General features: G+C 41.9%; 5 protein-coding genes across 5 annotated transcripts; all 5 read right to left on the bottom strand.

Moving 5' to 3' along the window:
• Positions 1-15,722: 15,722 nt before the first annotated feature.
• On the bottom strand, positions 15,723-18,277 carry LOC127203408 (carcinoembryonic antigen-related cell adhesion molecule 3-like). The gene is made up of 3 exons (XM_051162169.1): positions 18,214-18,277; positions 17,414-17,773; positions 15,723-16,090 (listed from the first exon to the last, which is right to left on the bottom strand). The coding sequence occupies exons 1-3, from the start codon at positions 18,275-18,277 to the stop codon at positions 15,723-15,725; spliced, it is 792 nt and encodes a 263-aa protein (XP_051018126.1).
• A 27,553-nt stretch (positions 18,278-45,830) lies between these two features.
• On the bottom strand, positions 45,831-88,918 carry LOC127203210 (carcinoembryonic antigen-related cell adhesion molecule 3-like). The gene is made up of 12 exons (XM_051162005.1): positions 88,852-88,918; positions 85,042-85,401; positions 82,305-82,664; positions 80,884-81,240; positions 79,656-79,921; positions 59,849-59,912; positions 58,582-58,971; positions 56,698-57,057; positions 53,639-53,992; positions 49,913-50,272; positions 47,132-47,491; positions 45,831-46,114 (listed from the first exon to the last, which is right to left on the bottom strand). The coding sequence occupies exons 1-12, from the start codon at positions 88,916-88,918 to the stop codon at positions 45,831-45,833; spliced, it is 3,582 nt and encodes a 1,193-aa protein (XP_051017962.1).
• Positions 88,919-103,125: 14,207 nt separating this feature from the next.
• Positions 103,126-109,277, bottom strand: LOC127203209 (pregnancy-specific glycoprotein 22-like). The gene is made up of 5 exons (XM_051162004.1): positions 109,205-109,277; positions 108,691-109,050; positions 105,997-106,356; positions 104,424-104,780; positions 103,126-103,409 (listed from the first exon to the last, which is right to left on the bottom strand). Exons 1-5 carry the CDS (start codon positions 109,275-109,277, stop codon positions 103,126-103,128), a joined length of 1,434 nt encoding a protein of 477 aa, XP_051017961.1.
• A 4,664-nt stretch (positions 109,278-113,941) lies between these two features.
• Positions 113,942-120,503, bottom strand: LOC127203208 (pregnancy-specific glycoprotein 22-like). The gene is made up of 6 exons (XM_051162003.1): positions 120,458-120,503; positions 119,372-119,731; positions 118,531-118,569; positions 116,722-117,081; positions 115,249-115,605; positions 113,942-114,225 (listed from the first exon to the last, which is right to left on the bottom strand). Exons 1-6 carry the CDS (start codon positions 120,501-120,503, stop codon positions 113,942-113,944), a joined length of 1,446 nt encoding a protein of 481 aa, XP_051017960.1.
• Positions 120,504-130,903: 10,400 nt separating this feature from the next.
• Positions 130,904-138,615, bottom strand: LOC127203206 (pregnancy-specific glycoprotein 22-like). The gene is made up of 5 exons (XM_051162002.1): positions 138,561-138,615; positions 136,266-136,625; positions 133,750-134,109; positions 132,197-132,553; positions 130,904-131,187 (listed from the first exon to the last, which is right to left on the bottom strand). Exons 1-5 carry the CDS (start codon positions 138,613-138,615, stop codon positions 130,904-130,906), a joined length of 1,416 nt encoding a protein of 471 aa, XP_051017959.1.
• Positions 138,616-144,179: the final 5,564 nt, after the last annotated feature.

The following is a 144,179-nucleotide window of genomic DNA, read 5'->3' as shown; positions in this document are numbered from 1 at the left end:
ATGGAAACTATACACAAGGTCATTTATATTAACCAACACAGATAGTGCACCAGCCAGTCTGGCTAACCCTCTTTCACATGCTTGAAACCACATGTCTGAAAATTGGAAAGTAACTATCTGTTTGTGAAGGGGTATGTCTCTATAATCTAGACACCCACATCCTCTCTATCCTCCTGCCATTAGGTAAGCACTTTACTACTAGCCACACCCCTAGCCCTCACTGGTGGATTCTAGACAGGGCCTATAGTACTGAGCCATGCTCCCAGCCCCTCACGGGGGGATTCTAGGAAGGGGTTCTTCCACAGAGTCACACCCCCAGCCCCTCACTGAAACATTCTAGGCAGGGGTTCTACCACAGAGCCATACCCCTAGCCTCTCCCTGAGGGATTCTAGGCAGGAGCTCTACTGTTAAGCTCACCAGTCTCTACTGAGTGGATAAGCACTTACATTGTTGAGTAGGGATGAGATTGTTCAAAGTTTTATTTATTTTAAGTCAGCCGTTGTCATTCTTAGGGAAAAATGTCAATTTAGACCACATCATCAAACTTAATATTAGTATAATTTCACAATGGTAATGTCTCAACTTTTTATGTATTCTCTGTATTTACATCTTATTACTATATTTTATACTTTCTCATTTTCACTCATTGTTTATACTGATTAATTTTAACAATTTGATGGAAGTTTAGCACTGCTTCTTGGTCCATTAGTTGTGTGTGTGTGTTTACATTTCACTGAATTTTTGCCCTTTTCATTTTTCTGCTCTTCTTAGTACTCAGGTAATCATAATAATTCCTGATGGACATGCACTGGTACCCATGTTCCATGAGACCATATCCTGTTGATGAGATGATGTAGAACTAGAGACATGTTCTTAACTGGTGCAATATGACAATCATGAGTAGACGTCACCTCAGAGATGAGCTTGTAAAACCCCTAGAGCTTCACCTTGGTACTGTGTTTCTCTGTATCCTCTTTCACCTTAATGTGATTGTTAGGACTCTGATGAGGCGCAGACACTGGCTCTCTGCACAGCGGGTGAAAAACTCAGGACCCAGGACCAATGGCCTTTGGATAACTGAAATCCTAGCAACACTTTCAAGTCACCACTTGAATGTGTTTCCCCCAACCCCCACATGAATCTTTAGATAAGATCATAGACCTAGACAGCACGCACTGTGACTTCCTGTCAGGGATCTCTGATGAAACTGAAATGGTGGTGTTTGATTCCTTTCGTGGGGAAGCTCAGAATGATCAACTTTGTACATTTTATTTGTTGATTCTTTGGTGATTTTACACCACACACTTCTATCACACTAGCTTCTCAGTCTTTTCTGGTCATTCTACCACCCTTATTACCTCTCCCCTCAGCAAAAAAAGGCCAATGTGTATAATCTCTATATTCACTGGGGCATGCTCAAACTCTCAGTGGCCTGCCCATTAAGTTGAATCTTTCCCCTCCTTCATCCCTGCTGGAAGTCATCTACTGTGAAGGATGGCATACAAGCATCCTATCTCAGTTTTAAAGAGTTACCTCTGATGCCTTTCTATCTAGGCGATTACTATTTTTTTTTGGAGGGGATGTGAAGTGGAGGTAAGGGTTGTCACAGAGTCTTCCATGCCCCTCTTTCTCAACTACACAGCTGCAGTCATCAATATCCCTGAGAAAGTAGCTTATTTGATCTTTTATGGAACATAGGAGATTGGATTATGGACTTCTACATGGTTTCTGTAGGCTAGCACAGACAGCAAAAAGGGCTTGTTGCAGTAGGGCCACAGACCCAGATAAGGTTGTCAGATACAGCTAGGATCAGAGACATGAACATAGCTTCTGCATACAGTATAAATCAGAGATATCTGTCCAGTGTTCAGTGCCAACATGGGCCATGGATATCCACTGAGACCTGGCTTCAGTAAGGCCAAGGGCCCAGACATAGCCCTCTAAGGCAGCACAAACCCAAACATCACCATGGCCTTGGGTGGCAGCACAGGTCACTCAGAACAGGCCCCTGGTGGCAGCATGGCCCACGAACATCAACATGGCTCAGGCCACAGTACAGACTACGGACATTTGAATGACCTTTGGTAGTAGCATGGTCCGTGGACATTAACATAGCCCCATGTGCAAAGGACCATGGAACCAGACATGTCCCTCAGCAGAAGCACATCACCATGTACTGAGGTGGCAGTGCAGGCTACCCACATCAATGTGGCACCTGATGACAGCATTGCGCACAGACATCAACATGGCTTCAAGGCTGTAGCAAAGACCATAGACTTCCATGTGGCTTTTAATAATAGCAAGAACCATGAACATCAACACAAACCCAGCCACAATAACTCATGGACATAGACAATGACCCTCTGTGGCAACACAGGAACAGACACCACCATGGTCCCAGGTGGCAGCACAAGCCAGCCACACCTATGTAGCCCCTCCATGACAATATTGCCCATGAACATCGACATGGTTTCAGGTTATGGCACAGGACCAAGAACATCCAAATGCTCTTCAGTCATGTCTCAGGTTATGGCCATCAACACAGACCCAGTTGCATTATGACCATGGACCCTGGCATGGCTCTTGGCAGCAGCCCAGACCTAGTCACCACTAGACTCAGGTGGCAGCATAGGCCACTCACGTTAGTATGGTGTCTGGGAGCAGCACAGTTCTTATACATCAACCCAGACATTGGCTACAACAGGGCCACTGACCCACACATGGCCCTCGGCAGCATCATGGACGCAGTGGTCCTTCAAGGAAGTCTAATCCAGAAAGTAGACCATTCCTTTTCTCAGGCCTCATTCATTGTCCAAATCTAGGGGCATCCTGGATACTAGCAGCTTGTTCGGGGGCCGAGTCTGCATCTGCTTAAGCTCTGGGCTGCTGCACATCATTCTGTTACCTCCACTGGGCAAATACAAAGTCCATCATTGACCTTAGCCTCTCTCACACCTCACTGATGTCTCTTTACCAGTCTGCCTCTCTCCACAGTAATGTCCTGCTCCACTCCTCCATCACTCCCATCTCTCTGTCAGCCGTTCTCTCCTCACCGTGAAGCCCACAAGGGTGCAACAACCACATACCACCTGTGCTCATGTGGCAAATGGCATTTGTGCCTAGCCGGGCCAACTTCTGTCCTACTTTGTACATTTTTTATGTTAAACCAAACATATCCTTCTCCCTCATACCTCTGAAGTTTGGTTTTATCATTTTAAATCTATCAGTCTAATTTGTGATGTGTGTGTGTGTGTGTGTGTGTGTGTGTGTTTGCGTGTTTGTGTGTGTATGTGTGTGTTTGCTCTTCTAAAAGACCCCAAATAATACAAAGCCCCTTTATTTGTTTTCTTACTGTCCTTCCAGGATGTTTCTGAACATATAGAAACCTTCCAGAAAAATGAGGGAATTACAAATTAGCATGATTTTACGACCATACCCAAGCAACCACCATCATTGGCCTCCAGTACTGCAACTCTGGAGAGCCAGATGTTAGGCACCCCCTACTGAAAGGATAGATGATTCTGGCCTGTTCTTTTGGTTTTGCTTTTTACTTTCATGCAGTACCCTCAGAGTCCAGAAGAAGGAATTAGATACCCAGGAACTGTAGTTACAGACAGTTGTGAATCACCATGTGTGTACTGGCAATTGAGCTTCAGTTCTCTGTAACAGCTTCCAGTACTCTGAACCACTGAGCCATCTCTCCAGAACCATTTATTTCATGATTTAGTAGTTACTCAACCTAGGAATGAAAGTAAGTGTTTGCAACTGTGGTCGTTTGAACAAGAACTTCTCCCCACCAAATGGTTGGTATAGTTGGTGAACTATTTGGGAAGGATTAGGAGGTCTGGCATTTGAGGATGTGTGTTACTTGGCATAGGCTTCAAGACCTCAGAAGGCTTGTGCCTTTCCCAGTGTGCTCTCTGCCTCCTCCTTACAGAATGTAATATGAGCTGCTCCCGCTGTCACAACTTCCTCCTCCCAAGGCCAACTACCAAGGTCCAGGTATCAAAGTATTGAAGTCCGGCAATTAAGAGCCCCCTTTTGCCTCACCCAATTAACATGACCAATTAAAATTTAAGCACCTCATTCTAACACAGGTTATCTTCTTATACCTCTATAAACCACCATCTATTTTCTTTCTATACAGAGGCATTCTTTCACCCCTCGGGGACAACTACTGCTTCTCCCTTTCCTTTGTTCCCTTCTCCATCTCCCTTGTCCTCTATGTCCTGTCACTGTTTCTTATTCTCTGCCCCTTGTCCCTCTGGGGCAAATACACACACACGCACACACACACACACACACACACACACACACACACACACACACGCAAATATATATTATTTACTTATTTTTTGTGCTGAGAACTTGGTCTTGGGGGTTCTGAACCAATATCATTCCTTACACTTCTGAATCAAGCCATGTTCATAACAAGAATTAGTTATCACAATTTCTGGAAGCTAAGAGAGATGAAAGGTGAGCACCGGAAGTCAAAAATTGTGTAGCTGCATTTTAAAAATTATTTTCTTTGTGTGCATATATCTGTGTTTCTATCCTGGTGTGTGTGTGTGTGTGTGTGTGTGTGTGTGTGTGTGTGTGTGTGTGTGCCCATGTGTGTGCACCTTGCAGTGTGGATATCAGTGTTTTAGCACAACAGTGGTAAACAAGGAGCACCATAAATCATTTTCAATAGACAAGTAAACAATAAATTGCATTTTCACAAAATTAAAATATAAACATCTATAAGAAAAAAACGTGTTCAGGGTTTCAAAGTGATTTGTGTAAAATTATCCTATCCATACCAGGAAAACTGTGTGTGAACTCGTAGAAGTATAGAAAATTCCAACATTATGCTATAATCACGGTTACCGTTGGCATACAGAAATAATTTCTATTTCAGAACAGAGGAAATATTCTTTGAAATGTTCATGCATTGTTCATTATATCCGACCTCCACTGCACATCCAAGATCAACCCCTTCTTTATACCCACTCAGCTTTGTCCTTATTATTTTAGATCCATCAGGTCCAGTATGTGCTGCCCACATACTCTTGGATATAGGACCATCCACTGAAACATGGTCGACCTATCACACCTTTAAAGAAAACTAACTCTTCTCTCTGAATCTATCAGTTACCAATAACCCCTCAAGCAGTGATAGAACTTCATACCTCACTCATACTCTCTCTTCATGGTGGATTTTGTCTGGCTTGAATTTGTACTTGTCTTGTGTGAGTTGAATTCACAACCACTGTGAGTTCATATATGCAATACGTTGTTGTGTCTGGAAAGTATTTTGTTATGGTCATCCATTGCCTCTGTCTCTTACAATCTCTCTACCCCATCTTCTGCAACAGTCTCTTAACCTTGGAAAGAGAAGTGTGACTTTGAGGTCCTATTTATGGATGAACACCCCACAGTTTTTTATTCTCTCCACACTGGGCAGGTTTGGGTCTCTGTGTTAATCACCATCTACTGCAGAAAAATAAAGGTTGAGAGACGTGTTAATCTCCCTATGGCCACAGTACACTGAAATTGTCAGATCTTGTTTGATACGAGAAGCTAACCAGAGTCAGCTATTGTTAATACTAAATGGGAGATGTACATAAATCTGTGGGTATAATGACAAATCATTGAGAGTTGGCTTAATGCTGTGTTTATTTAGCACAATAATAGAAGGGTTTCCCATAAGACTTATGACCTGTCTAGCTATAAGCTTATGCCCAGAAACATCCGTACACACAAAATAAAATGTATAAAGTACATCCAGGCAGTGGTTGTAGATGCCTCTAATCCCAGCATTTATGAGGCAGACTCAGCAGCTCTTTGAGTTCAAGGTCAGCATTGTCTACAGAGTGAGTTCCAGGACAGCCAGAGCTACACAGAGAAACCCTGTCTTGAAAACCCCCAAAAAAAAGTTTAAAAGGAAAAAGAAAGAATATGAGAGATAAGCTAGACTGAATGGTTTTGAAGCTGAGGCATGAAGTTAAAAAATATACAAATCCTGTCAGTGTGGAAAAAGCCTCCCTAAACCTTGTCCAGCTCCTATCACTGAGAAACAGACATTGAAAAATTAATTCCATTGGCTTCTGGGATACAAGACACCCATGTAAAAATCTCCATCTTGAGTGAAACAATATTCAAAACATGACTTCTGATCGACCACCAAGATGTGCAGCTAGCAATTTTGACCTAATATCCCAAAGGATCACACAAAGCTGATGAAGTCTCCTTTTGGACTTAATGTTGTTTTTCTATGCCTGCTCCAGCTTCCAAATATGACATAGAAACCTGTTACATTTATAAGCTTCAAGCACCATAATTAAGCAGATATGGACCTTTTCTAACTCAACTATGCAATCATGACTACTTCCCAGACTCCTGATCTGTTACCTGTCCTTTAGTTTCACCCTGTCCACCTCTGATCCATCTTTGTCCTCATGGTGACTCCATGGTGACCTTCTCCTCATGCCATGGTGACATTCTCCTGGCGTGGCCTCATGGTTACATAATCATATAATCATGGCTTGGAGACCTTCTTTTCCTTCTCTCTCTCTCTCTCTCTCTCTCTCTCTCTCTCTCTCTCTCTCTCTCTCTCTCTCCCCCCTCTGTAACCCCAGATTGGAAATAGAAGTCCAGACTACTGTTTCTTCTATCCAGACATAGGCAGCTTCTTTACTAACAAATCAGAGATAACTGGACATATATTTTTACACAACATTAAGACAGGAGATTCCTCACTAACAATGATGCTATCAAAATCTGTTAGAATTTATCTTAATGACCATCCGGCAATTAAAAATCTATTATGCAGAGATATACCTTAATAGAAGGTGAATGAAGGTTACCTTTACATATCCCCTGTTTAGTCCAAGAAATAGCTTTTTCTCTAATAATAAACTACATACAATAAGAATAATTATAAAAACTATCAGGTAAGTGTTAGATTCCTAATGTCCAGTCCATTTTTACTTGGCAACCTTGGAGAAAGTATTCCATTGTTTGTTTTGGTGAGTCCAATGTTCTGTGCCTAAATCCCCTCCTTATTACCATCCAAGATTTTATATCTTCTAACTTTTAGAACTTGTAATTACTAACATTAAAACACCTGTTTCCAATTTCCTCCAACCTTCATAGACAATCATCTTATACCATCTAATCTTTATTTATCAATCTTAAAACACTTTCTTACAACTTCAACTTTCATGTCCTCCAACCTTCACAACTTGCATTCGCCATCCTTAAAACATCTCCTTAGGTCCTAAAACACCTTCTTAAATTCTTCACAATCTAAGCTCACATGTGAGACTATGATTCTCTAGTCTTCAACACCACTGGAAGGAACAGATGTTACCTGAGTAGACAGGAAATGCAGAGCAAGCAGCTTACAAAACCATAGAAATGATACAGACAGCTGTCTTCTTGGACAGTCGCCCAATATTCCTCAACTACACTGGGGCATCATCATCTTCGGCCTTCTGCCTCAGGATAGGACAGACTTTTCTGTGAAGCAGGAATTATGAAGGATTGACTACCTTGTCTTGGCGAAGTTTGGCTACTGACTTCTGTGTCCTGCTTTTCTGCAACTTGGACAGCATGCTGTATGCAGTTGAAGTAAGGACAATTTCCCCCCAGTGGATAGCTTGCTCCATAAGAAGCAAACCCCATATGGAGGTTCTTCAACACCCATCATCTCTGAAGTAGAGTGAGGGTACTTCCAGTAACTGACATGACTCATTGCCAAAAAAAGCACCTTTTTATTAATAATACATTTTAAAATGCCACATTTTGTAGATCCCTAAGGTTTTCGAAGAACATCTATTTATAGTATATATGAATAGGCACATGTTGCTTGCTTCTAGTTATTTACTATCCGATTAACTTTAAAAACATTTATAGGAGGCTAAATAAAGGTTATTTCTGTGATTAAGCTAATATGTAATATGATCATAAGTTTGATTGGCTATTAACTTGCATTGCTTGAAATCCTAAACAGTTTATGATAGCAGCTTTTAAGAATTAGAACTACACATTACATTTTAAGTGAGTTATATAAGGTATAATAAACAAGAGTTGAAACATATAAACAATATGTTGTGACAAAAATAACCTTAATCAATATACAAAGTCCATACTGAATGTAGAATGTTTGGTTTGTTAAGGCTTTTTAGTCAAAACATAGATTCGATAATCTACTCTTTTATCTTATTTTCCTATATCCCCCATTTTCTTTTCATCTCTTTTTCTACTCCTCCCTTAACGTTAGATAAAAAGGAGAGGAAAGAAATGAAAGAGAAAAATCCCTGAATCTATGCTCTTATACTTATTTTTCTCCCTGACCATAACCATTAACAACTTAGAACAAATTCCCCCTTTTAATGAGGACAAATATCCATCACCCACAGAATGAACAAAACCCATCAACCTCACATTTTGATAATGTGGCATCATTGAAGGGGTGTAGGTAAGAAAATTGAGATAAAGGCCAAGTCCTGGGAGAGCTATCTGTTTCTCTCACTGTCCAGGCTATGTGTGACAGAAAAGTACAGGAATTGTCTGAAGTCCTGGCAGAAGCAGTTTGTAAGGCTGGACCAACAGTGATCAGCCACTTTGAAGTTGTCCTTGAAGCAAATTTTGATGAAACAGCAATTAAGGCATCCTGTGAGGATGAATCCAGCAGGAGGTAGAATAAATATTTCATTATGTCCGCATCTCAGTATATTTCTCAGCATCCGTGAGGGTGAATCTTGTCAGGGACACTTTAACTTCATTGACGTCTGGTCGTTTTGTTCTGTAAACATATAAACTTTCTCAGGTAATATACATTTTTTCATAAACACAAGTATGGGTGTGGAGTGTACACAATTCAGCTAAGTGCGATTCTCTGTTCTTTGCTTGAGCGGGTGAAAGGTATCTGTATTTCTTCATCAGCTAGTCTGTACTGTGTAACCAAGCTGCAGTATAAAGAGCTATCAGTGCCATATGAAAGGAGAGCATGATAAGTCCTGAGGAATCTCCGCCAACATGACTTATTGACTATGCAGAGGCATTTTCTCATCTCTCTGCCAATCTCAAAGCTGCTCCCAATGTAGCAAGGTTTCTTCTTTCCTGTCTGCAGCCAAGATTTTCAGGGTTTCCCCTCCACTCAAATCAAAATTTTTATTAATCTGTATGGAATCCAAAACTTCTCTTCTCCTTTTGATACATATACAAAACCTCTTCCCCAATGTAACACCTTTCCTACCATTTTGAAGTTAAGAAATACGTAGGTTGATTTAATTTAGCAGTACCTTTCTTATCTATGTCTGCTCCATTGTGATCCCCATCAAAAAAGATGCACAAAACTACAATCATCACTGAGCGTACAACCATTTCCATAGTTACAGTCAAAACAAAGCTACATGGGGTCCAAATGCTCTGCTCTACAGTGTTTTCCATTTTTTTTAAAACATGAAAAATCATTTCATTTTCTTCTGTATACTTATCTCTTTCTTTAGGAGACTTCAATTTTTAAAAAAAATATATTTTATTAATTTATTCATATTACATCTCAATGGTTATCCCATCCCTTGTATCCTCCCATTCCTCCCTCCCTTCCATTTTCCCCTTACTCCACTCCCCTATGACTGTGACTGAGGGGACCTCCTCCCCCTGTATATGCTCATAGGTTATCAAGTCTCTTCTTGGTAGCCTGCTATCCTTCCTCTGAGTGCCACTAGGCCTCCCCATCCAGAGAACATGGTCAAAAATGGAGCACCAGAGTTTGTGTGAAAGTCAGACCCCACTCTCCACTCAACAGTGGAGAATGTTCTGTCCATTGGCTAGTTCTGGGTAGGGGTTCGAAGTTTACTGCATGTATTGTCCTTGGCTGGTGCCATAGTTTGAACAGGATCCCTGGGCCCAGATCTGCCCCTCATAATGTTATTCTTGTAGGTTTCTAGGACCCTCTGGATCCTTCTGTTTCCCCATTCTCCCATGCTTCTCTCACCTAGAGACCCAATAGGATGTCCTCCCTCTGTACCACTTTCCTGGTAAGTGGAGACTTTCATGGGACATGCCCCTTGGGCTAGTGTCTTGATATAAGTGAGTATATACCATTTGAGTGTTTCTGATTTTGGGTTAATTCACTCATTATGATCATTTCTAGTTCAATCCATTTGTCCACAAATTTTGGGAATTCCTTGTTTTTAATGGCTGAGTAGTAGTCCATTGTGTAAATGTACCACAGTTTCTTCATCCATTCTTCTAACTGAGGGACACTTAGGCTGTTTCCATGTTCTGGCTACTATGAATAAGGCAGCTATGAACATGGTTGAGCATATGTCCCTGTTGTGTGGTGGAGCATTCTCTGGGTACATTCCAAGGAGTGGAATAGCTGGGTCCTCAGGAAGCCCTATTCCCACTTTCAATTATTATTATTTTCAAATTAGTTTTTCTTTTTATGACTCTCTATGCAGTTTCATTTTTTTCCTTTAGCATCTAAATACATTTTGAGCATATTGTACCAGCTCAGACGTTTGGGTCTGGCTTCTGCATCCCTGCACTGTGGCTAGCCTTGCCCTTACATTTTCATTTACACAGAATGGGTGTTTGATCACAGAAACTACAGCTTCTGTGCCTTGGGATCTATTCTTCAGCTGGCGTGCATTCTGCCACCTGTCCTGGTTGTTGAATAGAATGCTTTTTCTTTCTGTAGTGCCTATGCACATTAACAAAACAACTCTGTCCACTACTTCTTTTTTTCTGCTTTCAAGCTTTTAATATTTATTTCTATATATAAGTTTCTCTAAACTCTGTCACCTGGGAACTGCCTGCCATGGCATACATAATGAGCCCTGGAGCCTTCTCAGTCATTTTGCGTATCTGGGAAACTGCTGGCCCTCAGGCAGTGGCAAGGAATCCTCAGGATGTACATGGTGAGCCTGTGCTGTCAAAACCATAGCTCTTGCATTTCTCTCCATCTGCTCTACCACCTCCTCTGCTTCTTTGAGGTCTGGCATCAGCTCGCATTGGCAGTGGTGACTACAAGCTCTGGGTCTCTGTTTCTACTGTGTGCAGTCTGGGCCAAGCAGCCCCTGGCTCTGGCTGCAGCAGTTAGCCTAGGGCCTCACTTATACCATGAGCACAGAGTATTTCTGTCTAAGTTTGGATTCTATGTAAGTTCTTGCCCCAGGTTCGGTATGCCAGATGTTGGTTTTAATGCTTTTTTTCCCCCTACACTCCCTCTAGCTCTCAAATATAACACAGAGATCTATTACATTTCTTAATAAGTTTCAAAGCACTAAGCCAGGAATATTCTCTTCTGTTTTAACCTAATTTAGCCTGGCCTACTTCCCAGCCATGGGAACAGAAGTCTCTCCTACTGTCTCCTCTACCCATTTATAGGCTCTTCAGTTCTTTATTAACCAACCAACTGGGGAGTGATTTTTACACAACACTGAGACAGGAGGTCCATCAATATCAATGGCAATACGAGAATCTGTTAGGATTTAGCTAACTGACAGTTCACACATTAACAGTTGAATATACAGAGACATACTTGGATACAATGTGAGTGAAGCTCACCTCTACAGTCCACTGAGAACTAGTGGAAAGGTGCTGGCACTCAAAACAGAAAACAGCAAACAGCAATCTACTGTCAGGGAATGGCTAGAGATTAAGTTTGAGGTCCGCTCTATAACAACAAATACTTCTGCCAAAATCATCATAACAGGATTATATCTTTAATAACAGCAATTTCATATTCATCCTTTTGATGGCAGTGTTTGTTGTAGAAAGGATCAAGTCTCATTTTCTTTTGTTCCATTTGTCTTCTGAGCAGTAAATTTGATTCCATATCCATACACACATGGGCAGTAGTAGCTAGACTTAGTGCATTATAAAAAAGACATATAGTTGGAAAGGTACATAATAAGGAGAAATGGAAGGGTTTTCTCAAGGAAATTAAGATATACAGATAAGATCACATTCCATTGTACACAGATATGAAATTCTCAATAATAAAGAAAATCAGAAAAATGTTACCCAAGGAACATGTAAACCAAAGTGAAGACTTCTCCCAGAACCAATTATTTCACAGTAATGTTTTCAAACAACTGGAAAGTAGACAAAAATCCCACATGGAAACATCAAAGGGAGCTGGCCATGGTGGCACACACCTTTACTCCCAGCACTGGGAAGTCAGAGGCCTCTGTAATTTCAAGCCTATTTAGTGAATTTTAGAGCAGCCAGAAGTATGCAAGGAGACATTCTCACAAAGCAAAACAAATTAAAACAAAAGAATGACTGTAAGAACGCTCAAACAAATCAAAGCAGACACAAATGAACTGAAAAATTAATTGCAAGAAAGCACAGAACATAAATGAATTAAAGACTCCAATACAGGATAAAATTTCAGAGTTCAATAAAGAAACAAAAATGCTGATGAAAATCCATTTGCTACTGAAAATGAGCATTCGGATAAGTGTAAAACTCTGTGGAAGTCTGATGGACAAAATAGGTCATGTATAGGACAGCATTATCAGGGCTTGAAGGCCAGACAGAGAAGCTGGCACATTCAGTCAAGAACAAACATTAGCAGAAAATGGTGCATGGAACACTCTTGGCTTAGCCACATATCATCACTGTAGAATTCAGGACACTGACACAGTGGGGCCTTCTTCACAGTGGGGGACACTGGAACATTATGGAGTCTCAGAGAAACTCTTTCTGCTAGTAGGAGTTTGTGACAGGAACTTTCCCCATGCTGTCACTGAACTTGGTGGGTGAGGGTCACATCAAGTTGGGATCAGCTACCCATCTTCAATAAGTCAATGAAAAGACCCAAATGAATACCAGGAATCAGAAAGATGTCTATTTGGGATGGCTAATTTGGGGGGAAGGGAGAGGAAGAAATGCATATCCCCCAATTTCGTTGTCGATACTTCAAAGTCCAGTTTTCACTCGCCTTAGTTGGTCTTTGACTCTGTGCAGCCTGACTTCCAGCTCCTGAAGTGAGATAAACATTTAAATAGAAAACCAAAGATATGCACATACAAGCAGTCTCAGCCAACCTATAGAACCACTTACCACTATCCCATCATTGTCTGGACATCAGTCCCATCATATAACGTGATGCTGTAAGGTGCAATCTCTTTCCAGAGCAAAGGTCCACTCTGGCTTGGATCTCTCCCTTCTCCCAATATGATACCCCTTGGGTGATTTGATTTTGGATGGGAGTCCATTGTTTCAATAATCCGATGGTCTGAGAGACATAGATGTCTCCTAAAAAGGTTGTCATTCCTCCAAACTGGGCTACGATATCCAAAAATTGTTAGGTATACTCAGGATATGAGACCAGTTTATTCTTGAGAGCACAGAAAGAACTTAGAGCAAGTTCTGAGTGCCGCAGCATCCCAGTTTTGATTAAATGTAGAAGCAAAAAAATTGTGGATAGAGACCTGTGAGACCTGTTCAGGATGGCACTCGTCAAAGGATGAGTGTGAAGTTTCTCTACACCATAAAATGAGAAACAATGCCAATTGTGCAGCAGTGTCAAATGTCATGGTTAGAGCCAATTTGGAAGAAATCTATGTTCCAGCTTCTGTGAACAGTGAGGCACAGAGAGCCATCCTGATGTGAAATACGAAGCAAGTTGCATCAAATGCCCCCAGATTGGACAGTCTAACGAAGTAAATCATGACTGGAGTTTTGGATTATGTCACTGGATTGCAGCAATGTGATAATATGAAAAGTAGAGCCACGAGGCCATTAGACAGCACTGGTTATAGCACCTCTTTTTGTGAAGGTCCATAAACCACAGGAGGATCATGAGTCACACTAGGATGAGGATGACATCAAAAGTGAAATGGAGGAAAGAGGCAAGACTTTGGGGTTGGCAGCCCTGTCTTTCTACCTCTAGGTCCTGGGAGTCAATATAGAGTTGTAGCATGTGGTTCTTTCTGTCCCTTGGCTTATTCCACACATCAACACTACAGAAGTCAGGATTCCTGGACACAGACATAGGGGGATTCCATTTCACGTTATTATTTTTTTTTTGTGTGTGTGGTGTTGAAATATTATAGAGCCTCAGAGAAATGGGTGTTTCTACTGATTTTTGTGACATTTACTACATCTTGCAACAGAGGGTCTACATTAAGGTGTTAGTGAGAAGAGACCATAAGAAAACATAAGTTATCAGTGGACTGGGCAGTGTAGGTGCAGACCTGCCTGAATGAAGGGTCAGGGGACAGGAGATGAGTGACAGGAAAGAGATACAACAACAGCAGAAATGTGCATGACAGTAACAACGTGAGTTAAAATGACTTCTAAGACTTCAAGGAACAAGACCTAAATGACTGCACGAGGAATGTCCCTTTAAGAACCGCTGCACACATCAGCATCCCTAGGATCCTCATGCACTTCTCTTTTCCAGGTGCCTTAGGAGAAGGGGATCATAGAGATCAAGCAAAAGTCTTAGCTTTAAGATGAATAGAGTGAGCAAAGTCAGACACATTAGGACTGTACACATAGTCTGTAAGTCTAGAAGGGGGTTCTAAGACATCCATTCATAAACCCGTCCACTCATGAATCCATTTATCCAACCATTCACTACTCCCATTTTCCCTTCATTATAAAAGTATTGAGTGAGATACACACTAGACACTGTGGCTTGCAGGATCTTGACGGACGGATAAGACAAAGTCTTCTCTTTATCCCTCGAGAAGAGTGAATTCACACTAGAAAACCTGTGATCAGAAACCCAGAGCATCAGGGTAGGGGAAGTGGCCTTCCAAGGCCTATAATTCAGCTGAGAGCCAAAACTGATTGTCCATTTGCTTCCATTCCCTGGACCAGAGTCTCCCTGTGAGCTACTGATGCCTAAGATTATAGTTTCTGAACCCACAGCTCCTCTATGCCCCACAAACACTTGGTGAGATTTTCTAGGGTAGAGGCTGTGGCTCTACACAGACAGTTTGTACTTCTGATCGACCACCCATGAGTTATGTGGTCCTTATTCAGCCAATGCCATTGCTGTCTCTCAGTCTCTTTACAAAAGGGAACATGGTAAATTACCATTGCCATGTCTGTAGGTAAAACTTAAGTATACCCAATGACCTCAGCTTGAGACTGATGAGCTGTTAAAAATCAGCAGTGCTTGATACTATTTGCCTACAGAAGAGAATTCCATGGCCTGGATCCCTAAAGACAACAGTTGACAAGAGGATCTGTGTACATTTGGGGAACTTGACCTTCTTGTGAAGTCTCATAAGCCTATCAGGACAGTTGTCTTGTGGCCTATGTGTGCACTTGCCAAGCTATGGTTTCCACGCTGAGTCAGGAGAAGATGCCCAGGTGACCTATCCTAACTATGGTTGTCATAAGAGCTACTGGCTGGCTCCACACACTCCAAGGCTTGGATGCAGAATAAAGCATTGCTTCCAATCATCTCTATCAGGTAGCTAAATTCAAACAATGTCACTAAGCTTTCTCAGGTCATGTTCATGGTTAGAAGCCAGAGAGTCTGAGCTGAGGATGGCATCCTTGGATTGAGTCACCATCCTTCTTCCCCCAGGTTAGAGTCAGGTTAAGGCTTCTTATGTGTTGAAGTTTATCTCCCCCATGTGTGTCCTGCACTAAATACCCAAATTCAAGTGAGAGGATACAGTGCAGATGGGAGGCTTCTCTGTCCTCTGTATACAAAGTAGAATAAACCCCACTGTCACCCAGGAGACACAAAGAATCATTTACCGTTTACTTGGAGGTGCATAATGGCCCATTCTGATTTCAAATCTGCAGATATGGTTCGTATAGTGTAGAGTCCTGTGTCTTTCTGGGTGACATTCCAGAGCATCAGGGATCCATCAGTGCATATTGTCACTCTGCCGTAATACTTACTCCCCAGCATGCTTGATTTAGTGAGGACAGCATGGCTTCCTATCTTTGAATGGTCGAGTGGAAGTACTCCTTTGTGCCAGGTAAAGCCTTGAAGCTTCTGTGGCAGATTATCAACCAGTAGAAAAACATGGTCCCCTTCATCAACCACGGATGGCACCAACTCAATTGTGAGTTGAGCATGGGTAATACGCTTCTTGTAGCCTAAAAATGGTCCTAAAGGGAAATAGAAAGAAACCATGAATAATGGGTCTTCCGCATTTTGTGGGAAGAAGGATCCCTGAGTCATGAGTTGGTGTGTCCATCACTTAGCCTTGGTGTGTGGATGAAGGTGTGCCTATCCTACCCAGTGGAGCTTAGCAATATGACCTCCATGTCATTTCCTCTGTATAATACTCTCTCCTCATCTGTCTGCATGGTTCATCCCTTGCAGCCATCAGATCCCTGCTCACACCCAGAGCACATGGAGCAGGGTGCTGGCATCTTCCTTAACAAACCTGGTTTTCCACACTGACTTCTTTTACTTTAGTACCTTGATGACCTTGCTCATGTGTCTTGCAGGCCAATTCTAGGACTTTGTGGTAAAGGATCAGTCTGATATTAATGGAAGGCCCAATGCCTAGAAACATCTCATTGGATATATGAATGGGTGGATGGATGGATGAATACATGTGCCAGTCCATTGTATCTCCATGCATTAATTTACCACATTCACATGTTCCAAGCTAATTACAGCTTTTCATGCACATTTTATTTTATTTTTTACTTTTATTTACTCTTTGTGTTGGGGGAAATATGAATGTGGGCACACATCAGTGTGTGTATGAATGGGTGCCTGCCATAGAACCTATGAGTAGATCAGAGCACAGCTTGTGTCACTCAGTTCTCTCCTTCCACCACATGGAATATGAGACTTGAATTCAGACTATCATGGCTGACAGCAAGGGCCCATAGTCATTGAACTATCTCACAGTTTACTTTTTTAGAGTCATCCAGGCAATCTCTGATCTAACCTCCTTCGACATAGGGGTGGGGAATGGCATGGGCAGCTGGATCAGTAGTTCCTGGCACTGTATGCTCATCTGCAGAGAGATGTAGGGGTAGCTTCATGGCTTCTGTTGTCTGCTCTGTTCTCCCTCAGGGGAGAAGACTTCCAGCTCAAGCAATGTCCCCAAACCCTATTGTTCTGGTGTCAACTCTGTCCTTCTCTTTCCCTTCAAGTTGAGTCTGGGACAGAGGTCTGGAGTCAGGGCCACTGAAGAGCCCATGGTTTCCTCTTCTCTTTCCTAACTCAGTGAGCACTGAGGCTGCCATCCTGTGTAACTCAGCACAGGTCCTCCTTTCTGCAAGGGAAGTCAGTTGAAGGATTCTGGTCTATGGTAGTTTGTCTCTATAATGCATGCCCTGCACTAAATCCTCAAACCACAACATGGGGACGCAATGCAGAAGGGAGCTAAATATAGCTCAGACCTGATAGTACTGTGTACATACAATAGAATGAACCCTACCCAGCACCAGAGGTGACAAAGAATGACTTACTGTGTACAAAGAATTCAGCACGTGTTATTTCCAAACTTGAATTTTCTTTAAATGTTTGGAGGGTGTAGTATCCTGAATCCTTCCTAGTGACATTCTTGATCAGCAGAGATCCATTGTTGAGTACTGTCTCTCTACCACTATGTGCAATCCCTAGCACATAAGAATTGTTAGCAATCACGTATCTTGCAATTTCACAGCCCTTGAACACCATAACTCCTGTGAACCAGGAAAGGGCTTGCACACTCTCTGGTAGACCATACACAGAAAGAAGAACATTTTGCCCTTCCAAAGCAATGGGAGGTTCTGTTTCAATGGTGATCTTGGCAGTAGTAGGAGGCAGCCAGTAGGTTAAAAGTGAAGCTAGAATGGAGGAGAGAAATCCATGAGCTCTGTATTTGATGTATTTGTCCTGAAAGGGTATACTTTTCACCCAACATTACTGGGAGGGTGAGGGTGGTACCACTGTACTTGGAGGGGAGAGCAACATGACCTCCATCCACCCTCTTGATGGCTCTGGATTTCTCTGTGTGGAACTCTATCCTTGGGTATCTACAGGGCTCCCTCACATAGCTCTTAGATTCCTACTCAGATTTAAAGTCCTTGGGCTGAGATGATGCCTCATGTCATCTCTTGTTCTAGAGACCCTAGATATTCACTCCCTGTCCATGTCTGTGTCCTCACCCCTCAGACTGAAACCAGAAACCCCGAGTCTCCTCGAATCTCCTGTCTTCTCCAGGGGGCTCCAACCAGGCTCTAAGCTCCTCCCCTTCTCATATAGTGTATGAAAATGGCCTCCTCACCTGTGAGCAGGAGCCCATGCCAGGAGGTGCAGCCTTTGCAGAGAAGTGCAGCAGACTCCACCATGACTCCTGCCACCTGCTTTGTCTTCACTCTGTGGGGAAATGCTTCTGCTCCAGCACTGTTTCTAAGCTTGGCTGTTTTGGTATCAGCTCTACTGTCCTTCCTCCTTTTTATCTGAATCTCCTCCCAGTTAAGAGCCCTTCCTAGAATCACATGGGCTGTGGACATGGCCTGTGTACAAAACACATCCGTTTGTTTCCCTTTCTCTTTTGTTCCCTATCCTTCTCACCTTTCCTCTTTTTATGTCTCAGTCCTCCAGACTGCACAGCAAGTGGTACATCTGCAAAGTTTTCTCATGACATAAAAGAACAATACCCTACAGATGACCTCTTTTGTGTCTTTGGCCTTGGGTCTGTCAGCACCAAAAAAGGAGACCCCTCTGTCCTTCCTATGTTCCTTTGGGACACAGAAACTGAGCTGAATGCCCAGTTATCCCTGTGTGCTCTGTGAAGGTAGGTTTACTTCCAACAGGAAGGTGACAGAGATCCCTATGAGTAATGGAGAGGGACCAATGAAGTCATGCCTACTAAGGAGGAATCAACCATCACCACTCATTTCACCAGGCAGAGGGCAGACCTGAAGCAACTCTATCAGGAGTTTCATGTTATGGCTGTATAGGAGGTCACCTGTGTGTCACTTGAGTAAGATGACTGCAGGCTCCCATCATCATATGGAAGGTCTCAGGTAGCACCTCTGACCCATCTGGGTTTCAGATCTGCCCAACAATTCCATGATTCTGTGAGACGCTTCTGTCTTCTGCCTGGGTAATTCTACTCTGGGACATCTGTCTTTCCTAGTGGGAGGTTCTAGACTGAAGGGATTTCACAGGCTCCCCTAGAAGAACAGTATGCTCATAGACATGAGAAGTATCCAGTAGGCCAAAGAAGACTTGTAGGGGAAATCCCTGGAGCTTTGGTGGGGGATGGGAGTGAAAACCTCATCACAAGACAACATCTTCTGAAAATAATTTTTTGAGTGTTGATTATATATCTTGAAATCACGCTTTGATGAGCACTAGGAGACCTGTAGTGCTTGCCTGAGGCTATAGTAGGAATGGGGACCAGGCTAAGATGCCTGAGCCTGAGCACAGGTGCATTATGAGGCCAATCATGTTGTTCACTGTGCCTTTCCAGACCTCTTGACTCCATCCAGGTCCTGGTGCATCTAAGCAGATTTGGAATTTTTTTTCAATGAAGTCTTAGTCCATAGGTAGAAGTAGAGTGCATCTGAAGTATCCATAGAAGGATTCATACACTTGAAAATTTTCAAAAGAAATGCCTGGAACTGTCTCTTGAAATCTAAGGGAGAACATGCCATAATAAATAAAGGCCACTCCTGCTCTTGACAGATCTTGTGTGGGATTTGCACATGAAGATAGAGAATTATGTAGAACCCCAATAAATATGCTTTATAGTCTTTTCACAAAACTGACTTTCTTACACCCTGACCAAAAGCAGCTTGCAGGAACAAAGAATTTACAGGCCTGACTCTGAGGTCAAATCTAACATTGAGGAAGTCAAAGTAGACAGTCAAGACAGAAATCTAGAGTCAGGAACTGGGGAGGAGATCTGCTTGCTAAGTCACTCACTGGTGCTCTCTCTCTCTTCTCTGTTTATGTCTCTCTGTCTCTGCCCCTTTTCTTTCTATCTCTTTTTCTCCTGGTTCACTATCTTTTTCAGACAACCCAGGACCATCTGCTTAAGGATAACACTGCCCACAGTGGCCTCTGTCCTTCTACATCAATTAGTACAATCCAGACAGTCCTTCACAGATATCTACAGAGTGATTGGGAAGACACTGATTCCACTGAGTTTCTTCTATCCCTACTTCTGTGGCTTTAGGCTGTGTCAGTTTGACAGTAAATGATAACCATGACTGGATGCTCCCTGCTCTCCACGGGTGTGGTCCATCATGGCTGTTGATGTTCATCACATGTCCTTTTGTCCACAGCCTCACACAGCTGGACCTTCAGAGCCAGGACTAAGCATAGATTCAGCCTACTCTACGGTTCACTTTCCCAACTCCCTGATTCCTCAAGCTGTGAATCAGTGACATTTTCATCCCAGAGAGTTGTAATAAAATTAGTATCATGAGCTATTCAGACTCAGGACAGGCCTGGCAGGCACTTTCACTTCCCATTCCAATTACAATGGCAGCAGAGGTGAGTCAGACATCAGGTGATGCAGAAACAGACCTGGCAGTTGAGATCTGAAGCATGTTTTGTTCCACATCTATGGTACACTTTTACCAGTCATTTCACGATGACAATGAGCATGTTTCAAAGCTTGGATGATCCTCTTAGGTCATGAATGTCATAAAGGATATGGAGGAGACATGAAGACAAGGCTTAGTGACAGAAAAAAAAATCTACCCACTTCTTCAAGTTTCCTACCTCCACCTATAATGTCTCACATACTACATGAGAGTTTTCTATAACTTCTCACATCACAGGCCAGGTATGTGAAAAATCAGAGAGGCAAAGAAAGAAAATAACTGAGGGCCAGACCTGGAATCTCAGAAGAGTAGCAAGAGAGAGCACCCACACAGGCTCTGCCTTTCCAGAATACCAAAAGCCTCCTCCTCAAAGGTTAGTGTAGATCCACTCAGCAAAACATATAATTATCTCATCTGTGGCCCAGTGGATGCCAGTGGAAGAGCTATGGTGGAGGCAGGATTGAGGTCCCTGTTGTTAATGATGCCCAGGAAAACATTTTTGTAAGGATACTGGAGGTCCTCATGATAAGCCCATCAGGACTATAGTGGCAGGTGACAGACTCCTTCATGGCAGGAGAGGCAAAGATTTGCTACTTGGTCTAAATGATAATAATCTAAGGTGTTCTTAATGGGACATTGGGGCCATGTGTTGAAAACAGAATAAAGCCACTTCTGAGATCAACAGAGAGAATGGTAAGTCCCTGGTCTACAGAAGGCCACAGTGTCTCTCTGGACTATGTCACATCACAATGAAATAGATCCCAATTGCAGGGTGTATCTTAGTGGGAATGTGCTTGTTTACTATACACAAGGCCCTGGCTTCCTTTATCATCAGCACACATTCAGGTATAGTTCAAAGACTGAGTCTGAGATGCCTTTGTCCCTCCATCACCAGGGGGTAACCTAGATCTTCACCAAACAGAAATGGCCCATCAACCACATTCTTGTCCCAAGGCTGGGACTGATAAATTTTGTGTAGGGATAGCATAGGATGTCTTGCCTAATGTAGGTGCTCATGTGGGTGCTTTGGGTCATAAGCCCATGAGGAACTGAGTGGCTATGCTATACTGTGAATGTTTAGGTGGTTACAATCAAGAAGGAATCAAACTTACTCTCAGGTAACATTCAGGTAGGGTGTGTAATTCAAATACTGACTTCTGCACCCTCATATCTGGTTATAATCCTTGTTCTGCAAATCTCCTGTCTCAATGTATGTAAACACTGTTTTCTCCAATTACCCCCTGATATGCCAATAAAGCAGCTTACAGCCAATTGCTGAGCAGGGGACAGAATAGGGCTAGACTTCCTGCCAGCCAGGGGAGGAGGAAGTAGAGGAGATTCAGGCACAGGAGAGAGGTCAAAGAGAAATCAGGAGAGAAGCTGGAACAAGAAAGCTAAAAAGTGCGAGTTATCTCTGAGATGAGGAAGCCAAATTATCTTAGAGGGTTCATTGCTGGTGGGAATGCAAACAAGTACAGTCACTTTGGAAATCTATCTGGCGCTATCTCAGAAAAATGGGAATAGGGCTTCCTCAAGACCCAGCTATTCCACTCCTTGGAATATACCCAGAAGATGCTCCAGCACACAACAAGAAAATTTGCTCAACCATGTTCATAGCAGCCTTATTCATAATAGCCAGAACATGGAAACAGCCTAAGTGTCCCTCAGTAGAAGAATGGATAAAGAAACTGTGGTACATATACACTATGGAATACTACTCAGCTATTAAAAACAAGGAATTCTGGAAATTTGTGGATAAATGAATTGAGCTAGAAATGATCATAATGAGTGAGTTAACCCAGAAGCAGAAAGACTCAAATGGTATATACTCACTTATATCTGCATACTAGCCCAAGGGGCATGTCCCACGAAAGCCTTCACTTACCAGGAAACTGGGACAGAGGGGAGGACATCCTATTGGGACTCTAAATGAGAGAAGCATGGGAGAATAGTAAAGTAGAAGGATCCAGAGGGTCCTAGAATCCTACAAGTAGAACATTAGGATAGGCAGATTTGGGCCCAGGGGTCCCGCTCAAACTAAGGCACCAGCCAAGGACAACACAGGCGGTGAACTTTAAACCCCTACCCAGATCTAGCCAATGGTCAGAACATTCTCCACAGTTGAGTGGAGAGTGTGATATGACTTTCTCACGTACTCTGGTGCCTCACATTTGACCATGTCCCCTGGAGGGGGAGACCTGGTGGCACTCAGAGTAAGGACAGCAGGTTGCCAACAAGAGACTTGATACCCTATGAGCATACACAGGGGGAGGTAATCCCCCTCAGGAACAGTCATAGAGGAGGGGAATAAGGGGAAAATGGGAGGGAGGGAAGAATGGGAGGACACAAGGGATGGGATAACCATTGAGATGTAACAAGAATAAATTAATAAAAAATTAAAGAAAGAGTAGATTAATAACTGCTCCATTCTTGTGCTGTGAAGCTTGTTAAAATAATATAACTGAGTCTCAATTATTTGTGTGATAACTGTGATAAGAGGGAAAATAAGAGAAACAAACACAGTTTTATAAAAAAATAACCATAACAGATTACGTCACTTATGTTGGTGCTCACTGGGTTCCAGGTTAAACACTCATAAAACCCTCCTAAGTCATTCATATGACATTGTATAAAAGTGAGAACCGTTTGTATTCAGACATGTAGAGCCTCTGACAATGTGAGAGGCTCTGACCACTTGACCAACATAGGCAGGTTGTCTACTGAATCTCAGGTTCACATGTTAATGTTCCCCTCTGTGGCTTTGCAGTTGCTGCTTATGATGGTGGCCTTGGGTAGCAGTACTGTGCAGACAACAGAGAGAAGAGAGAGGCCCCTGTGGGACCTCTCATCCTTGCAAAGGCCTCTTCCAATCAGTTTCGGCCTCTCTAAGAACCACCTACCAATCCCTGTCCTTAGAAAACTAGATAGAAGATGACTCACAGGCAGAATCAGGAGGACCTGAATGCTCAGGATGGAGAGTCTCTTGTGCTGTGTGGGAGAAATAGTTTTTGACATGTGTGAACTGAGCTCAGAGCTTGGTGGTGCAATTCTAGGACCTGGAGTCAAAGTCTCATTGTCTCTCCTGGTCCTCACTGACCTTGCTACCAGAGGGTTCTGCGATCCTCCAGCTGTGCTGACCTCCATGGCTGAGCCTGGGCCAGTGCTCACCAAGGCTTTGCTGTTAAGGACTCTTCTACAGATAGGACTGAATAGAACTGTCCATTGAGCTTCCCTTAGAAGCACCCACAGCCTGTACTCAGGACTTGTCTGTACAGAAATCTCACACACGAGACAAGGAGCATGCCTGGCACCCAGCTAACTAGCAAGGCTGTAACATAAAAAGGGCCAGTCTTTCCAGTTTGACTGACATGAGGCACAGGCTCTGAAAATACAAAGCATAAGTCTCGGGATAAGTGAAGGATATAAGATACAGGTGACCTTGAAACAGCACCATTATTTTGTCCTTGCCCTGTTGATGTCTTTTTTCCCACAGGTCATTATTATGCAGATGTTTCCTGAAATGTGGGTGGGCGTTTTCTTACTTTTAATGTTTTTATGTGTATGGTTATTTTATCTGCACATATATTTGTGCACCACAAACATGCCTGCTCGCCACACAAGCCAAAAGAGGACATTGGAAGTGAATTTGCAAACAGTTATGAACTGCCATGTGTGTGCTGGGAACTGAACTTGGGTCTTCTACAAGAGTTTTCAGTTCTCTTAACCACTGAACCGTCTCTCTAGCCCTCCTGTGTGAATGTTTTAAGAAGCAGATCTGATTAGTGGAAGGTACAGAGCAAGAACTTGCTGTAATTCTGATCAGAAGTGACACGTGTGCTTGGCATATCTGCACTAGGAATATGGCATGCTACCTTTCTCCATGTGAGACCACTGTCACTGACACCCAGGATCTAAGGCCAATCCCTGTGAGAATTAATTATCTAAAAAGCTCAGTGGTTATGCTGAGAGGCAGATGCTAAGACTTTGAAATCAGTGACTCCTGGAGCAGAGAGAGAGCCCTGTGTTCAATGCAGGATCTACTGAAGGGAGGATGGGGGGGGAGGGGAGGAGCAGGCAAAGCCTTTCCAGGAGCAGTGACTACAGCACACCAGATAACATATGAGTTTCTGTTTAGTACGTGGCCTGGAGAGTCCTGGAATTCTGAAGAAATGCTCCAGAGGCAGATGGCTTAGTTGTAGAGTCAAATCTAACTGTCTGTTTCTTCTCACCTCCTGGACCAGATGTCTCCCTCAGGCTGCAGATGACCAAGATTAACATCAGCTCCTCCCTTGCTCCATGAGCACCTGAGAAGGCCTCCAGGCTGGAGACACCAGATACCTGACTGGAGGCAGACAGCGTGTGCTTCACAGTTGCTACCCGTGGCCCATGTGAGCATGACGTGGCTACTGTGTTGTCAGGAAGACCTATGTCCTCTGTCCCTCCCCCCTTGGAGTCTCTGACTGTTCTGTGAAGTCTAATAAGCCATTAGAACAGTTGGCTAATGTCCTGGGCACCTGTGAATCTGTACTTTCCATGCTGAGACTCAGGAAAAGGAGATGACCAGGTGACCTAGCCTAATTGTGGCTCTCATTGCAGTGCACTGGCTAGTTTCATGAGCTCTGAGAGTCTGACAGCTTATAAATCATTCTGCTCTGCTAGCTCTAACAGGCCGTGTTCCAACTCTGCCCACATTCTCCCAGGTCACTTGGAGTCAGGGGTCTGTGACAATGATCTGGAGCCAGGACTCCCTGGTGGTCCCTCCTCTAATGAGATTCCACTGTTCCTTCAGGCAGACTCCTTCTGAGGACTAAGGATCTTTCCAGGGCTACAGTTACACCGAGAGACCCACAATATGGGCTTACTCTGATCCTTTGGCTGAGTTCCCCAATCACACATCCTGCTATCACCTGAGTTAATTCAGATAAACACTCTGATATCTCAGCTTGTCTACTCTGAGTGTATCCTCTGCTAGAGTCTAAAACCCCAATGTGGTCACAACATATTAACAGGAAGCACAAGGAGGGCCCAGGGGGTGGGGGACACATAGATCTCCCTAAGAAAGGGAAACAGAATATGCTTTTGAGTTGATTGGAAACAGGTGGGGATGGGAATAGGTGAGATCAAGCAGGGGCAGGAGGAAAAAGTACTGAGAGAGATGATGGAATTCTGGTCATTTGGGGGTCATCTGGAAACTTAGCGCAGTGGAAACTTCCTGGAACCTTTGAAAGTTATCCTAATGAAGACCCCTAGTAATAAAGGAAACAGAGCCTGAACCGGCCCCATCTTCTATAACCAGGCAAGGCTTCCAACAGTGGGACTGGGACATGGACCCAGCCAAAAAAAGGCCTTTGACCTACAATCTGTCCCACCTCCAGGATGTGTTGGGGTGATGGTGGGACAGAATTTGTGGGAGCAGCCCACAGATGACTCATCTACCTTGAGGCCAATGCTATGATAGGGAGCCCATCGATGCCTGACACTGCCTGAATGGCCGGGAACCAGAAGCTGGGCAGAAGGGATGCTAGTCAGCCCGAGCATGGCAAACATGCCTCTGGCAGGCCCCGCCCTTCTCCTTCATCCCTTCTGCCTTGCTAAACTGTTAGAATACATTCCTAAAGTTAGCCACCAAAGTCCATCCCCTTATTTGGCCAACTCCTCCTTCTCAGGCCAATCACCAAGGTCCAGCTATCAAAATACTGAAGTTCAGCCATCAGAGGCCTCCTTTGGCTCACATAATTAACATGCCCAATTAAAATTAAACACCTCCAAGGAGTGGAATAGCTGGGTCTTGAGGAAGCCCTATTCCCATTTTTCTGAGATAGCACCAGATAGATTTCCAAAGTGGCTGTAGTAGTTTGCATTCCCACCAGCAATGAAGGAGTGTTCCTCTCTCCCCACATCCTCGCCAGCATGTGGTGTCGCTTGAATGGAGGGGGAGACCTGGTGGCATCCAGAGGAAAAACAGCAGGTTACCAAGAAGAGACTTGATACCCTATGAGCATATACAGGGGGAGGTAATCCCCCTCAGGAACAGTCATAGGGGAGGGGAATAAGGGGAAAATGGAAGGAGGGAAGAATGGGAGGATACAAGGGATGGGATAACCATTGAGATGTAACAAGAATAAATTAATAAAAAAAATTAAAAAAAAATAAAATTAAACACCTCATCTTAACACGGAGCTTCCACTTGTACCTTTAGAAACTGCCATTTGCCTATGGGGCATGCTTGTTTCCTCTCTACCCAGAGACATTCTTTTGTTGCCCTTTCCCCTCTCCCTCATCCTCCATCTCTTGTCTTTGTCTCTTATTCCCTGTCCTTTGTCCATTTGGGGCAAATAGGTTCCTTTTTGCTGAGAACTTGGTCTTGGGGCATCCTGGGCAATGTCACCATTCTGTACACTGGTCCAATGACTTGGATCAGCCTACAGAGTTCACGCCTTAGGCCACTTCTCACATATAAGGACCTTCAGGTAGTGGCCTTCTTCACCCAACAGTGGCTAATTGGTGAGTTTTTCCCTAAATCCCCTGAATCCCTACTCTTCTAATAAATAAATGCATGCTGTTCAGTTAGCAGTGGTTGACAAATTTTCTTTCATTTTTTGTGGCTGCACTGCTATGGACAGGTCTTGAGTTCTTTCTCAGACCCAATGGAGTCCTTCTCCATGCCTGCTCTCTTGACCTACACTCACCTGCCTTTGGTAATGGAAATGTTTCCTGCACCTGAAAAACTCATACTCACTGTGCACTTAAGCACTCCACAATGATTTTGTGCCTGAATATGTCTCTGATTTCTATTCTGTCTGCTCCAAGCTCTCTCTGTGTGACTCTGGACTTTTCTACACCCCTCTTTGCTGTATCCTGTCCTATTTAACCCTATACTTGCTGCAGGATTGCTGACTTCACACACTCTGTATCCACCAGCTACTGACCTGCCTGTGCAGCCAGCCCTGGTACCATCCATGCTCCTGTGAGCCTTCCCCAGCCAGCAGCTTTAGCCTAGTTGAGGACATTGCTGGCCACACATCTTTGGCTTGAGCAACTGGATCTTCTGCCACAGTCCCTGCTGCCCACTGTTGCTCAAGCCCCGCTCCATTCTTTCAGCCTGCCTGAGCTCCCTAAATGCTCCAACAACCCACTCCTTCTTCCCACCCATCCGATGCCTGGCCACATTCACTCCTGTGTCAGCACCACACCCTCTAAATTCAGCCTGCCTTGATGGGGAGGAGTTCATGACTCCATGTTCATCTGTAGAGGACAAACTGTCCAAAATCAGCCTATCCTACTCTTCTTAACAATGGGTAACCCCGACAAACCCATTTTTCTACCACTCCCTAGAAGCTGCAACTTGCATAGGCCCATGTCTGGGCCACAGAGAGACCCTTTGATCACTGCTTCCCTCAAGAGTTGCCTTTGAGGTCCAGCAGCTCCCTTAGGTCCTTCTAGGCCTCTGTGATATCCCCCCTGGATTCTTGGACTCCTTCTGCAGCTTCCTGATGTCTCCGCTTGGGCTCCTGAGACCTTTACCTCCCTCCTCTCATTGAAATTACTCACCAAAATCCCACTCATTTCAGCTCAACACTGTCTCCCCTCCTATCCTAAAACCAAATTTACCACCAATCACTCTCTGTCTTTCCAGGCCACATTTTCTCTCATATCAGGCCCCTCCTTAGCTGTTACACTGCTACAGCTGAGGCCAGCAGCTGTTTATACCTATTGGTCTTCTTATCTCTCATCTCTGTGCACCAAGGCTATTGACACCTTCCCATCTTAACCCTTTCTATGCTCCACATCATCACCCCACAATACTCCCATATTAACAGTTAAAAAACCTAACAGAACCTTCAACCTAGTCCAGGACCTTTACTCCATTAAGGCAGCTGTTGTCCATTTACACCCTTAAGTCTCCAACCCTTCGGCTGTCCTCACCATTACCCCTGACAATGCCACTCAATTTTCAGTCCTCATTCTTAAAGACTCTCTCGTCTCAGTACTCCTGGATGTCCACTCCCAAGACCTTTCTGCCCTCACATAGGTGGATCCTGTTACTCAACAATCCCACAATCGACTTGGACTGTCCTTCCCCAGGGATTAGAGACAGTCCCCACATTTTGGACCAGGCACTTGCTAAGAAGTTGACCTGCTTTTTCTCTTTTTTTTTTCTTCCCACTTGCTTCATTATGTGGATGATCTCCTCTCTTGCAGTCTTTCTCTCTCCCACACCCAATCTGACTGCCTTGTCCATCTCTGCTCCTTATCTCTGCAACACAACAGACTTTGAACTGCTTTCCCTTTGAGGATGTCCAATGTCCTCCACTCATGAGTCCCTGCATACTCACTCCCAGTGCATCCTCTATACCAAGCTGCTTCTATGTCTCCCCATGAGCCTCTTCCTCCCATTAGCAAACGATTCCTTAAACGTAAGACGTTCTCTTTTTCACTCCCAACCTTCACCTCCCAGATCTATTCACACTTCCAAAATACATAAACACTTCCCAGGGCTGACCTGTGCCCTGCTGCCAACCTCTCCAAAGTTCTACACAACACTGTCCTCAGCTGACCTCTTTGTCTACACATTCTTATAACAGCCTCTCTGTTCTACTCCAAATCTAACAAACAAACAAACAAACAAACGAACAAATCTTGGGATACCCTCTCACAATCTATTTCCACCAATATCTTTCTCAATGTCTCCTGTTTCCAGCTCCTCCCCTTATCAGTAAAGACATTAATTGTGCTGACCTGCTAGTCTTTCAAGTTGCCTTTTCACCTCGCTTTTATTTTGAAAGCCACTTCCCTCATGGCTACCCCATTACATAACCCAGGTAACAACATACCTAACCCTCCTTCAATACAAGATACTCTCCTAAGCCCTGTTTTCTCTATCCATCTTACTCCTCAGTTCCTGTTCCCTCAAGATCAGCCATTTCCCACAAATCTCATATCTCTTCTCACACTCATACTTTTCTTCTGTCCAAACAATTGCCAAACGTCCACTGCTAACTGTGCCCCCTAAATTCATTAACTGTCTAGTCATCCTCAGACATTAAATACTCTGAGCAAATCTCACATTCCCAACTACAAGACACAATTAAATGCAAGCCATATCCTTTCCAACACCATACACACACACACACACACACACACACACACACACACACACACATGGCCAGACTGTCACTTGGCTCAAGGTCATCCAACAAGCTCTCTCTAATAAGTTTCACTGTACCTCCTTTAATGCCTCTCACTAACTCTTTTGTGCCTCTCTTCAAAGCCCTCCATCAACTGCACTCCCTCTTGATACTATACCCCAAATGTCAATGCTGAAAGCCCCCACTACTGACTGCTTATCCCCTGACCATCTAAGTTCTCAGTGGAAACCAGTGCCAAGTTCCCTCAATCTTTCCACACCAATCCCAAAAACTTGTTGCAGACTGTCCCCTCTTGCCATTTGCCAAGAACCCGTGTTTACAAAATATCTCAATTTCAGAACCCATCTGAATACCCCAGGGAAGATTATTATAATGTAACAAAAGCCTTTGAAATTGTGTTCTCTCCTTCTTATGCCAGGCATGGTGGTGCATGCCTTTAATCCCAGCACTCAAGAGGCAGAGACAGTTGGATTTCTGCAGTTTCAAGGCCCCCCTGGTCTACAAAGTGAGTCCATGGCTCTGTTACACAGAGAAATATTGTATTGAAAAAAAGAAAGGAAAAGACATATAAATAAAAATAAATGAAAAAGAAAACACAAATTAAACTAAAACTGGAACTAAAAAAAGTTGCATGGTTTTGGCGTCTTTGTCAAAAATCAAGTATCTGTGGGTTTGGGAATTTATTTCTGGGTCTTTGCGCCAATTCCATTGGTCAACCTGTTTGTTTTTATGCCAATGCCATATAGTTTTTAATTACTATTGCTTTATAGTACAACTTGAAATCAGGGTAGTGGTGCCTCCTGAAGTTTTTTTTATTGTACATGATTGTTTCATTATCCTGGGTTTTTTGTTTTTCTTCCTGAAGTTGAGAATTGCTCTTTTAAGGTCTTTAAAGAATTCTGTTGGGACCTTTAAGGGTTAGCTAATACCGATACTCTTCAAGCTACTCCAAAAGATAGAAATGGATGAAAAATTACCAAATTCATTCTATGAGGCCATAGTCTCATTGATACCTAAACCTCACAAAGACTCAACAAAGAAAGAGAATTTCAGACCAATTTCTCTTATGAACATAGATGCAAAAATACTAAATAAAATACTTGCAAAACAAATACAGGAGCACATCAAAGATATCATTCATCATGACCAAGTAGGCTTCATTCCAGGCATGCAGGGATGGTTTAATATACGGAAATCCATCAATGTAATCCACCATATAAACAAACTGAAAATAAAAAACCACATGATCACCTCCTTGGATGCAGAGAAAGCATTTGATAAAATTCAACACCCATTCATGTTTAAAGTTTTAGAGAGATCGGGGATACAAGGCACTTTCCTTAACATAATAAAGGCTATATACAGCAAGCCAATAGCCAAAATCAAAGTAAATGGTGAGATACTCAAGGAAATTCCTCTAAAATCGGGAACAAGGCAAGGCTGCCCACTCTCTCCATATCTCTTCAATATAGTACTCGAAGTTCTAGCCAGAGCAATAAGACAACAAAAGGAGATCAAGGGTATCCAAATGGGAAAGGAGGAAGTCAAATTATCCCTCTTTGCAGATGATATGATAGTGTACATAAGTGACCCTCAAAACTCCACCAGAGAACTCCTAAAGCTGATAAACACCTTCAGCAAATTGGCTGGATACAAAATTAACTCAAAAAGTCTGTAGCCTTCCTATACACAAATGACAAGCTTTCAGAGGAAGAAATTAGGAAAACCACACCCTTCACATTAGCCACAAGCAATAAAAAATATCTAGGAGTTACCCTAACTAAGCAAGTGAAGGACTTGTATGAAAAAATTTCAAAACTCTGAAGAAAGAGATTGAAGATGACCTGAGAAGATGGCATGATCTTCCTTGCTCATGGATCGGGAGAATTAACATAGTAAAATGGCCATCCTACCAAAAGCAATCTACAGATTCAATGCAATCCCTATCAAAATACCTACACAATTTTTTAAAGACATTGAAAGTTCAATTCTGAACTTCATATGGAAAAACAAAAAACCCAGAATAGCTAAAACAATCTTGTACAATAAAAGTTGCTCTGGAGGAATCTCCATACCTGATCTCAAACTGTACTATAAAGCAATAGTAATTAAAACAGCATGGTACTGGCACAGCAACAGGCTGGTTGATCAGTGGAATCGAATCGAAGACCCAGATATGAATCCACACACATATGGTCACTTGATTTTGACAAAGAAGCCAAATCCATTCAATGGAAAAAGGATAGCATCTTCAACAAATGGTGCTGGTCTAACTGAAGGTCTATGTGTAAAAAAATGAAACTGGACCCATATTTGTCACCTTGCACAAAACTCAAATCCAAGTGGATTAAAGACCTCAACATAAAACCAGAGACACTAAGCCACTTAGAAGAAAAAGTGGGAAAGAGCCTGGAACATATTAGCACAGGAGACAACTTCCTGAACAGAACACCAACGGCCCAGGCCTTAATGTCAACCATTAATAAATGGGACCTCATGAGGCTGAGAAGCTTCTGTAAGGCAGGAGACACTGTCAAGAGAACAAAGCAACAGCCTACAGACTGGGAAAAAAAATCTTCACCAACCCTACATCTGACAAAGGTCTAATATCCAAAATATATAAAGAACTCAAGAAATTAAACACCACCAAACCGAATAACCCAATTGAGAAATGGGGCTTGGAACTAAACAGAGAATTCTCAACAGAGGAGTATCAAATGGCTGAGAAACACTTAAAGAAATGCTCAACCTCCTTAGTCATCAGGGAAATGCAAATCAAAACAACTCTGAGATTCCATCTTACACCCATCAGAATGGCTAAGATCAAAAACTCAAGTGACACCACATGCTGGCGAGGATGTGGGGAGAGAGGAACACTCCTTCATTGCTGGTGGGAATGCAAACTAGTACAGCCACTTTGGAAATTTATCTGGTGCTATCTCAGAAAAATGGGAATAGGGCTTCCTCAAGACCCAGCTATTCCACTCCTTGGAATATACCCAGAAGATGCTCCAGCACACAACAAGAAAATTTGCTCAACCATGTTCATAGCAGCCTTATTCATAATAGCCAGAACATGGAAACAGCCTAAGTGTCCCTCAGTAGAAGAGTGGATAAAGAAACTGTGGTACATATACACTATGGAATACTACTCAGCTATTAAAAACAAGGAATTCCCAAAATTTGTGCATAAATGGATTGAGCTAGAAATGATCATAATGAGTGAGTTAACCCAGAAGCAGAAAGAATCAAATGGTATATACTCACTTATATCTGCATACTAGCCCAAGGGGCATGTCCCACGAAAGCCTTCACTTACCAGGAAACTGGGACAGAGGGGAAGGCATCCTATTGGGACTCTAAATGAGAGACGCATGGGAGAATAGCAAAATAAAAGGATACAGAGGGTCCTAGAAACCTACAAGTAGAACAATATGATAGGCAGATTTGGGCCCAGGGGTCCCGCTCAAACTAAGGCACCAGCCAAGGACAATACAGGAGGTAAACTTTAAACCCCTTCCCAGATCTAGCCAATGGTCAGAATATTCTCCACAGTTGAGTGGAGAGTGTGATATGACTTTCTCACGTACTCTGGTGCCTCACATTTGACCATGACCCCTGGAGGGGGAGACCTGGTGGCACTCAGAGGAAGGACAGCAAGTAGCCAAGAAGAGACTTGATACCCTATGAGAATATATAGGGGGACATAATCCCCCTCAGGAACAGTCATAGGGGAGGGGAATAATGGGAAAATGGGGGGGGGGAGGAATGGGAGGATTCAAGAGATGGGATAAACATTGAGATGTAACAAGAATAAATTAATAAAAAAAAAACCATCCTCAAGGCAGGGCAATCCAAAAAAAAAAGATCCAAACAACTCGATTGGAACACATTCATCCTCCTGCAGCTGGCTTGTTAACAGTCAAGTGACGCTTTCCCTACAATAATATATCAGGGCAAAATTGAAACCAGAAAAATTCTTACTCAATTTGTCCTATCTTCAGTAAAGATTATGAAAAAAATGCCTCCTGGGGGAGGCAGGCATAGTGACTGTTACCCCTGTGTGTGTGGTCTGCCAGTATCAAGTTAGACTTCTGTGCTGGCTCTCCATAGAGTCATGGCTAGGTCCAGGGGTAGCATTGCACCTCATTTGCTCAGGCTTCAGCTGGCTTCCATGGGATGCCTGGGGACCTAGTCACCACACACAGCCTGGTGTTTGCGGGAAGATGCATTTTGAATACTAGAAGACTGACATACACTCAAGTGTTTGGAAGGGAGCCTGCTCCAAGTTGGAGAATGCTTGGATACCACATTCACAGCCGAATTATATACAGGAATTTATTTTTAAGATGTGTGTCTATTTCTAAGACATTTAGCTTATATCACAATGAGAACTGGAAGGAGGAATTGATAGAAGTAGAGTCATGGGCTCAGTTGGGAAGGAGACAAGACACGAACATTCCGCATATAGAACATGTTCAGTTCAATGGGAGGAAGGTGGAATACACTGAGGGGATGCCTAAAATATTCCCCAGGATTATGAAGGCCATCCGATGTGGGTTTTCTTTTAAGTAGCACCAAGTGGATATAGTTCTTGAGACAAAAAGTTGAATTCTACACTGAAAGGGAAGATGGCATTTAATGATAGGATTTTCCAAATCCTTAAAGTCTTCTATTTCCCCTCAGTCTGTGGAGTTCAGGATTTTTGAAGGCCAGTGTTCATGTCAGACTGATGCAAGGCAACGACCTCTGGGGGGGGGGAATGAAGGCATAGGATTGTCTTGTAGGAAAGTCTGTAAGACTCTTCTCTTTTTTTGGACTGATGATTGATGTGGGGGGGGGCCCAGTTCATTGTTGGCTGTGCCATGCCGGGGAAGGTGGTCCAGGAGTGTAAAAGAAGACAAATTGAGAAGACTAGGAGGAGCAAGGCAGTAAGCAGCACTCCTCTACAGACTCTACATCAGCCCTTGCCTCAGTGTTCCTGCCCTGTTTCTGTTCCTGCTCTGACTTCTCTCAGTGGTGGACTGCCCTATCGAAGTGTAAGCTGAAACAAACCCTTTCCTACTCAAGTTGATTTTGGTCATGATGTTTTGTCACAGCATTAGAAACCCTGATGAAGATAAAGATATACTAAAATGAACAACAACAAGACTCAGACAAACAAAATCCACAAAAATAACAACAACAACAAAAAAATCCCACCACTGCCAAGAATATCTCCAAACAAATGAAAACAACAACAACAACAAAAGCAGGTTACCAAGAAGAGACTTGATACCCTATGAGCATATAAAGGGGGAGGAGGTCCCCCTCAGGAACAGTCATAGGGGTGGGGAATAAGGGGAAAATGGGAGGGTGGGAAGAATGGAAGGATACAAGGGATGGGATAACCACTGAGATGTAACAAGAATAAATTAATAAAAAATTAAAAAAAAAAGAAAGAGAGAAAGGAAAAACAAAACAAAACAAAACAATAATAATAATAAAAAACCAAACAAGAATGTACAAGTCTCCACTAGAACCCAAACCCCAAAATACCCCACACCAACAGAAGCAACAACAAAAATTGCTTGGAACTTAAAATCTGTACTTAGGAGGAACTGGGAAGTCTCCGTGCTTCAGAGCCCTGCAGACTGCCAGCTGTCTTTATGGCGTGAACCCATAGTTGATTAGTTCCGTTTCCTGTTGCTGTGAGAAAATATTTGATCAAAGGAACTTAGCTGGAGGAAAGTCTATTTTGGCTCAGGGTTAAGGTGGGATACAGACTATCAAGCCCGGAAGACACAGAGACAGGAGCCAAGGTCATGTTGTATCTTCAGTCAGAAAGCAGAGAGAGGAGAGGTATGAGCTTGGAATAAGAGATCTCATGGCCACGCAAGAGTGATCCATTTCTTCCATATGGGACTCATTTCTGGATCTTCCCTCAGCGGGAGATCTAGTGTTATAACTTGTACACCTACTGGAACTTTCCCTGTTCAAAGTGCAATGGCATCCCAGTCGCTATGGCATGTGGGGTCCCTGGATTCTGACACCATATGGGACTCCTGTGCTCCAAACGGGTTAGAAATGCCTTTGCATGGGGCCATGCCCAGGTGCCACTTCCTCTGAGGCCCATGTCTACATCTACTGACCACCAGCCAAGAGTTAAACCCACCGCTAGCAAATCTAAAAATGAACCAATCTAGATTCACTGCATGTCATGTTACTTCAAACAACTCATTGTAGGGGTTAAGTTAATTAATTTCATTTTAATGACTTTTGCCCAACACGGCAAGCCCGTTCAGGTGGGACCTGAGTACAGCACCCCAAGCATGGCTGAGCAGCTTATTTTGGCTGGTACTATGTGCTTAGCTGTGGAAAGTTGTGAAGATTGTTCGACCGGCCTTTGCACTGGCAGAGAGAGAGCTGTGAGATAAATTTTCTCCCCCTCTCCCAACTGTGTGTATTTTATTCATAGACAACCCTTGTATTCTAGACAAAAATAACAAATGTAAATGCTGTTGTTTTTCAGTTGTGAATTTAAAAGAGCTTTAGTTCAGATCCAGTCTTGTATTTGGACTAATCTTGTTGGTATCCCATGACAACAAGAAAGATGCGAAGGCAAAGAGCGCAGGACTTGAAGTCTTGAAAAAAGTCAGCCCCTTCTGTGTGCTCCTACAGCATTCATACCAGCTTCCTGGGCCTTAGGAAGGAGGTCCTTCCACAGTCAGGTGGGGCAAGATTTCTCATGTACTCTGGTGCCTCACATTTGACCATGTCCCCTGGAGGGGGAGACCTGGTGTCACTCAGAGGAAGAACAGCAGGCTACCGAGAAGAGACTTGATACCCTATGAGCATATACAGGGGGAGGTAATCCCCCTCAGGAACAGTCATAGGGGAGGGGAATAAGGGGAAAAGGGGAGGGAGGGAAGAATGGGAGGGCACAAGGGATGGGATAACCATTGAGATGTAACAAGAATAAATTAATAATAAAAAATTTAAAAAACACAAACAAACAAACAAACAAACAAACAAAGAATTCTGTTGGAATTTTGATGAGAATTGCACTGAATTTATAGGTTGCTTTTGATAAAAGCATGTTAACCCTACTGATGCATGAGCATGGGAGATCTCTCCGTCTTTTGATATCTTCTTCAATTTCTTTCTTCAGAGACTTGAAGTTTTTTGCCCTACAGGCCACTCACTTGTTTGGTGAGAGTTACACCAAGATAGTTTGTATTGTTTGTGGCTATCACGAAGGGTGTTGTTCCCCAACTTTCTTTCTCAGCCTGTTTGTCGTTTGTATAAATGAGGGCTACTGATGTTTTAAAGATAATTTTGGATCCAGCCACTTTATTGAAGTGTTTATCAGCTGTAGGAGTACCCTGGTAGGATTTTTGAACACACACACACACACACACACACACACACACACACACACAAACACACACACAAACACACACACATTAGATTATCATCTGATAATAGGGATACTTTGATTTCTTCCTTTACAATTTGTATTTCCTTGATCTCCTTTAGTTGCCTTATTGCTCTCACTAGAACTATATTATAGCACTATATTAGTGAGATATGGAAAGTTGGAAGCCTTGCTTCCTCCATGATTTTAGTGGAATTTCTAATGGAGTTTTTCTCCGTTTAATTTGGTGTTGGCTATTAGCTAGCTGTATATTGCCTTTATTATGTTTAGGTATGGGCCTTCTATCCTTGATCTCTTCAAGACTTTTACCATTAAGGAGTGTAGGGTTTTGTAAAAGGCCTTTTCTGCATTTAATGAGATGATTGTGTGATGCTTTTTATTTATATAGTGGATTACATTGATGGATTTTTGTATGTTGAACCATACCTGCATCCCTGGGATGAAGCCAACTTGATCATGCTGCAAGATGTATTTTATGTGTTCTTGGATTCTGTTTGTGAGTGTTTTTGTGTCAATGTTCATGTTGGAAAGTGGTCTGAAATTCTCTTCCTTTGTTGAGTCTTTCTGTGTTTTAGGTATTAGGGTGATTGTGGCCTCATAGAATGAGTTGGGTAATGTTCCTTATGTTTCTGTTCTGTAGAATAGTTTGAGGAGTATGAGTGTTAGCTTTTCTTTGAATGTCTGGTAGAATTCTTAGCTGAAACCATCTGGCTCTGGGCTTTTGTAGGTAGGGAAATTTTGATGACTGCTTCTATTTCTTCAGTGGTTATTGGACTCTTTACACTGTTTACCTGATTTTCATTTTACTATGGTAATTGAAATCTATCAAGAAAACCATCCATTTCTTTTGGATATTCCAATTTTGTGGATTATAGGCTTTTGAAGTAAGACCTAATGATTTTTTTATTTACTCAGTATCTGTTGCTATGTTCCCCCTTTTATTATTATTTTTTTTTTATTTTGTCAATTTGGATACTCTTTCTTTGCTTTTTAGTTAGTTTGCCTAAGGGTTTGTCTATCTTGCTGATTTTCTCAAAGAATTAGCTCTTGGTTTCATTAATTCTTAGTATTGTTTTCTTTGTCTCTAATTTACTGATTTTATCACTGAGTTTGATGATTTCTTGTCATCTGCTCATCTTTGTGTGTACTTCTTTTTGTTCTAGAGATCTCAGGTGTGCTGTGAAGTTGGAGTATGGATCTTTCCAATTTCTTTATGAAGGTGCTTAGTACTATGAACTTTCCTCTTATCACTGCTTTCATTGTATCCCATAAGCTTGGGTACGTTGTGCCTTTAGTTCATTGAGTTCTAGAAAGTCTTTGATATCTTTCTTTACTTTGTCCCTGACACAGTCATCATTGAGCAAGGAGCTGTTCAGTTTCCACAAGTTCGTAGGCCTTCTATTGTTTCTGTTGTTGTTAAGTTACAGCTTTAATCTATGGTGATCTGATAAGATGCAAGGTGTTATTTCAATCTTCTTGTATCTATTGAGGTTTGTTTTGTGACCTAACATATGGTCAATATTGGAGAAGGTTCTTTGAGGTTCTAAGAAGGTATACTCTTTTGTGTTTGGGTGAAATGTTCTGAAGATATCTGTTAGGTCCATTTAATTCATGGCATCTCTTACTTTCATTATTTCTCTTTTTTGTTTCTGTCTTGATGACCTGTCCATTGGTGAGATCGAGGCGTTGAAATCTCCCACTATTAATGGGTTGTGTCAAATGTGTGATTAAAATTTAGTAATTTTTATGGATGTGGGTGCCCTCATATTTGGAGGATAGATGTTCAGAATTGACACATCATCTTGACATATTTTTCCTTTGATGAATATGAAGTGCCCTTCCCCATCTCTTTTGATTAGTCTTGGTTGAAAGCCTATTTTCTCAGAAACTAGAAAGTCTACTCCAGCTCACTTATTGTGTCCATTTACTTGGAATGTCTTACTCTGAGGAAGTATCTATCTTTACTGCTGAGATGTGTCTCTTGTATGTAGAAGAATGATGAGTTTTATTTTTGCATCCATTCTGCTAGCTGTATCTTTTTTTTTATAGGGAACTTGAGTCCATAGATATTGAGAGATATTAATGACCAGTTGTTGTTAGTCCCTGTTATTTTGATGTTGATGGTGGTAGTGTGTGTGTGTGTGTGTTTCCTTTATTTTTGTTTTGCAGATGTGGGTAACTTATTTCCTGGTTTTTCCTTGGTAAATTTAGCCTCCTTGGGTTGGAATTTTCCTTCTAGTATCTTCTGTAAGCCTGGATTTGTGGCCAGCTACTATATAAGTCTGGTTTTGTCATGTAATATTTTGTTTCTCCATCTAGCGTAATTGAAAATGTTTCTGGGTATAGACATCTGTGGTCACTTATGGCTTTCCTAGTCACTGTTGAGGAGTCAGGTATAATTCTGGTAGGTTTGCTTTTATATGTAACTTGAAATTTTTTCCTTGGAGCCTTTAATATTATTCTATACATTTACTGTTTTGATTATTATGTTGTTGTAGGACTTTATATTCTGGTCCAATCTATTTGGTGCTCTGTAAGATTCTTGTATATTTATAGGCATCTCTTTCCTTAGATTGGGAAAATTTTCTTCTATGATTTTGTTGAAAATAATTTCTGGGCCTTGGATCTGGGCGTCTTCTCTTTCCTCCATTCCTATTATTCTTAGGTTTGGTCTTTTCATAGTGTCCCATATTTTTGAGATGTTTTGTGCCAGAGACTTTTTAGTTTTAACATTTTCTTTGACTGACGTATAGATGACTTCAACCAGGAGGGCTCAAGGAAGGACGATTGAATCCCACTAAGAAGGGGAAATAAAATAGATATTGAAAGTATAAGGAGAAAGGGAACTGGGTGAAAGAGGGAGTGGAGAGAGGAATGGCGGAGGGGGATCAGGTGTGGGGAGAGTGGGGATTGCTGTGAGGGCATTGGGAGTAGGAAGGGAAATTTGGGTTGGGGTATCTCTGGGAAAAGTTGGAAGGCTGGATGGGGAAGCTCTTGGGAAGAGAAGAGTGTGATCCTAGGTGAGACTCCCAGTGTCAGGGGGATATTCAGCCTGAAATGGCCACATCCTGTAACCAGGCAGGACTTCCAATCAGTTATCAGGGCACACCAGCCCATCCACAAAACCTTCAACCCAAAATTTATCCTGCAAGGATAGAAGATGGGACAGGGAGTGAGGAAATGTCCAACTAATGACTGGCCCAACTTGAGACCCATTCCATGAGAAAGAGCCAAATGCTGACACTATTAATAGTACTTTGATATCCTTCCAGACAGGAACCTAGCATAACTGTCATCTAGGAAACTTCATCCAGCAGATAACAGAAACAGATACAGAGAGCCACAGCAAACAATAGGCAGAACGCAGGCTGTTACAATCACAATTAAGTAGATCCCAATCACAAATTAGGGTGTATTTTATCTTATCTTAGTTTGTGTGTGTGTGTGTGTGTGTGTGTGTGTGTGTGTGTGTGTGTGTGTGTGTTTGGTTACCATACACAAGGCTATAACATTATATACATAAAAAAGACTGAACTATACTCTCTTGTGTTCACTACAATTGAGTCTGAGATGCCCCTATTCCTCCACTACTGGAAGTAAACTGGTTTTACTTCAAACAGGAATGGCACCTCAACCCCATTCCTGATATAAGGCTAGGCCAGAAAGGTTTGGCCTTGGATATCAAAAGCTGCCAATTTCAACCTTGGTGTCCATGTGGGTGCTTTGGGTCATTAACCTGAGAGGAAATAACTGGCCATGTTTTACCTGTGTGTTTAAGGAGTTGTGGTTTAAATTCACTCTCAGGTAAAACTTAGGTTGGTTCTGTCATTTCTGTTGTAACTCAATGGGTCCCACTTAAATAAAAACCTAAGTCATTCACTGTGACACTGGGTGAGGTGAGGGTCATGTTTCCTTCAGACACAAATGCCCTTTGACCATGGGAGTGTATCTGATGCCTTGGCCACCATAGACAGGTTGTATATTGAATCTCATACTCACAAGTTAATGTTCCTCCTCTGTGGGGTTGGAGTTATCACTTGTGATGTTGGCTTTGCTGTGTTGTGCAAGCAACAGAGAGAAGATGATGGCCACCTTTGGCCCCTCTGATCCTTGCAAAGGCCTCTTTCAACTAGTGCTGGACTCTCTAATCTCCAGTCCCAACCCATGTCCTTAGAAAACTAGAGAGAAGGTGACTTATAGGCAAATGCAAGAGGACTTGAGTGCTCTGAGATGGTAGAATCATTGTGCTGTGTGTGAGAAAGTCTTTGTCATATGTGACCTGAGCTCAGAGCTTGAGAGTACCATCTTATAAGCTGGGGTCAGAGTCACATTGTTCCTCTTGGTCCTCACTCACCCACTGCCTGCCTGCTACCACAGAATGCTGTGTCCCTTCAGCTATACTGTCCCCATTGCTCACCCTGGGACAGTGGCCTCAAAAGCTTTACTTCCCAAAGCTGTATTACAGAGAGGAGAGAAAAGACAGCCCATCAAGCTTCCCTGAGAAGCACCCCACTGCCTGTACTCAGGACTTGTGTGTACAGGAATCTGACACATGAGATCAGGAGTGGGAACTGGAATTCAGTTACCTACCCAGTCTGGACCATAACATGAGCCTGTCTTCCCAGATGTTTGTTGGTGAATGACCTAAGATAAAGGCCTTCAAAAGGCAAAGGGTGAGTCTCAGGGCATTCTTAGAATAATCTAGAAGAGTGAAGGGTAAATGATACAAAGAAGCTTTAAAAACTCACATTTTTTTTGTCACTGGCCTATAATGCCTTTTCTTGCACAGTAAGGACCATGAAAGATATTTCCTAAAATGCAGATGTTTGGTTTTATTCTTTAAAATATATGTGTTTAGCTATTGTGGCTACCCCTATATCTGTGCACCACATTCATGCTTAGTGCCTGCAGAAGCAGGAGAGGATTTTGAATCCCCCATAATTGGAGTTACATACTGTTATGAGCTCCCATGGGTGTGCTAGGAACTGAACTTGGGTCAACTATAAGAGCATCCAGTGCTCTTAACTACTGATACATCTCTCCAGCACTCCTAGGCAGATGTTTCCAGAAGCAGATCTGAGTGATAGAATGTAGAGAGAAAGGAATTGCTGGAACTACGACTGGAAGAGATAGGTGTTTTCCATAGATCTGGGCTAGGGCTGTGGAAAGCTAACTTTTTCCATATGAGACCATTGTTCCTAATACCCAGGATCAAGGCTAAACTCTGCAAGGATAATTTTTCTAAAGAGCAAACTGATGAAAGGCTGATGCCAAAGCTTTTGAAATCAGTGACTCCCTGAGGGGAGAGAGAGAGAGAGACAGAGAGAGAGACAGACAGAGAGACAGAGAGAGAGAGAGACAGAGAGAGACAGAGACAGAGAGAGACAGAGAGAGAGACAGAGAGAGAGACAGAGAGAGACAGAGAGAGAGACAGAGAGAGAGACAGAGAGAGACAGAGACAGAGAGACAGAGAGAGACAGAGAGAGCTCTGTGTTAGATGCAGGATTGACAGGGAGGGACAAAGAAAATACCTGTACTTTGTGTTCCAGGAGGAGTGACAGCAGCACAGCAGAAAACACCAGCTTTCCTGTCAAGTAGGGGGGAATAGGAGACCTATAACACAGAAGAATGTCTCCAGAGCTGGGTGGCTTATTTCTAGTGTCAAATACAAGAGTCCATTTTCACTTCTGCATCCTGATGTTTCCTTGGCCCAGTAATGACCAAGATTACCATTAATTCATTCCTGGTCCACAGACACCTGAGAAGGCGAAGACACTACATATATGGCTGCAATAGATAGCTCATCCTTTACATCTGCCACCTGTAGCAGAGCAGAGTGAGCCCGTGTAAGAGTCAGGACCTACTGGAAGGGACACAGCAAAGTTTGGTCCTTTACATTTCAGGAGAAGTAATAGCATCACACCAGAAACACATGACTTCATCTTTAGCAAGTTGTGGGGAGCCATGCTAAATTCAGCCATGTTAGAAATCCTGTGTTCAGGTTGCAGGCTGTGACCTTCAAGTTGTTGACCTTTGCTGAAGGAGGTATTGTGTTCAGGCTATCTTTGGATTGTTTACCTTTGAAGAGGAATAAGGAAGTTCTTACAGGGAACTACCCAGAGGATTGTATTCTTACCTTGAGGCTAGGGGAAGTGAGACTATAATAGAGCTTGTGGAGTCCTTGCTATGTAAACCATACTCACTTTTTAATAAAGTGGATCTTGATTGGGATCCATCTTACCCTCATACCTCAGGCATCTCTGTCTCTTCCAATTCGTACCCCCTCTTCAGATAAACCCTGGTTTGATATGTCCTGTGGACCAGGAGAGCAAGTGAGCTCTGGAGTTCTGGAATTCTAAAAAAATTCTCCTGACACTGGATTTTTTCCCCCCTGTATCTAAGTCTCCTGGATATAGGACACATGATTAGTGAATGTTGCAAAGTGTATAATGTAGCCTTAAATATAAACAAAGAGCTGACACTGGGACAGGACATCTGCCCAGATGGACAGCATCTATTACTATTTGCCTTCAGGTGAGCATTTGCTAGACTTAATCCTTGAGGACATGGAGTCATCAGGAGGATCTATGTCCTCTGTTCCTTCCTTAGAGACCCTGACTATCATGTGATGTCTCATAAGCCATCAGCACAGTTGGCTAATGTCCTGGGAACCTGTGCAGCTGTGTTCTCCATGCTGAGACTCAGGAGGAGATGGCCAGGTGACCTAGCCTAACTGTGGGCCTCATGGCAGTGCATTGCCTGGTTCCATGACACTCAATTGAGGCTAGATGTATAGTGAATTAGGAGAGTATCCACATACCAAGCAAAATAGCATGTAGATCCCAATACATGCACATCATAAGCTGTGAAAACTTCCAATTACACTCACTTGCATTAACTGAGCTTTAGTCTGAGACGCTGTTTTTCTTTATCACAGGTGGTAACCCTGAGCTTCCCCAGACAGGCAAAGTCTCTCCATGACATTCTTGGCTCCAGGCTGTATCTATCTGGATATATAGGAGCTAGCATGACCTAGCTGTTCATCTGTGTGGTTCTGTGTCAGGAAACAAACAACAACAACAACAACAACAACAACAACAACAACAACAACAAAAAACTGAATAGTTTGTCTCTGACCATAATGAAATACAAGATACTTCCAGGCAACATTTTGGTTGGCTGGGTCACTTAGCTTTTCCCTCATTATGTTTCAGATTCTATAGTCATAGGATCCTAGGTGAGTCCTCATGACATTGATTAAGGCAAGAGTCCTGTTGCTCTCATAAAGCTTTAGTCTGACACCTCCTGATAGAGTCTGACCACTTACCCACCACAGAGTAAGTTATATCCTGAGTCTCAGGTTCATGTCAACGCTACAAAGTCCTCACTCTCCACTGGGCTGGGATTGTTGCTTATGGTTGTATACAACAGCACCATGAAGACAACAGAGAGGAGATTGTTCTGAGTGAGACCTTTGACTTTTTAAAGGTATGTCACACTAGCGCTGGACTCTTACCTCCCAGTTGACAAGAGTCCAAAGAGAATGAGTGTGAACATGAATCACGGGCAGATTGCATGGGACTTGGTTGCTCAGAGATGGTCATGACTCCTGTGTGTTGTAGGAAAGCCACAAGACTTTCTTACATGTGAGCTGGGATACAGAGCTTGATGGTAGCTAGGATGGCCATGCAGCCCAAGGTGCTGTGTCCCTCTAGATGGACTATCCTACACTGCTCAGAATGAGCCAATTCCCTCTAAAACATTGCTGTTTTAAGGCTGCCATACCTTTAGGCGGTGATGAGAGTTCCATTGTGCTTCCCAGAGAAGACTCACAGACTGTCCTCAGGACTCAATGTGTGAACAGAAACTTCACCCACAAGACCAAGAACAGGCCTGGATTTCTTCTCACATGTATAGCTGGACCAAAACTTGAGCCACTGTACCTAGGTGATTTATGACAACTGACATGAGCTACTGGGCACATAAGTATGAATCACAAACCTAAGAATGATCTAGGAATATGAATGGTACAGGCAGGATTTGCAATATTTATACATAATATATAATATATGACATATAATGTATAATATATAATGTATTACACATGATACATGATACATTGTATAATATGTAACATGATCATATAAGTTATAAAAAACATGTATACAAGAAAAAATAGTGTATGAGGCCCCATTGTAAATGTCAGTCTCAGGATAAAAGCAGTGAGTGGAGCATTGCACCAAACATTTGTACATCTGTATATCAAACAAATTGTGGGTCAAAACCATTAAATGCTAGTCATGAGCACAGTGAAACATAGTCTCTTAACATGTCATTCTTCCTCATTTCAAAAGGATGACTGGTATCTAGACAGCTTTAGTGTAGGGTAAAACTATTGGAGCATATGAGAAGATGATTTTCTGTATGGAAACACTGTGCCATTTAATAGGAGACTCAGAATGTCCAGAAGGTTGGCGTTCCTGAGATAATTTCCCATGGATTCTAAATATTGGCCATATATTTGATCCACAACGTACACTCTTAACCTCAATTGTGTTGACTACATTATGTCTTTATTTTCTTTGAAAAAAACAATTTTCACATTAAACCCTGGCCTGTCTTTCTAAATATGGTCATGGCAGGACTACAGGCATGAGTCATCATGCTAGCAGTTTATAAGTGGAAAGTTACAGTGTGCACCATATAAATTTTGTCCATGTTGTGCCTCATCAATAAAGGAATTCCCCCACTCTGTTGTAGGATGAAAGGAGTATGGCTACACATCCATTACAACCAAGCTGACTGGCATACTGGTTTGTGAACTAACTGGATTGGAGACCTCACACTGATAATCTCCAGCATCCTCCATCCTTGTGGGATCTATGCTGAGCTGGCACTTTGTTGGAGACAGTGTCATCCTCTCTGTGAGCTGCAGACTCTGATTATTGAAGAACCACTGGATGGAGATTCCATGGTCGGGGGAGAAGCAAGTGAAGACTACTGAGCTCTGTACTGTGACTGCAGTGTCGGTGACTCTCACGAAGGGCTCTGTCACAGGCTCTGTGAAAAAGCAGATGAGGGGATAAGATGACATTAGTTCTTGAGGGAGCTCAACTATTCCCACTACAGTTTGCATTTCATAAAGCCTCCAGGGTGGAGATGTTAGAGCTGTGACTTTAGTCATATCTTGCTTTTTGGATCTGCAACTCATGGTCTGTGGGACCCTGACTCACACATTGAGTTTGCTGTGTCACAGTTTCTCTATATTAGGACATATGGTGCATGATCATTGCCGTGTCTGTGGGCTAAGCTTAATTATGAGCAATTGACTGACCTTGGAATGGGGAGCTACTCAAACCAGCAGTAGAAAGATTCTCTAGATTGGACCCCAGAGGACAATGGGGAATATGGAATAATTGTCTCCATTGTTTCTCTCCTTGCAGACATTGACCTTCCTGTGAAGTCTCATAAACCCATCAGAATAATTAGGTAATGGTCCAGGAACTTGTACAAAATGATTCAGATAGGAGATGCCCAGATGACCTACAGCACTTCAGCTCTCACTGCAGTGTATAACTGGTTCCACACTCTATGGAACTTGGATGGTGATTAAAACCTCGTTCTCTGTCAGTTCTAACAGAATAGCAAAACAAAGCACTGACAACAAACACCCAAGTGGCACCTGAAGATGAGAGATGGACAGAGTCCTGGAGCCAGGACTTCCTGGTCCTCTCTGTGATGATCCCATTGCTTCCTCAGTCATTACCTGCCAGATTCCTACAGGGTATTTCTTGTGCACATGTGCATGTTGAGGACCCCAAGAGGTTGTTCTGAGTCTGTCACCCCTGTGCCAAGTTATCCAGCACATGTTTGTCTATTTTCAGTTGGAGACTGGTGAGGGATTATGATCTACTGCATTTTGTCTGTCCAATGTATGCCCTTCAGTAAGTACCCAAACCAAAGAACAGTGACACAACGCAGTAGGGGATTGAATAGGTTCATCTCATTCCAGACAGTCCAGTGTATGAAGTAAGATAAGTGATAACCAGCAGCTGGAGACCATTCAGAATCACTTACTATTTACATGGAGTTGCACATATGCTTTTTCAATTTTGAAGTTTCTGTTTAAAATTTCTAACATGTACAATCCTGCATCTTCCTCAGTGACCTCTTTGATCAGCAGGGATCCACTTGTGTATACCATCTCTCTTCCACTGTGTGCAAGTCCCCAAATGGTGGAATCCGTAGCTCTGATGTATTCTGCAATTTTAAACAAATCTGTCCTATATACCGATTTGTACCAGAAAAATTCTTGAAAGTCTTTTGGAAGATTACGAACTAGGAGAAGAACATCTTTTCCTACAGCAACATTCCGTGGTACTGGTTTGATCTTGACTTGGACAGAGATGAGACGGTTACAGTGAGGAGAAAATGGGGCTAGAAATAAATAAAGAAAATTTATCAATTAGGACATATTAGGATGGTGGTAAAGTGGTGACCTTTATCCTGAGCAGATGGATTTATCACTCAGCCTAAAATTCAGCTGTTGGTATGTCTATCCTACTTTTTGGAATTCAGAAACATGACCTCAATTCCCCCATTGTCCTCGAATGTGTCATTTCCACCATGAGAAATTCTCTCTTTTTTGGTTTCTCCATGGCTGCCTCCTCACTGCCTTTAGTCAGACACTGAGCACACTCATACACACTGCAGTTTGTAGTTATTATTATATCTTGAGACAGGATTGTCTGTGTAGACCAGGCAGGCATCCTGTCTTGTCTCTAAAATAACAGACATTGATCACCATACTTGGAAAGGTACAGTTCTTCTGGTGGACTGGACTCTGTAAGTTACTCAACCTTACAGTGTTTTAACTTTTTCCATTGTGAAGTAAAAATAAAGACAGTATTTCTTCACTGCATAGTGGTGAGTACTAAATGCCTTCTTACTGTTCTTCCTTGCAGCCCACTGGATGGGAGCAGGCTTAGAGCCAGAAGACACCTGGTTCCTTGGCAGGCTCAAGTCTTTGAAAAGGCTCAAATACTAGAATAGCTGACTTTACTTTTTTTTGCTTTAATGATTTTTTCATTTTATTCATATTACATCTCGATTGTTAGCCCTTCCCCTGTTTCCTCCCATTGTTCCCTCCCTCCCACTTCCCCCTTCTCCCCTCCACTATGTCTGTGATTGAGGGAGACCTCCTCCCCCTATATATGCTCTTAGAATATCAAGTCTCTTTTTGGTAACTTGGAATAGCTGACTTTAGGTGAGCTTGAGACACGCTAGAGCCCTTTGTTAAGTGAGAGGCTTAACTTAATATGCCACCACAAAAATTGACATGTGGGAAATCCATTTTTAAATTAGAGACCCAAAGTCCAGACCACTGCAAGACATTCCACCCCTGAGATATCAGCCCTGGGTGATAAAAGAGACCATGCTAAACAAGCCATTAAATCAAGCCAGTAAGAAACACTCCTCCTCGGTATCTTCATAAGATCTTACACTTTATGGACCTCTCATCTTTGGAGTGAAAAATACCCCAAGTCAGATGATTGGCTTAAAACCTTGGTTATCTTCATTGATTTTCAGAAACTCCTTGATTTCTTTCTTTATTTCTTCTCTGACCCAGGTGTCATTTAGCAGAGAGTTGTTTAGTTTCTACTTACATGTAGGCTTTTTGTTATTTCTGTTGTTGTTGAATTGCAGCCTAAGAGCATGGTGATCTGATAGGATACAAGGTATTATTTCAATCCTCTTGTATCCATTGAGGCTTGCTTTGTGACCTACGATGTGATCAATTTTGGAGAAGGTTCCATGGGGTGCAGAGAAGAAGGTATATTCTTTCTTGTTTGGGTAAAAGGTTCTATAGATATCTGTTAGATTCATTTGGCCCATGGCATTTGTTAATGATGTTATTTCTCGGCTTAGTTTCTGTTTCAATGACTTATCCTTCAGTGAGAGTGGGGTGTTGAAGTCTCCCACTATTCTTGTGTGGGGATCGATGTGTGTTTTAAGCTTTTTTAGCAGATCTTTTACAAATGTGGGTGCCCTTGTATTGGGAGCATAGATGTTCAGAATTGTGATGTCAAACTAAGGCACCAGCCAAGGACAATACAGGCGGTAAACTTTAAACCCCTACCCAGATCTAGCCAATGGTCAGAACATTCTCCACAGTTGAGTGGAGAGTGGGATATGACTTTCCCACGAACTCTGGTGCCTCACATTTGACCATGTCCCCTGGAGGGGGAGACACAGTGGCACTCAGAGGAAGGACAGCAGGTTACCAAGAAGAGACTTGATTCCCTATGAGCATATACAGGGGGAGGTAATCCCCCTCAGGAACAGTCATAGGGGAGAGGAATAAGGGGAAAATGGGAGGGAGGGAAGAATGGGAGGATACAAGGGAAGGGATAACCATTGAGATGTAACAAGAATAAATTAATAAAAAAACCTTGGTTATCTCTCATCTCTGAGAAGAAGTAAGAATTTGGTTCTGACAAAATGACCCACAGGTTCACCTCTAGACCAGCCTGGGACAGATGACTGGGGTCACTGCTTCCTGGTGCTCACTTATCTGTGAGAATGCCAAGGTTCTTTACATACATGAATAGATCCCAGATACCAGGCAGAGTCTCCTTTCTTAGGTGAGTTACATTCCATCAAGCTCTTCCTTGATACAGGGGAAAGTTAGACAACAAAGTCTGGTATAGGTTTCTGTCCACCACATGTGTCCTAAACTAAGTGTTCCAAGACCAACAGGGGGACACAGTACAGAGAGTAGGGAGTCACAGGCCAGGTATAACACCCCAGTGTTTCTAAGCCTCACACTGCATTGAACAATCACAAAGAACCACTTACCGTCCATGTGGAGTTGCACATGTGCTACTTCAGCTTTCAGATCTGTTCTCAGAATTTGTAGAGTGTAGAATCCAGTATCATTCAGGGTAACACCCCGAAGCAGCAGAGACCCATTGTTGTACACTGTCTCTCTACCACTGTGTGCAGGCCCTGGCACATTAAAACTTGCAGCTATTATGCGTTGGACAATCTCAAAGTTCTTCACAGCAATCATCCCTTTGTACCAGAAAAGGGTGTGAGAATTCTTTGGGAGATTGTGAATGAGTAGAAGAACACTCCCCCCTTCAGCAACACTTGGAGGAACTGATTTAATACTGAGCTGGGCAGAGGTGGGAGGGCGATTTCCACTCAAAAGTTGGCCTAGAAGGGAGGGAGGGAGAGAGAGAGAAAGAGAGAGAGAGAGAGAGAGAGAGAGAGAGAGAGAGAGAGAGGAGAGAGAGAGGACAGAGACAGAGACAGAGACCAGAGATACAGAGACCAGACAAGGGAGCAGAGAGAAGACACAGGAGACAGACAGAAGGAAGATAGAGGAGAGGGAGGGAGGGAGAAAGACAGAGGGAAAGAGACAGAGAGAGATAGAGAGGAAGGAGAGGAGAAGAGAGAGAGGGAGAGAGAGAGAGAGAGAGGGAGAGAGACAGAGAGAGGAGAGGGAGAGAGAGAGAGAGAGAGAGAGAGATAGAGAGATAGAGAGAGAGAGGGAGGGAGAGAGAGAGAAAGAGAGAGACAGAGAGACAGACAGAGAAACAGAGAGAGACAGACAGAGACAGAGAGAGAGATAGAGATAGATAGATAGAAAGATAGATAGATAGATAGATAGAGAGAGAGAGAGAGAGAGAGAGAGAGAGAGAGAGAGAGAGAGAGAGATTAATATTAGGACCTTTGTATTTTGGTAAGTTGAAGCCCCTGCCCTGAACACGTGTGTTCATTGCTCAGTCTAGCTGTGTGGGTGAGTGTCTCCTGTCCTACTTTGTGTATCTCTACTTGACATATACTCTCCATGGTTCTTTTTCATTAGGTGTCCCTATCGCTTTGGCTCACAGCCCTCATATCTCTGCTCACGTTCTCTGTACACTAGCATTGGGGTGATGCCTCCCCTACCTCTTTCCCTACACACACTGAGCCCCAACTCTTTGTTCTTGTTGTTCTATTCCTCTTGTGGTTCCAGTCAACACCTGACTTCACTTTCTAGATTTCTTTACTGGTCTGTCTTTTAATCAAACAGAACTGTGTTTTGTCTTATACTTTTAAAGAAAATGCAGCCTAAAATATCAAATATCCATGGAGAATGAATGAGTGTGTGAATGAATGAATTAATGAAGGATGCTATAAAACTTTGTATGCCCATAAATTTATTAAAAGATTCATACATTTGGACATACACTGCTAATTTTTTTCAGTTGCCCTGACTTTTTACACTTATAAACAAATTATATTTGTGTGTGAGTTACTGTGCAAGGGTGAGTAGGTTAGTGCCTATCACAATACCTGGGTGGATGTCAAGGGAGAACTTGGGTTCATTTGTTCTCAGGTCATCAGCCAATGAAGCAAATTTAAATGCCTATACCCATTGAAACATATCACTCTTCAACACCAGCTTGGGTTTTTCCTTTGGGAACTCATAGCTGAGAACATCAGTCTTCAGAATATTGCCATAATAGCAATTAAATTTAAGTGAAATCTACCTCTCACACTCATCCAAAACTTTCTTGTTCACGAGCATCTTCCTCATGCCAAGCCTCTGCCTGGCTCTACATATTCTCCTCAATCAACCCCAACACTCCTTTCAGGTCCATGTCCTATTTAGGAAAGTCCAAACAATAGGCTTGTTCACTGTCATGCCTCTTCTCATCTGTGGCACAAGACCCTGAAAGGTGGTACACCCTTTCCAGATGGTCACTAGGGTATATTCCTGATCACTTTGGCCCACCCTGTCCTGTGAAAGTTCTTCTCCAGCACAGCTTCCAAGTAATCTTATCTTTCCCCTATCTGAGCTGAGCCTTCTCGAAGGCAGAAGCATCTATTTGACTCCCATGGGCTGTGGATAGGTCTGTGTTCAAAACACTGCTCTGCCTCCTGCATTCTCAGTACTGCCCAGTGCCCCTAGCCCCTCTCTCTTTTTATATTTCAGTTCTACAAACCACAGTGTGATTAAAATGCTGATAAATATCCATTTCTCCTAGAGCACAGCAGCTTAATTCAGGGCTTATTTCTGCTGTGCCCTGGATTTTGTCTTTCAGTTCCAAAGGGAGGTCCTCTGTGCTTTCTCTGTGCAATCTCAGATGCACACACAGCCTACTCTGTGACTTCAATGTTCTAGAAAGGTGGACTTGTCTCTCAGCATTATAGGGACAGAGGTGCCTGTTAGGACTCCAAAGGGACCATCTGAGTGATGCATGAGGAAAGGGACAGGGATCTATTCTCAATAGATCCACCAAGCAATGTTCTAATCCAAGACAAAGAACCAGGAGCATATTTGTGGGTTCTCACATCCTGGGTGTATGGGAGTAGGTAATCTGAGTCCTGGAAGGAGGGCATGGTCTCCATTGTCCCATGATGTGTTTCAAGACTATGCTCCCAGTTCCTTTGCTTAGTGATCTGTATGATTTGTCTGCCTATGCACTCTCTGGGATTTCTGAGATGCCTTGGGCTTCTGTCTAGGAAATTTTCATGGTGTACCATATCTTTCCCAAAGAAACTACATAAAACTGACAAGTGACCATGATCCTATGGCAGTGTTGCAAATACAGGAAGCAGCCATTATTTCTCAGAGGGCTGTGTCTATGACTTCCATGTCTGTAAGGGCAGAAACAGAATCCAGGATAGAAGTTACATTCCTGGTTCATGAAAATATTTTTTTGAGTATTGATTGTGTATCCCAATGCTGTGCCTGGTGATCACTGAGAGAACTGTAGCTCATATCTTGGAAATTACCCAGATCAGCAGAGCCTGTTGTCATTTGCCTGCAGGGAAGACTTCTCTGAGCTAGACCCCAGAGGACAATCACAGGATAGGAGGACTTGTGTTTTCATTTCCTCTCCTTGACAGCCATGACATTCCTAGAAGCTTCATAAGGGCTTAGTTAATGCCCTGGGCACATGTTTAACAACATTCTCCATGATCAGAAACTGAAGGAGATGACCAGGGGAACATGAATCTCATAGCAGTACAATGGCTAGTTCCACACAGCACAAGACTTTAACTATATAAAGAGCACAGTTCCATGACAACAGCATGTAAAAATTCAACCCTAGTAAACTGCTTCTCAAGGTCACCTGGAATTGAGTCTGTGACAGAGATATGGAACCAGGGATTCCTGGCACTCAGCTATTTAAGTGCTCTCATTGCTCATAAACCAGGCTCAATATTTATCCCTCAAGGTCTCTCACAGGGCTACATGACTGGTGAGAGCCCCAAGGATCTAGATTGGGGCTAATATCACTGGGCCGAGTTACCCACCATGCAAGGTGACGCAAAATGAATTCTGATCACGTACAGGCATTCTCAACCGTGTGTGTCAACCTGCACTGAATGATCAAGCCCAACAGGGAGACACAACAAAGAGGGGTTTTGTCTTCCTAAGCATCTTGCATCAAGTGCTCAAACATCAGTTTGAGGACAAAACGCAATGAGAGAGTGAATAGGTTCATCTCAGTCCAGACAGCCCCAGTGTATAAAGTAAGACAAGTCATACTCAGCAGCTGCTGGAGCCCAATGAGAGTCACTTACTATTTACATGGAGTTGCACGTGTGATTTTTTAATTTTGAGGCCTCTGTTTAAAATTTCCAGCATGTACACTCCTGCATCTTTTTCAGTGACATCCAGGATCTGCAGGGATCCATTGGCGTACAACAGTTCTCTTCCGCTGTATGCAGGCCCCAAGATGGTGGAATCCATGGCTTGGCTGTATTCTGCAATTTTAAATATCTCTGTCCTATACATCGATTTGTACCAGAAAAGTGCTACAAAGTCTTCTGGCAAATTATGAACTAAGAGAAGAACGTCTTTTCCTACAGCAACATTCTGAGGCACTGATTCAATCATGATTCTGGTGAGATGTTTACAGAAGGTAGAAAGGAAGTCTAAAAAAGAGAAAAAAAATATCAATTAAGGAATATTGGGTTTGTGTGTAGGTGCTGTCATTTGTTCTGAGAAGATGTATTTAATATTCAGCCTAAAGATGCAGCTGTGGGTGTGTATACCCTACGTGGTAGAGCAACATGACATAGATTCCCTCAGTGCCTCTGAATGTGGCATTTACTCTGCAAGGAACTTTCTCTTTCTTTGTTTTTCTTGATGGATGCCTCCTAACTCCCCTCAGTCAGACGCTGTTCACACTCATGCACATTGAAGGTTTACATGATATACACCCTGAACTCTACAGACCCCAGAACTTCACTTTCTAACTTATTTACAGTTTGCATTATGGATCTTGTCAATGTCTAACGTCACCTACTAGATATGCTTGCTGCTCTGTGCTGCATCCCATTGGATTGGGGCTGGGAGAAGGCAAGGAGTCATCTGATTTTCCTGGCAGTCTTGGGTCTTAGAAAAGGCTCATCTACTATAACATCTGGATTTATTTCAACCTGACACAGGCTAGAGTCCTTTGGAAAGTGGGAGCCTGAGTTGAGTATACCTCTACAAGAGTGACCTGTGGGAAAGCCTGTAGTATAAAATTTTTAATTGGCGAGTCTCAGACAACTGAAGAAAATTCCACCCTTGGGCTATTAGTCCTGCATGATAAAACATAGCAGACAGTGCATGCCAAAAGGAGCAAGCCAGTGTGCATCACTCCTCCTTGGTATCTGCATGAGACCTTGGATCATATTTATCAGTCTCGCATATTTAGAGTTAATAAATACACCAGCTTGAAATAACTAGCCTGAAAATATTGTTCACCGCTATTTATGAGAATCAAAAGTTGGGTCCTTGCAAAATGATCCCCAGGATTACCTGTTCTGGAGCATGGGGCAGACTACTGGAGTCAGTCTTTCTAGTGTTCACTTCTCTGAGGATGGCATGATTTCTCCACAAACATGGCCAGAACCCAGTTACAAGGCACAGTCTGACATAATAGGCTAGGCCACTTAAAAATTTTATTCAGATTATATCTCAATTGTTATCCCCTCACTTGTATCTTCCCATTTCCCCCCATCCCTCCATCTTTCACCCTATTCCCCTTCCCTAGGCCTGCGACAGAAGGGGACCTCCTCCCCACCATATGATCACAGCATATCAGGTCTCATCCTGGTAGCCTACTTAACCTTCCTCTGAGTGCCACCAGGTCTCTCCACCAAAGAGAAGTGGTTCAATAGGGGGCACCGTAGTCCATGTCAGAGTCAGTCCCAGGTCTCCACACAAATGTGCGCTGTCCATTGGCCATATCTGAATAGGGCATTCGAGGTTTACTGCATGCATTGTCCTAGGTTGGTACAATAGTTTGAGCAGAGCCCTCTGGGTCCAGATCTGCCAGCCTTGATGGTCTTCTTGTAGGGTTCCAGGACCCTCTGGATCCTTCCATTTACTCATTCTCCCATACCTCTCTCACCTGAAGTCCCAATAAGAAGTCCCAGCATCTATCCAAATGACCTGCTTAATGAAGACTCTCAGAGGACATCCCTGTTTGGCTAGTGCCCAATTATAAGCGAGTATATACCATGTGTATCTTTCTGGATCTGGGTTAGTTTACTCAGGATGATCATTTCTAGTTCCATACATCTACCTGCAAACTTAAAGATTTTCTTGTTTTTAATAGTTGAGTAATAATCCATAGTGTAAATGTACAACAGTTTCTTTATCCATTCTTTGACTGAGGGACATCTAGGTTGTTTTCAGATTCTGGCTATTATGAATAACGCTGCTATGAATATAGTTGAGCAAATGTCCTTGTGTGGTGGAGCATCTTTTGGGTATATTCCAAGGAGTGGAATATCTGGGTTTTGAGGTAGCCCTATTCCCAGTTTTCTGAGAAAGCACCAGAGTGGATCTATATTTATCAAAATGCACAAAATTCAAATACAAGTGGATTAAAGACCTCAACATAAAACCAGAGACACTAAATCTGTTAGTAGAAAAGGTGGGGAAGAGCCTTGAACTCATTGGTACAGGAGACAACTTCCTGAACAAAAGAGCAACAGCCCAAGCTTTAAGGTCAACAGTTAATAAATGGGACCTCATGAGGCTGAGAAGCTTCTCTAAGGCAGAAGACACTGTCAACAGAACAAAGTGACAGCCTACAGACTGGGAAAAATATTTGTCAACTCTACATCTGACAAAGGGCTAATATCCAAAATATATAAAGAGCCCAATAAATTAAACACCACCAATCCAAAAAAAACCTAATTAAGAAATGGGGCTCAGAACTAAGCAGAGAATTCTCAACGGAGGAATATCAAATGGCTGAGAAACACTTAAAGAAATGCTCAATGTACTTAGCCATCAGAGAAATGCAAATCAAAATGACTCTGAGATTCCATCTTAAACCCATCAGAATGACTAAGATCAAAAACTCAAGTGACAGCACATGTTGGTGAGGATGTGGAGAAAGGGGAACACTCCTTCATTGCTGGTGGGAGTGCAAACTGGTGCAACCAGTAAGCTACTTCCCATCAAGATCTCCCTTCATACAGCAAGAAGTCAGACAAAAAACTCATATGTTCTGCACTAAGTGATCAAATCCCAAAAGCATGATACAATGTGGCTAGGAGGAGGTCACAAGGCATGCATGACAGTTCCATGTGTCTAAGTCTCACATTGTACTGAACAAGCACAGAAAACCACTTACCGTCCACATGGAGTTGCACATGTGCTACTTCAGCTTTCAGATCTGTACTCAGAGTTCGTAGAGTGTAGAATCCAGTATCACTCAGGGTAACACTCTGGAGCAGTAGGGATCCATTGCTATACAGTGTTTCTCGACCACTGTGTGCAGGCCCTGACACACTAGAATTTGTGGCTATTATGTGTCGGGCAACCTCAAATTTCTTCACAGCAATCACCCCTTTGTACCAGAAAAGGGTTTGAAGATTCTTTGGGAGATTGTGAATGAGTAGAAGAATACTTCTTCCTTTAGCAACACTGGGAGGTACTAATTCAATACTGAGCTGCAGAGAGGTGGGAGGGTGTCCACACATCCAAAGGGAGGCTAGAAGCAAGAGAAAGATTCATATAAATAGGGACTTTGTAATTTGGTAAGACAGGGCTCTGTGTCCTGAGCATGTGTGTTCTTTACTAAGTTTAGCTGGGTGGGTGTCTCTCCTATTTTGAGTCCCTTTATTTCTCATTCCTTGTATGATGTCAACATGACTATGATTCCCTACCCTCATATCCCTGCTCGCACTCAGTGTAGATTAGAATTGGGGTTAAGGCTTTCCCTACCTTTATACCTAGACTCAGGGATACTCCATACACAGGATATCTTGGCTCCCTGACCCTTTATTTTTGTTGTTCTGTTTCTCTTGTGGTTCCAGTCAACACCTAATTTAACCTTCTATGTTTCTTTACTGGTTGATCTTTTAATCAACCAAGACTGGGATGTTATAAGAGCCATGACTTATCATATACTTTTAAAGGAAATGCAGCCTAGAATAAAAGTCAGGTACCTATGAGTCTGTGAGTCTGTGTTCAAAACACTGCTCTGTCTCTTTCACTTTCAGTACTGCCCAATGTCCCTATGCCCCATCTCCCTATCTCTTTATATTTCAGTCTCCTAACCACACTGTGAACAAAAATGCTGATGAGCATCCATTGCCCCTAGAGCACAGCAGCTTAACTCAGGGCTGACATTTGCTGTGTCCTGGATTTTGTCTTTCAGCTCCAAAGAAAGATCCTCTGTGCTTTCTGTGTGAAGCACAAACCCAGCTGTGATCTTAATGCTCTATAAAGATAGGACTGTCTCTCAGCAGAAAAGGGACTGAGATGCCTCTGAGGGCTACATAGAGACCATCTGAGGGATGCATGAAGAAAGGGACAGAACTATTGTCAATGGGACCACCATGCAGTGTTCTGGCCCAAGATGAAGAACCAGGAACATATTTGTGTGTGGGAGTAGGTAATCTGAGTCTGTGAAATACAGGGTGTTCTCCATTGTCCCATGAAGGGTTTCAGGGCCATGATGCCAGTTTCTTTGCTTGGTGAGCTGTGTAATTTGTCTGCCTCTGTGCCTCCTGGGCTTTCTGAGATGCCTTGGATTTCTGTCTACACGATCCCCATTGGCTACCATACCTTTTCCTTCTAAAGAAAAACAAAGGGGAGAAATAAACATGATCCTCTGGCAGTGTAACTCCCCCCCCCCGCATTGCTTTCTCAACCAGAATCAACCTTTATCCCTTAGTGTCTTTCTCAAGGACACATTCTAGGTGAGCACTCAGTGATTTCTCAAAAAGTCCCAATGTTGATCGACTATGACCAGTCCATTCTCAAGGATACATTCCTGGTGAGAAGCTGTTATCATTGGCTGAATTAACTACATGTCTGCAAAGTGAAATGAAGGAAAGAATTTTTTTTGTTTCAATTATTATGCAACATTTGTGTCCTGAACTAAATGCTCAAGCCCCAACTTCAAGGCACCATGAAGAGAGAGGCAGGCATAGGCCTGGCTTTATAGTCTTGTTTGTGTTCAGTGAAACAAGCCACGCCCAGCACCCAGAGTTTACAGAAAATTACTTACAATACACATGAAGGTATGTGGATATATTCGATACAATTTCTCCTTGTCTATTTATGAGTTGTAGTGTGTAGAATCCTGTGTCTTTCTGGGTGACTTTGCTGATCTGCAGAGATCCATTGCTGTAGATTGTCTCTCTGCCGCTGTGTACAGGCTCCATAACACGTCCTTCAGCATTCACTGCATAGAGTGCAATTCTGCGGCTCATATTCCCCATCCCTTTGAACCAGGCAAAGGGTACATGATTCCCTGGCATATTCTTGACATATATAAGGATGTTTTCTCCTTCAATCACTTGGGATGGCACTGATTCAATGGTGATTTCAGCAGTGGTGATTTGGGTAGTGGTGATTTGGGCAGTGGTAGGCAGGTGCCAGCAGGTTAAAAGGGAGGCTAGACAGGAAAAGAGAAAAACAGTGAATATTGAACAGGTGTGTTTATCACTTAATTTAGGTGTGCCCACCCTCCCTTATGGAAGGTGTCAGCAACACGATTTCTAGTCCCTCAGAACATCTAAACATGTCCTTTTTTTCTCTATGGGATTCTTAGTTCAGGTGTCTGCCCAATTCTCTGCTCAATGTTTCCATATTCCTCCTTACATAAAGAGTATTTTGTGTAAGGGGCATTGCACCTCTGTCCTACTTCTGCAGGAGGCCCTTATTTTCTGACTTTTTTCTATGTTCCCTTTGTATTTCTGGTCAAACTGTGACTTAATCTCCATGGCAATCTGATTTCTGGTCCATTTTAACTCAAGCTTTGGGAGGACCTGAATTAATCTGATTTTGGAAGTTCCAGTTTGTATAAAGTCCAAGACACCAGTTGAGAAAGGAAGGAGGGAAGGAAGGAAGGAAGAAAGGAAAGAAGGAAAGAAGGTGAGCCTTCAGGAGTCTATTCTCTCCATTTATAGTGGAGGAGTTAAAGAATAAATTCAGGTTATCATATATCTACACATTAGGCTATCTTAGTGGTCTATCCTAGTTTTGTTTCTATTTGTAGAGTCACCCTGCCATGGTCGAGGACATCAGTATTTAGACCATAGCATTCAATAGGACTGATTTTGAATAGTGAGTTGTGGGGCTTTTCACTTCCCTCATTCCCTTCCATCTGCTGAGACCTAGTGGCTCATGAACCTTTGTCCCTCACTTTACCTTCTTCCCTATGACTGAAAACAGAAACCCTGTGTCTCGTCTGTGATTCATGCCCTCTTTAGGATATCTCAGCTGGCTTCTGATTTCCCCTCCCTCCACACTTGTAGAATGGGTAAACTTACCAATAAGTAGGAGATACAGCCAGGGGGCACACCCCTTGCAGGGAAACACCAAAGACATTGCCATTTATCTTCTAACTGTGCCGTCCTCTTTTTGAGAAGGGCTTCAACTCTAGCACAGCCTCGAGGTTCTAATGTTCTTCCTTTTTCTGAGTTGAGCTTTCCTTCAGGAAGGAGAAGTTTCCAGAATCCAATGGGCCATGGATAGTGGGGTCTATGTCCAAGGAACTGCTCTTTATCTTCCACTGTCAGTCCTGTCCAACATCCTTCTCAACTTTTCTCGCTTTACGTTATGTCTCCAAGAAACGCATTGAGTAACAAAGCTGAGTCAGCAATCCCTTGCCCTCAGAGAATAATGGATCACCCTCACGCCTGCTTATCCTCACCTTGAGGGGCTCATTCCTACATGTGTTCCTCATACACAGAGACACAGCAGAGCATCCAATCTTTCATGTATCCTCATTGCTCTGGGAAGATGGGATTTACTCACAGTAGGAATATACAGAGATGTTTCTGAGGGCTACAAAGGTATCAGATGAGTGAAGACTATTTAGGAAGATCAATTCTTTATCAGTAATGTCACGAGTCAAATTACTGGTGCAGGACAAGTACCCTTTAGAAGTTGTGTGTGGAGCTTCGTGTGGTGTCTTCAGTGTTGGAGAGAACTGACCTGTGTGTCCTGGAAAGAACTGTGGACTTTCTCTTTCTATAGATGGTTTCAAGGCAACCATTCAACATCATGAGCTGTGTGTTGGGTGAGCTGTGTGTTGGGTGAGCTCATGTCCTCTCTGATATTCCTGGGACACCTTTGCCTTTTGTCTAGATGATTTCCAAGTGGTGTATCCTGTATTATCTTATGAGAGATGCCAGGAAGAAGGAGACTTTTAGGTTCCCTAGGCAGAGAGGTGTTCTCAGGCACAGGCAGCAGCCAGTAAGTCAGAGTAGTGTCTAGGATGGGAGCTCTATGTTAATAGAGTTAGTAATGAAAACCAATTTGCAAGGCAAGGAACTAGATCAGGTAAGCAACTTTCTGACTGTTGACTGCGTGCCCTGATATAACCCTCTGAGATCACTGGGAAAACTGCAGTTTCATGCCTAAGACTACATCAGGCATGATCAACAAGTCAAATGTGACCTGCCCTGATACCTTCAGGACAGGTGGGATGAAGGGCCTGTCATCTTGTTGACTATAGATCTCCAGATCTCCTAATTTCACCTGCTGTAGCATGGGCTTGGGTTGAATTCCATATCATTTCTAAGAAGACATGGAGTAAATTTGGAAGTAGAGGTTATCAAAAGGATAGGAATTCTCAGGAGAGATTTGTCCCCAAATTTTCAGAAGTCCAGAAATGCTAAGGAACACAAACTTAAGGGATTTTTTTGAATTTGCTGGCCCTTTTCTCTTGTCTAAATCCTTCCTTATCTTTGCCCACAGGGTGCAGAGAAGCTTTGTTGTTGAGTTCACAGAACATTGATCCAAATGAATGTGTCCTACGTTTTCCCTATACACTGTCCTAGGTACTATTCTATTCCAATGGTAAAACTACCCCACATAGAAGCTGTTTAGGAGAGAATATGATGCATTTGCCTTTGAAGTCTGGGTCAAAGTGTACCTCTGAAGGAAGTCAAGGTAGAAAACATGCTGCTTGCTGGCTTATTTGCTCATTCACACTGTGGATCACACTTAGCTAGTTTTTTTTGTACAAACAAGGGTCATCTGTCTAGGTATGGTACTGCCCACAGTGGCCTGCGTCCTCCTTGATAAATTAGGACAATTTCTTACATACATGTCCACCGCACAACTTGATAAAGATGGTTACTCAGTTGAGACACTTTTTCTTCCAAGGTAAATCTGAGCTGTATCATTATGACAGTTAATACTAACTAGGACAATGTTTAAAACTGTTAAGTCCTCTTCCTCCACAGAGAATTCACCAAAAATTCTCCATTTTCCAAGTGAGTATCCTGCTCTGTTTGCTGTAGTTGTGACATATGCTGATATACACTGCTCTTCATAGCTGGATCTCCAGAGTCAGGCACAGTTCAGGGCATCTATCCAGATTTTTTAAAATTTTTTCCAGTTCCCCAGATCCTGAGCCCAGGGGTGACATCCAGTCATCAAATTAGTTTCATCCTGTCAGGACACCTCTCAGGCATGTTCATCACCTGTCCCTTCTGTCTCTATTGGAATTATCCGAAGCCAATCATCTCATGATACAAGAGAAGAGCTGGGAGCATTTTGGGTAAAAGAAGAAAAGCATGGTTCAATGATCCACATATTTCTTCTGGGACATGGAGATCATGAAATCAAATGGAGGGAGATGAAGGCATAAGTTATTGACAGAAGAAAAATCTACTTGCCATGAAGAACGGTCTCTCCACTTGAGAAGTTCCTACCACCGGGGAGAAAGGCACCTGCAGAAAGACACATCAGAGACACCCAAGAAAAATCAGAGATACCAAAAGAGGAGGAAGAAATAGAGATGGAATCTCATGAGAGGATTGGACTTTGTGCTCATGGACACAGGATGGGAATTGACTTCTGTATCTATTCATAAGGCCAAAGCTTCACCCCAAAACTTGGTGCTGATATTTCACAGCTTCATTTACAAAAAGTTGTAGTTTTCTTCACTGTGGTCCTATCAAGGACAATGGCAGAGTTCTGCACAAGGGATATATAGGATCTGATACTATTAGTAGTGATGTTGGGGATAAGGGGCTCTTGGTAGAATGACCGGGCTTCTTATTGATGGGCAAAAGTACTGTGCATGTGGGTGAAAGTAAAAATGGCTGGTGAGGCTGATGTTCGCACCTGGATGAAAGTGAACATCTAAGAAGGAGAGGCACAGGACATGTGAACCATCATGAAAAAAAAAACTGAATAAGCCACATGTGATGTCAACAGTTGGAAGGAGAAATTATATTATAAAGAAAGCCTTAATGTTTCTTTGAGTTGTTCAATAATTTCAGTTAAGTGGGTGCTAAGCAGACCTTGGAGAAAGAGGCAGGTTAGAGGAAGAGTCCTGATGTAGAATGCCAAAGCCTCTGATCCATTATTAGCATAAACACAAAACAATTACAGTGTTCACTGAATTTGAATCTGAGATGTCCACTCAGCCTTTATGCAGAAGTTCCTCCAATCCACTCTAGCTCATTGTTGGGCCTAGACGCACATGCTTGGGCGACACCAGGACACCCTGGCCTGATTAGGTATCTGTATGGTGCTTCTATGTCACCAACTTAAGATGTACCGAGTTTTCTGGCTCCTGCCCATGGAAAACATCACCATAATGAAACAGATTACTCACAGGTGACTTTCAGGTTGAGTGAGTCACTTTAGATAACACATACTCATTTCCAGATTAATGTCAGTTGTGACATTGAATGAGTGAGTCCAATTGTCTTCTGACAGCTTTAGGCTCTCGCATTCTGAGAGGCCTTGAAAATTTGCCTTCAGCAACTAGTCATATTCTGAGTCTCATGTTCATGCTTTAAGGCCACCATCCTCACTTCCTGTGGGGCTACAATTGTTACTTGTATTGTTGTCATTGGGTATCATTGCTGTGTAGACAACAGTGACACTTCCTTTTTTTTTAAATTAATGAATGACAGTTTATTTAACACATTCACACCATCACAAATGATGTAATTTTTAAAAAACTTTTTATCCCATTTGTGCATTTATTTATTTGTAATGTTTGTGTGTGTATTTATTTGTGCGTGTGTCTACACATGTGCCACTGCATGTGTGTAGAGTTAAAGTCTATTTCAAACAGTAACACTTCTTAAAAAGCCTATTTCAAGCAGTGTTGGTCTCTCTAGGTTCCACCCTCCCCAATACATGTCCTTAGAGAACCAGAAAGATGACTCACAGGCATCAGTGAGTAATCAGAGGTAGTGAGTCTCCTGTGCTTTGTAGGAGAAAGATTCTTTGTCACATGGGAGCTGAGCTTTAGAGTTCAGACAGAGAACTTTAGAGTTCAGATCAGAGCCTCGTTGTTTCTTGTGGTCTTCATAGACTCCCTGCCTGTCTGGTACTAGGGAATGCCGTATCCCTACAGACTCATGGACCTCCACTGCTAAGATTGGATCAAGTGCCTTTCAAGGCTTACTGCTCAAGGCTGTCCTCTAAATGGAACAAAATAAGATTTCCCATTGAGCATCCCTGATAATTACCCACCACATGTCCTCAAGACCTGATGTTCATAAAGAAATCTCACATAGGATACCAAGAGCATTTCTTGCATTTGTTTAACTACCAAAGCTGGATAATAACATGCACCAATCTTCCTAGGTGTTTTAGGGTGAGTGACATGAGGCACAAGACACCTAATGGTAATGAATAAATCTCAGAATGATTAGGGAAGTGAAGGGTATGGTTCAGGTAACCATGGAGTTGGCCTAGCCTACTTACCATTAAAGGTATTCATTATAAGCTTTTTTTCATTATAAGCCTTTAAGGTTACAGTCCATGACTTCTGGGGTGGCATGTGACTTTCAAATACTGAGAAACCAAGGCACTCGCACAAGCAGTGAAGTATTCAGGCCACGTTGAGTTTTTCTGTGTTACCTTAGAAGTCCTGGAAGTATATGGGTTGACATAGCAATTGGTCGTAAACATTAATCGTGTGTAGCGTGAATAGCTTGGATAGGTTAGTGTATCCAGGCAACTTCAAGTGTATTGATACCAGAAAATTTCACTATATTCTGTTCCTGATAAGGCGTAAAAGGTCAGATTGGTCTCAACAAAATTGTCAGAAAGTCAGTCTTTCTGAGGTTCCCCAAACCTAAGCCTGATTAATTCCTTGACCAGCTATGTAACAGGTAACTTTGATACAATTGTAAGCTTAGGCACTTCCAGTGTGGAGGATAGATTAGACTTGAAAGAGGACCATTGTTTTGTCTTGTTCTCTAATGCATGTCTCACACAGGTAAGGACCATGGAAAGATATTTTATGAAATGGCTCTTTTCTTTCTTTTAATTTTTTGTATTTGAATGAATATTTAGGCTGTCTGTGTATGTGTGAAATAAAAGCATGAATGGTACCCAAAAAGGCAGGAAGAGGACAGTGGATCCCCTGTAACTGGAGCCACAGGTGGTTAGGAGCTGCCATATGTGTGATGTGTGTGGAAACTGGGGTTGGGTCTCCTACACGAGCATTCATTGCTCTTAACCACTCATCTATCATTCCAGCCCACCTTTGTGGATGTCTTCAGACATGGGTATGACCGGTAGAAGGTAGCGAGCAAGAACTTGCTTGAATTCAGGCTGGAAGTGAGAGATGTGTTTGGCAGACTTGAACTAGGGATATGGGACACTAATTTTCCCCGTATGAAATCACTGTTATAAATACACAGGATCTAAGGTCAACCCCAGTAAAGATTGGTTCTGGAAAAAGCACAATGCAGTAAGATGAGAGGCAGATACTAGTGTTTTAAATAAGTGACTCCTGAAACAGAAAGAGCCCTGTCTTATATGCAGGATCTACTAGCAGGGATAAAGCCAAGGACTGTTCACTATTTTCCATGAGAAGTGACAGTGGACCACCAGAAACCACATGATTTCTTGTCCAGTAGGTGAGTTGGGGGTCCTGGATTTCTTTAGAAATTCAACATAGGCAGATGACTTAGTTCTAGAGTCAGCTTTGACTGTCCATTTGCATTCAGTTCATGGATAAGATGTTCTCTTAAGTGCTTTGATCAAGATTAACATCTCTAAAAACCATCTGCTCCCTGCTGCATAGACAGCTGAGATGGCCTCCAGGGTGGAGACACTAGATACGTGGCTGCAGACAGATATCTTGTTCTTCACATCTGTCTGTGTGAGCCTGAGGTGGCCATTGTGTTTTCTGTGTCTAGTTTCCCTGTGATAGGACACCTGGTTAATGAATATTGAAATATCTATAATGTGGGCTTAAACATGAACAGGGACCTGGTACTGACACAGGTCAGCTGTCTTGACCAGCAATGTCAGTTACTACTTGACTGAAGGAGAGATTTTGTTATACTTAATCCCTGAGGACACTGAGGTGTCATCAGGACTTGTGTACTCTGTTCCCTCGCTTTGGAAGCCTAACTTTCCTGTGAAATCATAAAAGCCACCAGAATAGTTGACTAACAGCCTGGGCACCTGTGAAGCTGTGCTCTCCCTGTTGAGACTCACAAAGAGGAGAGGCCCAGGAGACACAGCCCAAGTGTGGTTTTTATGGCAGTGCACTGGCTGTTTCCATGAGCTAGGAAGGTTCAGGCAGTTAATAAATCATTCTCTGTTAGCACTAACAGGTCATGTTTCAATGCTGCCCATACTCCCTCAGCTTACTTTGAGTCAGGAGATGGGGCAAAGATCTGGAGCCAAGATTTTCTAACAGTTCTGCTTCTAATATGACTTCAAATTGCCCTCAGCCAGACCCTGCCTGAAGCCTGAAAAATTAGGGATACACTTATGGTGAGTTTCCCAGAATCTTGGCATATTCAGATTCTTTGGTTGAGTTAACTCACATCTATCTTTCTCTCAGCAGGGTCAATTTTAAATAAAAGTTTCTGATATTGTAGTTTGTCTATACTCTATGCATCATAAACTAACAGCTAAAACATACTTAAAGTACAAAATACTTAAATTTAGTAGGCACAGACCAAACATGAAGCTCTTGCAGGCCAGGCCTTAAGGCCAATAATGAATACATGGGACCTCATGAGGCTGAGAAGCTTCTGTAAGGCAGAAGACACTGTCAACAGAACAAAGTGACAGCCTACAGACTGGGAAAAGATCTTCACTAACCCTACATCTGACAAATGTCTAATATTCAAAATATATAAAGAACTCAAGAAATTAAATACCACCAATCCAAATAAACCAATTAAGAAATGGGGCTCAGAACTAAACAGACAATTCTCAACAGAGGAATATTGAGTGGCTGAGAAACACTTAAAGAAATGCTCAATGTCTTTAGTCATCAGAGAAATGCAAATCAAAATGACTCTGAGATTCCATCTTACACCCATTAGAATGGCTAAGATAAAAAAAAATCCAAGTGATACCACATGCTGGCAAGGATGTGAAGAAAGAGGAACACTTCTTCACTGCTGGTGGGAATGCAAACTTATACAACCACTTTGGAAATCTATCTGGCACTTTCTCAGAAAACTGGCAATAGGGCTTCCTCAAGACCCAGCTATTCCACTCCTTGGAATATACCTAGAAAATGTTCCACCACACAACAAAGATATATGCTCAACCAGTACCCACACACATAAGCTGGTGATTGCTGATCATACCTGCTCATTAGTCATGATTTCTTTCTATTCTCTTTTTGCCTACCTTTTAACCTTCTGGCACCAACCTATGGCTGTCCAGGTCACTATTAAATTAGTGCTCGTCCAAGTGGTCACAGGAGAAAATGTTTTTCTTCTTGTCCATAATCTGCCAGAGAATTTTATAGCCTTTTCCTTGTTCAAAGGTGTGTCAAATATGAATCTTGGATGTGCCTGCCCTCCTTGATGAAGATTAGCAAGATGACGTTCATTCTTTCAGAGCTTCTCACTGTGCCATTAACTCTCTAAGGTATCTCTGCTCAGTTGTCTACCTGGATTTCCATTTAGTGTCTCCATATACAGTATGAGGATGACTCTCTGACCTCTTCCACTAAGAGTTCTCTCACTTTCTGACTTTTTTCTCTGTTCCCTTTGTGATACCAGTGAACCCCTAATATCATTTTCTGGATACTTGGTAGTCAGGTTCACTAGAACTAGAGTTTTTTTTTTTTTTTTTTTGAGGAGAGGGATTAGTCTGACATTTTGGTAGTTTCAGTTCCAGGAAAATAATCAGACCAGTCAAAACAGGAAACAATTAAGGAAGAAAGACAGTGTCATTACAAACTTCTGTTGTCTCCATAGCTTTGGGGGCAGAGGCAGGTTTCAGGTCCAAGAGAAGAAATGCTTTTCTGTGAAGGAGGAATTACAGAAGAGAACGACCTTACTATGTCCAGCCAAAGTGGGACAATCAGCTCTCTAGAGTCCTGATCCATAACTTTAAAGAGCCTGATGAATCCAGTTCTCATGGTCAGAGTGATTCTGCAGTGGGACTATCCACATGCTTCCTTACTGGAGATAGCTGCTCACCATCCAAGCTCTGCACTTTGCCACCACATGTTGCCATTGAATTTCAAGTCAGAGCTCTGGTCTTGCCACAGTATTGGTGGCAGCAACAATGACAGGTCACTTGGACTGAGCTTCCTCAGCTTGATCTTGTCAGGAGGTAGGGCTACACAGTGGCGCTCAATTCCTAGCCATGGTGCAGTGCTCCGAGAGCAGAGCCAGTCTTTCAGTTTCAGTTGTCCAAATTCATCCCCTTTTTTTCTGAAAATTCCTGAAGTGAGTTAACACTAAGTCAAGGAGTGAGCAGCCATTAGATAAAGTTTGGTCTGTTTCTTCAAATATGAAACACAGAACAGCATTCAAACCAAATGAAACTACAGAAATGGACTGATTGGTATGCTGAAGACAACTAGTGGAGTTGGGGAGCAGACAGAAGAGAACCTGATGTCTTCTCCACATGGACCCAGATATCCCATCAGTGGGAACAAGAACAAAAATAGGCATTCCCCCAATGGGAACAAAAGTGTAAGTGGGATGTCCTCTGGACCCTCTGACACTAGTATAAGTTGATCCTTTCATTGGACCCAGAGAGCCACCAACAAGAAAATAGAAGACAGGTTTACCTTTAGAAGTTTTGGGCTTTCAAATGAAGTCTGTCAATGAATGATTATAGACCAGCATCCTGGAAAGAGTGAATGGATTCCTGGTCCATACACCAAATGTCATGAGGTCCACTTAGATCCAAGTAAACTCAAACAGTGGCTCAGTGAAAGTGGCAACTATTTATCGTAGTCAAGAATCACTACAGATATATCAGTAGTGGCTTGATTACAGTAAATTTTGTAAATTGATCAGGAGCATTATCAGTCACAATAATTTTTTTTTCATTTGTATTAACCTGGTTGAGTTTCTGATGGATCTAAGTGGACCCATATTAAGATTTAAAAACAACGCTTGTTTAAAAAGATGTTAAAGCTTCACCTCCTTACATTCATGTACAAGATTATACCTTTCCAGTAGCCAAACTTTGCACCATGAGAGTCACTTGGGGGGGATGTGAACACACAAAGGGTCATGAATCCAGGTGGAATCTCAGAAGCAAACTATGTATGCTGCCAATAGTGGGGCCATAGAGGTGACCCAAACACTAAAAGATTATGAATGATTCCCAGATATGGATCATTGCATTTATTGCACTGTTGGAGCTTGGTTTTGACTTGTGCAGATAATGGTTGTGCCCTGTATCTTCCCTCTTGAAATAAAAGAGTATTTTACTTTTAATATTTTGGGAGCACACAATTGGGAGGTTTTAAACTTCTTTAAGAGAATATTGGAATTTTTTTTATTTTTATTTTTTATTTATTTTTATTTATTTATTTTTTATTTTTTTTTAGAATATTGGAATTTTGTAAAAAAAAAAAAAAAAAAAAAAAAAAAAAAAAAAAAGACTGGGAACTGGGAAAATTAACCTGTAATTCTGGCTTGCCCAAATACAGATAACTTACAGGAATTGTTTTTCCTTTTCACCAGGGGACACAGAGGATAGTTGAGCATGTGGCTGCAGGAACAGAATGATGGAATAGAAGCTGCCCTAGGAGTCATCAGGCTGGCAAGTTTGATATTTATGTGGATTTTAAAGGCACTTGGATTAGAATAGCTCAGATTCTGCCCAGCATAGTGGCTACAGCTTAAAAATAAATTATAGTATTTTTTTGTCTGTTGTTGGTGAACTAGCTGGTGAAAGAAAACTAATGTCTTAATAATTTACCTTATTAATTAATTTAGAAACAAATTCTTATTTGAACAAATATCTTGGATGCTATTGTTTACAGGAGATAACAAATCAGATGGTTTAATTTTGCTAAACAAAATTGTTTCCCTCAACTGACCAAGGTATACTTGATGACATGTAGATTGTAGGTACATGAGCACAAAATATGTCAGAATGTATGCTGGTCCCTGACTGGATATAGGTAGGAGGTATGCAGGCAGGAAATATGTCGGGATATATGCTTGCCTCCGATTGGAACTGATGGTGTGGGACATTTGAGCCTTGGTACCTTGGATCTTGGCCTTGAGCAAGAGTGAGTTTGAGACACATCCAAACCCTGAAAGTCTCATCTTGTGACTGGCAGGGATAAGGAACACATTCTTTCTGTTCTGGGCCTATATGTTGTAGTGCACTTAGTCTTGTGATACCCACCTCCACTAACCCTGATGGTAATTGCATTTTCTGGTGACAAGGTTTCAGATTAACTCATAAAAATATGTCCATCCTGGGGTTCCTCTCCATTCTAATGAAGCATTCCTAGCACCTCAACCCCAACTGATGATGTACACTTGACTGATAAACCCTATCAATTTACCCAAAGGTTTTTATAGCCCTTCTTCTCCCCCCCAATAAAAGAGCTGTATCAAGTCAACTATCCAGGGCTCATAGAGGCATGTGGAGACTGAAGTACCAACTGCTTACCATGCATAGACTGGACTTAGGAACCCTACACAGATGTAGCTGATGGGTATCTCAGGCTGAGTGTAGTTCCTGTAGAATGGGGAGTGGGAACTTTCTCTGTCATGAACTCTGTTGTCTGCTTTTTGATCACTTCTCCCTGGTGAGACGGGGGAAATAACAAATTCAGTTCTGATGCAGCTTGATGAGCAGGGGAGGGTGGGTAGGGTAGGGCTCCCGAGAGGAGGGGGAAGAGGGAAGAGCTGTGTTACTGAAAATGCTCTATCACTGAAGGAGCTCTAGTGGAGAAGCCTATCTTTCATACCCTGGGTATTCACTATGGAATTGACATCCCACAGGACCAGCTAAGCTTCATTCCTTGGAGACAAACATATATACCATTGGTGCCTGGATACCTCAAAGAGAAAATGTAGACCTCAAGCTCCAGAATAATAACAGATGGGAAATATTTAGAATCATTATAACCTGAATATTGATTTGCTACATCATGTTTTCTTTGAACAGTGACTTATATATTCTGAAATAAAAATATAAAAATGGGCCTAATGGCCTTGAGAAGCATGTGTCAAAGGTTTTTAAGGTTAGCGACCATGGCTCATGGGGCACTATGTGCCTTAAATTTTCAGAGAAACCAAGGCACTCCTTCAGGCATTGCAGAATTCAGGCCACTTTGTGTTTCTCTATGTTCTCTTGGAAGACAACAAGGCATATAATTTGACATTATATTTTGTTTTTGAAAGGCTATAAAATATCTAATTACTCTCAACAAGATTGTGACAGCCTCAGTCTTGTTGTGGTTCCACCAACCTGAGTACGATTAATTCATTGAGCAGCTCTAACAGGAAACCTTGACATAGTAGTAAGCATGGATGCTGATACCATGGGGGGGGTAGACAGGCTTGAAACAGAACCATTGCTTTGCCCTGGCCTAAAAACCATCTCTTATGTGTGTAAAGACCATGCCAAGAAATTTTGTAAAACAAAAGTGGCTATATTCTCTCTTTGGATTTTTTTGTATGTGTATTGTCATATTGCCTTGCATGTATAACCGTGAAACACAAGCATGCCTGGAGCCCAAATAGGCAAGATGAGGATATTGGATCCTTTGTAACTGTAGTAACAGATGGTTAAAACCTGCCATGTATGTGCTGGGAACTGAATTTTGGTCTTGCACAAGAGTGCTATTAGCCACTCTAGCACTCCAGGATGAATATTTTCAGAGGTGGATCTGTCTGTCAGGAAGAGAACTGATTTTTTCCCCTAAATTTAATAGGGCTTTGGGATGTTAACTTTCTCCATATGAGATCATTGATTCTAATTACCAAGGATCTAACTACCAATCCCTGTATGGATTATTTCTTTAAGGAACACAATGAGGTAAAATGAAAGGCTGGTGGTTAAAGTGTTTAACATCAGTGACTGCTTTGCAGAGAGAGCCCTGTGTTAGAACCATAATCTCCTAGGACAGACAGAGCAATGGCCTGTACTTTATATTCAAGGTAAATAACAGTGGCACACAAGAGATTTCCTCTCTTGTACATGGGCTATGGTGTCCTGGAATCCCGCAGAAATTATCCAGAGGTGGGTGGCTTAGTTTTAGAGTCAAGTCTAACTGTCCATTTGTTTTCACTTGGTGAACAGGATGTGCTTTCAAGCTGCTGCTGAGCGAGATTAGAATCTCTAAAAGCAGCTCCTCCCTGCTCCACAGACACTTGAGAAGACCTCCAGGGTAGAGACAATAGATACGTGTCTGCAGACAGATAGATGTGCTGCACGTCTGCCTTCCATGGTCTGTGTGATTCAGAGGATAGGTAGAGTCAGGATCTATTGGAAGAGTCAAAGCAAAGTGAGATCTTTTATATTCCTGCAGGTAAGATACCAGCACAGAAGACACATGATTTCTTACTTGGTAGACAAGTTGGGAAGTCCTGCTTCTCTGCAGATATTCTCCAGAGGCAGGAGGTTTTCCCCTATTTCCATTTCCCAGATATGGGATCTATGGTTAATGAATGTTGTGTTGTGTATAATGTATCCTTAACTATGAACAAGGATCTGATATTGGTGTGCAGCAACAATCCAATATCTGAAAATCCATCAATGTAACCCACAATATAAATAAACTGAAAGAAAAAAGCATGATCAGCTCATTAGATACTTAAAAGCCTTTTTGAAATCCAACACTCCTTCATGTTACAACTATGAGAGAGACCTGGGATACAAGCCACATACCTAACACTATAAAGGAAATATACATCAAGCCAATAGCTAACATCAAAACAAATGGAACCAAACTAAAACCAATTCCACTAAATTCAGGGACAATACAAGGTGGCCCATTTTCTCCATATCTATTCAACATAGTGCTTAAAATTCTACCTAGGGAAATAATACAAGTAAAGTAGATTGAGGAGATACAAATTGGAAAGAAAGAAATCAAACTATTGCTATTCACTGGTGATATGATTGTATACATAGGGGATCCCCAAAATTCTTTGCAGGAGTCCTCCAGCTGATAAACCCTTCTGGAAAGTGGATGAATACAAAATTAACTTAAAAATCAGTATTCTTCCTGTATGTACATGAGAAATGACTTAGGAAAGAAATCACAGAAAGGGGGATTCCAAGATGGCGTCGGCCAGTATGCACCATAGCTGACCTACTCTGAGGTGACCAGGGACGTGAATGGAGCCACAGACTGCTGGATTTTGAGAACTGTAGGTGAGTGGGGCCCCAAACTCCGCAGACCACCAGTGGGTCTATCCCTGGGATAAGCAACAGCCTGGAGGTGCTAAACGCACTCCCCAAACTCTGAAATGGAATCCACAACCAAGCTGCAGCCGGCACATAAAACCCAAACTTGCCATTTGGGGAGGGGATTTTCCGGAACACCCAACTGAGGAGTCTCAGCGAATAGGGTGAAACTACCATTGAACCTCTCCATCCACACCACGCCAAACTGCGGAGGTCACCTGCCTAGCCCGAGTGGAAACACAGATGGTGGGACTCACCAAAAACAGATAGAGCTGGCGTGTAGCTCGCGCTCTGCATCCAGGAGCCAATCTCAACCCAGACACAAAGGATTGACCCTGCAAACAGGGGCAGTTAGAAACCAGTGTGGACTGCTCCCACAGCCCAGTGGGACTGCCCACATTATTGGGAGACGTAGGTCTTGCTTTTGGCATCTAACTGCAGAACTAAAGTGAGCTGGGAGCATTCTGGCTTTCACTGGCAGAAAGAGAAGATATAGGGGATTTCCGCCAGCGGTCTGAATCGACATTGTCGCCAGCTGCCTGCCCAGGCTGCCGGCACTGACCTGGCACTCCCCAAACAACAGAACCTAGCTGGGTCCATTCTTGCAGGCACGACAGGACCTCCCATGGTATAGGGAGCCGTGGGTCATGCTTGCAGGGCCTAACTGCTGACCTACAGGAAGCTGGGAGTATACTGGCTGTCACTGGTGGAAAGAGAAGATACAGGGGATTCCTGCCAGCGGTCTGAATCGCCGTTGTCGCCAGCCACCCGCCCGGGCTGCCGGCACTGACCTGGCACTCCCCAAACAACAGAACCTAGCTGGGTCCACTCTTGTGAGCATGACAGGACCTCCCATGATATAGGGAGCCATGGGTCGTGCTTGCAGGGCCTAACTGCTGATCTAAAGCAATCTGGGAATGTCCTGGCTTACAGGAGTGTGGAAATTGCTGCCTCCTTGGATACTACCACTGGCCTGAAACCATATTGTCTCAGGCCTACCAGGCACTGATCCTGTAATCTCCAACAGGCAGATCCTAGCTGGGTCAGCTCCTGCAGACCCAGCAAGAATTCCCAAATTCATGGGAGAGGCTGCACACTCCTACTGAGTATAGAGGCAGAGCTAAAAGACAGCTGCAGCCCAGAAGATCTGATTCACCTGGGATCTTGGCTACAAAGCAACAGGAAGGACAGGCAGCTGGGATCAACCTACACAACCAGAGAGCTTGTGTGCTGACCTTACTCTAGAGCCCATAACTGCTGTTCTGAATTACAGCAGTAAGGTGAAAAGGCCCAAACAGAAACCTACTTTGCATGACTCAGCCTGGATCCTAAGGTGTTGAGAAAAATCTCCAGGAGTAGAACCTGAATCACCTGTTCGGTCAGGGATCCCCACAGGCAAGGGTACCCTACCTATAATCAGGCATCAACTATCCACTCTCAAACAGGGAAGGTCACTACAAACCACCTCCCAACACCAGAGTCACCAAAATGACAATAGGACAGCGAAAGAACGCCAACAAAAACCAAAACAGGTTGACATCTCCAGATCCCAGCAATCCCAATGAAAACAACCTGGAGAACCCAACAACAATTGATATACAAGAAAATGACCTCAAGTCTTTAGTAAGTAAGATGATAAGAGAAGAAAAAATAAAATCTGTAAACAAATGCAGGAGGAGGCAAACAAGAGGGCTGAGGATTTAAAAGAGTCATATAAAGAGGCATTTGAAGAATTTCAGAAAAATACAAATAACCAGATGAAAGAAATCATTAAAACAGTTCAAGACTTGAAGATAAGGATGGAAGCTATCATAAAGGAACACACGGAAGAAAAACATGATTGAGAAGCATCAGAAAAGAAAGCAAGCATCTCAGAGGTGGCCTTATCTAACAGATTGCAAGAAATGGAAGAACAAATATCGAGACTTGAAGATACAATTGCAGAACTAGAAACATCCATTAAGGGAAATTCTAAATCTGAAAAGTGCCTGACACAGAGCATTCAAGAAATCAAGGACACCATGAAAAGACGAAACTTGAAAATAATGGGGATAGAGGAAAGAGAAGGCAACCAACTCCACAGCCCAGAAAATATCTTTAATAGAATAATAGAAGAAAATTTCCCCAATTTGAAGAAGGAGATGCATATGAGCATACAAGAGGCATACAGAATGCCAAATAGAATAGACCTGAAAAGAAAATCTTCCTGCCACATAATAATAACAACACAAAATATACAGAACAAGGAAAAATATTAAAAGTGGCAAGAGAAAAAGGCTGAGTAACATATGAAGGCAAACCTATCAGAATTACTCTGGACTTCTCAACAGAGACCATGAAAGCCAGAAGGGCCTGGACAGAGGTTCTGCAAACCCTAAGAGAACACAGATACCAGGCAAAATTACTATACCCAGCGAAATTATCAATAACCATTGATGGAGAAAACAAGATATTTCATGACAAACACAAATTTAAACAGTACCTAGCCACAAATCCGGCTTTACAGAAGTTACTAGAAAGAAAACTCCACCCCAATGGGTCAAACTACAACCAAAACTACATAGGAAGTAGGTAACTATACCATTGCAAAATCACAACCTCACAAAATCTCGACTATTACAAATGCCAAAAATGAAGGGACTTAGCAATCACTGGTCATTAATATCTCTCAACATCAATGGTCTCAATTCTCCAACAAAGAGACACAGACTGAGTGGATGCATAAACATGAACCAACATTCTTCTGCATTCAAAAAACACATCTCAACCACAAGGACAGACATTGCCTCAGAGTAAAAGGCTGGGGAAAAATATTCCAAGCAAATGGTCACAAGAAACAAGCTGGGGTAGCCATTCTAATATCTAATAAAATAGACTTTCAACCAAAATTAATCAAAAGGGATGGGGATGGACACTTTGTACTTGTCAAAGGTAAAGTCATTTAAGAAAACATCATGATTTTGAACATCTATGCTCATAATACAAGGGCTCCCACATTTGTAAAAGAGTTATTTACAAAGCTTGCACCACTCATCGATACCCACACATGCTCAACCATGTTCAAAGCTGCCTTATTCATAATAGCCAGAACATGGAAACAGCCTACGTGTCCCTCAGTAGAAGAATGGATAAAGAAACTGTGGTACATTTACACTATGGAATACTACTCAGCTATTAAAAACAAGGAATTTCTGAAATTTTTGGACAAATGGATTGAACTAGAAATTATCATAATGAGTGAATTCACCCAGAAGCAAAAAGAGTTAAATGGTATATACTCACTTATATCGAGACACTAGTCCAAGGGGTATGTCCCCATGAAAAACTTTACCTACCAGGAAAGTGGGTCAGAGGGGAGGACATCCTATTGAGACTTTAGGTGTAAGAAGCCTGGGAGAATGAAGAAATAGAAGGATCCAGAGGGTCCTGGAAAACTACAGGCGGGTCTGGGCCCTGGGGTCCTCCTCAAACTATGGCACCAGCCAAGGAAAATATAGGCAGTATACTTCGAACCCCTACCCAGACTAGCTGATGGACAGGACATTCTCCACCGATAAGTTGAGAAGGAGATCTGACTTTCACACAAACTCTGGTGCCCCATATTTGACCATATCCCTTGGATGGGGATGCCTGGTGGCACTCAGAGGAAGGATAATAGGTCATCAAGAAGAGACTCGATACCCTATGAGCATATACAGGGGGAGGAGGTCCCCCTCAGTCACAGACATAGGGGAGGGGAATGGGGGGGGGAAGTGGGAGGGAGGGAGGAATGGGAGGATACAAGGGCTGGGCTAACAACTGAGATGTAATTTGAATAAATTAATAATAAAAAAGGAAAAAAATAAATATTTAACTAAAAAAAAAAAAAAAAAAAAAAAAAAAGAAATCACAGAAAGAACATCATTCAGAATAGCCACAAGTAATATAAAATATCCGTGGGTGATTCTAGTCAGGCAAGTGAAAGACCTGTTAGACAAGAATAGCAATTTTTGAAGAAAGAAATTGAGTAAAATATCATGAGAAGGAAAGATATCCCATTCTCACTGATCAATAGGATTAAAATAGTACCAATGGTCATTTTTACCAACAACAATCTACTGATTCAGTGTAATTCCCATCAAAATGCCAACATGTTTTTTTTCTTTCTTTCTTTTTTTTTTTTTAGAAAGATTTATTTATTTATTATGTATACAGTGTTCTAGCTGCATGTACCAGAAAGGGACACTAGGTCTCATTATAATGGTTGTGAGCCACCATGTGGTTACTGGGAACTGAACTCCAGACCTCTGGAAGCTCTGAGCCATCTCTCCAGCCCCTAAAATGCCAACATAACTCTTTACTGATCTCTAACAAGCAATTCTCAACTTTATAAGGAAAAAAACTCAAGGTAGCTAAAACAATCGGGTACAGTAAAAGTCCTTCTGGAGGTATGAAAATCCCTGATTTCAAGCTGTACTACAGGTAAATAATAAAAAAAAAATCTGCATGGTGCTGGTTGATCAATGGAATCTAGTCAAAGACTCAGATTAAACCCCCCTATCTGAGGATACTTGATTTTTGACAAAGAAAACTGAGCCATACAATGGAAAAAACAAAAACGTCAACAAATATGCTTATCTAATTAGAAATCTGCCATGTAGAAGAATGCAAATAGATTCATTTTTTATCACCCTGCAAAAAATTGCCCAAGAAATTCAAAGACCACCACACAAAAAGATATTCTAAATCTAACAAAAAGAGCAAGTGATGAACATCTTTGAGCATGTTGGCATAGAAGCAAACTTTCTGAACAGAACACTAACTGTTGTGTCACTAAGATCAACAATTAATAAATGAGACCTCATGAAATGATGAGCTGCAGCTTACACCCGTCAGAATGCCTATGATAAAAACTCAAGTGATGGCACATACTGGAGAGGATGAGAAAAAGGGGAACTCTCCTCCATTGTTAGTGGGAGTGCAGGCTTATACAATCAATTTTGAAGTCAATCTGGAGCTTTCTCAGAAAAGTGGGGAGTTTCTCCAGACAGGGGAAGCCAAACCATACAATTCTAGGCATGAGGCTTGGTCAGCTTCGATAGATGGGAACTTGGACAGGATAACATGGCCAACCTAGATGTTCAAATACCTGGTTCTTTGTCATGAAATGAAAAGAACTGAATAGTTTGTCTTTGGCCATGATGGTATACAAGTAATTCCCAGGTAACTTTTCGATTAATGGGTCATGTTGTTTTGCCTTCACCGGATTCCAGATTCCAAATTTATGTGTGAGGCTTCACGACATTGATTTAGGTGAAAGTTCCTTTGCTCTCAGACAGATTCAGAATGACACTCATGAGAATCTCTGACCAGTTATCCAAAACAAGGGAGGCTATATCATGAGTCTCAGTTTCATGTTTTCATGTTACCAAGCCCTCACCTTCCATTGGTATGGAGGTGTTGCTTCTGATTATGTTTAACAGTGCTATGCAGATAACAAAAAAGACATTGCCCTGTGCAGGACTTTATTTAATATTCTTCTTTATTACATTTTACATATATTTTTGACCCTGGCAAGGTCCTATTTCCACTAATATTGGCCTCTCACCTCTGTGCCAACAAGACCCTGAGGGAAAAATGCATGAGGAAGATGTGAATCACAAGGAGATTCAGGAGGATCTGATCACTTGTAGATTGTGAGGCTTCCTGTTTGGTATAGGGAAAACACAGACTTTGTTGTGTGTGAGCTGGGTTGCAGACCTTAATTGTGAGCACACGTAGAATGGCCACACAGCACAAAGTGCAATGTTCCTCCAGATGCACCGACATCCACTACTCAGCATGAGCTGGTTCTTTCCAAGGCTTTTCTGTCTATGGCTGCCCTACAGAGAGGTGGTGATGAGAATTCCCATTGTACTTCTCTCAGAGGTCACTCAGCCAATCCTCAGGGCTCAATATGTTAATGAAAGCTTCACCCAGGAGACCCCAAACAGGCCTGCATTTCATCTGAGTGGTCCAGATAGACCACAACAGAAGGCACTCAAATCAGGGGGTTTTATGATGATGACATGAACCACTGATCCTATAAGGTATTTATGTAGCATTGGTGTTAGGCGAAAACATTGGAGAACAAAAAAATGTTTATCTCTATGCAAGCACTGCACCATTTTAATAGGGAACTCACAGCATCTAGTAGTTTGATGCTCCTGAAATTAGCTTCCATGGATTCTAAGGGTTGGCTATATATTTAATCCACAACCTAAGTTCTTAAAAGCTCTTTGCAACTGTATTTACTATATTGATGTCTTTAATTTCCTTTAGAAATCAGCTTCACATTAAATCTTTCTACAGTTGGTTGTGTCAGAATTACAGGCATGAGTCACCATCCTGGCCAGAAGTGAGTGGTTACTGACATTTTTTTACCATATACATTTCCTCTATTTTGTACTCCATCAATTAAAAATGTTACTATTCTGCTGTAGAAAGAGAGGAGAATAGTCAAAATCCCAGCACAACCAGGCTGACTGGCATACTTCTCTTGGAACTCACTAGATTGGAGGTCTCACACCGATAGACTCCAGCATCTTCTATCATGACAGGATCTATGGTGAGTCTGCACTTTGTAGGGGAGAGTTTCATCCTCTCTGTGAGCTGCAGAGTCTGATCATTGAAGAACCAATGGATGGAGATCCTAGCGTCTGGTGAGTAGCAAGTGAAGACCACAGAGCTCTGAACTGTGACTACATTGTTGGTGACTTGTATGAAAGGATTTGTCACAGGCTCTGCAAAGAAACAGAGGAGAGAACCAAATGACAGTAGCCCTTCAGTGAGCTCCAAAAGCCCCACATTAATTCATGCCTTATAAAGCCTCTGCAGAGAAGAGTTTGGAGCTGTCACTGTAGCATATCTTGTGCTTTTGATCTGCTATGCACAGCCTGTGTGACCTTGACTCTGCCATTATTTTTCTGTGCCTCCATTGCCCTATACTAGAGACGTGGTGTGATATCATTGCAATGTTGGTGAGCTAATCTTAGTTATGAGCAACAGGTTGAACTGGGGGTTGGAGAGCTGCTCATATCAGCATCATATTTTACTATTTGTCTGAAGAAGGTGATTCCCTAGGCTGAACCCCTGAGACAAAGGAGAAGTATCAAGTAACTGTCTCCGCTGTTTTTCCACTTCTTGTGAAGTCACATAAATTCATCAGAATATTTGGCTGGTGGTCTGGGCACCTGTCTAATTATACTCAGAAAAGGTGATCTATTTAACTGCAGCTTTCATGGCAGTAGACAGCTGTTCTGCACTTTGAGGTACTTGTATAGCTGGTGAGAATGTTTTCTTTGTCAGTTCTAACAGTAAAATCAAACCTAACAGTCACAGAAATCTTCCCAATGTCACCCGCATTCAAGCCAGAAACAGAGATTTGGAACCATGGCTTTCTGATACTCATTGTGAGGACTCTACGACTTCTTCAAGCCATGTGCATGGTGAAAGTCACAAGAATCAGTGCTGATTCTGAGTTGTTTCTGTTGAGTTATACCACACGTATTATCCTCTCTGCAGGCAGAGACAGGTAATGGATTCTGATCTATTGCAGTTTGTCTCCCCAATGTGTGACCTTCAAACCCAAGTGTGGGAACATAATGTGGTGGGGAAGGAGTAAGTTCAGTTCTTTCCAGAGATTGCAGTATATGAAGTACGAAAAGCTACACCCAGCAGCTGGAGGTCATGGAGAGTCACTTACTGTATACATGGAGTAGCACACGTGTTACTTCAATTTTGAGATCTCTGCTTAAAGTTTGTAGTGTGTAGAATCCTGCATCTTTCTCAGTGACACAGTTAAGCAGCATGGATCCATTAGTGTACACCTTTTCTCTTATGGTTTCCTCAGGACCCCAGGTGGTGGAATTCATGGCCCTGTTGTATTCTACAATTTTAAACTTATCTATTCTTTCCACTGATTTGTACCAAGAAAATGTTTGAAGATCTGGTGCATTATGCACCAGGAGCAGAACGTTTTCCCCTACAGCAACATTCTGAGGCACTCGCTCAATCATGACTGGAGCACGGGTGCGATGGTAACATTGAGTATAACGTGAGTCTAGAACAGAAACAGAAAAGTCATTAATTGGGGAACATTGGATTGGTGGGAAGATGGTGACCTTTATGCTAAACAGATGGATTCATCACTGATGCCTGAGGTGCATGGTACTCTTTGAGATGATGCCTTTCCTGAGCTCTAGAGACCCAAGAACTTCACTTTCTGGCTTTTAACGTCCAGTTTGGAGTATGGCTCCAGTCATCTTCTGACTTCACCTACTCATAAGCTTGCTGCTTTGGCATGCAGCCCAAGGACTGCAGATGGGTGAAGGCCAGAAGATGTCTGATCTTTACAGGATCAGTTCTTGAAGAAGTCTTGGACACTAGGAAGACTAATTTTATGTCAACTTGACACAAGCTAGAGTCCTTTGGAAAGGACTCAGAGATTCATTTTAAAATCCCACTACCAATTGGCCTATGGGAAAGCCTGTAGCATATTTTTTAAAATTAGAGATTAAATGAGGGGCTCAAGCCCATTGCGAGCAGTCCCTGGGCTCATAGTCTTAAGTGTTAAAAGAGGGCAGGTTTACAAAGTCATAAGGAGAAAGCCAGGAAGCCGATCTACTTCAATATCTTTGTATGAGATCCTGGATTGTATTTTTGGTATTGCTATATTTAGAGCTAAAAATGGCCCCTGATTGATATGGACCGAAAAGAAATGATTTACCCTCAGTTCTTAAAAAGTAAGAAATGAGTCCTGGGGAAAAAGTGTACCACAGTTTCACTTGTAGTCATGTCTGGAATGTGTGACCTCCTGGTCCTCACCTCTGTGTGATGACAGCATGATTTCCTTTAATACATGCTTAAAAGTCAAGATACTGGACTGATTCTGACATCTTATGCTGAGTGTCTTTTCATCAAGGTCATCCTTGATATGGAGTGCGGAGGAGTTAGACAAGAAAGTTGTATCTATTGCTGTTTGTCTCCATCATGAGTGTATGTACCTTGTGCTCAAACCCCAACTTGGCACAAAGGGGAGAGAAAAGGGAGGCACAGGGCACGTATGTCAGTCCTGTGTGTCTATGACCTCATCCTGAACTGAAAAATCAGAGAAAAATCACTTACTGTCCACTTCAAGTTGCACATGTAGTACTTCATTCTTCAGATCTGTAGTCAGAGTTTTCAGGGTGTAGAATCCAATATCCTTCCAGGTGAGTTTCTGAAGCAGCAGAGATCCATTGCTGTACACCATCTCTCTACCACTATGTGCAGGTCCCTGAGCACTTGATTTTGTGTCTATCCTGTATCGGGCCACCTCATTGTCCTCTGACAAAAGCACCCCTTTGTACCAGAAAAACGCTAGAAGTTTCTGTGGGAGGGCGTGAACCAGTAGCATAACATTTTCCCCTTCTGCAACACTTGGTGGGACTGGATCAACAGAAAACTTGGCAAAGATGGAAGGGCGTTCACAGACCCAAAAGGAGCCTAGATTGTAGGGGAGAGAGAGAGAGAGAGAGAGAGAGAGAGAGAGAGAGAGAGAGAGAGAGAGAGAGAGAGAGAGAGAGAGAGAGAGAGAGAGAGAGAGAGAGAGAGAGAGAGAGAGAGAAGAGATCCATTAATATTGGCACCTCTGTAACTGGAAATGACAGACACAGAACCATTTACAGGTGTGTCCACTGCTTATCCTAGGTGTCCCCAAGTGTCAACATGGTCTTGGGTGACTGCTTACAGATTTGAGCTCCCATTTAGAGTGGATTGGTGTTAAGGTGTTGCCTTGCTGACCACATCGCTTATACACACTGCATCTTTACTCATCGACTCTGTTCTGTTGTTCTGTTTCTCTTATAATTCCAGTCAACATCTGACGTCACATTCTAGCTCCTTTTGATATTGATTCCAGTCCTCTAAGACTAGGGCAACATAGAACCATGATTTGTCTCATTTTCTCATACTTGTCTTGAAAACAATGAGATAACCATGCAGAATGAATAGATGAATAAATGATATGGAGGATCCTGAATGCCAGTAGACTTATTTAAGAAATCCATAGGTTTGAATTACACAGCAGATTTTTTTTCCATTTGTTGTAAATGTTTATACTTATTAAAATGTTATAACTGTGAGTTTGGATACAAGGGTGTGTCTTTATAACTTTGGGCATTAGCCGCTGCCAAGTGGTGTGTCCTATGTGTAGAGGTGTGTATCCCTGGGCAGTATTGACTGATCTGTCTTCCCTCTGTCGAATGTGTATCCCATCAGAGCTCCCAAGCTGTGCTGCCCTCATTTTTGAACTGAGGTTTCTCCAAGGAAGGAGCAGATCCCAGATTCCATGTACGCTGCATGGGTCTGTGTTCAAACATTTCTGCCTTTTCCACTCTCAGGATTGCCCTGTCACTCTCTGCTTCGGTATTCATGTTTCCCTCCCCCAGAATACAATGTAAGCAACGATGTGTATTCCTGTGCCCTGAGAGAACAGAAGTTTAAACTCCAGATGGCTTCTACTCTGTCCTGGCTTTCATCTGTCAGCACCAAATGGGAGGCTCTTTAAACAAACCCAGATGGGCATCCAATCTACCCTTTGGTCTCATTTCTCTGGTAACATGAATTATTCTCTCAGGAAAGTGAGAGAAATGTCTGTGAGTTTCCAAAGGGACCCCCTGAGTGATATATGAGGAAAGTAACAGAACTATTTCTGATGAAGACACAAGGCAAGTTTCTGACCCAGGACAAAGGTCCAGAAGTATATTCATTAGGATTCTCACATTCTAGACATTTGTCAGTAAATAACTAGGTTTTTGGAAGGAGAGGTAGTCTTCATGGTCCCATGTAGGGTTTCATGATAATGTTCCCATTTCCTCTGCTTTCTGATCTATGAGATTGATCTGCCTGTGTGCTCCCTGGGCATTCTAGGAATCCTTAGATCTCTGCCTAGGTTATTGTCCTTGGCTAATCTATCTTTCCCTAAAGAATTACATAAAGTGTGAAACAACATACCCCCATCAGTAGCAGACACAGAAAGTAACTTTTATGCCTGAGAAGACTGTATTCATTACTTCCAGATCTTTAGAAGAAGAAGTAGAAGACATGTTATAAGGTAAGATCCTGGATCAGACAAATAGTATTTCAAGTATTGACCACCTGTCATGATAGATCACCTCTGGATCACTGGGCTCAGCTCACATCTGAGGGGCTGTACAGATCAGCAAAGACTGTTACCATTTGGCTGCATTAGAGAATTCTCTGATCTAGAGCACCTGTGTCCTCTGTCTCCATCCTTGTTGACCCTGATGAGTCTCTGGAGATGATTACATGTGACATTGCTTAACTCTGACTCTCATATAAGTCCACTGGCTTCTCACACCAGGCACAGACTTTCACAGAAAAAAAAACCCAGAGACCTTGCCATCAGAAACAGAAAATCCACCCCAGTCAAATGCTTTTCAAGACCACCTGGAGTCAGTCTGGGCCAGAGGTCAGCAGCCAGTTCATACTGGATTCACCTCTCTGTAAGGATTCTATTTTTCCTCAACCAGGCCCAACATTCATTTTTTAGAGTCTTTAACTGGGATACATTGATGATAAGAATCACAAGAATCTAGATATCCTAGAATGATATTCTTGGTCTGGTATCCTTGGACTTAGTTACCTTCCATGCATCCATGTAATCACAAGGTGAGGTCAACTGAGGGATTCTGATTTACTGTAGTTATTCTTCACCCTTGTGTCCTGCACTAAATGCTCATACCCCAGGATGAGGACACAATGCAGAAGAGAGATATGTACAGGCCAGTACTTATGTTCCTGTGTGTGTCCAATGGAATGGAGCCCACCCAAGACCCAGAGCTAATGAAGAATCACTTACTGTACACCTGGAGGTGCATGGTTGTTTTTGATACAAATTCTCCATTTCTATTTATGGTTCGTATGGTATAAAATCCTGTGTCTTTCCGGGTAACATTTTGGATCAACAAGGACCCGTTGCGGTATATTGTCTCTCTCCCACTGTATACAGGCCCTTCCACACTTATATCATATGTCAATGAATATACTGCAATTATAAGACTCAAATTATTTACTCCTTTGTACCAGGCTAAGCCTATAATATTCTTCGGCAGACCATCAATAAGTATAAGGACATTGTCTCCATCAGCCACTTCAGGTGGCACTGTCTCCACAGTGACATCAGCAGTGGTGGGAGGGTGCCAGCCAGTTAAAATAGAAGCTAAAAGGGAAGAGAGAAAAAATAAAAGCATCAATATTGAGTAGGTGTGTTCATGTCTCAGCAGAGTTGTGTGAATAGGGATGTACCCATCCTCCTTGCTGGAGGTGAGCAACATAGTCTGCATTCCCTCAGAACCTCTGAATATTTTGTTACATTTCTATAGGATTTTTCTCCTCAGTTGTCTCTATAGCTGACATTATGGGAACACTAAATGTCCCCATATCCATTCTCACATAAATAGTTTTTGGTGTGAGGAACAATATCTCTCTGACCTTCTCCTCAAAAGGGTCCTCACTTTCTGACTGTTTTCTCTGGTCCTTCTTTGATTCTAGGCAGCCCATGACATTGTCTTCCAGATAGTATGATATAAGGTCCACTAGAACCAGTGCTTTATGAGAACAGAGATTGTGTTGCTCTTTTTGGAAGGCACAATACCTACAAAAGGCTCAGACCACTTTGGATAAAGAAAAGGAAAAACGATGGATGGGAGGAAGAAACGAAGGAAGGAAGGAGGGAAGGGAGGAAGGAAAAGAATCTCCATGCCTAAATAGTTCCCAGGTTTGGTATTATCAAAAAAAATTTCACTGAAGATTCCATCTTACACCCATCAGAATGGCTAAGATAAAAAAAAATCAAGTGACACCACACACTGGTGAGGATGTGGAGAAAGAGGATCATTCCTTCATTGGTGGTGGAAAGGCAAACTTGTACAACCACTTTGGAAATCTATCTGGCGCTTTCTCAGAAAACTGGGAATAGGGCTTCCTCAAGACCCAGCTATTCCACTCCTTGGAATATACCCAGAAGATGCTCCAGCACACAACAAGGAAATATGCTCAACCATGTTTATAGCAGCCTTATTCATAATAGCCAGAACATGGAAACAGCCTAAGTGTCCCTCAGTAGAAGAATGGATAAAGAAACCGTGGTGCATTTACACTATGGAATACTACTCAGCTATTAAAAATGAGGAATTTCTGAAATTTGTGGATAAATGGATTGAGCTAGAAATGATCATAATGAGTGAGTTAACCCAGAAGCAGATTCAAATGGTATATACTCACTTTTAATTGGATGAAAGTCTTCACTTACCAGGAAACTGAGATAGATGTGAGAACATCCTATTGGGTATCTATGTGAGAGAAGTATGGGAGAATGGGGAAATAGAAGGATCCAGAGGGTCCTAGAAATCTACAAGTAGAACATTATGACAGACGGATCTGGGCCCCGGGTTTCTGCCCAAACTATGGTAGCAGCCAAGGAGAATACATGCTGTAACATCGAGCCCCTACCCAAATATAGCCAATGGACAGAACATTCTCCACAGTTGAGTGGAGAGTGGGGCCTGACATTCACAAAAACTCTGGTGCTGCATATTTGACCATGTCCCCTTGATGGGGAGGCCCAGTGGAACTCAGAGGAAGCATAGCAGGCTACCAAGAAGAGACTTGGTACCTATGGTCATATAGAGGGGGAGGAGGCCCCTGCAGTCACAATCATAGGGGAGGGGAATAAGGTGAAAGTGAGAGAGAGGGAGCACTGGGAGGATACAAGAGATGGGGTAATAATTGAGATGTAATATGAATAAATTAATAAAAACAAAAAATTGTACTAAATTTTAAATGGTTTTACTTTTACTTATGTATTGTGTATGTGTATTTGTGAAGGCAAGCATCTCAGTGTACACATGTGCCTGTCTAGGCAAAGCAATTATGTGGAAGCTAGTGTTGAAGAGTGTGTATCAGCAGATACATATCCTCTGCACCTGTGTAGAGGAGAGGGGAAAATCCTGCAGGTGTCTCTTGTTAACATCTACCAGTTGGGAATTGAGGGATGGATTCAGATTGCCATGTCTCCTCACATTGAGCCAAATACTAGGCCACCTGTGTTTGACTTCTATTTGGAGAGTCACCCTGTCACAATGGGAATATCTGACTTCAGAGCATGGAAGCCAATATGATTAACTATAAACATGGTGTGGCCGAGGCATTTCACTATTCTTCAGCACCTCCTGTCCAGATGCTGAATTTCTGACCCTCTGTATAGCCTGCCCTATGACTTCAAGCAAATGCCCTGGATTTTTCCTGTGACTTCTGTCCTCTATAGAAGACGCCAACAGGACTCTCATTTCCTTCCCACTACACAGTCAGAGGTTAAGTACTCTTACCTGTGAGCAGGACCCATGGCCAGGGGGCATACCCATTGATGGGAAACCAAAAGGATGCTTCCATCTATCTTCTAATTGTGCCTTCCTTACTCTGAGGAGAAATTCAGCTCCAGCACAGCCTTCAGGATCTGTTGTTCTTCTTCCCTGTGAGCTTAGTGTCCTCACAGGCAGAAGCGCTTCCTAGAATCCAGGGGACAATAGTGTTGGGGCCTGTGTCCAAGTCATTGCTCTGTTCCTTTCAGTATGAGTGCTGTCTCACATCCATCTCAACTTTTCCCTCTTTATGTTTAACCTCCACACAACATATTGAGCAACAAAGATGATACACATCCCTGTGACCTCACAGAATAACAGCGGATCTGAGGGCTGATATCTGCTGTGTTTTGTTCTTTGGTCTCTCAGACACAAACAGGGAGAATCATTTCTACCTATGTGTTCTATTGCTGGAGGGTGTGGCCACAGTTGTCTGGGTCCACGTGTGGATGTTAGGGTCCTCCATGGACCAGCAAGCACAGATCTATTCTCTAGGGTCTCCCTGGACAAGCCATCTCTAAAGCTGTTACTTCATGGCGCAAAGCAAGCTCGGCTGCACTGGGCTTTGGTTTTGTGCCCATGTGGTCGCCAGCCCCTGGGCCTTTCTCAGGGGTCAGTCTGAGGTAAGTGCCTCAGTGCCTAAGGCAGGGTTTTCAAAGCACAGCGAAAGACACCCATTTCCTCTTTGTTTCTGGGGCCAAAGCTACAGGCTGGTGTTTCATCACCCACAGTTCAGTTTCAGTCAAAAATACTGAGTCCCTGATATAGTACCTGGCATCAGCTCACAGGCAGGTATGGGTACAGTCTCTATGGACTGAGAACCCATCCTCTCTTGGCCAGTTGGGTGGCCCAAGGTCAGACCCACCTTTCTCTGCCCTTTTTTGACCCCTTTCACCTAGGGCTCTTAAGGCCTTGTGATCTGTAGCTCCCAGGCTGGTCCCTAGTCTCTGTCCTGTGGATTAGTATCTCTGCGTATTTGGTGCAGCCATCTTGGATCCTCCTAAAGCCTTTCAACAGAAAAGAAAGTCCATAATGTAAGAAAATATTTTGCAGGTACATATCTGAAAGAGTGTTAATATTCAGTAATATCATTTTTAGTTTTGAAATTTTAAGAAATTTAATTTATTATAATTTATTCCGATTATATCCTGACTGTTGTCCCTTGCTTGTATCTTCCTGTTCTCACACTTCCTCCTGTCTCTGCCTTGTTTCCCTCCCCTAGACCTCTGACAGAAAAAAAATCTTCTCACCACCATAAGTCCACACCACATCAGGTTTCATCCAGATAGCCTGCTTCCCCTTCCTGTGAGTATCCATCGTTCCTCCCCTCCAAAGGGAAGTGATCAAATAGGGGGCAATAGAGTTCAAGTCAGAGTAGGTCCCTACTTTCTACACAACTATGGTAAATAATATGTCTATTGGCAATATCTGAATGGGGGAAGATCTACGTTTACTTCATGCGTTGTCCTTGGTTTGTGTGAAAGTTTCCCCAGGCATCCCTGGATCATTATCTACCAGCCTCGATGGTAGCCATGTGGTGGTCCTGAGCTCTCTGAGTTCTTCATTCCTCCATTCTTCCATACCACTCTCAGCACTCCACCTGGAGTCCAGCAACAAGTTCATGCATCTATCAAGATCCCCTACTGGGTGGAGTACCTCAGAGGACTTCTGTGTTGTAGTAATAGCCACTTATATGTGAGTATATACCATGCATGTTTATTGTGGTCTGTGTTATCTAGCTCAGGATGATCATTTCGACTTTCATCCATTTGCCTGAAAATTTCAAGATTTCCTTGTGTTTAGTAGTAGTATTCCATTGAGTAAATATTCCAGTTTCTTAATCCATTCTTCAGTTGAGGGACATATAGGCTGTTTCCAATTCCTGGCTATTACAAATAAAGCTGCCATGAACATAGTTGGGCAAATGGCCTTAAGAAAAATCAAAACAGCAAATATTTTAATTGTGGTAAGTAAGGTCATTTGAAAAGGGATTGTTGGCAAGGTTTTACTAGAAACAACTTTTTTCTAGAAATAATACAAAAAGAAGGTCTCAACCTTCTGGAGTATGTAGAAGGTATGGCAAAAGCTGGTGTTGGACTAATGAATTCATCTCAAGAAAAGATAGAAAGGTAATCCTTTGCCATCAGAAAATGCCCAAGTGACAACCGGCCAGGCCCCCCTATCAAATTCTATTCAATAATATCCTGTCAGTATCAGAGAAACTCATCCACAGAGCAACTAAAAGATATAATGCCCATTGTTAAAAAACAACATTGCTCTGGAAATAATCAAGGATGGAAAGTGTCAGTAGAAAAAACACAAATTTTAAGAGAGACCAGAAAAAAGTATTTTTGCAAACTGCTATAAATGATCAGAGACCTAAGCTAAAGATACAAATAAATGACTTTGAAAGAGAATGTTTCATAGACATGGTAGCGTGCATAAGAACAATCTCACCAAAATCTTGGCATCCAGATTGGCATCTTCAGGAGGTAATCATCAAGCTTTGAGGGATTGATACTTTATCTCAGATAAAGCAAAGTGCTAGATGTGTCAAGTGTATAAGGGCCTGAAGGACAAATATAAAAATTAAAATCATATGAGGCTAATATAGCCATGAATTTATGAGCATGTGATTTGTTGCAGCAATGGAAAACATGGATTAACATTCCTCAACTCTTAGAAACTGACCAATATTAGAAGTTATTATCAAGGGTATGCACAGACTATTCTGGTTATAGATAAGTAACACAACAGCTTCAGAGAGACATTGGATATTAGAAAAATGCTCAATTATATCAGCTTGTATATTTTAAAGATGTATTGACTCAGAATGGAAAACTGAGATATGTGTTATGTTGGTGACAAGGTTTTGCCCTTGTTTCCACATGAGAAGAAAAGCTGTGGATACCATAAAAGTTGATAAGCATTAGAATCAAACAGGAGAGCTCGTTGGAATTAGGAGATGTGGTAGTTCCTCAGGCAGCATGGCAATTTTGTCCAAACCAACTTATAAAGAATAAAAAAGGCTTTCATTTGATGAGGAATGAAAAAATATTTTTGAATGATAATATACCAAAGGCACACTTACTTGTCTTATTGGCATGAGATGAAAAATAAGCTCTATTAAACCACATGTCTTAAATCCATGCTAGAATGTTAGAATGTAAATTGTCACATTGGCCACACGATCTTGAATATCAACTCTTGAGTTTTATTCATAAATATAAATATAGTTGTATTGTTATTAAAACCACAGCTGAGAGACTTAAAATGTTTAAAGTAAATTGAAAGGGCCAGTACAGTTCAAACTTATATTCTAAGTCTCACAGAGTTGGAATAATTTGGACATAAGACCAAATATTTGAGCAAAGTGGTGGTAGCTTGTGCCTTCGTCTCAGCAGAGACAGGCTGATCTCTATCAGTTAGCTGTTTTCTAAGTTCTAGAGTTACAATTAACAGGATGGTTGTGGTTCACACTTTTAATTCCCTCACTTGGAAGACACATGCCTTTGATACCAATTCTTGGGAGACAAGGCAGGCACAGAGGAATTGCCATGAACTAAATTTTAAGGCCACCTGCAAAGTGAATGATATTTGTGATCTAAAAATAAGTACACCTAGATGTATATTTAGTTTTAAAGTTTCAAGAGTTTTAAAAATTTTTATTTCAGTTCAGATAAAATCCCCTTTTTTCTGTTACCAAGAAGTTTTGCCCCAGGAAAGATATAACAAACCAAAAGAGGACACCCACTCTCAGAGTTAGTGTTTGGGCAAGGAACTGAGTCTAAAAAGGTTTACACCCTTTGTCCCTACTAACATAATTTCTCTCCTACCTAGGATTAATGAGTTGGAAGAGAGGTAGAAGCATTAAGGAACCCCAAACTATGTAGGTGTTAAAAGGCCCATACTACTTAAACATGGAATGTGTTTGAGTAGATGAGAGGATGGATATATCTCTATGCCAACACTGCACCATTTTCACAGCCGACTAGGAGCGTCTAAAGGTTTTGGTGGTTTATGGAATTAGTTCCCAAGGATTCTAGGATTGCCTATGTATTTGATCCACAAACTAAGCTCTTAACGCATTTGCATTTTGGTTTGCTACATTTATGTCTTTGTTTTGTTTTGTTTTGGAGACACAGTCTCACTTTCAATTCTAGCATGTCCTTGTACATACATTTATCCCAGGAGTACAGTCACGACTCACTATGCTGGCTGTAACTGAGTGAGAACTGATAATTTTCACTACATATCTATTTTCATTTGGTACCCCATAAAGAAATACCCCCACTCTGATGTAGGATGAAAGGACAATTCCCTCATTCACCACTTCCAGGTTGAATATAAGATATGTCGTTGCACTGACTGGATTGGAGGCCACATGATGAAATTCTCCAGCATCCTCTGTCCTTAATGGATCTATGTTGAGCCCAAGGGATGGGCTAACAACTGAGACGTAATATGAATGAATTAATAATAAAAAAGGAAAAAAAAAAGACTAAAAAAGAAGACACCACAAAAAAGAGGTAAAAAAAAAAAAACCCAAAACAAATTAGCAAGTTTGATTTTATGTGGATTTTAATGGTAGTAGTATTAGAATAGCTCAGATTCATCACAGCATAGTGCGTACAGTTTAAAAATAAATAATAGTCAATCTTTTTCTGTTGTTGGCAAACTAGTCGGTGAAAGAAAACTACTGTCTTAATAATTTACCTTATTAATTAATTTAGCAATAAATTTTTATTTGAACAAATATCTTGGATGCTATTGTTTACAGGAGATAACAAACCAGATGGTTTAGTTTTGCTAAACAAAATTGTTTCCCTTAACTGACCAAAGTATACTTGATGACATGTAGATGGGAGGTACATGAGCACAAAATATGTCAGAATGTATGCTGGTCCCTGATTGAATAAAGGTGGGACATATGTACGTAGGAAAAAATCAGGCTATATGCTTGCCTCTGATTGGAGCTGATGGTGTGGGACACATGAATCTTGGTACCCAGGATTTTGTCCTTGATCAAAAGTGAGGCTGAGACATATCCAAAGCCTGAAAGTCTTGTGACTGGCAGGGATAAGGAACACACTCTTTCTGTTCTGGGTCTATAAGTTGTAGTGCACTTAGTCTTGTGATACCCACCTCCACTAAGCTAAATGGCAGTTGCATATTTTGGAAATAAGGTTTCAGATTAACTCATAAAAATATGTCCATCTGGCACCTGGAATTTCTCTCCATTGTAACGAAGCATTCCTTGCACCTCAAACTGAACTGATGATATACACTCAACTGATAAACCCTATCCATTTACCCCAAGCTTTATATAGGCCTCATTCTCCCCCCCAATAAAAGAGCTATATCAAGTCAACTATCCAGAACCCAGCATGAGAGAAGGCAGCTGGGGATACACCCACAAGCTTCAGCACTAATGCTGCACTATCAGCTTGTCTGTTCTGTTCTAAGAATTTAGAGGAAGGGAGCACTCTTCTCAGCATCGGGACAGGTGTCTGCCATTGTTAACCAGGAGCTTTGTATCTGAGACTGAATTGTGGGCGATATATATCCAGGCTGGAGCTACTGGCCCAGGAAAAACACAGGACAGCAGGTGGCTCTGATGACAGACCAACCAACTAGTCCTGAGAAAGCCCCAGGGGCCAGTGTCCAGGTGAGCATAAGTGCAAAACCTAAAACCAGAGCATAGGGTGTTGGCCTCACCTCTGCCTCATGTCTTCCTCTCAGACCTTCCATGGGCACGTTGCTCCAGGGGGAATAGAGAGCATGGGTCTGAGCCTACCAGCCCACAGAGAAACCCAGGGCACTCACAGGGGACAAGGCAGCTGCAGATATCCCCTTCCCCAGACACAGTGCTAAAATAGCACACCCAGATCTGGATGTGCAGACCTGGAGGAAGGGTGCACAGTGTCCAACAGCTGGACAGGTTCCTGCCAGTGATAACCAGGAACTTGGTGTCTGAGGCTGAACTGTGGGCAATGTAACTCCAGAATGGGGCTGCTAGCCCAGGAAAAACACAGGAAAACAGGTGGTTCTGATCTCAGAATGACCTGCAAGTCCTGAGAAAGCCTCAGGGTCTGGAAACCACTGCAACATGAGCATGAAACCAGAACTCTGAGCCAGGGTGTTTGCATCAACTTCACCCCCCTGTCTTCCTCTCTGATCACCTGTGGGCATGCTGGCCCAGGGGGAACAGAGAGTGTAGATCAGGCCCACCAGCCCTTGGAGAGACCAAGTCCCACATAAGGTCACAGGCAGCTGCAGTCATACCTCCAGCCACAGTTTGAAAGCTTCCCACCACTGAGCAGGCATGCCGGTGGGTGTGTCACTCCTGCCCACTCTCTGTTTATCTCTCTGGATGCTCTGTGGGCCCATTGGCCCTGGTGGAACAGAGAGTGTGGATCAGGGTCTGAACATCAGAGACAGCAAGATGACTGGAGGTCAACGCAAAACCATAAACAATAAAAACCAACCTCCCCAAAGGCATATCCAGATCCCAACTATCCCAGTAAAATCAATCCTAGAACTCAAACACAATTGAAATACAAGAAAATGACCTCCAATCCATAGTAATGGAGATGATAATGGAGGATATGAATAAAATCCAAAGACAAATGCAGGGCGATGCAGCCAAACAGATGGAAGACATTAAAGAGACCTATAGAGAGGCACTGGAAAAAATCCAGGAAAAGACAAACAATCAGATGAAGAAAATCAATAAAGTGATTCAATATCTGAAGACTAAAATGGAAACAATGATAAAAACACAGACAGAAGAAAGCAGGAACAAATGAACTCAGAGAAGCAAGCAAGTAATAAAGACATAAGCTTCCCTAACAGAATTCAAGAGATGGAGGAATGAATCTTGGTAGTAGAAGATACTATGGTAGAACTTGAAACAACCATTAAAGCAAATGCTAAATCTGAAAAATTCCTGACACAAAACATTCAAGAAATAGAGGACACCATGAAAAGAAGAAATCTGAGGATAATAGGAATTGAGGAAAGAGAAGATGCCCAGTTCCAAGGACCAGAAAATATCTCCTACAAAGTCATAGAAGAAAAATTTCCTAATCTAGGGAAGGAGGTGCAGATAAACATACAAGAGGCCTATACAACACCAAGTAGAATAGATCAGAAAGAAAATCTTCCACCCACATAATAATCAAGGCACAAAATATACTGAATAAACAAAAAATATTAGAAGTGGCAAGGGAAAAGGGCCAATTAATATTTAATAGCAAATCTATCAGAATCACAACGGACTTCTCAGCAGAGACCAAAAAAGCCAGTAGGGCCTGGACAGAGGCCCTGCAAGCCCTAAGAGACCATAGGTTCCAGGCATGACTACTCTACCCAGGGAAACCCTCAGTAACTATTGATGAAGGAAAACATGATATTCCATGATAAAAACAAGTTCAAACAGTCCCTAACCACTAATCTGGCCTTACAGAAGTTAATAGAAGGAAAATCCAAACAAAAGTGACAAACTACAACCGAAACTATACTGGAATTACCTAACTCTTCTGTCACAAAAACATAACCCTACAAGTACTCTACTGCAACCAACATCAAAATCAAGGGCCTTAACAGTCACTGGTCACTAATATCTCTCAACATTGATGGTCTCAATTCTCCAATAAAAAGACACAGAGTAATCGAATGGATGCATGAGACCCAACATTCTTCTGCATCCAAGAAACACATCTCAGCCACAAGAATAGACATTATCTCAGGGGAAAAGGGTGGAAAAAAGTATTCCAAGCAAATGGACACAAGAAGCAAACTGGTGTAGCCATTTTAATATCTAATAAATTAGACTTAACACCAAAACTAATCAAAAGGGATGAGGAAGGACACTTTATACTCATCAAAAGTAAAGCCAAGGGAGATGACATCACAATTCTGAACACTATGCTCCCTACAAGGACACCCACATTTGTAAAAGACCTATTAAGAAAGCTTAAACCACACATCAATCCCCACACACTAATAGTGGAAAACTTCAACACCCCACTTTTACTGAAGGATAGGTCATTGAAACAAAAACTAAACCAAGAAGTAACAACATTAACCAACGTCATGAATCAAATGGATCTGACAAATATCTACAGAACTTTTCACCCAACCACAAAGGCTTATACCTTCTTCTCAGCACACCATTGAACTTTCTCCAAAATTGATCACATAATAGGTCACAAAGCAAGCCTCAACAGCTTCAAGAAGATTGAAATAATACCATGTATCTTGTCAGATCACCATGGTCTAAGACTGCACTTCAAGAACAACAGAAATAACAAAAAGCCTAAACACAGATGGAAACTAAACAACCCTCTGCTTGATGATACCCAGGTCAGGGAAGAAATAAAGAAAGAAATTGAAGATTTCCTGCAATTCGTTGAAAACGAAGGAACAACATACCCAAATTTGTGGGATGCATTGAAGGCAGTGCTAAGAGGAAAATTCATAGCACTAAGTGCCTTTAGGAAGAAAGTGGAAACATCCCACATAAGCAACTTAATGACACAGCTAGATGCCTTAGAAAACAAAAAATCAGAAGCACCCAAGAGGAGTAGTCATCTGGAAATAATCAAACTCAAGGCTGAAATCAACAATTTAGAAACAAAGAGAACAATTCTGTGTTGCCCGTGCCATGGCGGTTCCAAGTGAAGGGTGAGGGACTGTGGATTTAACACACAATAAAACAGCGTGTCCTTTGTGCTAAGAGAGCAGCAGCAACGGCAGCTTTTATTCAGTGTCCAAAGAGCTTTTCTATAGGCAGCAAAACAGGAATGCCATTTGCAGGTGAAATCCGTCAAGAGGTGATTGCACAGGAGAGAAAGTCCTGAGGAGGGGAGGAGTGCATTCTCAGAGCAGTAAACATGACTAGCTAACCAACATAAACACAGACACAGAAGCTGCTAAAAACAGGACGTGAAACAGCAGGACAGGCAGGCAGCCCAGTCGGGCCTGGTTCCCACAAATTCAAAGAATCAACAAAACCAGGAACTGGTTCTTCGAGAAAATCAACAAGATAGACAAACCGTTAGTCAAACTAACTAAAAGTCAGAGAAACACTATTCAAATCAACAAAATCTGAAATGAAAAGGGAGACACAACAACAGACATGGAAGAAATACAAAGAATCTTAAGATCAAATTAATGGCACATATGCCACAAAATTTGAAAATCTAAGGGAAATGGACAATTTTCTTAATCGATTCCACGTGCCAAAATTGAGTGAAGACCAGATAAACAAATTAAATAGTCCTATTTCTCCTATAGAAATAGAAGAAATCTTTGATAGTCTGCCCCCCCAAAAGCCCAGGGCCAGATGGTTTCAGCTCAGAATTCTACCAGACCTTCAAAGAAGTGTAATACTGATACTCTTCAAGCTATTCCAAAAGATAGAAATGGATAGAACTCTACCAAATTCATTCTATGATGCCACAGTCACGTTGATACCTAAGCCCAACAAAGACCCAACAAAAAGGGAACTTCAGACCAAATTCTCTTATGAACATTGATGCAAAAATACTTAAAAAATATTCGTAAAAGAAATACAACAGAATATCAAAGATATCATTCACAATGACCAGGTAGGCTTCATTCCTGGCATGCAGGGTTAGTTTAATGTATGGAAATCCATCAATGTAATCCACCATATAAAAAACTGAAAGAAAAAAACCACATGATCATCTCTTTAGATACAGAAAAAGCATTTGACAAAATCCAAGACCCTTTCATGTTTGAAGTTTTGGAGAGATCGGGGATTCAAGGCACATACCTAAACATAATAAAGGCTATATACAGCAAGCCAATAGACAACATCAAATTAAATGGAGAGGTACTCAAGAAAATTCCTCTAAAATTGGGCACCAGACAATGCTGCTCACTTTCTCCATATCTCTTTTATATAGTTCTTGATGTTCTAGCCAGAACAATACGACATCAAAAGGAGATCAAGGGGATCCAATTCGGAAAGGAGGAAATCAAAGTATCCCTATTTGCTGATGATATGAGAGTGTACATAAGTGACCCCCAAAATTCAACCAGAGAGCTCCTACAGCTGATAAACACCTTCAGCAAACTGGCTGGATACAAAATTAACTCAAAAAAGTCGCAGCCTCAGTCTTGTTGTGGTCCCACCAACCTGAGCATGATCAATTGTTTGAGCAGCTGTAACTGAAATCTTGACATAGTAACAAGCATGGGTGCTTATAACATGAGGTACAGACAGGCATGAAACAGAACCATTGCTTTGCCCTGGCCTCAAACCCATGTCTCATATGTGTAAAAACCATGCCAGAAAAATTTCATAAAATACAGGTGGCTATTTTCTCTCTTAGCATTTTTGCATGTTTATTGTTATATGGACTGCATGTACACCTGTGAAACACAAGCATGCCTGGTCCCCAAGCAGGCAAGAAGAAGATATTGGATCCCTTGTAACTGTAGTAACATATGGTTAAAACTTGCCATGTATATGCTGGGAATTGAATTTTGGTCTTGCACAAGAATGCTATTAGCCACTCTAGCACTCCAGGGTCTTTTAAGATTTCAGTCAGGAAGACAAATAATGTGTTTGTCAGAACTGACTAGGGCTTTGAGATGCTAACTTTCTCCATATGAGACCATTGACTCTAACTACCAAGGACCTAGCTACCAATCCCTGTAAGTATTATTTCTTTAAGGAGCACAATGAGGTAAAATGAAAGGCTGGTTTTTTAAGTTGTTTACCATCAGTGACTGCTTAGCAGAGAGAGCCCTATGTTAGAACTGTATTATGCTGGGACAGAAAGAGCAAAGACCTGTCCTTTATATTCAAGGCAAATGACAGTGGCACACAAGAAAACATGATTTCCTTTCTTGTACATGGGCTATGGAGTCCTGGAATCCCACAGAAATTATCCAGAGGTGGGTGGCTCAGTTTTAGAGTCAAGGGTAACTGTCCATTTGTTTTTACTTGGTGAACAGGATGTGCTTTCAAGCTGCTGCTGAACAAGATTAGAATCTCTAAAAGTAGCTCCTCCCTGCTCCACAGACACTTGAGAAGACCTCCAGGGTAGAGACAATAGATACGTGTCTGCAGACAGATAGATGTGCTGAAAGTCGGCCTTCCATGTTCTGTGTGATTCAGAGGATAGTTAGAGTCAGGATCTATTGGAAGAGTCAAAGCAATGTGAGGTGTTTTATATTCCTGCAGGTAAGATACCAGCACAGAAGACACATGATTTCCCACTTGGTAGGCAAGGTGGGAAGTCCTGGTTTTCTGCAGAAGTTCTCCAGAGGCAAGAGGTTTTACTCCATTTTCATTTCCCAGATATGGGACTTATGGTTAATGAATGTTGCGATGTCGACAATGTATCCTTAAATATGAACAAGGATCTCATATTGGTATGGTGAGATGATTCAATACCTGAAAATCAATCAATGTAGTCCACAATAGAAACAAACTGAAAGAAAAAACATGATCATCCCATTAGATGCTCAAAAGCCTTTGACAAATCCAAAATTTAATGTGGGGCATATTAGTATTTGCTCATAGTGAGAGACACAGCATGGGACATAACTTCTGAATCTCTTAGAAAAGGAAAATATTTTACCCACATACATAATGCTGACAATTCAACATTCTCATTAGGAAGAACTGAGAATTTCCTGGCTAATGTTCTACAGAGACTAGAGCAGAGCTCTGTATTTGGTCTGCTCTTTAGAAGTGGTATTGAGACAACGAATTTTGGATAGGTAGGCTGAAACTTCCCATTTGGGCAGGTCACTTAAAGACTTCATAGGAAGACAGTTTGAAGTTTGTCCCTTGCTGTGGTTTGAGTGAGAAGCGACCCCACAGTCTTAGGTTGTTGAACAATCTATTCATCACTTAGGGGGCTCTTTGGTGAGATTTAGGAGACATGACCTCTCTGGGAAGATGGTCAGTGCAGCAAGCTTTGAGACTAAAAAATCCTGTACCATTTTCAGTTCAATCACTCTGCATTGTATTTGCTGTCTAAGATGTGAGCACTCAGCTTTTTCTTCCCATCACAACACCTGTAGTTTGCTGTCATCCTTCACTACCTTGATGGATCATGAATACACATAAATTATTTTCTTTATGAGTTACCTTGGCCTTGCTGTCTTATTAGAGCAACAGCCAAGAAACTTATATGTGCCTGGATGAAGATCAGAGTGAGTGGTTTCTGGGGTACTAACAAGAATGAAAATAAATGTGACAATATCAGAGGGCATCCGAATGTCCTGTTCTTTAGAAGGCCACAATTGCTCTGAGATATATGTCAGCCTGCATTAACTATCACTCAATCAAGAATATGAGAATAGTGAAGTTCAGAGGACTTGTGCACCAATCACTATAGCCAGATTTCAACACTAACACATCAAACATACTGAACACTCCCAACCATCTAAACTCACATATATCAAGTGAGCCTGAGTTTGAGATTACACATTTTTTTTCATCACATGTGTTAATCCTGAGATTCTCCAGACAGGAGAAGTCACACCATACAATTCTAGGCATCAGGTTTGGTCAGCTTCAATAGGTGAGAGCTAGCACAGGATTACATGGCCAACCTAGGTGTTCAAATACCTGGATCTTTGTCATAAAATGAAAGGAATTGAATAGTTTGTCTTTGGCCATGATGGTATACAAGTAATTCCCAGGTAACATTCAGATTAGTGGGTCATGTTGTTTTGTCTTCACTGGATTCCAGATCCTACATTTGTGTGTGAGGTCTCATGACACTGATTTAGGTGAAAGTTCTGTTGCTCTCAGACAGATTCATAATGACACCTACGAGAAGCTCTGACAAGTTTTCCACCACAGGGAGGCTATATCTGGAATCTCAGTTTTATGTTTTCATGTTACCAAGTCCTTACCTTCTATTGGCATAACATTGTTGCTTCTGATTATGTTTAAGAGTGCTATGCAGATAACAAAAGAGGCATTGCCCTGTGTGGGACTCTTTTGTTTAATATTCTTTTTTAAATTACTTTTTCTTTACATATGCACCTGACACTGGCAAGTGCCTCTTTCCACTTATGTTGGCTTCTCACCTCTGTGCCAACAAGACTCTGAAGAAAAAATACATGGGGAGGAGGATGTGAATCACAAAGAGATTCATGAGGATCTGATCACTCATAGATTGTGGGGCCTTCTGTTGGGTAAAGGAAAAACACAGACTTTGTTGTGTATGAGCTGGGTTGCAGACCTTAATTGTAAGCATACCTAGATGGCCATGCAGCTGAAAGTGCAATGTCCCTCCAGATGCACTGAAATCCACTACTCAGCATGAGCTGGTCCTTTCCAAGGCTTTTCTGTCTATGGCTGTCCTGCACACAGGTAGTGATGTGAATTTTAAGTGTGCTTCTTTCAGAGGTCACTCAGTCAATCATCAGGGCTCAGTATGTGAACAAAGGCTTCACCCAGGAGACCCCAAAGAGGCCTGTATTTCATTTGAGTGGTACAGATAGACCACAACATAATCTCCTCAAATCAGGGCTTCATGATGACTGACATGAACTATTGATCCCATAAGAATGAAGCATGAATCTAGGAATGAACTAAAAATGTTACAAATCCAGGTAGGATTAGCAATGGAGACACCGATTTTTCTATGGAGTTTAATGTCCATTCTTTAATATACATGGGCCATGTAGAGATCTTTCCTGAGGTTTAGATGGATACTGATGGTGTGATGATGTATAGAAATTAGGGGCAAGAACATTCTAAAATGGGATTGTTGGACTGGATGTGTTTAACAAGTGTACGTTAGTTTCTGACACCTGACAGAAGCTAGAGATACTTGTAGAACCATAAAAAATTTCCTCCTCTATCAGCTTGGTAATTGGGTATGTTTATGTATCATTTTTCCTTGACTATTTGTTTATGTGTGAGAGCCCCACCCACTGTGGGTGGTACCATTCCTAGAGAGGTGGTCTTGGATGATGCAAGATAAAGCTAACTGAGCAAACCATTGAGAACAAGCAGTAAAGCATCATTCCTACATGGTTGTTGTTGATTCCCCACAGGTGAAATGATACAAATAAATCATAACAATAGAAGAAATCAACTGATCAAAAGTTGTGTTTTAATGTGGTTAGCATTATTGATGACCTTTAAGTAGATTAACTCTGTTTTTAAAAATTTGACATTAATATAAGAAGTTAAATTTGAGAAGCTATAGTCCACTCTTCAGACTGCTAAGCATTCCATGAGCACTCAACAGTGTTCTAACTGTGGAGTGACCTGGATGAAGAAGAAAAATTACTAGAATCCCAGAAGCAAGAAAGATAGAAGTATGAAGAAACACAAAACTGATACCATGAATAGTTTATAAGACCAAATCAATAAAGACATTTGAAAATTGAACACATTCCATGATTAAAACAAGAAACAACTGAGAGAATACTATGCCAGTGTAGTTCCAATGTCCATGGAAACCCATAGCCAACTCTGTACTCAATGGGGACACTGACAATTTTCCCTCAAATCCAGATAGACACAGGATGCTGTTGTGGTCACTTAAGTTCAGTATTCCATTGTGAGTCCTTTAAAGACCAATTATTAAAAAATAAAAGAAATAAAAGATGGGGAATCAATTGGCTGCAAAATATGTCCTCATATGGCATAAACTGCATTCTAGAAAATTCTAGAGATTCTACAGAAATTTCTGGAACTCATGAGCAAAAGAATCAACTGAGATGTACATATGGAAACTAACATTGACCACAAACCATTAGATTCCCTGTTTTGTCACATGTATAGAGACAGAAGTAGATGTGGCTCTATAAATGATTTGGTAATAGATAATGGTGATGATCACATGACAATATGAATGTGCATCATGCAACTCAGCTGTATCTCAAAATAGCTAAAAGAAACATTCATATATATATATCAGAAATATGTATAAATTGGAAAAATAATAATGTGTGAGTATGCACTGTGAATACGAGTCCCAAGAAAGAAAGAACCTAGTCCAGCCATCTGTTATAGATTTTACATCTGTGCTTAAAGCATATTGCCCCTCAAAATTATTTAGTAACCAGTTATGTGCACAGTGAAACATGGGCAGTCCCTTCTCTGGTCACTCTTCCCCACTTCATGTGGATGACTGGTGTCTAGATAGCATTGGTGTTAGGTGAAAGTATTAGAGCATATGAGAAATGTTTATCTGTATGCAAACACTGCACCATTTTAATAGGGAACTCACAGCATGGATTCTAAGGGTTGGGTACATATGTAATCCACAACTTAAGTTCTTCAACAACTCTTTGCAACTGTATTTACTATATTGATGTTTTTATTTTCCTTTAGAAATCAAGCTTCACTTTAAATCCTTCTACATTTGGTTGCCAGAATTACAGACATGAGTCACCATTCTGGCCAGAAATGAGTGGCTACTGACAATTTTTACCATAAAACTTTTCTCTATTTTGTACTCCATCAATAAAAATGCTACCATTCTGCTAGTAGAAAGAGAGGAGAATGGTCAAAATCCCCGCACAATCAGGCTGAATGGCATACTTCTCTTCCAACTGGCTGGATTGGCGGCCTCACACTGATAGTCTCCAGCATCTTCTCTCCTGACAGGGTCTATGGTGAGTCTGCACTTTGTAGGGGACAGCTTCATTCTCTCTGTGAGCTGCAGAGTCCGGTTATTGAAGAACCAACGGATGGAGATTCCAGTGTCTTCTGAGAAGCAAGTGAAGACCACAGAGCTCTGAACTATGGCGACATATCTGGTGACTTGTATGAAAGGATTTTTCACAGGCTCTGCAAAGAAACAGAGGAGAGAGCCAAATGACAGTAGTCCTTCAGAGAGCTCAACAAGCCCCACAGCAATTCCTATCTTATAAAGCCAGGAGAATTTGGAGCTGTCACTGTAGCATATCTTGTGCTTTTGGTCTACTATGCACGGCCTGTGTGACCTCGACTCTGCCATTATTTTGCTGTGCCCCCATTGCCCTATATTAGGAACATGGTGTGATATCATTGTAGTGTTAGTGAGCTAATCTTAGTTATGAGCAACAGGTTGAACTTGGGGATGGAGAGCTGCTAATATCAGCAACATATTTTAATATTTACTTGAAGAAAGTGATTTTCTAGGTTGAACCCCCAAGACAAAGGAGAAGTACCAAGTAATTGTCTCCATTGTTGGGGACACTGACTTCCTGTGAAGTCACATAAATTCATGAGAATAATTGGCTGGTGACCTGGGCATCTGTCCAATAAGATTCAGAAGAAGGAGATGTCCAGGTGATCCATTTAACAATAGCTTTCATTGCAATAGAAACCCGGGTCCACACTTTGAGGTACTTTTACAGCCAGTGAGAACTTTTCCCTGTCACTTCTAACAGGAAATAAAACCGATGGTGAAAAGAACCTTCCCACTATCACCTGGATTCAAGCCAGAAACAGAGATTTCCAACCATGGCTTTCTGATGCTCTTTGTGAGGACTCTATGGTTTCTTCAAGCAGTGCCTGACTAATTTCCGAAGAAGCTGTATGGAGCCATGGGCATGGTGAAAGTCACAAGAACCAGAGCTGACTGTGAATTGGCCCAGCTAAGGCATACCACACACATTATCCTCTCCGTAGGCAGACAGGTGATGGATTCTAATTTATTGCCTTTTGTCTACCCAATGTGTGAGCTTCAGTGAGTGCCCAAACACTGTGTTGGAACACAGTACCGTGGGGAAGGAGTAAATTCAGTTAAATCCCGATATTGCAGTGTATGAAGTAGGAAAAGTCACACACCTCAGCTGGATGTCATGGGAAGTCACTTACTATATACATGGAGTTGCACACGTGTTATTTCAATTTTGAGATCTCTGCTTAAAGTTTGTAGTGTGTAGAATCCTGCATCTTTCTCAGTGACGTCCTGAAGCAGCATGGATCCATTAGTGTACACCTTTTGTCTTCTTGTTTGCTCAGGACCCCATGTCATGGAATTCATGGCTCTGCTGTAGTCTGCAATTTTAAACTTATCTATCTTTTCCATTGATTTGTACCAAGAAAATGTTTGAAGATCTGGCGCATTATGCACTAGGAGCAGAATGCTTCCCCCTACAGCAACATTCCGAGGCACTCGTTCAATCATGACTGGAGCAGAGGTGAGAGAGTTACAGCAAGTAGAAAAGGAGGCTAGAAAGAAATAGAAAAGTCATTAATTGGAGAACATTGGATTGGTGAGAATGGTGACTTTTATGCTAGACAGATGAATTCATCACTGATCCTAGAGATGCAGGGGTGGGTGTCTCTATTCTACATGGTGGAGGTCAGTAACATGACCTCAATTTCCTCAGTGTCTCTGAATGTGTCCTTTCTTCTGCAAGGGACTCTCTTTGTTTGTCTACATGGTTGTCCCCTCACTTCTATCTATCAGGCACTTTACACCCACATTCATGGTAATCTTTGAGATGATGCCTTCTATGAAATCTAGAGACTGACGAACTTTACTTTCTGGCTTTTAACATCCAGTTTTCAGTATAGCTCCAGTGAACCTCTGACTTCACCTACTCATAAACTTGGTGCTTTGGCCTGCAGTCCAAGGACTGTGGATGGACAAAGGCCAGGAGAAGTCTGATCTTCTTCACAGGATCAGGTCTTGAAGAAGGCTTGGATACTAGGATGACTAGTTTTATGCCAACGTGACACAAGCTAGAGTTCTTTGGAAAGTTAGAGATTCATTTTAAAATCCCACTGCCTATGGGAAAGCCAGTAGCATATTTTTAAAAATTAGAGATTAATATGAGGTGGTCCAGCCCACTGCGAGCAGTCCCTGGGCTCATGGTCCTGAGTGTTAAAAGAGGGCAGGTTTACAAAGTCTTAAGGAGAAAGCCAGGAAGCAGATCTCCTTCAATGCCTTTGTATGATATCCTGGAATGCACTTTGGGCACTCCCACATTTAGAGCTAAAAATGGCCCCCTGGTTTATATGGACAGAAAAAAAATGATTCCCCTTCAGCTCTTAAAATAAGAAAGAAATGAGTCCTGGGACAAATGTGTACCAGAGTTTCACCTGTAGTCAAGCCTAGAACGCATGACTTCCAGGTGCTCACCCCTCTGTTATGACAGCATGGTTTCCTTAAATACATGCCTAAAAGTCAAGATACTGGACTGATTTTGACATCTCGTGCTGAGTTCCCTTTCATCATTGTCATCCTTGAAATGGAGTGGGGAGGAGTTAGACAAGAAAGTTCTGTCTATTGGTGTTTGTCTCCATCATGAGTGTTCTGTACCTTGTGCTCAAACCCCAACATGGCACAAAGGGGAGAGGAAAGGGAGGCACAGGGCATGCATGTCAGGCCTGTGTGTCTATGCCCTCACCCTGAACTGAAAAACCACAGAAAATCACTTACTGTCCACTTCAAGTTGCACATGCAGTACTTCATTCTTCATTTCTGTATTCAGAGTTTGCAGGGTGTAGAATCCAATATCATTCCAGGTGATGTTCTGAAGAAGCAGAGATCCATTGCTGTACACTATCTCTCTACCACTATGTGCAGGCGCCCGCATACTTAAGTTTAAGGGTATCATGTATCGGACAATCTCGTCATACTCGAACAGAAATACCCCTTTGTACCATGAAAATGCCAGAAGATTCGGTGGGAGATTGTGAACCAGTAGCATAACACTTGCACCTTCTGCAACACTTGGTGGGACTGATTCAACAGTTAACTTGTCAGATATGGGTGGGGGCTCACATATCCAAGAGGGGGCTATATTGGGAGAGAGAAAGAGAGAGAGAGAGAGAGAGAGAGAGAGAGAGAGAGAGAGAGAGAGAGAGAGAGAGAGAGAGAGAGATCCATTAATATAATATTAGGATATTTATAGTGGGAAATGATGGGCACTGTGTCATTTAGAGGTGTGTCCATTGCTTATCCTAGGTGTCCTCAAGTTTCAACATGGTCCTGGGTCACTGTCCACAGATTTGAGCTCCCATTTAGAGTAGATTGGTGTTAAGGTGTTGCCTCTCTGACCACATCACTTATACACACTGCATCTTCACTCATCGACTCTTTTTCATTGTTCTGTTTCTCTTATAATTCCAGTCAACATCTGATGTCACCTTCTAGCTCCTTTCGATATTGTTTCCAGTCCTCTAAGACTAGAAGAACGTAGAACCATGATTTGTCTCATTTTCTCATACTTGCCTTGAAAACAAGGAGAGAACTGTGGAGGATGAATAGATGAATCAATGATTTGGAGGATCCTGTGAGGCAATCAACTTATTTAAGCAATCCACAGGTTTGGAATATACAGTTGAAGTTCTCCCTTTGTTGTATATATTTATCCTTACCAACCTGTTATAACTGTGTGTGAATTTGGTGTGTCTTTACACCTTTGAGCATTAACCCTGACACATAGTACATCCTATGTATATGTGTGGAATGGGTATATCCCTGGGGAGTATTGCCTGATCTGTCTTCCCTCTGTCAAATGTGTACCACATCATAGCTTCCAAGCTCTGCTGTCCTTCTCATCCTTGACCCGAGGCTTTTCCGAGGAAGGAGCAGATCCCCGATCCTATGTATCATGGGTGGGTCTGTGTTCAAACACTACTGCCTTCTCTACTCTCAGGATTGCCTCGCCCCTCTCTGCTTCTCTATTTGTGTTTCACTCCTCCAGAACACAGTGTAAGTGACAAGGTCAATGCATATTCCTGTGCCCTGAGAGAACAGCAGTTTAAACTCCAGCTGACCTCTACTCTTTCCTGGCCTTCATCTGTCAGCACCAAAAGGGAGGCTCCTTGCCCAAACCTAGATGGGCATCCAGTCTACTCTGTGGCCTCATTCCTCTGGTAACATGAAATATTCTCTCAGGAAGGTGAAAGAAATATCTCTAAGTCTCCTTAGGGACTCTGGAGTGATATATGTGGAAAGTAATAGAACTATTTCTAATGAAGACACAAGTCAGGGTTTTGAGGCAGGACAAAGGCCCAGAAGTATATTTGCCAAGATCCTCACATTCTAGATATATGGGGGTAAGTAACCAGATTTTTGGAAGGAGAGGTAGTCTTCATGGTCTCATGTAGGGTTTCATGAAAATGTTCCCACTTCCTCTGCTTTCTGGTCTGTGGTATGGGTCTGCCCTTGAGCTCCCTGGGCTTTCTAGGATGCCTCATATCTCTGCCTAGGTTATTGTCCTTGGCTAATCTATCTTTCCCTAAAGAATTACATAAAGTGTGAAACAACATACCCCCATCAGTAGCAGACACAGAAAGTAACTTTTATGCCTGAGAAGACTGTACTCATTACTTCCAGATCTTTAGCAGAAGAATTAGAAACCAGGTTTCAAGGTAAGATCCTGGGTCAGACAAATACTATTTCAAGTATTGACCACCTGTCATGATAGTTCACCTCTGGGTCACTGGGCTCAGCTCACATCTGAGGGGCTGTACAGATCAGCAAAGACTGTTACCATTTGCCTGCATTAGAGAATTCTCTGAGCTAGAGGACCTGTATCCTCTGTCTTCATCCTTGTTGACCCTGATGAGTCTCTGGAGATGATTACAAGTGACCTAGCTTAACTCTGACTCTCATATAAGTCCACTGGCTTCTCACACCAGGCACACACTTTCAAAGAAATCCAGAGACCTTGACATCAGAAATAGAAAATCCACCCTAGTCAAAAGCTTCTCAAGGCCACCTAGAGTCAGTCTGGGCCAGAGGTCAGCAGCCAGTGCATGCTGGATTCACCTCTCTGTAAGGATCCCATTTTCCCTCTACCAGGTGCAACATTCATTACTCAGGGTTGATAACAGAGAAACATTGATGGTAAGAATCTAGACATCCTAGAATGATATTCATGATCTGGTGTCCTTGGACTTAGTTATCCACCATGCATCCGTGTGATCACAGGGTGAGGCCAGCTGAAGGATTCTGATTTACTGCAGTTATTCCCCCCCCATTGTGTGCTGCACCTAATGCTCATACCCCAGGATGAGGATACAATGGAGAAGAGAGGTATGTACAGGCCAGTACTTATGTTCCTGTGTGTGTCCAATGGAATGGAGCCCAACCAAGACCCAGAGTTCACAAAGAATCACTTACCTTGCACATGGAGGTACGTGGTTGTTGTTGATACAAATTCTCCACGACTATTTTTGGTTCGTAAGGTATACAATCCTTTGTCTTTCCGGGTAAAGTTTTGGATCAACAAGGACCCATTGGAGTACAGTGTCTCTCTACCACTGTGTAGAGGCCCTGTCACACTCATATTATATTTCAGTGAATATAGTGCAATTACATGGCTTATATTCTGTACTCCTTTGTACCAGGCGAAGCCTATAATATTCTTTGGCAGACCGTTAATTAGTAGGAAGACATTTTCTCCATCAGCCACTTCAGGTGGCACTGTCTCAACAGTGACATCGGCAGTGGTGGGAGGGTGACAGCAGGTTAAAATGGAAGCTAAAAGGGAAAAGAGAAAAAAATAAAAGGGCCAATATTGAGTAGGTGTGTTCATGTCTCAGCAGAGTTGTGTGAATAGGGATGTACCCATCCTCTTTGCTGGAGGTGAGCAACATAGTCTGCATGCCCTCAGAATATCTGAATATTTCCTTACATTTTTCTGTGTTGTTCTCCTCAGTTGTATATATGAGTGAAATTATGGGGACACTAAATATCCCCATATCCATTCTCACGTAAATAGTCTTTTCTGTGAGGAGCAATACCTCTCTGACCTTCTCCTCAAAAGGGTCCTCACTTTCTGTCTTTTATCTCTGTTCCTTCTTTGCCTCTTGTCAACCCATGACTTTGTCATCCAGATAGTCTGATGTAAGCTTCACTAGAACCAGTGCTTCATGAGAACAGGGATTGTGTTGACCTTGCTGGAAAGCACAATTCCTGCAAGGAAGGCTGAAAGGGAGGAAGGAAAAGTATGTCCATACCTAAAGAGCTCCTGGGTTTGCTAATAACAACAAAACCTGTGCTCAATTTGGAATTGTTTTATTCTTACTTATGTATTGTGTTTGTGTGTTTGTGAAGGCAAGCATCTCAGTGTACACTTGTGCCAGTCTAGGCAAAGCAACTATGTGGAATCAAGTTTTGAAGTGTGTCCATCAGCAGATACATATCCTCAGCACCTGTATATAGGTCAGGGAAAATCCTGCAGAAGTCTCTTGTTAATATTTACCAGGTGGGAGTTGAGGGATGGATTCAGATTGCCATGTCTCCTCACATTGAGCCAAATGCTAGGCCACCTGTGTTTGACTTCTATTTGGAGAGTCACCCTATCACGATGGGAATATTAGACTTCAGAGCATGGAAGCCAATATGATTAACTATAAACATGGTGTGGCCGAGGCATTTCACTATCCCTCAGCACCTCCTGTCCAGATGCTGAATTTCTGACCCTCTGTATAGCCTGCCCTATGACTTCAAGCAAATGCCCTGGATCTTTCCTGGGATTTCTGTCCTCTATAGAAGACGCCAACAGGACTCTCATTTCCTTCCCACTACACAGTCAGAGGTTAAGTACTCTTACCTGCGAGCAAGACCCATGGCCAGGGGGCATATCCCTTGCTGGGAAACCAAAAGGATGCTTCCATCTATCTTCTAATTGTGCCTTCCTTACTCTGAGGAGAAATTCAGCTTCAGCACAGCCTTCAGGATCTGTTGTTCTTCTTCCCTGTGAGCTTAGTGTTCTCTCAGGCAGAAGCACTTCCTAGAATCCAGGGGACAATAGTGTTTGGGCCTGTGTCCAAGACTGCTCTGTCCCTTCCACTCTCAGTGCTGCCTCACATCCCTTCTAATTTTCTCTATTTATGCTTTACTTCCACACAACAGATTGAGCAACAATGATGATACACACCCCTGTGACCTGAGAGAACAACAGCCCATCTGAGGGCTGACATCTGTTATGTTTTGTCCTTTGGTCTCTCAGACACTAACAGGGAGGATCATTTCTACATATGTGTTCTTGTGACACAGACACTCAGCTGAGCACCCAGTCTGTCCTGTGTTCTCAATGCTCTGTGAGGGTGAGGTTTACTCACACCAGGAAGAATCAGGACATGTATGTGAAGGGAACAGGGTAAGGATCAATAGGAATGAAGAGAAATTCTTTATCAGTAGTGTCACCAGTCAATGATCTGATGCAGAAGAAGCAGCCACGAGCAGATGGGTGAGTACTTTAGTGTCCTCACTATTAGGGAAAGGGTGACATGTATATCCTGGTAAGGATTGTTAGCATGCTTTTTCCATGGAGGATTTTAAGGGAAAATGCAGCCTGTTGTGTTGGGTGAGTCCCTGCCCTCTGTGATCTTCCCTATTCACCTTTGCCTCTTATGTGGGTGATTATCTCAGAAGGAGCATTTTTCTCTTAAATTTTCAAAGCAAAGTCATGGGAAACTTTTGTATAATATTTAAAGAAATGATACTAAATGCAGAGGCTGCACCTAAAGTTGGTGACACAACTGTAGTCTCTAAGTCCTTCCTTGTCTACCCCACTTTTTCTTCTAAGTGACTTAGTGTCTCTGGTTTTATGTTGAGGTCTTTAATCCACTTGGATTTGAGTTTTGTGCAAGGTAACAAATATGGGTCCAGTTGCATTTTTTTACACATAGACCTCCAGTTAGACCAGCACCCTTTGTTGAAGATGCTATCCTTTTTCCATTGAATGGATTTGGCTTCTTTGTCAAAATTCAAGTGACCATATGTGTGTATATTCATATCTGGGTCTTTGATTCGATTCCACTGATCAACCAGCCTGTTGCTGTGCCAGTGCCATGATGTTTTAGATACTTTTTTGTTTAATATTCTTTTTTATTCCTTTTTTAAACATATGCACCTGACCCTGGCAAGGTCCTATTTCCACTTATGGTGGCTTCTCATCTCTGTGCCAACAGGATTCTGTGGAAAAAAATTCATGAGGAGGATGTGAATCACAAGGAGATTCATGAAGATCTGATCACTCATAGATTGTGCAGCCTCCTGTTTGGTAAAGAAAAACACAGACTTTGTTGTGTATGAGCTGTGTTGCAGACCTTAATTGTTAGCATACCTAGAATGGCCATGCAGCTCAAAGTGCAATGTCCTTCCAGATGCACTGAAATCCACTACTCAGCATGAACTGGTTCTTTCCAAGGCTTTTCTGTCTTTGGCTGCCCTGCACACAGGTTGTGATGACAATTTTAAATGTGCTTCTCTCAGAAGTCACTCAATCTCTTCTCCGGGTTAAATATGTGAACAAAAGCTTTGCCCAGGAGACCACAAATAGGCTTGTATTTCAGCTCAGTGGTCCAGATAGATGACAGCATAAGCCACTCAAATGAGGGGTGTTATCATGACTGACATGAACCACTGATCTCATAAGAATGAAGCGTGAATCTAGGAATGAACTCAAAATGTTAAAGGTCCAGGCAGAATTTACAGTGTAGCCACATATTTGTCCATGGAGTTTAATGTCCATTTCTAATATACTTGGAGCTTCTAGAGATCCTTCTTGTGGTTCAGACGGATACTGGTGATGTGATGACATATAGGAACTAGGGGCAGGAACATTTTGAAATGGTCCTGACAGAACAGATGTGTTTAACAAGTATGCTAGCTAGTTTCTGTCACTTGACAGAAGCTAGTGATACCTGTAGAACCATAAGGAATTTCCTCCTCTATCACTTGATATGTGGGTATGTTTAAGTAGCATTTTCCCTCGACTGTTAATTCATGTGTGAGAACCCCACCCACTGTGGCTGGTACCATTCCTAGAGAGGTGGTCTTGGATGATGCAAGAAAAGCTAACTGAGCAAATCATTGAGAACAAACAGTAGTCCATCATTCCTTCATGGTCGTTTTTTATTTCCCACAGGCAATATGACAAAAATATATCATAACAATAGAGGAAATCAACTGATCAAAAGTTGTGTTTTCAAGGCAGTTAGCATTATTGATGATCTTCAATTAGAATAACTTTGTTTTTTTTTAATTGACATTAATATAAGAAGTTATATTTGAGAACCTATAGTCCATTGTTCAAAATACTCAGAATTCCATGAGCACTCAATAGCATGCTAACTGTGGAGTGACCTGGATGAAGAAGAAAAATTATCAGAATCCCAGAACCAAGAAAGGTGAAAGTATGAAGAAACACAAAACTGATACCATGAATAGTTTGTAAGACTAATTCAATAGCGACATTTGAAAAATTGAACATATTTAATAATGAAAACAAGAAACAAGTGATTGAGTACTATGTCAGTGTGATTGGGATGTCTATGGAAATCCATAGCCACCTCTGTACTCAATGGGAACACTGGCGGCTTTTGTTCAAATCCAGATAGACACAGAATGCTGTTGTGGTCCTTAGGTTCAGTATTCCCCTGGGAGTCCTATAAAGAACAATTACTAAAAAAAGAAATAAAAGATAGGGAATCAATTGGGTGTAAAATATCTCCTTATATGACATAAACTCCCTTTAAGAAAATCCTACAGATTCTACAGACGTTTCTGGAACTTGTGAGCAAAAGCATCTACCTGAGCTGTACATTTGGAAACTAAAATTCATCATAAACCATTGGGTTCCCAATTTTGTCACATGCATATAGACAGAAGTAGATGTGGCTATACAAATGCTTTGGGAATAAATAATGGTGATGATCACATGACCATCTGAATGTGCGCCATAATTCTCAGCTGTATCTCTAAATAGCTAAAAGGAGAATTCCCATATATATCTCAAAAAATATGGATAAACAGGAAAAATAATAATGTGTGTAGATGCACTGTGAATACCAGTCCCAGGAAAGAAAGAGCCCAGTTGAGCCTTTTGTCATGGTTTTTACATCTGTACTTAAAACAAATTGCAACTGAAAATTATTTAATAACCAGTTATGGGCATAGTGAAACATGGGCAGTTCCTTCTTTTACTCTTCCCCACTGTATGTGGATGGCTGTTATCTAGATAGCATTGGTGTTAGGTGAAAATATTGGAGCATATGAGACATGTTTATCTATATGCAAACACTGCAGCGTTTTAATAGGGAACACACAGCATTTAGAATTTTGCAGCTCTTGACATTAGTTCCCATGGATTCTAAGGGTTGGGGACATATTTGATCCACAACTTAAGTTGTTAAACAGCTATTTGCAACTGTATTTATTATATTGTTGTATTTATTTTCCTTTAGAAACAAAGCTTCACAGTAAACACTTCTACACATGGTTTTGTCAGGATTACAGGCATGAGTCAACATGCTGGCTGGAATTGAGTTGCTACTGACAATTTTTACCATATAACATTCCTCTGTTTTGGACTCGATCAGTAAAAATTGTATCATTCTGCTGTAGAATGAGAGGAGAAAGATCAAAAATCCATCACATCCAGTCTGATTCCAACACTGGTCTTCGAAATGACTGGAGTGGAGGTCTCACACTGATACTCTCCAGCATCATTCAGACTGACAGGATCTATGGTCAGTCTGCACTTTGTAGGGGACAGCGTCATCCTCTCTTTGAGCTGCAGAGTCTGGTTATTGAAGATCCAACGGATGGAGATTCCAGTGTCAGGTGTAAAGCAAGTGAAGACCACAGAGCCACGTACTGTGACTAAAGTGTGGGTGACTCTTACAAAAGGAGTTGTCACAGGTGCTGCAAAGAAACAGAGGAGAGGGCCAGATGACATTAGTCTTTCAGACAGCTCAGCAGCACCATTATATTTCACACCTCATAAAGCCACCACAGAGGTTGATTTGGACCTGTGACTATATCATAGATTGTGCTTTTGATCTGCCATGGATGGGCTGTGTGACCTTGACTCAGCCAATATATTTACCATGCCTCAGTTGCTGTATACTAGGAACATGATGTGACATCATTACAGTGTTAGTGAGTTAAACTAAATTATAAGCAATGGGTTGAACTTCGGGGTGGAGAGCTGCACATCTCAGCATCATATTTTACTATTTGCCTGTAGAAGATAATTCCTTAGGCTGTACCCTTGAGGACAAGGAGAAGTATCAAGTAACTCTCTCTATTGTTTGTCCATTTTGGGACACTGATCTCCCCCCCCAAAACACATAAATGCCTCAGAATAATTGACTGGTGGTCTGGGGCCCTGTCTAATGAGACTCAGAAGAAGGAGATGCCAAGTTGGTCCATTTAACCACAGCTTTCGTGGCAGTAGACAGCTGGGTCCACACTTTGAGGTACTTGTACAGCCAGTGAGGACATTTTCCCTGTCAGTTCTAACAGGAAATCAAACAAAATAGTGACAAAAAACTCCCCAATGCCATTTAGATTCAAGCCAGAAACAGAGATTTGGAACCATGGCCATCTGATGCTCATTGTGAGGACTCTATGGCTTCTTCAAGCAGTGCTTGATGTTGCCTTGGAACTATGTGCATGGTGAAAGTCACAGGTATCATTGGTGACTCTGAATTGCTTCTGCTGAGTTATACCACACACATTATCATCTCTGCAAGGAGAAAAGGTGATGGATTCTGATCTATTGCAGTTTGTCTATCCAGTGTGTGATCCTCAGTAAGTGCACAAACCCCAGTAAGGAGCACAATGCCTTGGGGGAAGGAGTAAGTTCATTTCATTCCAGACATTGCAGTGTATGAAGTAGGAAAAGCCACACCCATCAGCTGGAGGCCATGAAGAGTCACTTACTATATACATGGAGTTGCACATGTGTTACTTCAATTTTGAGATCTCGGCTTAAAGTTTGTAGTGTGTAGATTCCTGCATCTTTCTCAGTGATGTCCTGAAGCATCATGGATCCATCAGTGAACAACCTTTCTCTTCTGCTTCGTGCTGGACCCCAGCTGGTGGAGTTCATCTTTCTGTTGTATTCTGCGATTTTAAATATCTCTTCCCTATTCCCTGATTTGTACCAAGAAAATGTTTGAAGATCTGGTGCATTTTGCACAATGAATATAATGGTTCCCCCTGTCAGAGGAGTCTGAGGCACTTGTTTGATCATTACAGGAGCAGAGCTGAGAGGGTTACAGGAAGTAGAAAGGGAGGCTGTAGTAGAAAAAGAAAAGTCATTAATTGGGGAACATTTGAATGTTGGGAAGGTCGTGAACTTTATTCTAAACAAAATGATTCATCACTGATCCTAGAGACGTAGGTGTGGGTGTCTCTATCCTATTTGGTGGAGGTCTGCAACATGACCTCAATTTCCTCAGTGTCTCTGAATGTGTCCATTCCTCTGCAAAGAACTCTCTTTGTCTCCATGGTTGTTCCCTCCTTGCCCTATATCAGGCACTTTACACCTGCATGCATGGTACTCTTTGAGATGATGCCTTCCCTGAACTCTAGAGACCCAAGGACTTCATTTTCTGGATTTTAGCTTCCAGTTTGCAGTATGGCTTCATCCAACCTCTGATTTTACCTATTCATAAGCTTGGTGCTTTGGCCTGCTCTCCAAGGACTGAGGATGGGTGAAGGCTAGGAGAAATCTGATCTTTTTCACAGGATCAGGTCTTGAAGAAAGCTTGGACACTAGGATGACTAGTTTTATGTCAACTTGACACAAGATAGTGTCCTTTGGAAAGCTGGAGATTTGTTAAAATCCCACTATCAAATAGGCCTGTGGGAAAGACTGTAGCATATTTTTAAAATTAGAGATTAATAAAAAAGGGTCTTCAATATTTTTTGCATGAGATCCTGGATTGTATTTATAGTGTGCCAATATTTAGAGCTTAAAATAGCTCCAGATTGATATGGACAGTTAAAATTCTGATTCCCCTGAGAAGAAGAAAGAAATGAGTCCTGGGGAAAATGTATCACAGATTCATGTGGAGTCAGGCCTAAAATTCGTGACTTCCAGGTGCTCATCCCTCTGTGATGACAGCATGGTTTCCTTGAGTACATGCCTAAAATTCAAGATACTGGACTGATCCTGACATCTTTTGCTGAGTGTCTTTTCATCAAGGTCGTCCTTGATTTGGACTGTGGAGGAGTCAGACAAGAATGATGTACCTATTGCTGCTTGTCTCTATCATGAGTGTTCTGTACCTTGTGCTCAAATTCCAACTTGGCACAAACGGGAAAGAAAAGGGAGGCAGGGGGCCTGCATGTCAGTCCTGTGTGTCTATGCCCTCACCCTGAACTGAAAAATCACAGAAAATCACTTACTGTCTACCTCAAGTTGCACATGCACTACTTCAGCCTTCAGATCTGTAGTCAGAGTTCTCAGGGTATAGAATCCAGTATCATTCCAGGTGATGTTCTGAAGCAGCAGAGATCCATTGCTGTACACACTCTCTCTATCACTATGTACAGGTCCCTGTACACTTTTTTTTCTGGCTGGTATGTATCGGGCCACCTCATAGTCCTCAAACAGAAGCACCCCTTTGTACCAGAAAAAAACTAGAAGATTCGGTGGGAGATTGTGAACCAGTAACATAACATCTGCCCCTTCTGCACCACGTTGTGGGACAGATTCAACAGTTAACTTGGCAGAGGTGGAAGGGTGCTCACATCTCCAAATGGATTCTAGAAGGGAGAGAGAGAAAGAGCCATCAATATTGGGATTTTTGTAATGGGCAAAGATGGGGTGCTGAGTCATTCACAGGTGCCTCCATTGCTTAGCCTTAGTCTCTCCAAGTGTCAACATTATCCTCGGTTACTTCTTTCTCCTATTTAGAGTAGGGTGGTGTTAAGGTGTTGCCTTGCTGACCACACCACCTGCACACTGCACATACTGCACCATCACTCATTGACCCCTTTTTTGTTGTTCTGTTTCCCTTATATTTCTAGTCAACACCTGGCTTCATGTTCTAAGTCCTTTTGATATTTCTTCCAGTCCGCTAAGACTGGGGAAATATAACCATGATTTTTCTCATTTTCTCATACATACATTCAAAACAATAACACACCTTTGGAAAATGAATAGGCGAATAAATGAAATGGAGGACCCTGTATGTGTATAGATGTATTTAAGAAATACATGGGTTTGGGAATACACAGTTGAATTTTTCCTTTTGCTTTAAATTTTTACATGTATTAACCTGTTATAACGGTGTGTGAGTTTGTATGCAAATGTGTGTCTTTATACTTTTGGGCAGGAGCCCCTGACAGGTGGTGCACCGTAAGGATAAGGATACAATGAGCTTATCTCCGGTTTCTATTGCCTTATCTCTCTTCCCTCTCTTGAATGTCTACTCCATCACAGCTTCCAAGCTCTGCTGTCCTTCTCATCTCTGAGCTGAAACTTTTCCAAGAAAGGAGAATACCCAAGATTCCCTGTACTGTGGGAAGGTTAGAGTTCAAATACTTCCGGCTTCTGCACTCTAAATATTGCCCAGTCCCTCTCAGCTTCTCTCTTTATGTTTCATTCCTCCAGAAGAAACTGTAAGTAACATGGTGAATATGCATTCCTGTGCCCTGAGAGAACAGCAGTGTAACCTCAAGCTGATTTATACTGTGTCCTGGCCTTAATCTATCAGCACCCAATGGGAGGCTCTTTACATAAACCCAGATGGATATCCAGGCCCCCATGTGCTCTCTTTCCTCTGGAAACATAATATTTTCTCTCACCAAAGTGAAAGAATGTCTATGAGGCACCAAAGTGACCAGGTGAGTAATATATGAGGAAAGTAACAGAACTATTTCGAATGAAGACACAAGCAGGGTTCTGACCCAGAACAAAGGCCCAGAAATCTATTTGTCAGCATTCTCACAGTCTAGATGTATGGGGGTTAGTAACCAGAGTCTTGAAAGGATAGGTGGTCTCCATGGTCCCATGTAGGGTTTCCTGATAATGCTCCCACTTCCTCTGTTTGCTGTTCTGTGTGATGGGTCTCTCCATGTGTTCCCTGGGATTTTGAGGGTGCCTCAGATTTCTGTCTAGTTTATTGTCCTTGGCTAATCTATCTTTCCCTACAAAACTCCATAGCAAGGGAAACTGAACATAATCCAACCAGTAGCAGACACAGATAGTACCTTTTATGTCTGAGAAGGCTGTATTCATGACTTCCCGGTCTGTGGGAGAAGAAGTAGAAGCCTGGTTACAAGGTCTGATTCTGGTTCAGACAAATACCTCTCCAAGTATTGACCACATGGCATGATAGTGCACTTACTGATCACTAGGGGAACTTTTGCTCAGCTCATGCCTGTGGAGCTCTACAGTTCAATAAAGTCTGTTACCATTTGCTTGCATTAGAGATTTCCCTGATCTTGAGGACCTGTGTCCTCTGTCTCCATCCTTGGGGACATTTACGAGTCTCTGAAGAGGATTACACGGGCCCTGCTTTAACTATGACTCTCATGTCAACCCATTGGCTGGGTTTACAAGGCACATACTTTCACAACTGAAAACCACACATCCTGCCATCAGAAATTGAAAATCCACTCTAGTAAATTGCTTCTCAAGGGTATCTGGTGTGGAGTCTGAGACAGAGATCAGCAGTCAGATCTTACTGGATCCACCTCTCTGTGAGGATCCCATTTTTCCTCAACCAGGCCCAACATTCAGGGTCTTTAGCAGGAATACATTAATGGTAAGAATCACAAAATTGTAGTTATCCTAGAATGATATTCTTGGTCTGATATCCTTGGACTTAGTTTCCCACCATCCATCCATGTGATCACAAGGTGAAGTAAACTGAAGGATTCTGATTTACTGCAGTTATTCCCCACAATTGTGTCCTTCACTAAAAGCTCAAATCCCATGATGAGGACACAATGCAGGAGAGAGGTATACAAAGGCCAGGCCTTATGTTCCTGTGGATGTCTAATGGAATGGTCCCCACCCAAGACCCAGCATCCACAAATAATCACTTACCGAGTACTAGGAGGTACAGGTGTGATGTTGATACAATAAATCCACTACTATTTATGGTTCGTAGGGTATAAAATCCTTTGTCATTCAGGGTAACATTTTGGATCAACAAGGACCCGTTGCGGTAAATTGTCTCTCTACCACTGTATGCAGGTCCTGTCACACTCACATTATATTGCAGTGAATAAAGTGCAATTCCATGGTCCAGATTCTCTACCCCTTTGTGCCAGACTAAGGCTATAATATTGTCTTGCAGATTGGTAGTTAGAAGAAGCACGTTTTCCCCGTCAATGACGTAGAGCGGCACTGGCTCAACTGTAACATTGTTAGTGATGGAAGGGTGCCAGCAGGTACAAATAGAAGCTAAAAGGGAAGAGAAAAAAACCACTTTCAATATTGAATAGGTGTGTTCTTCTCTTGGTATAGGTGTGTGAGTATGGATGTACACATCCTCCTTGATGGAAGTGGGCAACATACTCTGCATTCCATCAGAACCTCTATGTCATTACATTTCTGTGGGATTTTCTGTTCAGCTGTCTCTATGGCTCCCTCATTACATGTCTCCATTTCCCTTCTCACATAAGTAGTTATTGGTGTGATGAGCAATACTTCTCTGACCTTCTCCTCAAAAGACTCCTCTCTTTCTGGTCTTTTTCTTTGTTCCTTCTTTGACTCTAGTCAATCCATTCAGATAGTCATTCAGATAGTCTGACGTGAGGTCCACTAGAACTTGTGCACTATGAGAACACAGATGGTGTTGGCATTTTTGGAAGGCTCTGTTCCTGCAAAAGGCTCAGACAAAATTGGAGAAGGAAAAGGAAAAAAGATGGATGGAAGGATGGAAGGAAGGAAGGGAGGAAGGAAAGAAGACTGGGAAAGTATCTTCATGGGTTTATCTAAACAGTTCCCAGGTTTGGTTCTAATGACAAAGCATATCCTCAATTTTGATTTTTTTACATTTACTTATGCATTGTGTATGCGTATTTGTGAAGGCAAGCATCTCAGTGTACACATGTGCCAGGCCATGAGAAGCAACTATTTGGAAGCAAGTGTTCAAGTGTGTTCATCTGCAGATGCATGCCTCAGCACCTGTGTAGAGGACAGCAATGATGCTGGAGGACTCTCTTGTTACCATACGCCAGTGGTAATTGAGGAATGGATTCAGATTGCAATGACTCCTCACATTGAATAATTTTACTAGCCCTCCTCTGTTTCATTTCTAACTGGAGAGTCACCCATTATTAGACTGCAGAACATGGCAGCCAATATCATATACGATAAATATGGATGGGATGAGGCCTTTCATTTTCCACAGCACCTCCTGTCCAGATAGTGAGCAATTGGACTCTGCATGTTCTGTGCACTGTGACTGCAAGCAACAACCCTGGGTCCTTCTTGGGAATTCTGTCCCCTATAGATGACTCCAACATGACTCTGAATTTCCTTCCCACTACACAGTCAGAGAGTAAGTACCCTTACCTGTGAGTAGGAGCCATAACCAGGGAGCACACCCCTTGCTGGGAAACACAAAGGATGCTTCCATCTATCTTCTAACTGTGCTTCCTTCCCTCTGAGGAGAAGTTCAGCTCCAGCACAGCCCTCAGGATCTGTTGTCCTTCTTCCCTTTGAGCTTAGTGTCCTCACAGGCAGAAGCACTTCCTAGAATCCAGGGGACAAGTGTTTTTAGTCTGTGTCCAAGCCAATGCTCTGTCCCTTCCACTCTCAGTGCTGCCTCACTAATTTTCTCTCTTTATATTTTACCTCCAAGCAACACATTGAGCAACAAAGATGATACACATCCCTGTGACCTGAGAGAACAACAGCCCGTCTGAGGGCTGATATCTGCTGTGTTTTGGTTTTGGGTGTCCCAGACTGAAACAGGGAACATCATTTCTACCTATGTGTTTCTGTGACACAGACACCCAGCTGAGCACCCAGTCTGTCCTTTGTTCTCAATGCTCTGTGAGAGTGACGTTTACTCACATCAGGCAGGATCTAGACATGCATGTGAAGGGAACGGGGTAAAGATCAATAGGAATGAAGAGAAATATTTTATTTCTGGTGTCACCAGTCAAAGATCTGATCCAGAAGAAGCAGCCAGGGGCAGTTGGGTGAGTATTTTAGTGTCCTCACTATTAGGGAAAGGGTTGCATGTATATCCTGGTAAGGACTGTGAGCTTGATCTTTCCATGGAAGATTTCAAGGGAAATGCAGCCACTTGTGTTGAGTGAGCCCCTGCCCTCTCTCATCTTCCTTAGTCACCTTTGCCTCTTGTGTAGGTGATTAACTCAGAAGGAGCCTTTTGTTTCCAATTTTTCAAAGGAAAGGCTTGGGAAACTTTTGTTGATATTTAAAAGAAATGGCACTGAATGTAGAGCGTGCACCTAAAGTTGGTGATACAACTGTTGCATTTAACTCCTTCCCATGGTGTCTAATCTTGAGGAACAGGAACACTGATTCAAGTGCATAGGTAGTATAGTCTTCCCTATGCAATGGTTTAAGTGCTTTTTCTCTTGCTGTGATTAAAAACACCCTGAAATCTATCAGATAATGTTAACAAAGAAGATATTTGCTTTCCTGTCTGGATCAGAGAGTAGAAGAGAAGAGAACTCAAAGGAAAAAGCATGTTGTTTGGCAGCTCATTCACTATTTACACCCTCACACTCTGCCTAATCCGAAGCTCGGTTTCTCATACACTGAATGACCACTTTTCTAGGGATGGTGCAGTTCAAATTAGCCTGGATAGTTAATTAGAACTCCTGCATCAATTATGACAATACCTCACAGATAAGTTCACAGCCAGACCAAGAAAGAGATATACTCAAGTGAAACTTTTTTCATTGAAGTGAAAGACCTTCATCTAATTGGATGTACACAGGACTACTTAAAAAGAAAAAAATTAGTTACCATCCTATATACAAATGAGAAATGGGTTGAGAAATAAATCAAGAAAAAAACCTGTTCACCAAAACCACAAATAATATAAAATGTCATGAGGTAACTCCAACCAAGCATGTCAAAGACCTGTATGACAAGAACTTCATGTCGTTTAAGAAAGTGACTGAAGAGCTAAGAAGATAGAAGATTTCCCATGCTTAATGATCAGTAGAAGTAACTTACTAAAAATACTCATCTTACCAAAAGCAATCAACAGATAACACACAATCCTCATCAAAATTCCACAATGATTCTTTACAGAACTCCAAAGAGCAATACTCAACCTTATATGAAAAAACTAAAACCCCAGAATAACTAACACAAACCTGTACCATTAAATGTGAACAAATCACCATCCCTGATTTCAAGCTCTGCTACAAAGACATAGTTTTAAAACTGCATTGTATTGGCATAAAAACATGCAGATTGATTAATGGAATTCCGTCAAAGATGCAAGCATAAATACACACATCTATGTACACCTGACATTTGATAAAGAAGCCAAAAAGAGACAACAGAAAAAGAAAGCATCTTCAACAAATGGTGCTGCTCTAACTGCATGTCAACATAAAGAAGACTGTAAATAGGTCCATGCTTATCACCTTGCATGAACTCAAGTTCAAGTGGATTAAAAACCTCAACATAAAACTAGATACACTGAACCTGATAGAAGATGAAGTGGGGAACTAGTCTTGAACATAATGGTGCAGCAGACAACTTCCAGAACATAACACTAACAGCACGGGCACTAAGAGTGACAATTAATAAATGGATCTCATAGAACTGAGTAGCTTCTGTAAGGCAAAAGACAACTTATATTATAGGAAAATATTCTCACCTTCTCCACCTCTGATAGAGGGCTAATTTCCAAAAAATATAAAGATCTCAGGAAACTATGCATGAACAAACCAAACAATCCTATTAAACATGGGGTACCGATCTAAATACACATTTCTCAATGAGGAATCTCAAATACCCAATAAACACAAATTAACAGTTCAACATTCTTAGCCATAAGGGAAATGTAAATCAAGATATCTCTGCAATTTCAGCATACACCTATCGGAATGACTAAGCTAAAAGACATTAGTGATAGCTCATTCAGACAAGGATGTGGAGCAGGGAAACACTGTTCCATTGCTGTTGGGAGTGAAAACTTTGCAGCCAATTTTTGAATCAATACGGTGGTGTCTCAAAATGATTGAGAGTCAATCTATCTCAAGACATAGATATATCATTCATGGGCATATGCCCAAAAGAAACTCCAACATACCAGAAAAATACTGGCTCCACTATGTTCATGTCAATTATATTGATAATATGCAGAAACTGGAAACACCCTAGGTGTTCCTTAACTGTAAAATGTATTATAAAAAATAAATTACATTTACACATTGGAGTATTACTCCACCTTTAAAAATGACACCATGCAATTCTTAGGCAAATGGATGGAACTATTAAATATCATCCTGAGCATGGCAACCCAGACCCAGAAATACAAACAGTATATGCTCAATTATGAGTGGATATTATCTGTAAAGGAAAAGATAATCATACTATAATTCACATCCCCAGAGAGGCTACCTTACAAGGAGAGTACAAAGTGGAATGCATACATCTTTCTCATAAGGGGAAATAGAAAAAATATCATGAGTGGATGAGGGCAGGTGGGGAAAAGAAATTATGGATCAGGTTTGGGGTATGGAGCCCAAAGTACTGGGAGAGCTAACTAGAATTGTGGGTCAATTTGGGAGAAATGTAGAAATCTAGAAGCTCTCCGAATACTATTAGGGTGACTCTAGATACAATGCCTAGTGCAGAAGGATAAAGAGTCAGATCCAGGTGTCTTCTACAACCAGGCAAGATTTCTAATGGAGGAACTAGAATACTAAACCAGCCACAAAACCTTCAACCTACAATGTATCCTGACAATATGATGTGCTGGTGTAGAGGTGGCTCATAAATTGTGGGAGTGGCCAACCAATTACTGGTCCACCATGAAGCAGAGACCAGCCTTGGTACTGTCTGAAAGAACAAAAATAGAGGCTGAATGGCCTGGAGGCCTAGGATAGATCCAAATAAGTAAAGCAAAAGAAAAGTAATAAAATTATCATTAAAGAGATTTCATCCAGAAACTGATGGAAAAGTAATAAAATTATCATTAAAGAGATTTCATCCAGAAACTGATGGAAACACACAGCCAAACATTATGTGCTCCTTAATGTATCCTCAGTGCAAAAGGGAAGGCGGTATTGCAGAATCCAGAGGGGCCAAGAACAACACCAGAAAACCCACAGCATCAGCAACACACAGAATTACAAAACATGGACTCATAGGTACATCCATCAAATCCTGAATGCTCTCATATATCAGAAGGCCAAGAAATATACATAAAAACCAACTTTTCTAAGATGATTGGGGTCTTTAGTGAAGAAATCAATAAATCCATTAAGTAACTTCAGGAAAATATAAACAATAATTGGAGAAAATGAATAAATAATATTTTAAAAACCAAGACACAATGTCAAAATATTTTCCGGCTTCTGTTGGTGACATTATGCCTTGGCTGTTGTTGATCTTGTTGTTATTGGTTTGTGTGTGTGTTTGTGTGTGTGTGTGTGTGTGTGTGTGTGTGTGTGTGTATTCTGACTCTCTAGACATTTGGGGCTGGGAGGGTTAAAGATTTAGGTACCAATTTCTGACTTTATCTTTGTTGTAGAAGTGTCTTGTTATTTGTTTTTAGTTTCTTCTGTAGTCTTCTGGTCTGTGTGGCCATGGATTCTTCCATTCTTATGATTTCTGATAGAGTATGGAGTCTCTCTCCTTGTTGGAGGCTGGGAGAAAGAATTGGGACAGGTGATAAAGTGAGAGGATGCCAAGATAGTGAGAGAGTGAGAGAGTTTAGCCTTTAAGCAGCCTATCTAGATTTCTACTCTGCTTTGTCTTTGGAAGTGTTGGGATTCTCAACTGCAGTTGCAGGCAACTAGGAGGGTGAAGGGCAGGGTGAGCTTTTGGGGAGAATGCTGAAATAGTGAGAGATTGGGAGAGATTATCAGGTAGGCCGCCTACCAAACTTCTTCCAGTCTTTGAGGTCTCTAGTAGAGCAGAGAGTCTATGCCCCTGTTGGAGGATGAAGCCCAGCAAGTAGGAGAGTGTGGGACTGAAAAATCGTGTGAGTAGACCCTGAGTTACACAGATAGTGGTGACATTATGGAGGTTGGCATTCTACCTTTGCTTATCCCAGTCTGTGATGTCTCTAGTAGGAATGCGTGTTTCCACTCCAGACTGGTTTCTGGTATAGTAAGGAGTCTATCCATTTGGGGCCTGAGGCACGGTGACTCATAAAGGAGGCATAAAGGACTGGGGATAGGACAGGCAAAGGCTGAGACTTGGGTAGTTTGTTGTGCAAGCAGCCTACCTGGACTTATTTCAGTTTGTGAAATCTCTATTAAAGCAGGATGTTTATGTCCCTGTTGGGACTTGGCATGCTGCCATGACAATTCATTGTAGACACTGATCTTCTGTACCCTGACTAGCTGGGGATGTAGTTGTATACTGACGTCTAAACCTGCATTGGTCTGGGAAGTCTCCTTCTTACCCCTTCTAATAAGACTCAATATCAATCCCAACCAGAATCTGCCTGAAGCCTGAACATGTATTTTAGGGCTACATTTTGGGCAAGTTTACTACAATCCTGCCTTATCAAGATTCTTTGGTTGAGTTATTTCACAATAGCCTCTTCTCAAGATGGTTAACATTAAACAAAGTATTCTGATATTGCCATTTGTGCATTTTCTGTGTGTTCTAATTAAATGATAAAACCTACTTTGGGTACAAAATATTGAGAGTTAGTAGCCACAGTCCAACAACGCTGCTTCTGTTTGTGGAAAAAAAAAACACTTCACCTATCCATCAGTAATTAAAAAGGAACCATTGACTCTTTCTCTGTGCTTCTTCTGTTTCAACTCCAGCATTTCAGATTTGCAGGATTAAAATTCTTGTGTGCATCTTGACTATGTTGTGAATCTGGGAAGGTGTATTAGTGTACATTGTGTCCCTGACATTGAAGGCAGGCCTCAACATTCTTTTATTGGTAGTAAGGGCCAACTGTGTGAGTTTGTGCTGTCAACCACAGCTCTTGGTAGTTCCAGCCTTTCTTTGAGTTTCCTCCCTCCCTTCCACTGTCAAGTCCTGGTGACCTCATCTTTGTGTTAAGACACACATCTACACCTTTAGGCCAAACCAGGCCACAGCTCCTGCAGCTCACTCTAGGACAGAGTGTGAGCTACCTTCCTGTGACTTGACTACCTGGCTTCTCTATGCTCCTAGAAATTTAACCCTGATCTAAAAAGTTAGTCTGAAACTGCCAAGGCTTCACAGAGAAACCCTGTCTTGAAAAACAAACAAAATAACAAACAAACGCCACAGAAATATTACAGCAATGTGGGTTTTTTTAAATCCTGGGTGTATGTATATGGGGAAAGGTACAAAGACAGGGAATAGCATGCTACAGGAACCTTGTGAGATTTTTCTATCCATGCTGGTATGTACAATGGGTTGTCACCATTTAGGTGTGTTTGGGGTGCCATACGTTTGGGTTTAGGGTTGGGGCTGAAGATTCCCTTGCATATATAGAAGACACAATTTCACAGTAACCAACCTTGTTTTGACATTTATGGTCTTTCCACCTCTTCTGAGATGGTCCCTGAGCTTCAAAAAGGGAATGATGTTACACTTCAGTCCGCTGAGATCAGACTCCTTTGGTGTCTGTTGATATATATATATATATATATATATATATTTTTTTTTTTTACAAGTTTTATGTTTTATTGGTAGTAGCTTTCTGTGAAAATAGAAGCTTCTTTGACAATAAAGAGGGTCACAACTCTCTATGGGTGTAAGGTTGAGTATTTATAATGAACCTTAATAGAATGCTGTTTTAGGAAATTGGCCATCTTATGTTGTTCTTTAAAATTCATGACCTTAGGAGCCATAAGTAGTTTGATACTTATGTAGTCAAATGTCTAGGATTCCAGTATCAGTATGGTTTCCCTCATAGATCATGTCTTAAGGCCAATTGGAAAGTAGACGACCCCCTCCACAATATAAGTGCCATTGTTGCTCATCTAGGAATATCTTGGCATGCTGGTCATTGCTGTGCTTTGTAGGCATCACAAATGGGTAGGAAAATTGGTTGCGTTTTCTGTTGCCAGCTTGCTTAGACCTTTCGTGTACTATAATGTCTAATCCTCAGGGAGGAGGCTTCTGAGTGAGATCTACCTTGATTCTTCCAAGGGCTGTATCCTACATTGTAATACTGTCTTCAACAATAAAGATCTATCTTCAAATTATGGGAGGGAACAAAAGAAAATGCCAATGGTGACCCTCCTTCCCTTTGAGAATGTTCATTGATATTGGTCCATGAGCACAAAAGAGCAGAGGTGTCAGACAGAGGCTTCAGAAGCCCTGTGAGTCGGGATGGAAATGACCCTGGGATCTGATTCAGGGAGGCAGATCAACTCTATTCGGAGAGAATGAGGGTTGTATAGAACTTTGAGTAAGGAGTATAGTATTGAGATGCCTCATTTATATTGCTGAAATGGCTCTTATAGAAGAAAAGGAGTTAGTCTTGTAAATCAGTTAAGGACTATGAGACATTTATCAGGTCAATGGTATTTGGATTTAGGGTCAGGGTTAAAAAGAGGAAGTCTCACAGAAAAGCAGAGTTCTCCATTTTACACTGAGCTCAAGACTTTCCAGTCATGGTGAACTGAAGCCTTAGCAGCATGGGTTCTGGAAAAACAATGACATATTTTATGGGTGCAATATCTTGGACTCTCCTGACTAACAATTTAAAAGGAGATTTCTTATCCCTGGGTTGTAATTTTTTGTTTAAGGTTTTTATGGTGTTGCTGCTGCTGTTTTTTGCCTATGATGTCTAGTGGTAAACATGGTCACACCAATGGGGAGTGAGGGCAGCATTGCGAAGAGCAGATGGAGGGTCCTGGGGTTGAGCTGTAAAGGGATTAAATAAATAAAATAAAATTTCCTGTGAAAATAATAGTAAATGGCACAATAACTAAAATACACTCCAGCTTTGGATCCAAGTGCTCCACATATACATCCTGTATTTTCTTTTCTGTGAGAGCCAAGCTTTGAATTGTGCTTTTTTTTGGAGACTTGGTTTCTCCATCCTTCCAATTAAAGTCCCCCATGGCTAAAGCAGGTGGCAACTCCAGGCTCCATATTCCCTATTTTAGGGATCTGGGCTAGGGTCATTGCCATAGTCTCTCAGGGTCTCAATTGTCCCAAAGATGTTCCCCTACCAATTTAAATTCTCTCCCCAGGTTTTGCCCTTCCCATGGTCTACCCCTCCCTGACCCTCCCCACACATGATCCCCACCAACATTACCTTTTTTGTCCTCTCTCTCACACAGGGCATGATGACTATTTTAAATGTGCTTCTCTCAGAAGTTTCTCAGCCTCTCCTCAGGGCTCAATATGTGAACAAAAGCTTTACCCAGGAGGCCAAAATAGGCTTGTATTTCAGCTCAGTGGTCCCGATAGACCACAGCATAAGCTACTCAAATGAGGAGTGTTATCATGACTGACATGAACCACTGATCTCATAAGAATGAAGCATGAATCTAGGAATGAACTCAAAATGTTAAAGATCCAGGCAGGATTTACAATGGAGCCACATATTTGTCCATGGAGTTTAATGTCTATTTCTAATATACTTGGAGCTTCTAGAGATCCTTCTTGTGGTTCAGATGGATACTGGTGATGTGATGACATATAGGAACTAGGGGCAAGAACATTCTGAAATGAGCCTGACAGAACAGATGTGTTTAACAAGTGTGCTAGTTAGTTTCTGTCACTTGACAGAAGCTAGTGATACCTGTAGAACCATAAGGAATTTTCTCCTCTATCACTTGATATGTGGGTATGTTTAAGTATCATTTTTCCTTGACTGAGAACCCCGCCCACTGTAGCTGGTACCATTCCTAGAGAGGTGGTCTTGGATGATGCAAGAAAAAGCTAACTGAGCAAATCATTGAGAACAAGCAGTAGTCCATCATTCCTTCACGGTCATTTTTTATTTCCCACAGGCAATATGATACAAGTATATCATAACAATAGAGGAAATCAACTGATCAAAAGTTGTGTTTTCAAGGTGGTTAGCATTATTGATGATCTTCAATTAGAATAACTTTGTTTTTTTTTTAAATTTGACATTAATATAAGAAGTTATATTTGAGAACCTATAGTCCATTGTTCAAAATACTCAGAATTCCATGAGCACTCAATAGCATGCTAACTGTGGGGTGACCTGGATGAAGAAGAAAAATTATCAGAATCCCAGAACCAAGAAAGGTGAAAGTATGAAGAAACACAAAACTGATACCATGAATAGTTTGTAAGACTAATTCAATAGCGACATTTGAAAAATTGAATGTATTTAATGATGAAAACAAGAAACTACGGATTGAGTGCTATGCCTTGTAGTTGGGCTGTCTATAGAAACTCATAGCCAACTCTGTACTCAATGGAAACACTGGCGACTTTTGCTCAAACCCAGAGAGACACAGGATGCTGTTGTGGTCACTTATATTCAGTATTCCCTGGGGAATTCTATAAAGAACAATTACTAAAAACAGAAATAAAAGATGGGGAATCAATTGGGTGCAAAATATGTCCTCATATGACATAAACGTCTTTTAAGAAAATCCTACAGATTCTACAGACGTTTCTGGAAGTTGTGAGCAAAAGCATCCCTCTGAGCTGGACATTTGGAAACTAAAATTGACCACAGACCAAAATTTTGTCATATTCCTAGAGACAGAAGCAGATGTAGCTATACAAATGCTTTGGGAATAAATCATGGTGATGATTACATGACAATATGAATGTGTACCGTGGTGCTCAGCTGTATCTCAAAATAGCTAAAAGGAGAATTCCCATATATATCTCAAAAATATGGAGACACAGGAAAAATAAAAATTTGTGAGGATGCATTGTGAATATGAGTCCCCAGAAAGAAAGAACCCAGTCCATCCATGTGTCATGGATTTTACATCTCTCCCTAAAACAAACTGCACCTCAAAATTATTTCGTAACTACTTATGTGCACAGTGAAACATGGGCAGTCCCTTCTCCTGTCACTCTCCCCCACTTCATGTGGATGACTGGTGTCTAGACAGCATTGGTGTTAGGTGAAAGTATTATACCATATGAGACATATTTAACTCTATGCAAACACTGCAGCATTTTAATAGGGAACTCACAGCATTTAGAGGTTTGAAGCTCTTGAAATTAGTTTCCATGGATTCTAAGGGTTGCGGATATATTTCCTGGACAACTTAAGTTCTTCAACAACTCTTTGCAACTGTGTTTACTATATTGATGTTTTTGTTTTCCTTTAGAAATAAAGCTTCAGGTTAAATCACATTCGGGTGTGTCTGAATTACAGACACGAGTCACCATTCTGGCCAGAAATGAGTGGCTACTGACAAATTTTACCATAAAACATTCCTTTATTTTGTACTCCATCAATAAAAATACTACCATTCTGCTGGTAGAAAGAGTGGATAATGGTCAAAATGCCAGCACAATCAGGCTGAGTGGCATACTTTTCTTTGAACTGATTGGATTGGAGGCCTCACACTGATAGTCTCCAGCATCTTCTCTCCTGACAGGGTCTATGGTGAGTCTGCACTTTGTAGGGGACAGTTTCATACTCTTCGTCAGCTGCAGAGTCTGGTTATTGAAGAACCAGTGGACAGAGATTCCAGTGTCTTGTGAGAAGCAAGTGATGACCACAGAGCTCTGAACTGCGACTATATTGCTGGTGGCTTGTATAAAAGGATTTCTCACAGGCTCTGCAAAGAAACAGAGGAGAGAGCCAAATGACAGTAGCCCTTCAGAGAGCTCAACAAGCCTCTCTGTAACTCCTATCTTATAAAGCCTCTGCAGAGGAGAATATGGAGCTGTCACTGTAGCATATCTTGTGCTTTTGGTCTACTATGCACAGCCTGTGCGACCTTGACTCCGCCATTATTTTGCTGTGCCCCCATTGCCCTCTACTTGGAACATGGTGTGATATCATCGTAGTGTTAGTGAGCTGATCTTAGTTACGAGCATCAGGTTGAACTTGGGGGTGGAGAGCTGGTCATATCAGCATCATATTTTAATATTTGAAGAAGGTGATTCCCTAGGTTGAACCCCTGAGACAAAGGAGAAGTATCAAGTAACTGTCTCCATTGTTGGTCCAGTTGGGGACACTGACTTCCTGTGAAGTCACATTAATTCATGAGAATAATTGGCTGGTGGTCTCATTCTGGGCACCTGTCTAATAAGACTCAGAAGAAGGAGATGCCAAGGTGTTCTATTTAACCACAGCTTTCATGGCAGGAAAAACCTAGGTCCATACTTTGAGGTACTTTTACAGCCAGGGAGAACTTATTCCCTGTCACTTCTAACAGGAAATAATGGAATGGTGAAAAGAACCTTCCTACTATCACCTGGATTCAAGCCATAAAGAGATATTTGCAACCGTGGCTTTCTGATGCTCTTTGTGAGGACTCTATGGTTACTTCAAGTAGTGCCTGACTAATTTCCAAAGAGCCATGGGCATGATGAAAGTCACAAGAATCAGTGCTGACTGTGAATTGCCCCTGCTAAGTTATACTACACATAGGCAGACAGGTGATGGATTCTAATTTATTGCCTTTTGTCTACCCAATGTGTGAGCTTCAGTAAGTGCAGAAACCCCCGTTTGGGAACACAGTACAGAGGGGGAAGGAGCAAATTCAGTTAAATGCAGACATTACAGTGTATGAAGTAGGAAAAGTCACACACCTCAGCTGGATGTCATGGGAAGTCACTTACTATATACATGGAGTTGCACACGTGTTACTTCAATTTTGAGATCTCTGCTTAAAGTTTGTAGTGTGTAGAATCCTGCATCTTTCTCAGTGACATCCTGAAGCAGCATGGATCCATTAGTGTACACCTTTTGTCTTCTTGTTTGCTCAGGACCCCATGTCATGGAATTCATGGCTCTGCTGTATTCTGCAATTTTAAACTTATCTATCTTTTCCATTGATTTGTACCAAGAAAATGTTTGAAGATCTGGCGCATTATGCACTAGGAGCAGAATGCTTCCCCCTACAGCAACATTCCGAGGCACTCGTTCAATCATGACTGGAGCAGAGGTGAGAGAGTTACAGCAAGTAGAAAAGGAGGCTAGAAAGAAATAGAAAAGTCATTAATTGGAGAACATTGGATTGGTGTGAATGGTGACTTTTATGCTAGACAGATGGATTCTCTATCCTACATGGTGGAGGTCAGCAACATGACCTCAATTTCCTCAGTGCCTCTGAATGTGTCCTTTCTTCTGCAAGGGACTCTCTTTGTTTGTCTACATGGTTGTCCCCTCACTGCTGTCTATCAGGCGCTTTACACCCACATTCATGGTAATCTTTGAGATGATGCCTTCTATGAACTCTGGAGACTGAAGAACTTCACTTTCTGGCTTTTAACTTCCAGTTTTCAGTATAGCTCCAGTGAACCTCTGACTTCACCTACTCATAAACTTGGTGCTTTGGCCTGCAGTCCAAGGACTGTGGATGGACAAAGGCCAGGAGAAGTCTGATCTTCTTCACAGGATCAGGTCTTGAAGAAGGCTTGGATACTAGGATGACAAGTTTTATGTCAACGTGACACAAGCTAGAGTCCTTTGAAAAGTTAGAGATTCATTTTAAAAGCCCACTGCCAATTGACCTATGAGAAAGCCTGTAGCATAGTTTTTAAAATTAGAGATTAGTATGAGGTGGTCCAGCCCACTGTGAGCAGTCCCCGGGCTCATGGTCCTGAGTGTTAAAAGAGGGCAGGTTTACAAAGTCTTAAGGAGAAAGCCAGGAAGCAGATCTCCTTCAATGCCTTTGTATGATATCCTGGAATGCACTTTGGGTACTCCCACATTTAGAGCTAAAAATGGCCCTCTGGTTGTTATGGAAAGAAAAAAAAAAGATTCCCCTTCAGATTTTAAAATAAGTAATAAAGGAGTCCTGGGAAAAATGTGTACCAGAGATTCACCTGTAGTCAAGCCTAGAATGCGTGACTTCCAGGTGCTCATCTCTCTGTGATGACAGCATGGTTTCCTTAAGTACATGCCTAAAAGTCAAGATACTGGACTGATTCTGACATCTTATGCTGAGTTCCTTTTCATCTTCATCATCGTCATCCTTGATAATAGTGGGGAGTAGCTAGACAAGAAAGTTGTATCTGTTGCTGTTTGTCTCCATCATGAGTGTTCTGTACCTTGTGTTCAAACTTCAACTTGTCACAAAGGGGAGATAAAAGGAGACACAGGGCATGCATGTCAGTCCTGTGTGTCTATGCCCTCACCCTGAACTGAAAAATTAGAGAAAATCACTTACTCTCAACCTCAAGTTGCACATGCAGTACTTCATTCTTCAGATCTGTAGTCAGAGTTTGCAGGGTGTAGAACCCAATATCCTTCCAGGTGACGTTCTGAAGAAGCAGAGATCCATTGCTGTATAGTGTCTCTCTACCACTATGTGCAGGTGCCCGCATACTTAAATTTAAAGGCATCGTGTATCGGGACACCTCCCGAACCTCGGACAGAAACACCCCTCTGTACCAAGAAAACCCTAGAAGATTCGGTGGGAGATGGTGAACCAGTAGCATAACACTTGCCCCTTCTGCAACACTTGGTGGGACTGATTCAACAGTTAACTTGCCAGATATGGAAGGGTGCTCACACATCCAAAGGGTGGCTAGATTCCGGGAGAGAGAAAGAGAGATCCATTAATATTAGGACATTTATAGTGGGAAATGATGGGCACTGTGTCATTTAGAGGTGTGTCCATTGCTTATCCTAGGTGTCCCCAAGTTTCAACATGGTCCTGGGTCACTGCTCACAGATTTGAGCTCCCATTTAGAGTGGATTGGTGTTAAGGTGTTGCCTTGCTGACCACATCGCTTATACACACTGCATCACTGCATCTTCGCTCATCGACTCTGTTCTGTTGTTCTGTTTCTCTTATAATTCCAGTCAACATCTGACGTCACCTTCTAGCTCCTTTTGATATTGATTCCAGTCCTCTAAGACTAGGGCAACATAGAACCATGATTTGTCTCATTTTCTCATACTTGTCTTGAAAACAAGGAGATTACTGTGGAGGATGAATAGATGAATAAATGATTTTGAGGATCCTGTGAGCCAATAGAATTATTTAAGCAGCCCATAAGTTTGAAATATACAGTTGAGTTTATCTGTTTGTTGTATATATTTATACTTACTAACCTGGTATAACTGTATGTGAGTTTTGGTGTGCCTTTACACCTTTGGGCATTAGCTTCTGACACATAGTACACCCTATGTATATGTGTGGAATGGGTGTATCCCTGAGCAGTATTGCCTGATCTGTCTTCCCTCTGTCGAATGTGTACCCCATCATAGCTTCCAAGCTCTGCTGTCCTTCTCGTCTTTGACCTGAGTCTTTTCTGAGGAAGGAGCAGATCCCAGACCCTATGTACCATGGGTGGGTCTGTGTTCAAACACTACTGCCTTCTCCACTCTCAGGATTGCCTCGCCCCTCTCTGCTTCTCTATTTGTGTTTCACTCCTCCAGAACACACTGTAAGTGACAAGGTCAATGCATATTCCTGTGCCCTGAGAGAACAGCAGTTTAAACTCCAGCTGACCTCTACTCTGTCCTGGCCTTCATCTGTCAGCACCAAAAGGGAGGCTCCTTGCCCAAACCTAGATGGGCATCCAGTCTACTCTGTGGCCTCATTCCTCTGGTAACATGAAATATTCTCTCAGGAATGTGAAAGAAATGTCCCTGAGCCTCCTTAGGGACTCTGGAGTGATATATGTAGAAAGTAGCAGAACTATTTCTAATGAAGACACGAGTCAGGGTTCTGAGGCAGGACAAAGGCCCAGAAGTATATTCATCAGGATCCTCACATTCTAGATATATGGGGGTATGTAACTAGATTTTTGGAAGGAGAGGGAGTCTTCATGGTCCCATGTAGGGTTCCATTAAAATGTTCCCACTTCCTCTGCTTTCTGGTCTGTGGTATGGGTCTACCTGTGTGCTCCCTGGGCTTTCTAGGATGCCTCATATCTCTGCTTAAGTTATTGTCCTTGGCTAATCTATCTTTCTCTAAAGAATTACATAAAGTGTGAAACAACATACCCCCAACAGTAGCATACACAGAAAGTAACTTTTATGCCTGAGAAGACTACTCCTTACTTCTAGATCTTTAGCAGAAACATAGAAACCAGATTACAAGGTAAGATCCTGGTTCAGACAAATACTATTTCAAGTATTGACCACCTGTCATGATAGTTCACCTCTTGATCACTGGGCTCCGCTCACATCTGAGGGGCTGTACAGATCAGCAAAGACTGTTACCATTTGCCTGCATTAGAGAATTCTCTGAGCTAGAGGACCTGTGTCCTCTGTCTCCATCCTTGTTGACCCTGATGAGTCTCTGGAGATGATTACAAGTGACCTAGCTTAACTCTGACTCTCATATAAGTCCACTGGCTTCTCACACCAGGCACAGACTTTCAAAGAAATCCAGAGACCTTGCCATCAGAAATAGAAGATCCACCCTAATCAAATGCTTCTCAAGGCCACCTGGAGTCAGTCTGGGCCAGAGGTCAGCAGAAAGTGCATGCTGGATTCACCTTTCTGTAAGGATCTCATTTTTCCTCTACCAGGCGCAATATTTATTTCTCAGGGTTGATAACAGGGAAACATTCATGGTTAGAATCACAAGACTCTAGATATCCTAGAATGATATTCTTGGTCTGGTATCCTTGGACTTAGTTACCTTCCATGCATCCAGTATTTATGTTCCTGTGTGTGGAAAATGGACTGGAGCCCACCCAAGACCCAAATTAATAATGAATCACTTACTGTACACCTGGACGTGCGTAGTTGTTTTTGATACATATTCTCCACGACTATTTATGGTTCGTAGGGTATAAAATCCATTGTCTTTCCGGGTAAAATTTTGGATCAACAAGGACCCATTGCGGTACATTGTCTCTCTACCACTGTGTGCAAGCCCTGTCACACTTATATCATATTTCAGTGAATACAGTGCAAGTACATGGCTCATATTATGTACCCCTTTATACCAGGCCAAGGCTACAATATTCTTCGGCAGACTGTTTATAAGTAGAAGGACGTTTTCTCCTTCAACCACTTCAGGTGGCACTGTCTCAACAGTGACATCAGCAGTGGTGGGAGGGTGCCAGCTGATTAAAATAGAAGCTAAAAGGGAAGAGAGAAAAAAAATAAAAGCATCAATATTGAGTAGGTGTTTTCACGTCTCAGCAGAGTTGTGTGAATAGGGATGTACACATTCTCATTGCTGGAGGTGAGCAACATTGTCTGCATTCCCTCAGAACCTCTGAATGTTTCCTTACATTTCTATGCAATGTTCTCCTCAGTTGTCTCTATGGGTGATATTTTGGGGACACTAAATATCCCCATATCCATTCTCACATAAATAGTCTTTTCTGTGAGGAGCAATATCTCTCTGACCTCCTCAAAAGGGTCCTCACTTTCTGTCTTTTCTCTCCGTTCCTTCTTTGCCTCTTGTCAACCCATGACTTTGTCATCCAGATAGTCTGATGTAAGCTCCACTAGAACCAGTGCTTTATGAGAACAGGGATTGTGTTGACCTTGTTGGAAGGCACAATTCCTACAAAAGACTCAGACAACATTAGAGAAAGAGAAGGAAGAATGATGAATGGAAGGAAGAAAGGAAGGCTGGAAGGGAGGAAGGAAAAGTATGTCCATACCTAAAAAGCTCCTGGGTTTGCTAATAACAACAAAACCTGTAGTCAATTTGGAATTGTTTTACTTTTACTTATGTATTGCGTTTGTGTATTTGTGAAGGCAAGCATCTCAGTGTACACTTGTGCCAGTCTAGGCAAAGTAACTATGTGGAAGCAAGTGTTGAAGAGTGTGCATCAGCAGATACATATCCTCAGCACCTGTGTAGAGGAGACGGAAAATCCTGCAGGTGTCTCTTGTTAACATTTACCAGGTGGGAATTGAGGGATGGATTCAGATTGCCATGTCTCCTCACATTGAGCCAATTTACTAGGCCACCTCTGTTTGACTTCTATTTGGAGAGTCACCCTATCACGATGGGAATATTAGACTTCAGAGCATGGAAGCCAATATGATTAACTATAAACATGGTGTGGCCAAGGCATTTCACTATTCCTCAGCACCTCCTGTCCAGATGCTGAATTTCTGACCCTCTGTATAGTCTGCCCTATGACTTCAAGCAAATGCCCTGGATTTTTCCTGTGACTTCTGTCCTCTATAGAATACTCCAACAGGACTCTCATTTCCTTCCCACTACACAGTCAGAGGTTAAGTACTCTTACCTGTGAGCAGGACCCATGGCCAGGCGGCATACCCATTGCTGGGAAACCAAAAGGATGCTTCCATCTATCTTCTAATTGTGCCTTCCTTACACTGAGGAGAAATTCAGCTCCAGCACAGCCTTCAGGATCTGTTGTTCTTCTTCCCTGTGAGCTTCGTGTTCTCTCAAGCAGAAGCACTTCCTAGAATCCAGGGGACAATAGTGTTGGGGCCTGTGTCCAAGACACTGCTCAGTCCCTTCTACCCTCAGTGCTGCCTCACTCCCCTCTCTAATTTTCTCTATTTATGTTTTCCCTTCAAACAACAGATTGAGCAACAAAGATGATACACATCCCTGTGACCACACAGAACAACAGCTGATCTGAGGGCTGATAGCTCCTGTTTTTTGTTCTTTGGTCTCTCAGACACAAACAGGGAGAATCATTTGTCCCTATGTGTTCCGTTGCTGGAGGGTGTGTCCACAGTTGTCTGGGCCCACATGTGGACCCTGTGTTCCTCCATGGACCGGCAGGCCCAGATCTATACTCTAGGGTCTCCCTGGACAAGCCATCTCTAAAGCTGTTACTGCATGGTACAAAGCAATCTCAACTGCAGTGTGCTTTGGTTTTGTGCCCATGTGGTCGCCAGCCCCTGGGCCTTTCTCAGGGGTCCGTCTGAGGTAAGTGCCTCAGTGTCTAAGGCAGGGTTTTCAAAGTACAGTGAAAAAAACCCATTTTCCTGCTTTTTTGTCAGGCCTAAAGCTACAGGCTGGTGTTTCATCACCCACAGTTCAGTCTCAACTAAAGTACTGTGTCCCTGGTATAGTACCTGGCATCAGCTCACAGGCGGGTATGGGTCCTGACTCTATGGACTGAGAACCCATCCTCTGTGGGCTAGTTGGGTGACTCAAGGTCAGACCCAACCTTTCTCTGCACTTTGTGACCCCTATCACCTAGGGCTCTTCATGTCTTGTGATCTGTAGCTCCCAGGCTGGTTCCTAGTCTCTGTCCTGCAGATCAGATACCCTGCGTATTTGGTGGAACCACCTTGGATCCTCTTAAAGCCTTTCAACAGAAAAGAAAAGAGCAAATGAAAAGAAATTCCATAATGTAAGAAAATATTTTGCAGGTACACATCTGAGAGAGTATTAATATTCAGTAATAACCATTTTTGCTTTCTGAATTTTAAAAGTTTAATTTATTATAATTTATTCAGATTATATTCTGACTGTTGACCCTTGCTTGTATCTTCCTGTTCTCACACTTCCTCCCTTCTCTGCCTTGTTTCCCTCCCCTAGACCTCTGACAGAAAAGAAATCTTCTCACCACCATGTGACCACACCATATCAGGTTTCATCCAGATAGTCTGCTTCCCCTTCCTCTGTGTATTCATCATTCCTCCCCTCCAAGGGGAAGTGATCAAATAGGGGCCAACAGAGTTCAAGTCAGAGTAGGTCCCTACTCTCTCCACAACCATGGTAAATGATATGCCTATTTGTAATATCTGAATGAGGGACGATCTATGTTTACTTCATGCATTGTCTTTTGTTTTGTGCAAAAGTTTCCCTAGGCATCCCTGGAGCTTTATCCACCAGCCTCGATGGTAGCCATGTGGTGGTCCTGAGCTCTCTGAGTTCTTCATTCCTCCATTCTTCCATACCACTCTCAGCACTCCACCTGGAGTCCAGCAACAAGTTCATGCATCTATCAAGATCCCCTACTGGGTGGAGTACCTCAGAGGACTTCTGTGTTGTAGTAATAGCCACTTATAAGTGAGTACATACCATGCATGTTTATTGTGGTCTGTGTTATCTAGCTCAGGATGATCATTTCTACTTTCATCCATTTGCCTGAAAATTTCAAGACTTCCTTGTGTTTAGTAGTAGTATTCCATTGAGTAAATATTCCAGTTTCTTAATCAATTCTTCAGTTGAGGGACATATAGGCTGTTTCCAATTCCTGGCTATTACAAATAAAGCTGCTATGAACATATTGGGCAAACGGCTTTAAGAAAAATCAAAACATCAAATGTTTTAATTCTGGTAAGTAAGGTCATTTGAAAAGAGATTGTTGGCAAGGTTTTACTAGAAACAATGTTTTTTTTCCAAAAATAATACAAAAAGAAGGCCTCAGCTTTCTGGAGTATGTAGAAGGTATGGCAAAAGCTGGTGTTGGACTAATGAATTCATCTCAAGAAAAGATACAAAGGTAATCCTTTGCCATCAGGAAATGCCCAAGGGACCATCTGGCAGGTACCAATATCAAATTCTATTCAATTATTTCCTGTCAGTATCAGAGAAAACATCCACAGAGCAACTAAAAGATATAATGCCCATTGTTAAAAAACAACATTGCTCTGAATATAATCAAGGACAGAAAGTGTCAGTGGAAAAAACACAAATTTTAAGAGAGACCAGAAAAAAAGTATTTTTGATAACTGCTATAAATTATCTGAGACCTAACCTAAAGATACAAATCAATGACTTTGAAAGAGAATGTTTCATAGACATGGTAGCATGCATAAGAATAATCTCACCAAAATCTTGGCCTCCAGTTTGGCAGCTTCAGGAGGCAATCATCAAGCTTCTAGGGGTTGGAACTTTATCTCAGATAAAGCAAAGTGCTAGATATGTCACGCATATAAGGGCCTCTATGACAAATACAATAATTAAAATCATATGAGTCTAATATAGCCATGAATTTTTGGGCACATGATTTGTTGCAGCAATGGAAAACACGATTAACATTCCTCAAGTCTCAGAAACTGACCATAACATAAAGAATGCTCCTGAGAGCAATATTAGAAGTTTTTATCCAGAATATGCACAGACTATTCCGGTTATAAATAAGTAACACAACAGCTTCAGAGAGACATTGGATATTAGAAAAATGCTCAATTATATCAGCTTGTATATTTTAAAGATGTATTGACTCAGAATGGAAAAGTGAGATATGTGTTATGTTGGTGACAGTGTTTTGCCCTTGTTTCCACATGAGGAGAAAAGCTGTGGATTCCATAAAAGTTGATAAGCATTAGAATCAAACAGGAGAGCTCGTTGGAATTAGGAGATGTGGTAGTTCCTCAGGCAGCATGGTAATTTTGTCCAAACTAACTTATAAAGAATAAAAAAGGCTTTCATTTGATGAGGAATGAAAAAATATTTTTTCTTTTTTTTTATTAATTTATTCTTGTTATATCTCAATGTTTATCCCATCCCTTGTATCCTCCCATTCCTCCCCCCCCCATTTTCCCATTATTCCCCTCCCCTATGACTGTTCCTGAGAGTGATTACGTCCCCCTATATATTCTCATAGGGTATCAAGTCTCTTCTTGGCTACTTGCTGTCCTTCCTCTGAGTGCCACCAGGTCTCCCCCTCCAGGGGACATGGTCAAATGTGAGGCACCAGAGTACGTGAGAAAGTCGTATCACACTCTCCACTCAACTGTGGAGAATATTCTAGGGGCATGTCCCACAAAAGCCTTCACTTACCAGGAAACTGGGACAGAGGGGAAGGCATCCTATTGGGACTCTAAATGAGAGACGCATGGGAAAACGGCAAAATAAAAGGATCCAGAGGGTCCTAGAAATCTACAAGTAGAACAATATGATAGGCAGATTTGGGGCCAGGGGTCCCGCTCAAACTAAGGCACCAGCCAAGGACAATACAGGAGGTAAACTTTAAACCACTTCCCAGATCTAGCCAATGGTCAGAAAATATATTTTTGAATGATAATTTACCAAAGGCACACTTACTTGTCTTATTGGCATGAGATGAAAAATAAGCTCTATTAAACCACATGTCTTAAATCTATGCTAGAATGTTAGAATGTAGATTGTCACATTGGCCACACGATCTTGAATATCAACTCTTGAGTTTTATTCGTAAATATAAATATGGTTGTATTGTTATTAAAACCACAGCTGAGAGACTTAAAATGTTTAAAGTAAATTGAAAGGGCCGGTACAGTTCAAACTTATATTCTAAGTCTCACAGAGTTGGAATAATTTGGACATAAGACCAAATATTTGAGCAAAGTGGTGGTAGCTTGTGCCTTCGTCTCAGCAGAGACAGGCTGATCTCTATCAGTTAGCTGTTTTCTAAGTTCTAGAGTTACAATTAACAGGATGGTTGTGGTTCACACTTTTAATTCCCTCACTTGGAAGACACATGCCTTTGATACCAATTCTTGGGAGACAAGGCAGGCACAGAGGAATTGCCATGAACTAAATTTTAAGGCCACCTGCAAAGTGAATGTTATTTGTGATCTAAAAATAAGTACACTTAGATGTATATTTAGTTTTAAAGTTTCAAGAGTTTTAAAAATTTTTATTTCAGTTCAGATAAAATCCCCTTTTTTCTGTTACCAAGAAGTTTTGCCCCAGGAAAGATATAACAAACCAAAAGAGGACACCCACTCTCAGAGTTAGTGTTTGGGCAAGGAACTGAGTCTAAAAAGGTTTACACCCTTTGTCCCTACTAACATAATTTCTCTCCTACCTAGGATTAATGAGTTGGAAGAGAGGTAGAAGCATTAAGGAACCCCAAACTATGTAGGTGTTAAAAGGCCCATACTACTTAAACATGGAATGTGTTTGAGTAGATGAGAGGATGGATATATCTCTATGCCAACACTGCACCATTTTCACAGCCAACTAGGAGCGTCTAAAGGTTTTGGTGGTTTATGGAATTAGTTCCCAAGGATTCTAGGATTGCCTATGTATTTGATCCACAAACTAAGCTCTTAATGCATTTGCATTTTGGTTTGCTACATTTATGTCTTTGTTTTGTTTTGTTTTGGAGACACAGTCTCACTTTCAATTCTAGCATGTCCTTGTACATACATTTATCCCAGGACTACAGTTACGACTCACTATGCCGGCTCTAACTGAGTGAGAACTGATAATTTTCACTACATATCTATTTTCATTTGGTACCCCATAAAGAAATACCCCCACTCTGAGGTAGGATGAAAGGACAATTCATTCATTCACCACTTCCAGGTTGAATAGAAGACCTGTCTTTGCACTGACTGGATTGGAGGCCACATGATGAAATTCTCCAGCATCCTCTGTCCTTAATGGATCTATGTTGAGCCCACACTTTGTTGGGGACAATGTAATTTTCTCTGTGAGCTTCAGGATTTGGTTATTGAATATCCAATGGATGGAGATTACAGTGTCAACTTGAGGTAGGTGAGGACCACAGAGCTCTGCTCTGTGACTGTGCTTTTGGTGACTCAAATGAAGGGCTGTGTCACAGGCTCAGCAAAGAAACAGAGAAGAGGACCAAATGACAGTCATCCTCCAGAAAGTTCAACCATCCTCTGTATAGTTCACACTTAACAAAATCTTCAGTAGGAGAAGATAGAGTTTTAAATGTACATATATCCTTTGCTTTTGAACTGCTACCAGGGTGTGTGATCTTGATTCAACTTGATTTTGGTGTCCCGCTTTCCTTATAATAGAACATATTGCAAATCATCATTGTCTTGTCTGTGAGTTAAACTTGCATTGACTTGGCCTTGGGATGGGAGAGCTGCATAAATTAGCAGTATCTGTTTTTGCTTATCTGCACAAGAGAATTATGTAGGCTGTACCCAATGACAATGTCTGGAGTAGCTGCCTCTTCTATTTATATCATGAGGACACTTACTTTGAATACTCCCGAGTCCATTACAACAGTTGCGTTTGGTCTAGCACCTGTCCACTGAGACTGAAGAGATGCACAGGTGACCTATGTAAGTGCAGTTCTCTTGTAAGTACATAGCTGTCTCCACACTCTATGATATTTAGACAGTAAAGAATCCTTCTGTGTCATCTCTAACAGGATATCAAAACCAAGAACTCACAAAAATTTCCCCAGTGTCAACTGGAGTCAATCCATGAGTTTGGAGCCATGATTTCTCAAAGTCTCTGTGAGGATCCCATGCCTTCTTCAGCCAGTGCCTGCCTGATTACCACATAGTGTCTATTGGGGTTGTATGCCTAGTGAGAGCCCCAAAAGTCTGCCTGAGGCTGATGTCCTTGTGCTGAGTTATCCCACACATGTTTTCCTCTGTGGAGATTGAACCAGGTGAGGGATTCTGATGGTCGGCAGTTTGTCTACCCCATGTATGTCCTACAAAACATTCCCAAACCACAGTCTAGAGTCAGAACACAGTGGGGTCCAGAACAGGCCCAACCCAGTCCTCACAGTTCAGTGTATGAAGTGAGATAAATTATACCAGTAGCCAGAGGCCACAGGGATTCACTTACTGTAAATATGTAACTGCACATATGCTTTTTCAATTTTGAAATCTCTGTTTCAGATTTCTACTATGTGCAATCCTGTATCTTTCTCAATGGCATCCTAGAGGATCAGGGATATGTTGATGTACACTGTTTCTCTTCTGCTGTGTTCACTCCCCAATGCAGTAGAATTCATGGCTATGTTGTATGCTGTAATT

Source organism: Acomys russatus, chromosome 19 (genome assembly GCF_903995435.1).
Source record: "Acomys russatus chromosome 19, mAcoRus1.1, whole genome shotgun sequence".
Taxonomy (NCBI): Eukaryota; Metazoa; Chordata; class Mammalia; order Rodentia; family Muridae; genus Acomys; species Acomys russatus.
The sequence above is the reverse complement of the archived record's forward strand: the minus strand, read 5'-3'. Positions and strand labels throughout refer to the sequence as shown.

Excerpts from the sequence above, each read along its gene's own strand:
- LOC127203208 (XM_051162003.1), bottom strand. The coding sequence starts at position 120,503 with ATGGTAACAAGAGAGTCCTCCAGCATCATTGCTGTCCTCTACACAG. Across the intron at positions 117,082-118,530 it reads AGCCTTCTCAGACATAAAAG|AATCCATTTGGAGATGTGAG; the intron begins GTACTATCTGTG and ends TCTCCCTTCTAG. Across the intron at positions 115,606-116,721 it reads TGTGCAACTTGAGGTAGACA|CCTCCCTTTCTACTTCCTGT; the intron begins GTAAGTGATTTT and ends TTTCTACTACAG.
- LOC127203210 (XM_051162005.1), bottom strand. The coding sequence starts at position 88,918 with ATGGATACTCACAGGAAGGGGAAGCAGGCTATCTGGATGAAACCTGAT. Across the intron at positions 79,922-80,883 it reads TGTGCTACTCCATGTATACA|AGCCTGTGACAAATCCTTTC; the intron begins GTAAGTGACTCT and ends GTTTCTTTGCAG. Across the intron at positions 53,993-56,697 it reads TGTGCAACTCCATGTGGACG|ACTTCCTTTCTACCTTCTGT; the intron begins GTAAGTGGTTTT and ends TCTCTTTTTTAG.
- LOC127203209 (XM_051162004.1), bottom strand. The coding sequence starts at position 109,277 with ATGGATATGGGGATATTTAGTGTCCCCATAATTTCACTCATATATACA. Across the intron at positions 106,357-108,690 it reads CACGTACCTCCATGTGCAAG|CCCCCTCTTGGATATGTGAG; the intron begins GTAAGTGATTCT and ends CTCCCAATATAG. Across the intron at positions 103,410-104,423 it reads TGTGCAACTCCATGTATATA|AGCCTGTGAAAAATCCTTTC; the intron begins GTAAGTGACTTC and ends GTTTCTTTGCAG.
- LOC127203408 (XM_051162169.1), bottom strand. The coding sequence starts at position 18,277 with ATGGTGGAGTCTGCTGCACTTCTCTGCAAAGGCTGCACCTCCTGGCAT. Across the intron at positions 17,774-18,213 it reads GCATGGGCTCCTGCTCACAG|CTTCACTTTTAACCTACTGG; the intron begins GTGAGGAGGCCA and ends CCTCCATTCTAG. Across the intron at positions 16,091-17,413 it reads TGCTGAATTCTTTGTACACA|GACCATTTTTAGGCTACAAG; the intron begins GTAAGTCATTCT and ends ATTTCCCTTTAG.
- LOC127203206 (XM_051162002.1), bottom strand. The coding sequence starts at position 138,615 with ATGGGTTCTCAGTCCATAGAGTCAGGACCCATACCCGCCTGTGAGCTG. Across the intron at positions 132,554-133,749 it reads TGTGCAACTTGAGGTTGAGA|CCTCCTTTTCTACTTGCTGT; the intron begins GTAAGTGATTTT and ends ATTTCTTTCTAG. Across the intron at positions 131,188-132,196 it reads TGTGCAACTCCATGTATATA|AGCCTGTGAGAAATCCTTTT; the intron begins GTAAGTGACTTC and ends GTTTCTTTGCAG.